At 36.4% G+C, this 144,179-nt stretch overlaps 1 long non-coding RNA gene across 1 annotated transcript; it reads right to left on the reverse strand.

The window, feature by feature from the left end:
- Positions 1 to 8,746: 8,746 nt before the first annotated feature.
- Positions 8,747 to 92,439, reverse strand: LOC107967325 (uncharacterized). Its single transcript, XR_001707670.3, has 10 exons — positions 92,370 to 92,439; positions 77,504 to 77,617; positions 75,725 to 75,842; positions 74,594 to 74,709; positions 68,818 to 68,958; positions 68,167 to 68,474; positions 46,020 to 46,140; positions 32,991 to 33,066; positions 12,909 to 13,103; positions 8,747 to 9,177 (listed from the first exon to the last, which is right to left on the reverse strand). It is a non-coding gene; the product is annotated as an uncharacterized LOC107967325 (long non-coding RNA).
- Between the last annotated feature and the right edge of the window lie 51,740 nt (positions 92,440 to 144,179).

The raw sequence follows: 144,179 nt of genomic DNA on the forward strand, positions 1-144,179 counted from the left end.
GTTCAAGCTTCTGTTTTTGTGGACTATTGTAGTTCAAGTTTATTTTAAGTTGGGATAACAGATAGTTGCTAATTAAAGTACATTCTTACTGACCTATGGTTTTTCTTCACATTTACTGCCTCTACAATCATGATCTTAGAGGGAATAAGGAAAAAAAGCACTCTCCTGCCGGGGCTGACTTCTGCTCAATGTTACATAAGCTATGTTAGCACTCACTGTTGGACATTGATTTTTTCTTTGGGAGAACAAAGGTGCATGCGTATATCTTGCCATAGGCCAACTTGCCTCAGTTTACCCACTTATTGAATGAACTACATAGTTGCTATTATGTATAAGGAATAAGTATGCTTGATTAATATTTAGGAGGCCAAAAGATCCAGAGACAAGCAATAAAGAGTCAAAGTGCATTGTTTTGTTGCTGTTTTTTTATTAATGTTGACTGAGAGGTATTGAGCCAACCAAGCACACGATGTTGTATTGATTTTCAAAGTGAGCACTTAACTGAGGCATCAACATTAAATCTAAACATAATCCTTTTGTGGGGGAATAAAGCATGATCTTTGTCTTCTAGCCAGGTTTCTTTGATGCAGGTTTATTTGAAGCATGAAGACCTTGGTCCAATGACTCTTTGAAGTTGCTCAATTCCAGTGTTCAAAGAGAGGATACTACAATGTCAACAACTGGCCTGTAAATCTTAAGAATTGATTTGAGGCACGTTATGATTCTGAAGTATGAGGAAGAAAGAAGAAGGATGGAATAATTTAAATAGTAGTGGTTTTAGAGTTATACAGATGTGGATTCCAAACCTTGACCTACCACTTACCTTAAGCAAGTTACCTGACAATTCTGAAACTGTTTCCTCACTTGTAAAATTGAGATCATGTGCATGTAAATTAAACACATGATTGTTTGTTGGAGTGCAATAAATGTTGGTTCTCTTTTTTCTCTGTTCTAAAAATGAGCTAGAAGCTATTAGCTATGGGAGGAAATACTTTCTATAGATCACAAGTGCAGAGGGAACATATAAGGACTGTTTAGGTTCAATGAAACATGAAATGGAAGAATATACTAGTACTTATGCAATCTGGAAAACTATAAACTCCATTCAAATACACTCTTCTTTTTTCAGCAACTAAAAAGTCATACCAGTGTAATGAGGTCAGGTTATTTTTTTAGAAATAGTTTTTCAGTACCAGTGACTGTGGGTCATTGCCATCTATGAGTATTTGTCCCCAAATGCAGCACATGTAGCAATCGCAAGTTAGAGGTAGAAGGCTCTGCATGGAGTAGGTAAGAGTAGACATTGAACATTCCAAAATATAAAATATCAGGAATTGATAAAGGAATTATCATGCTATTTCAGAAAGAAGACAGAGAAGACCTTTCTGGAATCAGCCCTTTGAAGAGACTAGAGGAAAGTGAAGAAGATAGCTGTGCGGGTATCTCAGAGATTACATTCCCTCCAAAGAGAAGAGTGAATGCAGCTAGAGCAGAACTGTGTAAAAACCAGGGAGGAACGGTGTGACTAGGGCATGGTAGACAGGGTAGAAGGATTAGAGATGACAGCTGAGACATGGTGGCAGTAAACAAGGTAAATATTATTCTAACTTCAGTAGCAGTCAATGGAGGTTTTGACCGGTGGAGAGATGTAATCTGACAACACTAGGAGTTAGTTGTGGTTGGTGTTTTGGAACAGAAGAGTGAACAGTGTTTTCTGTATTAGTCCATTCTTGCATTGCTCTAAAGAATTACCTAAGACTGGGTAATTTATTACTCTAAAGAACTATCTAAGACTGGGTAATTTATTTTTAAAAAGAGGTTTAGTTGTCTCATGGTTCCACAGGCTGTACAGGAAGCATGGCTGGGGAGGTCTCAGGAACCTTAAAATCATGGTGAAAGGTGAAGGAGAAGCAAAGTCCTACAGGGCTGGAGCAGGAGAGAGAGAGAAAAGGGGGGATGCTACACACTTCTATTTATTTTATTTGTTTATCATTATTATGATTTTTTAGACAGAGTCTTGCTCTGTCACCCAGGCTGCAGTGCAGTGGCATGATCTCTGCTCACTGCAACCTCTACCTTCCAGGTTCAAGCAATTCTCCTGCCTCAGCCTCCCAAGTGGCTGGGATTACAAGTGTGTGACATCATGCCCACTTAATTTTTGTATTTTTAGTAGATATGGGGTTTCACCACATTGGCGAGGCTGCTCTCAATCTCCCGACCTCAAGTGATCTGTCCGCCTCGGCCTCCCAAAGTGCTGGGATTACAGGAGTGAGCCACTGTGCCCAGCCCTACATACTTTTAAACAACCAGATCTCATGAGAACTCACAAGAATAGCAAGGAGAAACTCCATCCTCATGCACCAATCACCTCCCACCAGGTCTCTCCTCTAACATTGGGGATTACAATTCAACATGAGATTCCGGCGAGGACACAAATCCAAACTATATCAGTAGCAGAACTGGGACTGCCTTCATGCCCTCTGCCCACTCTACAGTAATAGTGGGAATTATGCCTTTACTGGAAACGTCTGTACCTAGAAGGGAAAATAGGCAGAAGGGGAATGATACCATAGGAAGTAGTAGTCACTGTTTTATTCTATAAAAAATATAAAAATGTTTAAGGAGTAATTAAAAATACTGTGACATCTAAGTGTTTATGACACCTTGGACTGAAGTTTCTAGGACTAGCTGTGAATATTTGAGTATTTTATTAATAATTATATGTTTGTGCTTAAGGATTGGCACTGAATCTTAAGTCATTTTTGTATTCCTAGCTCTTTTTACAGAACCTGACACTTGACACACATTCAATAAATGGTAACTAAATTAAAGCACGATAAAGACTAATATTGGCACATGCACTAATTCCCAGTTGACAATTCAATTGCTTTCATATTTATTATTGTCTTACTTGATGATGAAGATAATCCTCATAGGAGGGCTATGCATCTTGTTATCCCACTTTAAAGATAAGATGGCTGAGGCTCAGAGAGGATAGGCAGCAGTCCAAAGTATGTAATTAAAAGCAACAAAAGTGGGACATAAGCACTAAATCACATTATCTCTCGCCATGATTCGAAACTACATTTCCCACAAGTGTTTCCTATGGTTAGTTCCTGAGCTAACCCTGAACTCTGTCAGTCTGTATCTCAGAATTAATTCCAGCTAGAATCTATCTACCACCATCTCATGCACATGAAATGGCTGAAAGTCAATGCATATAAAAAACATCCTCTGGGTTTAGAAACAACTGCGTGGAGTAAAAGTCTCTGTCAATTTTCAGATGTTAGCAACACATATTTTTCACCTTTAATATGTTAAAACAAGGATCGTTCAGCATTAACTGAGCACAGTGGACACTGAATGAAGACTCTGATAGAACAGACTGCCAACTACCCAGGGTATTTATATACATATGCAATAACCTAGAACTGTGAAAAGGCTTTTGAATTTAGTGGCAGGTAAGAGAGTTAATTACTTGTCAGTTTCTTGACTGTTCATTCTACTATGGCAAAATTGTAATTTTTTTTCCTCTATGGTTTTTGTCACTCTATCAGACACCAATTGTTGACCAATTTTCATTCAAAGAGAACGTGTTAGTTTCTCTCAATGGAAACTTATACCCTGCCTCTTAATAGATTTTGCAAAGTGCCAAACTTGCTTTTGGCTCACAGTTGAGACCCTGGGAAGTCAGACTCATTATGGAATGAAAGTTTAAGCAGCTTTTTACCTACTGGAAGTCTCTGGAGGCAGAGCCATCACTCCATCTAATCTCCTCCCATCATCAGTGACTCATGGGGTCTCATTATCTTGTTTAGTACTTCAAATCTGAAGCAATTGTGCTCATACCAAGGACACTGCTCTTTGCCACCAAGTAAAAAAGATAGCAAAAAAAATGTGCTAGTGTTAGCAGGCAATGCAGTTGTACAAAGAAAACTGACACACGAATCATTTATCATCATCAATAGGACCTGTCAAAATGGAGTGAAAGGGAAAATCTTTAGAAATTTCTTCCAATGTGCTAATGATACTTCTGTCCAAGATTGAAGGGGAGCCTAATGCTCCTAATATTAATTCGATTTTGAAATTTGATGCAATTTGGTTAACCACTCAACTCAAAGGTTCAGAGAAGGTGAGGTTTTACATATTTACTAAGCACACACAGAGAATTTACTACTAAGCACACACAGAGAATTTACTATGTGCTCTACCCTACAGTATGGAATTTAGAAAAATTTAAAGTATTTAAATTTAGAAATTCTTCATCCCTTTCTTTTCTGTACAGTTTCTTCACCTTCTCTTTCTCCTTTCTCTTCTTTATATTTTTTTACATAATATTTATATAAATCTCCAATATTCAGTTTTTACTATAAACAGTACTTTACAACCCTACCCTTACTCTAGGGGATGTTTAGGGAAAAAATCCAAACCATATTTATTTTTTATCAGAACTTTAATGAAATCGATTCTAAACGTGTTGCCATAAAATATTATTTATTGAAATATATGAATTTCTGCTGAGAGGCAATTATTTCAACTTTCAATCAATTTTAGAGTTCTTCCTTTATATATGACAGATCCTTATTGATATGTTTTCTGTACTATCAATGAGAGGGAAAATAGTTGCTGAAACAACCATTATAAAAATAGTTTAAAAGAGTTTATGTATTTGAAAGAGTCCTGCTTATTAGAAGAAGAATAAGGCATTAAATACCCTTTTCCTCCAATAAGTGATTCTTCCAGGCACCTGTGAGGAGATAAAGAAAATGATTTGTGTTTTTCCTTTTCATCTATTGACATCATCCTTTTTTCTGACTGGTAAATATAAACAAGTTGGAAAGCAAGGACGAATTATAAGAAGGCTGGTCTAAGCCTGCTCCCCAAACTGCAGAAAAAGAGCTTGATACTGAAATGAAACTATAAATCAAGGAGGGATAGTGTTCTCTTTTTTGGAAGACTTAGCTTCTCAGCTAATATGTCCTGTTGTGATGAAATTTGAATATAACAAAGTGACTGTTATTCCTGCTAACAAAATCTTCTAAGGGAAGATGTCAGGGTGGAGGGGAAAGGGTGAAAGTTTGTAACGCTTTACCACTGTAGCGGATACTCCTGTCTTCCTGTACGTGAATGTATTGAATTGTAGTGACACAGCTGACAAAAAGAGTTATGTCTTTTCATGAGCTTGTATTTTTTATTGCTCACATTGCTCTTGAAGAAGAAAAAAATACAGGTGAATTCAATAAGCTATAAATTTTCCCTAACATACAGTATGATACTGTCTTCTGGTGGAAGAGAAGGCAAAGGGGGCACAAAGTGCCTCCCTACTATGAATGGAACATGTATCTGGGAGAGAAAGCGAGCGTTAAAATACCTAGACTTCTATCTGTCCTCCCCAAAATGAGACTCTCCCTTTGCAGTTCCAAAACATGCCAGCAATCTAGAGAAATAATGATGGTTACCAATATCACTGAACCAATAACTCTTTCTTCCTAAGATGTTAATTTTGTTTCCAAGTAAGCCAGCCACACTAGGAAAAGTATGCAATGCCATGTTTACATTATTTTTAAAGAAGACAAAAACAGCATCCAAAAGTATTGGAAAATAAATCTAGTTTAATACAGAAGCACACATATTTCTCAATACACCCTCCTATAAATTGCCTTTAATATACTCACAAAGATATAAAAAAGGGCAAAAGCTAACAACTAGACTATAAATGAAAAAATAAGACCATAATGCAAGGTGTAAGGGGAAATCTCGAATATCAACATAATCAATAAAGATGAATTTAGAAGAATATTTTAAAATTATACATGCAAAAACTATGCATGTATATATATATGTGTGTATATATATGAGTTTTGAGCCAGAATAGCCCAGATGGCCATAAGCAGCTCTAAAAGTAGTTTGATTCACTGTCCTCCCCCACAATTCTGCACTTCCCTAAAACAAATGTATATATCTATAACTATATCTATATCTATAATATATCTACCTACCTACCTATCTACACACACAGCGCATACACACACATTGCACACACACACGTCTATACACAGATACACATATATGCATATATACCCATATATATTTATTTTTCTGTTGTGTGGAGAGTAATTTCTGCACAGCCAGGTGTATTTCATTCTGTCACTTGCTCCAGACTACCTTTCCTATTTCCCATAGGTTCCTGTCTTACTATGTACATCTATTAAGAGACTATGTATTTATAAACTTTGCTTTAGTAACAAATGGCCACAAAATCCCACTGGCCTAGAACAACAAAGATTTATTTCTCACACATGTTACATGTCAGCTGCAAGTTGATGATGGCTCAGCTGCAGCTCTTTTCAACTCAGCTGTATTCCAGAGATTTTCTTTATAATGGGATCTTGCTGAAGAAGCAGCTTCAGTATGGAGGATAATATTCTTGTGGCACAGGAAAAGGGTGAGAGTTGAGAAGATTTAGCACTGACCTTCAATTGACATATTGCAATATGAAGATGGCATATTTTTTTCTCTACTAAGCCCCTGAGATTTTGAAATCACTTGTCAATATTTTAAAAATTGACTAAATAAAAGTTTGTTCTTAGATATGGGAACCAGTTAAAAAATAATTCCCAAAATATGTAACATTGGCTTCAGCGCTGGATGTTGAACAGGGAGGAAATTGTTAATGAAGATTAGCAAAATTATTTGTGTTGGACTCTATTCCTTTCTCTCCCCAACTTAGAGTGTTATGCAATGGAAAAATATTTTACATGATTTCCTAAGTTAATTGGGAAGGCAAATAGCATTTCATGGCTTTAGGCAAAGGAATAGCAAAACTGAATTTTTCCAGTTTTCCTTAATTTTTATTAGGTGCACTTGTTATTCAGCACTAGAAGACTAACAGTAACAGAAGGCATTATAATATTTATATGTAATTTGTAAAATGTACTGAGCTTGGGAAAAAAATTTGTGTAAGCAAAGGACAGACTCAGAGTACTCAAGGAATAATGTATGAAAACAGGTTCATGCCCTGAACATAATGTCAAAGAGACCAAGTATCATTTCTTTGAAACTCCTTTACACACAGAACGCTGTATTTTCCAGGCTCCCTTGCATTTAGATGTGGCCATGTGACTAACTTTAAGCCAATGGGATTTTGAAGGAAATGATTTACACCACTTTAATGCTTGGCCTCTAAAGCCTCCCCATGGATGACCTGTGTCATCCATGAATGACTGATCCTGAATGACTACAGAGAGCAGCATCCCTTGTCAATGCCTGCTGATCAAATTTCATATCAAGATAGATAGACTTCTATTAAATGAAATTATGGAGACTAAGAGTTGTAGCACATAGCAATACCTTATCTAATGTTCATATTGGAAACATTATAATTGCCTAAGTACTTCACAAGTGACTGGGCAGTTGACTATTTTTAACTAAAAACAAAATCAAAGTGTGGGAGGTTCTTAAAGGAGCAAGAAGTATTAAACTTAGATTTTTCCTTCAATGTTAACTAGAGTAAAAGGGAAAAAAGTGTACATTAATTTTATGCGATTCTCTACAAAAAAGATCCTGAAGCCAAGAAATTTGTAAAAGATGGCCTCTCTGTGAGCTATCTTAAAGATTAAACACTCTAAGAATCCAGGTGCTCAAAACAAAACCAGGTATCTGCAAACTACAGCACAAGAACCAAGTCTGGCCCACTGCCTGTTTTTGTAAACAAAGCTTTATTAGAACACAATCATACTTATTTATTTATGTACTTGCCTATGATTGCTTTCACACTACAACAACAGAGGTGAAGAAGTTGCAACAGTCTGCATACATTGGAAAGCCAAAAATATTTACTATCTGGACCTTTATGGAAAAGTTTGCTGATTCCCAAATACAACAAAACAAAACCAACAATCTGATTAATATCCTACCTTATTTGTCCGTGAAATATGTTATTTTATGTTAAATATGCTTGTTTTTACAAGAAGGGCATTATTTAAAAATCCCTATCTTTCGAGGGGGAAAACGCTTTGATTTAAGAAACGTAAACCCAAGTAAGTTTCTACTTCTTTGTGAAGGTAAGAAAAAGTTGTCATCTGATATTTTATGTGTCTGATAATTGCAAAAACTCCTGAGGAAAAAAAAAACTTGATGTATCACAGGAAAGAAATAATGTATTTTGGTTATATACATAGGATTTAGAGATAGTCTGACTTTGTAGTACAGATTACTCCATCAGCTCTACAGTTCCTCGATGTCTTCATGTCCAAAATAGGTTTAATAATAAAGAAACAATGTGTATTAAAGTAGGTAATTCATAAAAGATACTTAGAACAGTGCATATCAAAGAAGAAATGATCAATATATTTGTTATTTTTTTAAGAGAGCAAGAAAAAATAATGCACATCAAAATTCGAAAGCCACAAATCATAACATGAAAATTTTTAAGAGCAGTGAAACACAGTACTCAATATGCAGTTTATCATTAATAACCTAGGTAACATTGGGTAGAAGACTGAATGCAAAAACAGTTCTAAATCAGAAGTATTTGATATATAATATAAATAATAAAATCATTCCGTAAGCTTTAAAACAATTAAATTGTAATATAATGTGATAATAGAAAACAGAGAAAGGAAAAATGCCTGAAACTATTTTTAAAATTCTGTGTCTTTCTTTCTCTCCCTCTCTATCTATCAATCTATCTTAAGCAAACATCTTTTTCTAAAACAATATTCAGTGCTGATGGCATGTTGATAAAGACATATTAATTAATATATATTTATTAATTTATTAACAATTACATTTAAGTCTGTAATCCATCTTGAGTTAATTTTTGTATAACATGTAAGGAAGGGGTCCAGCTTCAGTTTTCTGTATATGGCTAGCCAATTTTCCCAGCACTATTTATTAGATAGGGAATCCTTTCCCCATTGCTTGCTTTTGTCAGGCTTGTCAAAGTTCAGATGGTTGTAGATGTGTGGTGTTATTTCTGAGGTCTCTGTTTTGTTCCATTGGTCTGTATGTCTGTTTTTGTACCAGTACCATGCTGTTTTGGTTACTGTAGCCTTGTAGTATAGTTTGAAGTCAGGTAGTGTGATGCCTCCAGCCTTGCTCTTTTTGCTTAGGATTGTCTTGGCTATACAGGGTCTTCTTTGATTCCATATGAAATTATAGTAGTTTTTTCTAATTCTGTGAAGAAAGTCAATGGTAGTTTGATGGGAATAGCATTGAATCTATAAATTACTTTGGGCAGTATGGCCATTCCCATGACAACAACGATATAAATATTTATATATTTTTAATTCTTACATATATAAGATATGTATACATTCAATTGAATACATATATTCAATTCTTACATATATGTATATATAGATACACTATATATATGTGGGTATATATATATATATGCATAAAATACATAAATATTTGTATTTTCTGGTGCTGCTCTGAAGAAATTATTTTCCAATTACCATGGCAATGACTGGCTAACTTTATAGCTGGGTATGAGATTATTTAGAGAATGGTTGCACTGATATTTATCTTGAGCTGAATAGCTGAATAATTGGAATATGCCGTTCTGAGTAGTTCAAGCCAGCTGACTACAACTTCTCTTCTTATTTTTCACTAAAAGTCTTCGGTATTTCATACTATCATTGTTATTTTATTTTTAAACCAAATGATTTTGCAAAATGTCTGGCACATCTCTTCTCCCATCTGGAATCAAGAGACACTCAAAGGTTAAAAATTAATCCTACTTGAGCAAAAGATGGGTTTGTTATTCTGGTTACTCAGTCTTCCTGATGAAGATGTTTTTTTCTGGACAGCTAGATCATAAGATAAAAATAGCCATGAGATGCTATTGACCAGACTTTTTTCTCTCCTTTGAGAAAAAGTTGATTTTACTTTTAGAAGAAGCCTATTCAGGGACTCTACAACTGCGTTGTTTTTCTAATTCAGTATCCTTTTTTGTTACTTTGATGTAAAATTTTTCCGCAAGAGGACTATCCATAATTTAATTATTATTTTTTTCTTCTTATATCTAATTATATTCAGCAGGAAGGAATCTGCCGGCAGAAATAAGCATAGTAACCTTCTCATCTGAGCTGAGAATTGGGAGTATTGGGAAACATACTCTAAACATACTTTCTTTCATAGATTCCTCAGCCTCCACGGTATGCGGCTACTACATTTATATTTTATGTGTATAGATGTATGTTGTTTAATAATGTATAGAGGTGGATACACTTGCAACAAGGCAATGCGATGTTCTCATTTGATCTACTTTGGTAGAATCACTCTCTGTCAGGAAATTTACTGCGATAATGTGCACAATAAATATTTAATAGCATTGGAGACATCAGAGTCTATTTTTCTTTGAAGAGTGCTTAATTATGTCAATTTCCTGTGATGAGATGCTAAAGTCAGTATTATTTGAATTTGGAGTAACTAGGTAGAGATGACGAAATCCTTGCTTGTGGCTCCCCTTCCACAAAAAGTCAATGTGCGTAAGTTTAAGCAGGCAATATAGCAGAACCACAATCTTGTTAATTTGGGTCACACTAATTAAATATTTGTGATACTTCAGCTGTGCTTGAGCTAAAGTTTACTAGTACTATCAACGAAGAGAGGGTTGGTTAAGCCAAACATGAGAATAAACAACACAGGATTTTAAAAGTTACATCTATTTTTACTGTGTCCTCTATATTCATGTAATTTGATAGCTTTTTATTTGCCTATATAAATTTAGATATATAGATTATTTGCCTCCATGTTAGGTTGAATCATAGGTTGACATTTGATAATTTTGGCCTAAATATGGGCAATTTTATATGGGTCAATTTATAAGCTTTAATCCTCTCAGTACAGAAGGTCTGATGACAGACAAAGCAATATTTCTGTCAATTCCTTGTAGATGATGACAGACCATGCTATATTCTTGCTACGTTTTTCTTACATTATCACTAGAACATTCTAAGCCAAGACCTTAGATGATGGAAAAGTTGATAGGATAAGCAACAGAGTTCCACTTGGCTTTCCAAATAGTTGCATGCATTTGGCCTCAATCTTGAGAGTTATAACTTGTAACTCTCAGTAAAGTCAGAACATATGGCATCACTATGAAGAAGAAACTACAACGTGGCTCTCTGTGCATGATGACAGTTTTGACTCAAATATCTCATTGCAATGTTATTTTTACATCCTCCAAAGAACAAACTTTTTAAAATATGTATTTTCTACTGGACAAAATAAACAATATTAGACTTTCAGGAGAACTTTTCTTTGGAAAAGTCTGTTTACAGAAATGTAGTAATGATTAGAATAGAAAGCAAAATATATAAACTATGTATAAAAAGAACCGCTTATATTACTGAATACCAAACATGTCTGATTTTAATAATAATAATTCGACACAAGATTTCCACAGAGTTATGAAGTTTCGCTTGAAGATTTCATGAGGTATACCAAGTAAAAGATTTTTTAAATCCCTAGAGTAAAGAAGTGGATACTATCAAATTTAACCCATGCATATCTGAGTGTTACAGATAATGTTTTTTACCTGGTGGTAGATTCTTTGAAGACAGAGAAGATATCATACACATCTGCAGATCCCCCAGAATATCTTATAGACCATCAGACACAAAATCTGTGCTTTAAAACACATTTATCAAATTGTATCCTTCTCTGTATCATGTCTCAGAGACATACCTGGCCCATCTGTGCGTTTCATCCCCTATTCACAATGTTGGTGCAATGATAGACAAGTGAGTCATACCAGGTCAGTGGTACCTAATAATGGGACTTTTGCTCAAATTATTGGCAAACATGGAAGAAGAAATATTCTTCCATATTTTTAATAATACAGCTCATCATCCCTCATCCTTTCAAATAATATCTGCAGACACCCATCGTGTATCAGACTCTACAAACCACAAGTGAAAAATCTCCCCAGAAGAAAACTGAAAGAAAATGAGAGCATGACAACATCATTTGAGTATCAGAATGTAGTTCTAACTGAAAGCTATTACTAAAGTTTATAGTTTATTTAATTTAAGGCAGTATTTTAGATTGCCAGTGGCAACAAAGAAGACACCTGAATAGCATAAAACGTTTTCCAAATTGAGGTTTCTTGGGTTCAGATATCATTTAGACAATGTTAGTATACCTTACACCCAACTCATATAGTTCTGGGGAGATAAAAATTAGTAGTCACATTACACATGCATCCTTACATTTAAGTAATACAAATCAAATTATTGGTACATAGACATACCCCTACAGACATAAAAACACATGTAAATTTTATACATATATACATACATGCATCAGTGTATATACATGCAGGTATGTATACAATTTAAATTGTTCGGATACTTCTGTCTGTACTTCTGCTATTTCCTCAGATGATTTTAGTATGTGTATTCTTCTCATACTGTAGTTTATGCTGACATTTATAAGTTTAAATGAGTATTTTTTATATAATAGACATAGTTTCCTAGGGAATTGTAATTTTAAAAATACCCCGAGTCACTGAAATATTGTTTATAACAGTAAAATAATGCAGATCTATAAATTCCCACTGCATTAGCATTAAATTACAGTAACTCTGTAATACAGAATATTATAAAGTAATTAAAAATGAGAAAGGGTTACAAAAATTAAAAATATTTCATGAATAAAACCTACATGTTAGTATGTTTTTTAAATCTCATATTTCTGAAAAATAGAAGATATATGTATATTTATAGTCATAATATTCACATATGAATTAACATCACATAAATTCACACACATACACACACACACACACACACAGGTCCAAGAGTCACTATATACATCTTTTCATAGTGATTAGGCATGGGAGCCTAACTGTTCAACATTTTAAAAAGTAAGCAATTGGAATTTGCTGTAGTACTCACTTAATTTACCCTTTAATAATAAGAAGGAGAAAATCCAAGAGACCTGACCTTACCATTCAAAATCCACTGACCATCAATTAATAATCATCAGTGCAAATTGGCTGCCTATTTTGTGTTGTGTCATTATCTTCTGCGTGTGACACTTTCAACTTTTATTATATCGACAGTAATTAAAGTCCACCTATAGCAGGCCATCTGCAAAATGTGGGCAGTAGAGGCAGTGAAATAAGACATTTGGTTATGTTCAAAGTGTGTCCCTTTTCTCATTGTTTAGACAAAACTCTTACATGTCTTGGCCCTAAATTTTTATTATGACCCCAGTTTAATTCAGGCTTAATTCATCCTGCCCTTGGCTCTATTCCGTCTTTTTGTGATTGTATGTGGCCCTATTTTAAAATATTATTTTAAATTGATTAATAATAATGTAATTTATATAGTACAATGTGATATTTTGTTATACATATACAATGTGGAGTGATTATATCAAGCTAATCAATCAAGCTAAACACATCAATCACTTCTCTTACATGGACATTTTTTGTAATGATATATTTGAAATGTACTCTCAGTTATTTTAAAATATACAATATGTTATTTTTGACTAAAGTCACCCTACTGTACAATGAGTCTCAAAACTTACTCTTCCAGTCTAGCTGAAATGCTGTACACTTTGACCAGTCACTCCCCATTCCATCACCCTCCCGCCTCCATCCTCAGTCTCTAGTAACCACTATTCTACTCCTACTTCTATGAATTCAACATTTTTAGATTCCACATATAAGTGGGATCATGCAGTATTGGTCTTTCCATGCCTGGATTCTTTTATTTAGCTTAATGTCCCTGTTTTGATCTCTGCAGCCATTGTAATGTTAGAACAGTCTCGTTCATTGTAAGTACTCCAAGATTCCCATCTTTGGGGGCTGCAAATAAAGTCCTATGTAACAAGTAATCTGTTTCAGGAAGAATTTTCTAGCACTAAGAAATGAGACTATGGAAGCAACTATTTATTCCGTCTATGCACAAGGTTTTAAGTGCTTCCAAGAAATCTAAATTTGGCCTCCTCATTTAAAAGATAAACAACTCCACTACCATCTATGTTTAAAAGCACCCATAAATCTGAATCACCATCTGGTCCTTCTTCAGTAAAAGAGCTAATTATTCAACTGCTACCTGAACATCTCTACTTTAGAAAGATGCCTCCCCCATCTACAACTCAAATGCCAAACTGAACTCATGCTTCCTCTTATTGCAAATTAGCCCAATCCTTTCTTGTGTTAGATATTCCAATTAATGATGTGCCATTAATTCTGTCACCAAACCTAGAATCTGAAAGGTGGCCTCTTCTAGGTGCCCTTTCCCCTCATAGACCACACTATGCTGAGTCCTGTTGATTCATCCTCCCTTGACATATCTCAACCCAGTCTTCTACTCTTCATTTTCACTTTACTTACTTTCTTTCAGAAATGCACCATCCTTCACTTTTATGTTTGCCAGTGTTCACTCCACTCCATTTACCCTTCATATTGTCACCAACTCATCTTCCTAAAACAGAAAATCTACATTATTACCATCTTAAAATCAATCGGTTGCTTGATGATTCCAAGATAAGTGGTCTATGATTTTTTTTTTTTTTTTTTGGAGTTTTGCTCTTGTTGCCCAGGCTGGAGAACAATAGCCCTGTCTCAGCTCATTGCAACCTCCGCCTCTTGGGTTCAAGCGATTCTCCTGCCTCAACCTCCCAAGTAGCTGGAATTACAGGCACCTGCCACCATGCCCGGCTAATTTTTGTGTTTTTAGTAGAGATGGGGTGTCACCATGTTGGCCAGGCTGGTCTCGAACTCCTGACTTCAGGTGATCTGCTCGCCTTGGCCTCCCAAAGTGCTGGGATTACAGGTGTGAGCCACCGCACCAGGAAATAGTCTATGATTTTTTTGTTGTGTACACCATAAGTTAAAAATAAAGAGTAATTGCTCCCAGGAGTCTATTAATTAATTATAAATTATATATCTCTGTATTATGTATACTGTGTGTGCTATAAATCATACACAAACAAAAATAAATAATACAAGATAACAATAAATGTGTATAGCTGTTCTCTATTTTCCTCTAGTATCCCAGTGAATTGTTCTGAACATCTCTGATGCTGGCTCACTTTGGTTTGAAGTTTATTGTTTCTGTGAATAAAATCCACTCGTTTTCTTCGGTCATTTCTTCCTTTGGGCCACTTTGAATCCTGTTCTTCCTTCTACCATAGACCTTATAATGAAGAGTTGTGATTTATAGTTTATGTGTGATAGAGATAAGATATAGGTAGGGTTAAGATTAGGTTTAAGGTTACAGGCTGAGCTTCTTGACAGCTGAATATAATACGGTCTTTGTTTTCACAAACTGAGTACTCAGCACATTACTTGGAGTATGTTGGCTAAATAAATTAATGAATTAATGTAAATAAGTGTTAACATATGAATTAGTTTAGATTGAGCTTTCTAAATGTAAAATGGATTTGATTGGATTGGCCCTGGTCTGAAGTTTACTTTTGCACTTTAATACAATATACACTGTAATAATTGATATTATCTTAAAAATTTCTGCTTGAAAGGATAAACAATTATCTAGCATTTAGGAGACATCTGCTACCTAAAAATGCCCTAATTATAGGTGACTGTTATCTATTTATTTGTCAGGTCCCTTGGAATCTCGAATCAGAAATATTTTGTATACAAGCAATACATACAACCTTGTGTATTTAGAAAAGTAATAAAATGGAATTTTATTATAATTCTATGTTTTGGATTCTGGTTGTCTTCAAAGTAATATGTTTTCATTTGTTTATGCTCTTAAGTTTCTGGGAAATAGATGCTGGCAGGAATTATCATATTTTGAGAAAGATTACTGTTGTGTTTTCAACTGCTTAAATTGCTTGAGTTAGAAATATTGAAGGACTTGAAAGCACGTTTTCATGATTTCCTTCTGACACATTTCTTTTATCTGGATGCCTACTGATTAACTGCCTTTGCAGAGATAAATAAGAGCCCTCAACCCCTGTTTCAGCACTGATTCCACTGGAAGACACAGGAGGCTATGCAGTTTGCATATTGACATTAGCTGCACAGTTTCAAAAAATGTCCTCCTGAGGCAAGCTACAAAAAGTTCTCAAGATAGAGGTAAGATTTTTATCATCATACATTTATGATTGTGAATGTTTTAATTGGCTTTAGAAAGAAAAAAGTGTTCATTAAGCATGAAAAGGTAAAAAACACTAACATAAATCTAAATTAATTGCTCTAATATTTTTGAAAGCAAGCCAAAATTAAACCGAGATACGAACTTTTTAATATAATTTGTTTCTCTTCCCCAAAGCAGGTGTCACTGCCACTTTGGCCAGAGTTCTACAATGAAAAATCATTATCCTTAAGGATAACCTCAGAACCAAAGGAGACTTTGCCATTTAAAAATTTCAATACCAGTTTCTACTTGCCAAGTTTCCGAGTGTGCCACACACAGGATCTCTGGTTGCCGTTAGTTCTCTAAGACATTTTACATGAAAGTAAATCATTAATAATAGCAATTAATATGTTCAGGGAGATTTTTCCTTTCCAAAGTGCTTTACAAACATTCTTTAATCCCACAAGCTAAAAGCACACTTTATTCACCTGAAGTTTACAGTAAGGTTTGGAATTTGTTTGAAGATGACATTGTTTACTGACCCCCAATGGGGGCTTGATCATCAGCATATAAAACAGACAAAAGAGGCAAAAAGGGGGATGAGGATCACAAAAAGAGAGAAGTGAAAATAAATCATATTCAACAAAATGTGATGGGTATTACTGAGAAGCTTTTATGCATCAGACGTTGATTCAGACATAGATGACCAATACAAGATGACTATTATTAGGACCAAGCTGGAAGGCATTGCCAAATTGAAATTTTCTATACCTGTGGTTAGATAATGGAAGTGCAGGATCTTATGAGACTTTATAGACTGGAGATATTTTATCCATATTTGGTGTGAAAAGGCACAATTGAGAAGGTAGTATTTGAAAAGAGTTCTGAAGGATGGACAACATTTCAGTAAGCACAGTTGGAAGCACAGAAGGCATTCTCCATAGAAAGGCAGATGTGAGCCCAGGTATGGATCAATATTCAGGAAAGTCTGTCCTGGAAAAGAATACAAGGAACTGTTTGGCTGAAAGTATTAAAGTGCTTGGGGTATGAAGTGGAGGCGATACTGAAAAACATGTGTCTGGCTGGATTGTAGTAGACTGTACTGTAGCAAAAGAAGGCAAGGCACAATTCAGTAGGTGGTGAGAGTCCTTGAATGTGTTTTAGCGCAGGAGGAAAGTGATCAGATTTTTGCATTGCTAACAGCATTCTGCTAAAAACAGAACTTTACAGCAGTGTTGAGAAATGTTGAGGTTTCATGTAAATGTAACATGTATCCTTCCTAAGGCCTGTAAAAAAAAAGTCCAACGGAGGTGTAATACAAATGTATCCAATTCTGCCCCGGAGCCATGGAGAAAGCCCAGTAAGGGGTTTCATTCAAGACCCTCTGTCTATAATGAGGGAGATGGTGGGGCTTGCTCTCTCTGGAAGCTTTTTGAATGACTGATGTTGCTGAGGCATCTAATTTAAACTTACTTGGATTTATCTGGCCTAAGGGAGTTGCTGAAATCTTTTAACTGGCAAGGTGGGAATCAACTATTAAAGAATGATAGAAAAATCAGTCAGGTGTCTTGCCTGAGAGGCACCAGGGCTTCAAGCTGGTGAAGGGAGAAGCATCAGTCGTGGCTCTTAGAGTACATTCCTTAGGGCCCCTACTCCTTCCGATGGCCTAATCAGAAAGCAGTAGACTTCCTACCTTAGAGGGACTATTAGAGTGACTGCAGCCATCAATGGACTGGTGCTCTGTGCTTTGACAGATCTGATCTCAAGTCACCTTCCCACTGCCCTTTCCTTAAGATGCAGGTACTGTGTAATTGGAATAAAACAGCCCAGTCTACAAGACCTGCTCCACTTTGAGATCAGACCATATCTCTGAAAGGGCTTTTGGGAAATTTTGGAACTGCCCCATCCATTAGCTGTCTATGACTTTACATGCTTGGCTGATTCAAATCTCCTCTTCAAGTACCACCCCCATGTCTGCTGTCGACTCTCATTGAATTGGCTTTTCTGTCCAAGCATTTCAGTAATGATTCTAACTCTGGTGCTTTCTAACTTAGCCTTTTTTCCTCAATAAAAGAACCCAACTTTCCCACTAAGTGCTGCTAGAGAGATTTCGATTCAGTAAGCAAATGTGGGTCCAGATTTCTACATTTTTGACAAATGCTTTACCTTATCATGATGCAGCTATTCACAAAACAACTGCCCTAGACTGCAAATCACATATAGATAAGTATCAGGCCTGTTTTTTTTAATTTTAATTTTTATTTTTTTGCCACCATGATCCAATTTCTAACACAGTGCTTCTTACAAAGAAGAGACTCAGTATATGTTTACTGAGACCCTGAATGAGTGGGGGAATGAACACACAGGCTGCAGAGCTCTCTGCCACTTCTCAGATCTTACATATTAGAGATCCTAGCCTGAAACTAATTGAAGTTTCAGACCTATCTGTGTATATCTAGTAAAATGAATGGATAGACATTTAGAATTTGGTTGGCTTAGGATGCTTTTGTCAATGTGAGAAGAGAGCGATGGTCAATTCTTGCCTAAAAGGAAGAAACAGTAAAGGGCAAGGGGCAGTGAACCAGGCCTGTGGTCAGCGGGGTCTGAAAGAGAAGGCGAAAGTGCTGTTTGTATAATGGGCATAAGCAAAAGGTGAGAAAGAGGAAAGAAACCCTTAGTTTTCTGCAGTAGTTAGCGTGACTCCATAAGAGGAAAACTGCAGCGAACGTAGGTTACTTCAGCATCACGCAATTAAAAGTTGGAAACATCAGAGGTTAGCAACTTGGGAATGAACATAAATGAGATAATAGATAACGACAGTAGTAGTGGCAGCAATGAGATACGAAATGGCCAAGCAAAGTTAGGCAATGATATCAGGCAAGAGTAACATAATAGAGGATTCCCCCAGGAGACACTTAAGGCAATTCATTGGGGATTTTTGGTGGACTTCGGTTAATCAAATAGGGGTCATGTCATTAACCTGAGTTAATCAAATAGGGGTCATGTCATTAACCTGAGTTAATCAAATAGGGGTCATGTCATGATTTATGTGTTTTATTGTACAGCATCATTAGCATTCGTAGCAGGTGTGGCCTGGTAATATGTGGGTTGCGTATGTAGTCATTGGAGAACAACTATCTCTCTCATTTTCCTTGACTTCTTCAACTATTGCCATTTCAATCTCCACTCAGTAGCTCATGAGCTTAGTTTAAGTAGTAAATGTGCAAAAATCCCTACGTATCTTATATATACATACTCATTTTCCCACATATACCCCTAAGTCTTCAAGATTTAGGGAGAGGTCTACAGTTCTATGTCAGGCTCCCCCCCAACAGTCTTCAGGACTGTAAAAATTCCTTCAGTCAATCTGCTCATTTGTTTCTATGCTATAAATAGTTTTCTGCAAACCACAGTGTTTTGTTAATCTCCTGGGTAGGAGGGAATAAAAATCATAGCATTGTGACGTTTTGAGGCATAAAAACAAAAGAAATTTTACTAATCAGTCTCAGTGCTGCAGTCTGTATGGGTACTTATTTTTCTCAATTCAGGTTTTAGAGTAGTCGCATAGCTAGGAATAGTATTATTACTTAGCATTACTACTACTTGCAGTTGTCTTCAGAAACAGCTTGTTTGATTGCCTCCTTTTCGCCCTGTTAGAGAGAGGGCTGTCAACCTGACTCCCAACACTGATGAGATCGTGAATAGTTTATTAGTCTTTTAAACTCATAGCCCAGGAGAGCTGGACACCATATGCCACACAAGGCCACACACAGGGAGTTACACGCAGGAACACAGAGAACAATCAGGGGCTGTGGGAGGCAAACTTTATAGTAACAAGGGGATGAGATGACCCCTGCTTCCCATGAGAGGATGTGAGTGACTTATTTGAATCATTCTGCAATGAGAAACCCACTACTCAGCGATAAGCAGCCACTGTACATGGTCTATACATGATCTATGTTGATAAAGAGACTACGCATCGTCTCTGTGATAAAGAAAGTTGATTGGTTAGGGAACCTTATCTGCAGGAATAGAGTTAAGGAGAAGAGCTTGCAGTTAGGCCATTTGAGAGACTCTTAGTTTCAGATGTCAAGGCAGCATGTAACATCGAAACTTTATTTCAGGGCTTGCGCCATACAGTTGACAATTAACGATTTGCTTACTCTGTGTTACATGCTGGTATAAGAGCTACGAAGAGATTTCTCATTTTGTCTCTACATTTTTCCCCACAGCAACACTATACCTATGAGAAAGTGCTATGAATTCTCTCCTTTTTCACACATGTGGCAATGGTATTTAAGCTCCCACAGTTAGGGATAGAGCCAAGATTGGAGGCCTTTCTGAATGCTATGTGCATTGCCTTCTATTAATATCAATAATTGTGCCAAGTTCATTAGGGCTTTTAAATACAAATTTAATTTTAGGATCCTTGAATTTTAGAAGTATAATGGGTCATAGAGATCTCAGTTTACCCTGGGAAAATTAAATACATACATCTTTTGAAATGGAAAATTAGGACAAGATGTAGAATAAAGCCATCATAGACCAAAATTGAGCTAATGTTAATTAAATGCATGTATTTTTTAAGGACCTAGGGAGTAGTGATATTGCCAACATGAAAATCACATGAACTGTCAGGAAGATGTCCTACAAGGCAATTAAGATGCACCTAGATGGTACACTTTAAGATTTACGTAGCTCAAGCTTTGCTGAGCTATCCATGGTATCAATGCAGTCACATTAATATGAATAACCCATGTTTACGTATCTCTTGTTCCCATTTACTTAGTCATCTGTAAAAACAATTTCCCCAAATACTCATGATATTACTCAGGGGATGTCTCAAGTGTTTTCATGAACAAATCTTCTTTGTCAGAGTAGTTTATTGAGCACTACTTCCCCTGCCATTTAGTCCCGGGTTTCCTGCATTCACCTACAAGGGACTAACCTTCTGTCAGAACCTAAGTCACTCCTTGCTGAACACTTCCTCATTTCTGCTGCTTCTCCAAGCAGAACACCAGTGATTCTCTAGTCCAAAGTGTTCCCTAGCTGCTATGCGAGGTGTGCGAATAGGGGAAGAAAATGACCCTATTTTTTTAGATTTTATTCATTTGGGATGATTCTAGATTGGTACCATTTCTTTAAGTTTGTCATGAAGTGAATCTAATGGCTGGTTTCTGTTGTTTCTGTTTCTTGTCTTTTCTTAAGAGGGTAGATGCTTCTTTTATGTTTTCTTTATAATCAAAAGTCAAAAGAAATGACTCCTTCTAAATTCATGTTTCCACCAGGGTCTCCTAGCCTCACTACTTAAAAAAAATGAGGTATAATTTTCATAAAGTAAAATCCACTTTTTGGTGCAAGGTTCTGGGAGCTCTGACAAGTACATACAGTCATGTAGCCGACATCATGATCAAGGTATAGAACAATTTCATCATCTTCAAAAATTCCCTTGTTCTCCCCTCATTCATCTTCAGCCTCTGGCAGTTACTAATCTGTGTTCTGTCGGTATATTCTTTCTTTCTTTGAATGTCATATAAATATGCATTCTGGTCAAAAATATATATATTTGTTTTTATTTGTGACAAAGTTGAATATGGTCCCCATTTGTCTGGGACTATTTCAGTTTATGCATAATTATCAATAAAAACCACTTTTATTCTCAGGAGTTTTTCAATCTGGATAATAAATTAGAGGATTCTGCTATTTATTGTAGTATGCAGACACACACACACACACACACACACACACACACACACATCTCCATGGAGGATGGGTTTGAGGCCACATGTCAGAAAAAAAATAAATCGCCACCCTTTTCTCAACTATTTCCCTAATCCCTTCATCTTCACACAAAAAAGAAGAATAAACACAGACAACTCAGCAAATTGGAATCTTTAACTTTTGAATACAGTTATTTTTCCCAACTTGATTTTCAAGTGCACGACCCAGTAACACTGGCTATCCAGATATTTAGCAAATAATCCAGATAAGATACATATACATAAATGCATCACATTTCATAACTTAAAAATTGCTGCTATAATATGCTAATTTTCCTAATATATGAATATATAAAGAGCTTGTCACTGGAAGTGTCCGTACATAGGCAGGTCAACCACTTGTCAGGCAGGACTATAAAAGAGATAATTCAGGACTCAAAATGGACACAAAGAGCATTGGACTTCCTCCTATCTGAGATACATTCCAGCCTAAGACAGTGGAGCACCATTGTTTAAAAGAATGCAAACTTTTGATTACGATAACCCTACATACCAATTCTAGATTTGCCACTTCTTTCCTCAGCTTATGTTTTCTGATGTGTCAAATGGGAGTAGCACTTAATATAGTTGTTAAAATTAAATAGAACAGTGTAATTTGTTAGCATAGTGTCCAGCATGTACTAAGAGTTCAAAAAAGATATTTATTATTAAATTAAACCAGAGGTTTTAATTAGTTGCTTTTTAGAGTTTATTAGCGCTTAGGGTAATATAAGCCAAAATGGTCAGTTGAATCAGGCTTGATGAAACATAGCAATTAAATTTGTATTTTGTCTAATAGAAGGTAGCTATTTTAAGTTTCCCCTTCCTCTTAGAAGCATGCAAGGTGAAGCATAAAATCACACTGGTTGTCCACTGTGGCAGACACTGCTAGAGCTCAACACAAGGAGCTTCCCCAATATTTTGGGGGCCCAGGCCAAGGGTACCCATGGATGGCCACCTACAACACATCTCAGTGTTTAAGAATAGTGAATCAAGCTGGCAACCTGCTAAATGAAATATATTTCAGCTTTCCACATTGTCCAATACATTCATAGCAACATGGAAAAGCACATTTAAATTTAGAATGCTTAGGCTCCTTGGAGTTCATACTAGAAAATGGCAGCAGGGGAAGACCTGAGTCCAGGCCCCTACTCCTCTAGTGTGGCCTTTCTCTTCTCACTCCACTTCCAGCTCCATCTTGCACTATGAGTTACATCATGCACATCCAGCCTGCTCAAGCAAGTTTTGTGCCAATTATTCACAAACATCCAGCCCTTGGACACCTTTGGGACTGAGCAATTCATATACAGGAGGTATCTTCGACCTTTTTGGAAGATGAACTTATGGACGGGCACCAAGCTGCACCTGGAAATAATCACAATAGCATTGTTTTTTTTTTTTTTTTTTCTCCAGTAAATTTCAGTATCCACGGCATCCCTGGACTTTAACCTTATATTCTCATTTCCTGTTGGGGATGGTATATCTGAAAGAAAGCCTGAAAGTATCTGTCTAAAAGAATAGGCCCACAGCAGGGGCTTCTCTTACTCAGGGTCTGAGGGCAGCACTCCTCTTTTTTACTTTCTGAGTGAGTGTCTGCGTAGATTTTATACCGTAACCTCCAGGCAAGCTTAGGTGCTTCTATGTTACAGAGTACTGAGCCATGGAATGTGGGAAGAAGTGAAGCATGCCATCTTAGACCCTGGCTTTAAAAGTTGTCAGGAGATCCTTTCATTCTCTTTCATCATTCATCAGATGGCCAGATGCAGAGGATCCCGCAAAACACTCTGGGGTGTAAGGAATGGCACTGGGGTCTAAGGAATGGCAGGAATCATTTGATAGAAAAAGCCCAAGTTATTCAGTATCTGTGTGAAACCAAACTCTTTCCTATGCCCAATCTAAATAGGATTCTAACAGATAAGAATAAAGAGATTTTTATTTTAAACCATTGTAGAGAGTGTCTCTCTCTCTCTCTCTCTCTCTGTGTGTGTGTGTGTGTGTGTGTGTGTGTGCGTGTGTATTTATGTGTTAGCAATTAGCATACTCTGCCCAACATCATTCACTAACCTTGACATTTACCCTGGATACATTTCTTGCTTCCATGCTCCTATCTGCTTCTAATTCTGTATCCCATAAATAAATAAATAAATAAATAAATAAATAAATAAATAAATACATACATACATACATAAGACTTTCAGAATGAATGAACAGATGAATGGGTGAATGAATGAATAAACAGAGGAAAGATGAAATTAATTAATTAACATTAAATAAGTCTCCATATATTCTTCCAGATAGACTAATGCCACATTCAAGCATATATTGCTTGACATAAGAAATTAACTATTGAGTCTTATGCCTAAAATATTCCTTCCTATGCGCTTCTTGTTTTTCAGACTATTAGTTCACAATCATGACACAATTTGTCATACGGGTACTTATTGCTTTGTCTCTAACTCCCTGCTTTCCAGCCCCTACTTTTCGGATAATTGTCCTGATTATTTTTCTTTATTTTTCTTCTTCGCCTTAGCCACATAATTGAAATGGGAATTGTCATCATTTTTCAGCTTAACTTTCACTCCTGGACACAATTTATAGACAATCGAAAGACAATAGACACTCCAGAATAGATTAATCACAAGTCTTTCCTGGAAATTTAAAATTGAGAAAACGTAAGAGTGTCAGTCTGGCTGAGCGCTAAAGTTATAAGCCTACTTATCTTTGTCTGGGCCACTATAACAAAATACTATAAACTGGGTGACTTTAAATAGCCAAAGTTTATTTCTCACAATTATGGAGTGTAGGAAGTCTAAGATTAATTTGTGTCTAATGACGGGCCGTTTCTCCTTCTCAGATGCCACTTTCTGTGTCCTAACATGGTGGTAGGGTCAAGGCAGTTCTCTGGGCACTTTTCTGTAGGAACACTAATCCAAGTCTTCAGAGCTATGCCCTCGAGACCTAATCACTTGTCAAAGGCCCCCGCCTCCTAATAGTATCACCTTGGGAGTTAGAATTTTTCTTTTTCTTTTTCTTTTTGAGATGGATTTTTGTTCTTGCCACCTAGGCTAGAGTACAACGGCACGATCTTGGCTCACTGCAGCCTTTGCCTCCCGGGTTCAAGTGATTCTCCTGCCTCAGCCTCCTGAGTAGCTGGGATTATAGGCACCTGCCACCACACCCAGCTAATTTTTGTATTTTTAGTAGAGATGGGGTTTCGTCATGTTGGCCAGGCTGGTCTCGAACTCCTGACCTCAGCTGATCCGCCCACCTCAGCCTCCCAAAGTGGTGGGATTATAGGCGTGAGCCACCGTGCCTGACCTAGAATTTCAAAATAAGAATTTTGGAGGACCATAAACATTCACACCATAACTCTATTTTGGCTGGTAGTCACGCCCCATCATGAAGAAAGGGAAAAAGTAACCTGGTAAGACAAAGAAAAATTAAAGCAACAACAGATGTGCAAAGACAAAGACAGATGAGAGATTAAGAAGAGGTCTTCCTTGGCTTCCTATCATTTCAGAGTCCTTGGCATCAGCCTATTCTGGATGTTCATTTTTATCCTTCTCCTATCTGAGGTTTGTGAAAACAACTTGTACTTTTATGGAAGAGCACTCTTTTGAATAACCTAAATGCATACATTTTATGTTACCAGCAACCAAAATAGGCCTATAGGCAAGAGTACATGACATCTGAAGGGGTGATACCCCACATTCCTTATCCTGGACCTTTTCTATGCCAATTTTGGTCCCAAACCTTCATGTCACCTTGAAACTATTCAAAGCACTCAGCCCCTTTTGTCAGAGACAAGAAAGGCAGAGCACTCTGTGTTTGAAGTTATACTGCTTTTACCATTAAAAAAAAATACATCTACTAAAGATTTTTTTTTCCAACAGAGCAACACAATAAAAGAGTAAGTGGCTTTGTAGTAAAAAATAATATAAAAAGATAATTAAATCTCAGGGGTATTTTTTGGTCTAATGCAGTTTTTCCTCAGAAAAAAAAAAAAAAAAAAAAAAAACCAAGCATCAAGGCTGCCCCTAAAGGCACTTTTTGACTCACCGTTGCCACTAACATGAAGTTGAGTGTGAAAAATCTCTGCTTGATTTGTTCTTTCTTTTCAAGAAAAAAGAGGCTTAATATTCATTGCAGAGGGTGAGTAGAAAAAAAAAATCTGTGCTGTTATTTTTGAGGGGTTGAAATGCTTGTTCTCACCACCGAAGGTGTTCATCTTTACAAAAAATGGTTGCTAGGGAGCTAGCCAATTTGAGGGAATATTTTTGAATGTTTATAAAACTAAAGAGCAGCATCATTGGCAATACATTTATTGGCAGAACTGAACCAATTAGTCAGTGCTGCTAAAGTGACTGTATACAGCTGATTTCACAGAGAGGGCAAATATATAATGTTGCATGCTACTGGAGTACTTTTTTTTTTAACTACAGATTTAAGTCTCAGATAAAGGCAATAACACTCCTACTTCAGGAAATTTTGAGTGTTCAAATATGTGGTTATAAAAACACATAAGAGAGCATTTTTAGGCCATTCTGTCACATTCCATACTCATTCTTAAATAAAATAAATCACATGATCAGCTCTCCTTGAGGCTGGAGATTGGTTTTTGTAATAAGGAAAGGCCTAGCAATGTCTCCTCATTTCATTCATTCCAACTATGCAATTCAACTACAATTCTCGTTTTAATTTCCCTTCATGTATTTCTATCTGTAATTTTTAAAGACAACTATGATTTATATTTATAAGGATAATGAGAATAAAAAAGGAGAGCAATACCCTTTTAGACAAAGACAATCCAACAAACAAGCAAAACAAAACCAACAAAAACTTTTCGTGATGTGCAAATATAAGGTTCACTGAGTCCTGCTGGTTGTCACTTTTGATTGTCTCTCCTCTCATTTCATGTATATCCTCTGCTCCCCTCATGAGTGGAGAAAAAAATGTGTGATTAGTGAATGTCAGCAGTTGGACTCTCTGAGATTCAGACTGAGGAGTTTAGAGTGTAGGAGGTTTTGTAGAGCACGGTCTTGGGATTCATATCTGCAGAAGAGAAAAGAAAGAAGCAGGGTTGGACAGAGGGAGAACTTGGGCTGCAAGGAAGTCTTAATGGAGGTCATAAGTAACTCTACAAAAGACTTGAAAGAATGCATGACACTTCTGAGTTCTGAGTGGAGCAAAGGTGCCGGACTTTAATGCTGCCCCATAAACTAGTCACGGATGCTGGCAACTCAGGAAGGGGAACCCAATCTTGAGCAAGGTGGCTCTCTTCAATAGAGGCATTTTCTGAAATGGGACAGTAGGGCATAGCACTTTGTCCACTGCATTCTCAGCAGCTGAGGGAAGAAGTTCATCATTCCTGAACAAGGATCCAGATACCACATCACAGCATCTTTCACACTAACAATGAATAATTGTTTTTTATTTAAAAACAATGACTTGCATGAGGCAGTATAGGTAGCTATTAGTGTATTATTTACCTATAACCTGTTGACTGCCTAATACTGGAACAGAGCTAATGGGAAAAAATGCCCAACTTGTACAGGACATTTTGTTCAAGAGAGAAATTGAATCCATGCAACACTACTAACTTAAAGGCAGGCAGAACATTTTAAACTGGTAACTGGGGAAAAGAAAATTAGTACCACAAACTCATAGAGAAGATGCTAATGAATATTAAGGGAATCAACAGGGATAAAGGGCCTGGATATGGGTTGTATCTTTGAGAGCAGTGTTAGGTAAAACAAGCAAGTGGGAATAAGATGGTTGTTGCCGAAGACAGAAGCTTGTGCATGCTATGGATAAAACAGGTAGGGGACAGAGGCAGAAGAGTGTTTCCCCTAAAGCAGAGGGAGGCAAATTTGAATAGATTAAGAGGCATAAAATGTCAGAATGAATTGGATGCCAGATTGAAGAGACTGAATGCCACTGAAAATGAAATACAAAGCTAAATATCTCAGTATGGAAGTCATACAATAAAAGGGGAGCTTTCAAATATTAACACGGTGGGGGGATAGAAGATATTTTTTAGAAGATAAGACTGTAAATCACCATCTTCTTGGTTAGGTTGCCAGAATGGGAAAGGTAAAATTTCTGAAGTTCCCATGACACACACACACAAAATGAGAACTGAAAGATACACTGTAACATAACCTGTCCAAAGTCACGATGCAAAGAAATGATTGAGCTGGCAATCAAACCCATAGCTGTCTTCAAAGTCCCTTTTCTGCCACCATTCCATGCTGCCAGAATGTTAGAAAACCTGTCTGCAAGCTGCTTTTCCTACCCAGGATTGTTCTGAAAGTAAGAAAATCAAAACACTGGCATTGATTTGGAGTACAATATAGGTTTCACATCTTGACACTATTTGGGAAATTAAATTGGATCTGTCACCATTTTATGATTAGCATAAGACAGAGCCCCATTTTGCATCTAAGAACACTTTCTGAGACAAATTGCTATGTCTTTAAATAATGGATTCAATAAACATTTAGCAACTGCCTATTCTGTGCCAGGGAGTAGTCCTGGTGTGGTGGACAAAGCAGAAAATAAGACAAAGTCCTTTTGTCATGAAATTTATATTTTACTAGACAGAAACAAGTAATAAATATAAGAAGAAATAAAAATCTAAATATATTAATATGATAATTTCAGAAAAGTAAATATTTTAGGAAGAAAAGCACAGGATAATTTTATGGATAGTTATTGATAAATGATAGGAAATGTGTTCATTGGTTTTGTTTTTGTTTTTAATGTTCCACCACTTAACTAGCTGCACACTCTTGGTTAATCGGTCTATGACTCAGTTTTCTCACCTATCTTAGAGATCTGATGCTGTGATTAAAAGATTAAATACACAAAACGTGCTTTCACCAGTGAATAGAATAAGAGTTCAATAAATGTCAATGCATTATTAAATGTTACTTATATTTCTGAGAATGAGAACTTCACGTTTCCCATCTCTTCTTTCCTGTGCAGAAGTAAGAAGTCCCAACTGCACAGAATGCTTCCTGAATGTAAAATTTCCTGTTTCAGATTATTTATGCCCCATAACCTTGATATGATTTGTCCTCCCCTCACTCAATAACCACTTATTAAATGGCCACAGCTTGCTAGACATTGGCTTTCTTAAGGTGAATTTAATTCAGAAATTACTAAATTCAATTCTGTGGGTTTGTTTTGTTTCTCCGTAATCCCTTACACTGGTTTATCAGCCTGCCAGAGAAGCAGAAAGATAGCCTCCAGGGCTATGTCAGCCAGGCCCAGCCCAGACATCAAAGAATATTATAAATGTGTAAAATTGCCTTTGGCAAAGACTATTTACAGACCCTCTGGCACAGTTATGCTGAAATGATAAGAAATGTCACTGCAGCCTACTGCATTGAATAATAAACATTTCCTGCCTTTAATATCAACTACCCACTTATCCAGAACCCAGAATGGCTTGCAATTACAATCAAGGAAAAAAGGAAAGGTTAGGTGTTTTTTTTTTGTTTTTGCTTTTGCTTTTTATTAATATGCCGCAATGCTTCCTATTAATTAAATCAGCAGTATAGCCAGGAGTGGAACTTAGTGAGATTATCTATATTATGCACTCGAAATATAGTTTATCCATTTTAATTAAATGAGTTCTAAATATAACCACTTTTAATTCTTCTACACCCTACAACTAATTAAAAATAAAATTAGTTAACATTTCTATGTGACATCATTAAAAAATTGTTCATATAAAGATGCAAATATCCCTATGGTATCCTGTGTATTTACTTGCATCCCTCTATGCTATTGATGACAAGAGTATTAAAGCTTTGCATGAATACAAACCTGCGGGCAAGGCTTTTTTTTTTTTTTTTTCTCAAATTTCTCCCCATGTCTAGTCATCTGCCTTCTGCTTGTCTCATCTTGGCATGTTCTGGATACTGGTTATAGCTTTGGGAAGCCTATTAAATTTCACCTCCTTGGATGTTCTGTTTCAGAGAAACTTCATGTTAGGCTGATATGAACACATCCACATCTACTCTTTATTTCTTTTTATTTCTTTATGTAACATATTAGGGCCTTCTTAGTGTGCTAAGAGGTCTCAGTCGTAAGAAAATACCATTGTACAAAGTGACTAAAGAAACCACCATGAGAACTAGAAATGAGGTAGAAAAACATGAACAAATTGCTGGAGGCTCAGTGTGGACAAGTCAGAGAGTTAAAGACTCCATAGGGGCTCAGTCTTAGCAGCCCTCCAGACTTTTGTAAATTTTACCCTCTGGAGCTTGACCAGGTTCTCATAGCAAATATCAAAAGAAAATCTCCACGTGCTTCTGGCAGCTGGAGAGGAAAGGAAACATTTTGAAATACGCCAGAGCACTCTTTTCTTCTTAACAAGGCTGGCTCTCAGGACAAACTATTTAACCAAAGCCTAACATGCCAGGATTTTATCAGAGCCTAACTGACCAGAGGAAAACGAATACCCAACTCTAGTCCACTCTCATCATGTTGTCCCACCTAAGAGGTTGGGAGGACTGAGAAATACTTGTGAATTTCACAGTCCAGAGGCATAGGTTCACTAAGACCTAGTCATAGGACTTCAGAACTCTTCCCTTCCCTCAACACCTTGCGACCACATGACTAAATGCCTATTTATAGCAGTTCTTTTTACCCAGTACATCCTGTCAAACTGTTAAGGAAAATTACAAGACATATTGAAAGGTATACCTTGGAACAAACAGAGAAAGCATTAGAAGCAGACATGACAGGAATGTTGGAATATCAGACTAGGAATTAAAGCAACAATGATTAATATGCTAAGGGCCTAATATGTAAAGGAGACAACGTGCAAGAACAGAGAGGTATTGTAAGCAGAGAGATGGAAATACTAAGAAAGGACCAAAAATAAATGCCAGATAAAAACACTAACAAAACGAAAAACGATTTTGATGAGCTTGTTAGTAAACTGGACATGGCTGAGAAAATAATATTTGAGCTTGAGATTACATCAATAGAAATTTCCCAAACTGATTTCATTCAATGGTGTTTGGTAGTTAGCAGTGTACAGATCTTACAAATATTTTACCAGATTTATAAATAACTTTTATATTTTTTGGTATTGTAAACGGCACTACTTTTTAAAAATTTAAGTTTCCAATTGTTTTATTGCTGATAACTAAAAAACAAATTGATCTTAAATTTTGTGACCTTGCTAAAATATCCTATGAGTTGTAGTAGTATTGGTTTTTAGATTTAGGGGGATTTTTTTTCTTCATCTTTTATTTTAAGTTCAGGGGTACCTGTTCAGGATGTGCAGGTTTGTTACATAGGTAAATGTGTGCCATGATGGTTTGCTGCACAGATCATCCCATCACCTAGGTATTAAGCCCAGCATCTGTTAGCTAATCTTCCTGATGCCTTCCCTTCCACCCTCCCACCTCTGACAAGTCTTAGTGTGTGTCGTTCTCCCTAGTGTGTCCATGTGTTCTCATCATTCAGCTCCCACTTACAAGTGACAACATGCGGTATTTGGATTTCTGCTCTTGCGTCAGTTTGCTGAGGATAATGGCTTCTAACTCCACCTGTGTCCCTGCAAAGGACATGATCTCATTCATTTTTATGGCTGCATACTATTCCATGGTGTATATGTACCACATTTTCTTTATCCAGTCTATCATTGAAGGACATTTAGGTTGATTCCATGTCTTTGCTATTGTGAATAGTGCAGCAATGAACATACACGTGCATGAATCTTTATAATAATGAGATAAGAGGGACAGCATTAGGAGATACACCTAATGTAAATGACGAGTGAATGGGTGCACCACACCAATATGGCACATATATACATATGTAACAAACCTGCACGTTGTGCACATGTAACCTAAAACTTAATGTATAATAAAAATAAATAAATAAATAACGAGACAAGACTGAAAACAAATGAATTAGAATATCCAGGAACTGCAGGACAACTACAGAAGGTGTAACACATTCACAACGAGATACAAGAAGGATAAGAAAAAGAAAGAGAAAAAGTATTTCAAACACTATAACTGAGAATTGCCTCAAATTAATGTCAGACACAAAATCATAGGTGGAGGAAACTCAGACAACATCAAGCAGGACAAATGCCAAAAAAACTGTAGCTAGGTGTAGTATTTTCAAACATAGAAAATTGGAGATAAAACAAATAATTCAATTAAAAAATGGGCAAAGGATTTGAATAGACAGTTCTCAAAGGTACACATCCAAATGGCCAATAGGTATATGAAACAATGCTCAATGTCACAAGTCATCAAGGAAATAGAAATTAAAATTACAATGAGATATTACTGTATACGTGTTAGAATGGCTATTAACAAAACAATGAAAGATAAGTGTCGGCAAGGCTGTGGAGAAAACGGAATTCTCTGCACTGTTCATTGGTGAGGATGTAAATTAGTAAAGCCAATGTAGAAAACTGTATGGAGGCTTCTCAAAATATTACAAATGGAACTACTATATGATACAGCAATCCGACTTCTGGGCATATATCCAAAGGAAATAAAATCAGTACGTTGAAGAGATTTCTACACTTTCATGTTCATTGCAGCATTATTCACAATAGGCAAGATATTGAATCAACCTAAGTGTTAAATGTCCATTGACAAATAAATAAAAAATAATTAGTACACATACACAGACAAACACACACACATACACAATGGTACACAATGGGTTGCTATTCAGACTTATAAAAGAAGAAAATTCTGTCATGTGACAACATGCATGAACCTAGAGAACATGTTGCTTATTGAAATAAGCCAGGCAACAAATACAAATACTGCATTTACTTATATATGAAATCTACAAATGTTGAATTTACAGAAACAGAGAGTAGAGTGATATTTGCCAAAGGCTGAGGGTTGGGGAGGTGGTTGGGGAGATGCCAGTTAAAGGGTACGAAGTTTCAGGAAAACAGGATGAATAATCTCTGGAGATCTAGTGTGCAACAGGGTGACTATAGTTGAGCATGTGTTTTATATTACTAAGTATAAACTTGCTAAAATATTAAAATTTAAATGTCCTCACCACACAAAAAAGATGTGTATTAGTCCATTCTCATGCTGCTATAAAGAACTGCCTGAGACTTTGTAATTTATAAAGGAAAGAGGTGTAATTGACTCACAGTTCTGCATGGATGTGGAGACCTCAGGAAACTTACAATCATGTCCTTCTTCACATGGCAGCAATAAAGAGAAGTGCTGAGAAAAAGGGAGAAAATACCCTTATAAAACCATCAGATCTCATGAGAACTCACTCACTATTATGAAAACAGCATGAGGGTAACTGCATCTATGAATAAATTACTTCCCATCAGGTCCCTCCCTTGACACATGGGGATTATGGGAATAACAATTCAAGGTGAGATTTGGGTGGGGACACGGAGCCAACTATAACATTCTGCCCCTGGCCCCTCCCAAATCTCACGTCCTTCTCACATTTCACAACACAATCATGCCCTTCCAACAGTCCCCCGAAGTCTTAACTCATTCTACCATTAACCCAAAAGTCCAAGTCCAAAGTCTCATCTGAGACAAGGTAAGTCCCTTCTGCCTATGAGCCTGTAAAATCAAAAGCAAGCTAGTTACCTTCTAGATACAATGGGGGTACAGGCATTGGGTAAATACACCCATTCCAAATGGGAGAAATTGGCCAAAATAAAGGGGCTACAGGCCCCAGGCAAGTCTGAAACACAATAGGATAGTCATTAAACCTTAAAGTTCCAAAATGATCCCTTTTGACTCCGTGTCTCACATCTGGGGCATGCTGATGCAAGAGGTGGGCTCCAGTGGCCTTGAGCAGCTCTGCCCCTGTGGATTTGCAGATATTGCTCCCCTCCCAGTTGCTTTTATGGGCTAGTGTTGAGTATCTGCAGCTTTTCCAGAAACATGCTGCAAGCTGTCAGTGGATCTACCATTCTGGGGTCTGGAGGACAGTGGCCCTCTTCTCACAGCTCCACTAGGCAGTGCCCCAATGAGGACTCTGTGTGGGAGCTCCAACCCCACATTTCCCTTCTGCATTGCCCTGGCAGAGGTTCTCCATGAGGGCTTCACTACTGCAGCCCACCTCTGCCTGGGAATCTAGGTATTTCTGTAACATCCTACGAAATCTAGGCAGAGGTTCCCAAACCTTAATTCTTGACTTCTCTGCACCCACAGGCCCAACACCATGTGTAAGCTGCCAAAGCTTGGAGCTTGCAACCTCTAAAGCAATGGCCTGAGCTGTACGTTGGCCTCTTAGCCACAACTGGGACACAGGGTACCAAGTCCCAAGACTGTGCAAAGCAGCAAGGCCCTGGGCATGGCCCGCAAAGCTATTTTATCTTCTTAGGCCTCTGGGCCTGTGATAGGAGGAGGTGCCATAAAGACCTCTGACATGCCCTGGGGATATTTTTTCCATTGTCTTGGCAATTAACATTTGGCTCCTCATTACTTATGCAAATTTCTACAGCTGGCTTTAACTTCTACTGGCTGCAAACTTTGCGATTTTTTATGCTGATTCTCTTTTAAACATAAGTTCCAATTCCAAATCATATCTTTGTGAATACATAAAACTGAATGTTTTTAACAGCACCTGAGTCATCTCTTGAATGCTTTACTGCTTAGAATTTTTTTCCACTAGATACTCTAAATCAACTCTCAATTTCAAAGTTTCACAAATCTCCAGGCCAGAGGCAAAATGCTGCCAGTCACTTTGATGTAACATAGCAAGAGTCACCTTTATTACAGTTCCCAACAAGTTCCTCATCTCTATTGGAGACCACCTCAGCCTGGACTTCATTGTCCATATCACTATTAGCTTTTTGGTCAAAGCCATTCAAGTCTCTAGAAAGTTCCAAACTTTCGCACATTTTCTTGTCTTCTTCTGAGCCCTCCAAACTGTTTCAACCTCTGCCTGTTACGCAGTCCCAAAGTCACTTCCACGTTTTCAAGTATCTTTACAGCAGCACCACACTACCTGCTACCAATTTATTGTGTTAGTCTGTTCTCACACTACTATAAATAACTGCCCAAGACTGGGTAATTTATAAAGGAAAGAGGTTTAATTGACTTACAGTTCGACATAGCTGAGGAGGCCTTAGAAAACTTACAATCATGGCAGAAGGGGAAGAAAATACATTCTTCTTCACATAGCAGCAGGAAGGAGAAGTGCTGAGCAAAAGGGGGGAAAGTCCGTTATAAAACCATCAGATCTTGTGATAACTCATCCACTATCACAGGAACAACATGAGGATAACCAGCCCCATTATTAAATTACCTCCCACTGCATCCCTCCCATGACACTTGGGGATTATAGGAACCCAGTTCAAGGTGAGATCTGCATGGGGACACAGAGCGAAACCATATCAGTAAGTGATGTTATGGATATGTTAACTAGATCGATTTAACAATTTCATCATGTATTCATGTATCAAAACATCAAGTTGTACATTATACATACATACACTTTTTATTTATTATATGTTAATAAAGCTGAGGTGATTGAGAAAAAGAGAGATAAAAGAAGGTTTAAAAATAGAAAATGATATTTAAAAAAAAAATTCTGAAAGAAGCTAGAGGAAAACATACCCATAGAGGACAAAGATAAAAATTACATTTGATGTCGCCTGAGAAACCGTGCAAACACAGAGTGGAGTGAAATATTTAAAATCTTGTAAGGAGAAAATAACTCCAAGTAGAATTCTGTACCCTGAGAAATTATCCTTCAACATGAAGAAGAAATACTTTCTAGAACAAATAACAATTGAGAGAATTTGTTGTCAGTTTATTTATAAAGAAGGAAAATAATATAGGTCAGAAACATGAGTCTTCCTAGAGAAAGGAAGAGCATCAAAGATAGAATAAGTGAAAGTAAAATAAACATTTTTATTTTCTTGTTCTAATAATATGTATGCACTGAAAATACAATTTTCAAATTATATGAGGCAAAAACTGGTAGAACTGCGAGAAGAAATAGATGAATTTGCTATTATTGTTTGAGACTTTAATAGCTCTCTAAAAGAAGTGGATGTATCCAGCCGGCAGAGAATCAGTAAGAACATATTAGAGCTCAACAGCATCATACTGAATATAATTAATATCTACAGAGTATTTTGTCAGATGAAATACATAGAATATACATTCTTCTTAAGCTTACATGGAACATTCATCAAGATACACCATATTCTGTGATATAAAACACAACTTAACAAATCTAAAGAAATAAAAATCATACCAGGTCTGCTTTCACATCACAGTGGAATTAAGTTAGAAATCATTAAATGAAAAATAGCTGGAAAATTTCAAAATATTTGAATATTAAAAAATTACCTCTAAATAAAATATGGGTCAAAGAACAAATATTAAGAACAATTAAAATATTTGGAACTAAATGGGAATGAAAATACAACTTACCAAAATATGTGGAATGCAGTAAATGGAGCACTTAAAGGAAAATATATGGCATTAAATACATATATTAGAAAAGAAGCGTGTTCTAAAGTCAGTAATGTAAGTTTTAATCTTAAGGAAGTAGAAAAAGACAAATTAAATTTAAAGTAAGCACAAGAAAAGATAAAAATTTAAGCATACATCAATGAAATTGAAAACAGGGAAGCAATAGAGAAAATTAATAAAACCAAAAGCTGGTTCTTAAAAAGATCAATAAAATCTATAAGGCTCTAGTCAGGCTAAGAAAAATAAAATATAGAGGACATAATTACTAATATCAGAAATGAAAGAGAGGACATGACATCACTACAGATCCAAGGGACATTGAGAGTGTAAATTAAGGATTATTAAGAACAACTCTTATGCCCACATATTTGATCATCTAAATGAAATGGACTGTTTTCTTGAAAGACACAATCTGGTAAAACTCACACAAGAAGAATTAGACGATTTGAATGGGCCTATATCTATGAAATAAGCTGAATCAATAATTAATAACTTCCCCAAATATAAATCATCAGGCTTAAATCAGTTCACTGTTGAGTTTTACCAAGCATTTAAAGAATAAATGGTATGAGTTCTTTACAATCTACAATCTCTTTCATAAGACAGAAGAAGCAGGCATACTGTCTAACTTCTTCCATGAGACCAGAATTATTCTAATACCAAACTAAACAAGTATATTACAAGAAAAGAAATCTATAGACCAATCTCTTATGAACATACATATAAAAATCCAAAAACAACAACAAAAATACTTTATCAAATCAAACCCAATTATGTATAAAAATAATTATACACCATGTACAAGTGAGATTTATCCTAGGTATGCAAGGCTGTTTCAACATACAAATAATTTTTTAATAATAATTTTATTATTTAATAATAATGTTAAAAAATCCTAGGTAAACTAGAAATAGAAGAGAATTTTCTTAACTTGATAAATATTTATCTACCAAAAATCTACAGCTAATATAATACTTAATGGTGAGAAACTAGAAGCTTTCCCACTAAGATCAGGAATAAGATAAGTATATTCTCTCTCACTGATCCTTTAGAACATATCACTAGAGTTTCTGGGTAATGGAATAAGACAAGACAAGAAAAGAACATGTATACATACATGGAAGGAGAAAGCAAAATGAGTTTTGCTTGCAGATGACATGATTGTTTATTTACAAAATCCTAAAAAAAATTAATGGAAACGTTCCCAGAAATAAGTGACTATAGGAAGGTTGCAGGAAACAAGGTTAATATAAAAAAAAAAAATCTTTCCTATATACCAGCAATAAACAAGAGGAACTTGAAATTAAAAACACAATAGGCCAAGCGTGGTGGCTCATGCCTGTAATCCCAGCACTTTGGGAGGTCAAGGCGGGTGGATCACAAGGTCAGAAGATCGAGACCATCCTGGCTAACACAGTGAAACCCTGTCTCTAGTAAAAATACAAAAAAAAAATTTAGCTGGGCCTGGCGATGTGCGCCTGTAGTCCCAGCTGCTGAGGAGGCTGAGGCAGGAGAATGGCATGAACCCGGGAGGTTACGCCTTCACAAATTAATTAGTCCTTCACAAATTAATCTATAGATTTGTCCTGATCTTAAAGCTCAGCAAGTTATTTTGTGGACATTGACAATCTAATTCTAAAGTTTGTATGAACAGGCAAAAGACCTATAAGATAATGCAATAGTAAAGGAGAAGAACAAAGTTTGAGGACTCACACTATCCAACTTCCAGATTAGTTACAAAACTACAGTAATCATGACAGTGTGATGTTGACTTAAGAACTAACAAATAGAGCAATGGAACAGAATAGAGAGCCCAAAGATAGACCCACATAAATGTAGCCAAGTAATCTTTCACGAAGAAACAATAGCAGTACAATGGAGCAAAGACAGGCTTTTCAACAAATAGGCTGTCAAAACTGAACCTACATTTCCAAAAAGTGAATCTAGACACAGACTTTACATGTTTCATAAAAATTAACTCAAAATGAATCATAGTCCTAGATATTAAAACACAAAATCATAAATTTCTAGAACATAACACAGAAGAAAACCTAGATAACCTTGAGTGTGGCAACAACTTTTTAGCTATAGTAACAATGCCAAAATTCATAAAGGAAAAAATGACTTTATTAAAATTAAATACAAACAAACTTCTGATTTGCAAAAGACACTGTCAAGAGAATGAAAGGACAAGCCAGACTGGAAGAAAATATTTGCAAAAGATGTATCTGATAAAGGAGTCTCATCCAAAATATATGAGAATCTCTTAAAATTCAACAGTAAGAAAATGAACAACCTGATTAAAAAATGGGCAAAAGACTTGATCAGACATTTCATCAAAGAAGATATACAGATGGCAAATGAACATATGAAAAGATGTCCAACATCACATGTCATTAATAAATTGCAAATGAAGACAATAAATTTCTTCTACATACTTATTAAAATGGCCAAAATATACAACACTGACAACAGCAAAAGCTGGTGAGGATGTGGAGGAACAGGAAAACTCATTCATTGCCAGTGGCAATGCAAAAATGTGCAGCCACTTTGGAAGTTTCTTACAGAACTGAACGTACTCTTAGCATAATATCTAGCAATCATGCTTTCTAATGTGTATCCAAAAAAGTAGAAAACCTATGACCACACAAAAACTTGCATGGAATTCTTTACAGAAGCTTTGTTCATAACTGTCACAACTTGGAAACAAACAAGATGCTTTGAAGTATTATGTGAATGGATAAACTGTTGTATATATAGACAATGAAAGTCATTGCTAAAATTAAATAAGCTACCAAGCCATTAAAAACATAAAGGAATGTTAAATGCATATTACAAAAGGAAAGAAGCAAATCCAAAAAGAATACATATAATAATGTATAATTCCATTTATATGTATTTTTAGAAAAGGCAAAACTATAAAGGAAATAAAAAGATCAGTGGTTTCCAGGGATTGGGGACAGAGGATGGACAAAGCATAGCCCAGAGAATTTTCACAGCATTTGAAACACTCTGTAGGATGCTATAGTGGTGTATACATGGCATTACACGTTTGTCCAAACCTGTAGAATGACTACACTGAGTGAACCCTAATATAAACTATAGACCTTGGGTGATGATGATATGTTAATGTAGGTTCATTCATTGTAAGAAATGAACTACTCTTAGGAGGATGTTGCTAATGAAGAAGGCTATGCATATGTGGGGGAAGGACGTATATGATAAATCTTTGCACATTTCTCTTAATTTTGCCATGGACATAAACAGCTCCAGAAAATGAAGTCTTTAAAAAGAATGGCTTCATAAAAACGTGGAGATAATGAACAGTCAAACATACTGTATCTGAATAACATTTCTCTAATTATACTGATACTTCAGTCTTACATCTGATGCCATGAAGTGTTTAGTTCAACACATTCCATAATGATCTTTCTTAATTTTATTGAAAATATTCATTCAAAATTATTCATAAATTTAATAAATATTTAGTGAACATCTATTACATACGAGTTATTGTCCAAGATACAGGGAATAAACCAGCGAACAAAACAAACATTCCTATTCTCATAGAGTTTATATTCCAGTGGATGAGGAAGACATACAATAAATAAAACAATTAAATCACATAATTCATTAAGAAGAATCAAGCCCAGGAGGCATTCAGAGAGAGTGAGGGGTGCATACGTACAATTCTTAATTAGATGGTCAGAAATGCCCTCATTGCCCTCATTGAGAGGTGACATTTGAACAAAGACTTTAAGATGATGCGGCAGAAAGTCAAGCAGATGTCTAAGGAATATAACACCAGGCAAAAGGAATCTCCAGTGCAAAGGCCCCTAAAACTGGAATGTTTCTAGTGCAGTAAAAGAACAACCAGGTGGTCAGTGAAGCTGAAAGTTGACTCAGTAGGAAATGGGGTCAGTAAAGTAATTGGCAGCTATCTCTAAGGGCATCTAGTGGTCCTTGGTGATGGTTACAAGAGAAAAAAATTAAAAGAATCATTTGTTTATTATTCTGTAGATAATAATAGAACTAGAAACTAGAGGAGACTAATATTGATTTGAAAAATGTATGACAGAGATTGTGTCCAGGCATCCTCTATGCATTTCTTAATTTAGCACTTAAAATTTCTTATGCATGTATTATTATTTCCATCTATAGATGTAGGAACTGAGATTCAGAGCATTTAATAAATTGCCTAATTTCATTGAGAATACACAGTTATCTCAGCATTTAAAATCAGTACTCTTGATTCCAAAGTTACATTCTTTTGACAATATGTTATGTCAGCCAAGTTTTAGCAACAAGTGATATGACTTATCTTCAACCTTGAGCATTGCAACCATCTCTTCTTTAATAAACAGCTAACTACTTAAAAAAAAACTTGACGCTTATAAGCACGTAAAAGGTGTGTGTGTGTGTGTGTGTGTGTTTGTTCTTTCTACTTTTACGATGGGATTAAAAGTTGCTTTCAGTTGAAAGCAAGCATAGCAGAGTGGTTAAAAGCATGGTCTATAGCATCAGATGAGGCCTTGTTTCTTGCCATTACTTGCTTATGGATGTCTTTGGACATGGTACTGAAATTCTCTAGGCTTCTGTTTTCATGTATGTCAAATGGGCATGCAAATAACATATGCATATGCATATAATATAGGCAAATAACTTATTACAGTGATAATTAAGTGACAGAATGAATGTAGATTACTTAATCTGGTCTGTATGTAATACGGGTTCAATAGGTTTTAGCCACCATGATTTATATTTCCTAACTCACTACAAGTGGCTGTCAGCTCCTACAGTTAAGGAATGTGATTTTTCTAGTATTGATAGGGCCCTACGCACCCACCCACCCCTGCCAAAGTGCAAAGGAAAAACTATTGCTCTAGTGGGATTTTAAAAATTATTTTAACCTGTAATGTACTGCAGTGAAAACTTCAACCCACTCCCAGAAGCACTGCTTAGAGTGTGGCATAATTAAAATAATGGAACAATCAACAGCAGGAATGTTAGCATAGAACCAAGGAAATTATTAAGAAACCAAACTGAACAACATCATTAAGAATCACCAGAGGCTTCTATAAATATGTAAGTAGTGTAGGAGTCAAAATAATACAGAAGGGAAACACACTATAAAAATATGTTTGTGTCTATAGCACTGCCTGCCTAAGCCTTCAGGTTGTGTAACTCAAAGTAACTTCTTCGGTGAGGGTGACTTATGATGGAGATACTATTATACATTAGATAGCATCAAGGCCTGGATTTTAACAGGTGTTAAAGCACAATTTATATTTGTTTCTATGCTTAAAAGTAGTAGCTAAGCCATAAAAACCGCACTCTGCCCCACTTTTGAAAAAATAAGAACCCTATAAAAGTAACCCATACTTTGTATCCAAAGTCTATACTTTTATTGAGCTACCAGATTTGATACAAGGTATAATACAAGTCTTAAATTATTACTAACACGTAAGGAGTCATATTTAAACTACTCTGTTAGGGTAATGAATCCAAGAACTTAGCAGAGCCATATCTCTGGTATCAAAGTGGTAGAAACTAGGTTAGTTAATGCAGGAATGCAAGAGAGGTTTCAAGTCTAAATTTTAGTTCCTGATTTTGGTATGCGGGACCTCCTCTCCAGTTAGATGCCAAGTTAGACCTCCAATCTCAACTTGGAGAAATATTCACTATTTCACTCAGGGCTATGGGAAGAAAAATTGATCTTGATTTAAAGAACAAGCAAATGTTTAACCAGGAAAAACTAATGGCATAAACTTGCCTAAAAGACAGCTTTAATGCCAGAGAAAACATTGCTGTGTTTGAGGAAATGAAAGCACAGGGTGACTGGAGTGTGGCATATAGAGGGGAAACTGGCCAGAAGGTAATTTAAAGAAGCAGCAAAAGTCAAATCACCATCAGTTATATGTTAAAGAATCTGGGTTTTAGTCTACATGAAATGAAAATACATTGATAGGCTGTTGCGAAGAAAGAGGGTGAATCTGTGCTATGATTTATGAGAAGCAATCTTGCTGCTGTAAGGGGATGATGGGAGTGGGAGAAAAAGTGTGACAGCTAGAGAGGCTGCAATGGTGACATGAACTAAGAGGCTGAAAGTGAAAATGGAGAGAATGGATAGCTCCTAGATCTATCCTTGAGGTAGAATCAAAAAGACTTGCAGATAACTAGGATGTTAGGTGCTTACAAAAGACTTGTCAAAAACTTCACAGTTTCCTGCTTAAGTGATAATGAGAATACCTGCTTTTATAGAGTGACTACAATGCTAGAAGTGTAGATCAAGAATTCAATGTTTAGCCTCCTGCTAATTTGAATTGTATGAGACATTCAAGTGGAGATTCCTAGCAGACCATTAGATATAAGAGTTTGCAGGTTACAAGAGACCTCGGGATTGTCCTAGTACATATACAGGTTTGTACCTTATAAGCATTTCTTTGTAAAGCTTTACATGCCTAATTATTTCCCTAGGTCCAAGGAATGATGAGAAAATTACTACTAAAAGCAATATTTCTCAAAATTCAAATGCCCAGGAGACTGTTGCAATGAAAAAATTTTGATAAACTGTGTAGGCTGCTCTAAAAATCCAACCAACCAACCAAAGAAACAAAAACAATGCAAATAAAGTTTTTGCAAAAGTAAAACATGGGGTATGAGCTGCCTGTGGATCTTGAACATTAGAAGTGTGCTATACTCAACTCTTACAGGGATTTTGTTACCTTGGTCCAATCCCTGCCCATTGAGTTTTCTTAGTCAAAAATGAACTCTCTTTCGTACTATGTGTACCAAAAGGCTAACAAAGCTAGAAAATTGCCTATAGTAAAGAAAAACACGCCTTCTTTTCCTATAGACCCAATAAGAAATGAGCTGAGCTCAGTTTTTTTAAGAGCCATGCTAATTAAACAGTATGGTCTTAAGAGACTGCTAAATCATGACCCCGCCTAAACTGTTTATCTTCAAGCACAGGATAATAGCATAATAATTGGTGAAATGAAGCCATTTCTGATCAAATTGCTCTTTTCTTTAGCCTCTGTGCCCAATATAAGTGACTTTTCCCCAGCTCCAACCCCAGCAGTTGAGACTCTGCTGACATTACAACATGAAAATCTTCAGTAATTGATTCCAACTGTTGCAGCTGCAAAGAATTGCTTTGCTAAGTAAAGGGATTTATGGATTTGGCCACATTTTGTTGTTTGCTGCCTTCGATTACTACAAATTCATTCTTCTCTCAGTTTTCCAAGATAAGAGTGGATAGAACTGATATGGAAATGGTTTTAGCAATGTGTTAGATTAAAAAAAGTTCTCTGTAGGTTCTTTTAAAAATAAAACATTTCTTTTTCTCTCAGCAGTAAAATATTTTCATTGATGAAAATTTTGGAAACATACAAATTTTTAAAAAGTAAGAACTATTTATAATCATTCAACCATGATAATCACTACTGTTTTTAGTTTTTATAAAAGTTATCTTTCAACATATGTATGGTTATGTTTATTTTTAATCAAATTATAATGAAATAATTTTTTCATCTTTCTTTTTTCCCATGTTTTTAAAATTTTTTTCAAAAACATGATTTTTAATCTCTGAAAAATACATTAATACATGTTTAATAGCTTATGAGATACATTCTGTTATCTAACTAATATTAAATTTGTTCCTGAAGAGCTTTCAAAAGTAAGTTTCTGTACCTGGCTTAGAATAGTGCTTATACACTCACATTTCAATAATTCATAATTTATTGTAGAATTTTCCAATGATACATTTTCTACTAAGAATAATAAGAAAAGAAAGAGAAGTCCTGACTGCTAGAATTATTTCAGTATAATATACATGTACAAACCAGAATCTTATATGTCAAAAAGATGAGCAGATTTAAAGATAGTGGGCTCATTTATATTCTTCTCCCTGTACTATCACTTTGCTGGATAAGCCAAACACACCATAGCACATTTGCTATAAAATATTAAAATGGCCATGTGAAATGCTTACTTGCTGGGAGGACCATAGGCTTCATAAACATTTGAAGATACTTGCTTTGTAGGTTTTGTATTGCAATGCAACTGATGACGGCAAAGAACACATATCTATTTTCTAAAAGTAAAGTTTTCTTTCTTCCCTCAACTGTCCATTGGCATCAACTCATAAAGTTCCCTTATTTATCTACCTTCATATGACTTGAGAATACAGGACCAAGGAGTTTCTTACTTCTAAAGATGATAATTTTTGATGCTAACCTCAGTGAGGCTGGTTGTGGAGCTGAATCAGTTAGGGATTGCTTTAGGAGTTGTTCTTACAGGTCACAGCTGTCAGCATCTCATCTATATATTTAGTGTAAAATCCTGCCTCCTCTCACTTGCTTTCTTTTTACATTTTAGTTTCTGCAAAATACACAAGAAAAACTCCTTTCTCCTATATACTGAAAAATTCTGGAATTAGTTTGTAATTTTAATGCTATGCTCAGGAGTTGGAATATGAAACTGGGGAGATTCCTTTTCTTCTTCTTTTTATTTATTTATTTATTTTTAGACAGGGTTTCTGTCAGCCAGGCTAGAGCCCAGTGGTGAAGCCATGGCTCACTGCAGCCTCAAACTCCCTCGTCTCAAGCAGTCCCCCTACCTCAGCCTCCCAAGTAGCTGAAATACAGGTATGTGCCACCACAACCAGCTAATTTTCAAATTTTTTGCAGAGATGAGGTCTCACCATGTTGCCCAATGGTCTCGAACTCCTGGCCTCAAACAGTCTTCCTATCTTGGTCTCTCGAAGCACTGAGATTACAGGTGTGAGCCACCACACCAAGAAGATTTTTGAAAAACACTTAAGAATAGGATTTCTCAAATTTAGTGCTTCTGAAATTTTGGACTGGAAAATTCTTTGTTGTAGTTCTGCCCTGTACACTCTATGTGTTTAGCAGCATCCCTGTCCCTGGTCTCTTCCCACTTCTGGAGTAGCCCTCCAGTAGTAATAACCAAAATCAAAACAAAAACAGAAACAGAAACAAAAACAAAAACAAAACAAAACAAAAACCTACATTCATTGCCAAGTGTTCCCACAGGATTCAAAACTTTTCTGGTTGAGAACCACTGCTCTTAATTCTGCCCATGACTCTCCTCCAGCCTATACTTTTTAGCATTTTCTCCAGAGACCAAGTAAACACTGTAATTATTTCTGCTATAGTATTTTACAGGATTGTTATTCCTTTAGATTGACTTTACACAGAGACTGGACTTTATTGGGTGCCAGTTATATTTAGTATACTGCCATGTAGACCTTGATTTTCAAATTAATGAGTTGATACGTAACATCTATCTCTCTTTTGGCTGTTAGCAACAGCTGGGCAAAGAGGAAGAAAAAAGAGGGTGAGAGAACTGAAGGTTAGTAGATACTGGTTTAAATCCTCCAATTTCTCAATTATTAGAAGAAGCTAGTTGTATTTATAGGTTTTGACAGCTCTAACATCGGGTAATAGTTCAGGTGATTATAGTATATTTGATTATACTATAGTTTTATTACAAACACTGTAACACAAAGAAATGATTTTCTCAGTGTTGCCTATGTGAGGTAAGAATAGTTCTAAATAAAGAAAAATAATGTCTATGGTAGGAAAGTCAAGAGTTGGGAGGAAATTTTGTGGACAGGAAATCACTTATTAGTAAGAGTGCTTAGAAACCTTTCAGTTATTGAAGATTTGATACGTTGACCTAAACTCTGTTCTTACCTCCATCTTATCGGAAGTTATCAACTCAGTCTTTTGTGTATTCCTTTTCCTACATCAATGTATCTCAAATTTGACCATTAAGCTCAAAGTAGAATAAGATTCATTCTGTGGGTTTCTATTTCTGTAGAATAAAAGATATGCCTGTCAATATTGGGGAATTGCATGGGTGTTAGCACAAAGAGAAAGGGAAGTTTTCTGTCTTTAATATGTATAGTCAGGACCCAAGCTTCAAGAATTATGAATGCCCTTATTCTCCTCTTCACTTGTCACCAATTGATGGCAGCAGATTTAACAAGTAGGCCAAACACCTCAGGAGCATTTTAAAAGCTATTTTGTTATTCCAGGATTTCGGGCAAGAATCCCTGTGGACTTGCAAGATCAGGAAGGAGAAAAGTGGTCTGAAGTCATAGAGGATGGGTGTTGTAAACTGTCACTGTTAAATCTAAGATCCGTACTTCATTTAGACATAGAGTTTGAAAGCTTTTTTACATCATGACAAAAACATGTTTCCTATACATTAAGTGTCTGTCGATGAAGAGTGTTGAATGCAGATGCGATTCTGACCCTTGTTTGGGCTTTCTAATGACTACAGCACAATTGGAAGAAGGAGGTGAAAACAACTCAGAACTTTCTATTTATAATTTTAGAGACATGAGGAACATAAAAACCCTTTAACATTGTCTTATAATTTAGTAAATGATTTAATTAAAGGAATTTGTTTTCTTTTAAAATAATTTTCATGTTATAGTTTCCCTGCATCTTTAAAATGCAGAGAGATATTCTGCAGGTTCTGAAAAGTACTCTTGGTCAAGGGAAGAATAATAATTATTTTTTATATTGGAGCATTAGTGATTCAGAGTTTTGCAATCATTCAGGGAACAACATAGGATTAGCAAGATATGAATTCAGCAGGGGATTAAGCAGAAAACCTAATCACTTGCCAGAGTTGAATGAATCTTGAATCTTTCTGGAGGTTGAAAAATATTTGATTAACTCATTAAAAATTATTTTCAGCCCTTGCAGATGTTTCCCAAGAGGAAGCATTATGATTCCATTATAAGCTAGAGTCTCTATGTTAGAAATTCTATTTTGTTATCCTGTTAGCCAGGTGCCTACTATCATAGGTATCAAATATTTCTTGTTGGGAAGGTTTGGATACAACAAGCAAACAATCTAAATTCCAATAACTACAGTATCTGGCAAGAAGAATTATCAAGTTAGACAGAAGGAGATCATGAATGATAGACAAAATATTTCATTCTTTTCTTTTTTCCAAAATGGAAATTGTTAATTTACTCTAAGAATTAGAAAAGTATTTTATTCTCATTGTAAACAATTAATTCATTACAGAAAAAATAGAATAAGGTGTATAAAAATGGGCTGTTTTACATAAAGTTAGACATGCTTAACAAGTTGGTTTCTAAAAATACAGACAAGTAAATATTAATTAAAAAACTGAGGGTCCCAATATACATTCTTAGTTGCTACCTTCTTTTTTTAACCAAATAATTTTTCTAAATACCTCTTCAGGCTTATAGATTTACACAATTGTTGTAAATCATGGGATATTTTGTCATTGATCGAATACATAACGATATACCATAGTGTTTAAATGCATGCATTTTGGAGTCAGATAAACCCAAATTTGAGTCTGGACTCTGCTAATTAAAAACTAGATATTCTTGCATTTAGCTTTATCGCTTTAAGTCACAGTCTGTCGTTTATGTATCTGTTTTGTTTGATTGTTTTTAACTGCAGAAGAAGACAAGAGAGATAATAGCAATAACACCTAATTTGTATGTTTTTTATTGTGAGGATGGAATGAGATAAATAAGTGCCATGAATAGTGTGCCCAATATTTGACTCATTGCATGGGCTCAACAAATGTTACGTATTATCATTGTCATAATTCATTTAGCTAATCCTCTATTGCTTAATGTTTGGATTGTTTTCTATTTTCTCTGTTCTAATACTTTGAAGAATCCCTGTGAAATCAAATTTATGAAGTCATTATTTCTCTAGAATCAATCATTGAAAGTGAATTCCAAGGTGTCAGGATTTTTTTTTTGTTTTTAGAATTTTTATTATTTAGCCAAATTTTCTGCATCCTATAAAGGTGAAAAAATTAAAAATCCTATTAGCATTATAGGAGAGAAGGATTTGTTTTACTCCATTTGAACAGTTAAGATGGTAATTTTTTGATGATGAGCTGTGTAGGTGAGAAAAATCTTCAGACCATGTAAAAGGACATTTCAAGCCACTGAAATACTCCTTTAATGGCCTTAAAAGATTTTGAAATCCCTTTGAAAACATTTAAAAACACAACAAAAGTCATGCTCCTTGCTAAACAATTTCCAGAGAAACGGACATTTTATATCCCTCCAACAAAATAATCATTTTTACAATTCAGTAGTGCTATTTTGAGTTCTGTTACTGAATTGAATATAATAATTCTAATGTTTGTAAAGAAAAGCTATATCCCTTACAAGGGTCTATGAATATCACAGTGGTGCAAGGCTTGCAGCAGAAAGAGAAGAAATTGGAACCAGATGAAATTGGGCTCATATTCTGGGCTAATATGTATTTATTAGTTGTGCAAACATTAAAAGCACTATCAAATATTTCTGATATCTCATATACTCATCCCTACGTAAAGATAATTACACCCTCATGAACATTTCTTTACATTTGCTGATTCAATAGCTCTCCTCTGTTTTTTAACAGAACTCCTCTTTCTTTGGGAAAGTGCTCCTTCCCACTTAACATGGTCTCCAAGGGTCTGTCTATTGCCATACTCTTCTAGTCCAGGGGTATAGAATTTTTCATGTCACTTAGATTTCATTAATCTTAGTGTCTATCTCCCTAGCCACAAAGTTTCTCACAGTGATGGTACATGGCTCAAGCCAGGCCAACCAGCATTCTCCTAGTTTTTCAGATGATTTAAGCCTATAACTCCAAGTTGTCCTTTCTATTCTGCAGTGTAAGAAATAAGGAATAATGCTACATCATGAAGAGAAAGAGAGGTTGAGGAAGACAGAAACAAAAGTTTCTGAGACTCACATTCTTTAAGGGGTATTAACATTCCTAGAATTCTCAACTATATGAGGCTCTCAATGCTCATTTATGTTTAAAACACTGTCTTCATCTGTTTTCTGTTGCTTATTTCAGAATACCTGAAACTAGGTAATTTATAGGTTAAAGGGATTTATTTCTTATGGAGGCAGAAATGTGGTCAAGGGGCTACATTTGATGAGGGCCTTATTGCTGGAAGACAAGAAAATTAGCCAAAAATTTGACTGTCTTCTCCATAGACAGTCCTGAGGTGACACAGGGCATCACATGGTGAGGGGACTGAGTGTGCTAACATGCTATGCTCAGTTCTCTCTTTTTCTTCTTATAAATCCACCATGATAAACCATTAATCCACTAATGCTTTAAATCATTAATCCATAAGTGGATTGATCCATTCATGAAGGCAGAGTCCTTATGATCTAATCATCTCTTAAAGATCTTATTTCTCAATACTGCCACATTGGGGATTAAGTTTCAACATGAGTTTAGAGGGAACATTGAAACCATAGCACATGGCTTGTGTTATGACTTTGTCACTTGCAACATAAAGGGTCTTAGTAAAAAAATCTATCCCATGGGGTGCTGTATGTGTTGATTGAGATATAGTATTTAAAGTAGCCAGCATAGGACCTTCCATATAAAAGTCCCTTTCTTTTCTTATTAAAATTCTTATTTATTTTTAACAGCTGTCAATGTCCAACGAGAATGTGGGTGTAGGATGGAGAACAAATAGTTCAGCACCCTTCCTTTAAGTTCTTTCTATAACTCTCAGATGGCTTAGAGAACAATTAAATGTTGACTTGACTTGGTAAGAAAATCTAATCTTTATTTTCCCCTCCTCAATTCTCAATTATTCAGCAATTAAAGCTTTACTACTTTCATATTATATCCTGGCAATGTTAAGTATACTTAGAATTTAAAGAAAAGGCTGGACTTGTGTAGAAATATTCATTTAAGAAACCAAAGGAACAATAACTACAAGTGACAGCAAAGGGAAGTTGAATGATATAACTAAATTCCCCTAGAATTCCAGTGCTGATGCTGCCCTTAGTGGGATGATCTCAACAAACCTCATTTAACCTCCCTGGACTCCAGTTGTAGAAGGAGAGAATTGATAAATGATCCTTTCTGGTGCCAACACTTAATGTTATGATTTTGTGTAGCAGCAAACCATGTGGACCTTCCAACTTGCTGTGTCATTAAAAGGTTGGTATATTTTCACTCTTCAGACATCCGACAAGATATAATTACAAAAGAACTACATTTCCATGTATTCCTATGGTGATTATAGGTGAATGAAGAAAGGCAACTAAGTCTAGCCAGGAGCTTAGGTTGTGAGTTGCTAAGTGACTTTGGACAAATCACTTCCTTCTTGGGCCTTTATTTGTTTTGATTGAAAACAGTGGTCTTTATTATATTTCTACCAAAGAACCCTCTGCAAATGAAATGACTAGATTCTGCTGGTTCTAACAGGAATGGAGGGTGAAAGCCTCACCCACTCAGACTCTCTCTGTTCCTGGCTAAGGTCTCTGAGTCATCCCACAGAGAGGAGGATCTCTCAGAAATATGTTTTCACAAATAAAGAGTCACTTCCATTATACAATTCCATAACATCATGAGCAAAAAACTGATTTGGCTCATTTTATTCTTGTGTTCTTTATTAGAATAAGGCAGCCTACAAAAAATTTAAATGTAGTACTTTCTCAAAATTGAGCTTAAATAGATTATTTTTAAATGGGGATGTCTAAGAGTATCTTATTATATATTATAATGTCCTAGGTCAAAGTTTTAAAGCTATAATAATCAAAGATTAGTTTTGCTTATTTGTATTTTCTTTTTATTGCTGTTTATACTAAACATTCTCACTTAAGAATCGTTTTTGGAATGAATAACGTATGATGCCATGTTTAGGGTAACCAACAATTCCAGTTTCCCTGGGACTGCCCTGGTTTTAGTGCTGAAAGTCCCTCATCCCAGGAAATTTTTTAGTTCTGGGATAACCGGAAGAGTAGGTCACAATTATCAATCATCTTGTTGGACTAGAAGGCAATTTTTGAAAATTGATTGACCACATTGTAATTGAAACATAATGAAGGTGATGACCCAAAGAAAAAAAAAGGGATATGTACCCTCTTCTGGCTGAACCTGGCACATGAGCCAAACCCACTCATTCTGTCTTACTGCTGGGCTGCACCTCTATCTTGCACTCTGCTCTGGGCTCACCCTCAGGGCATTGGGTACCATCACAAGTCCTAGGATTCTTCTGCCTAGGACTCATCCACTTCTACTTGCCTGTATTATGGTCGAGGCAAAACTGTAATTCTGGATTAATTTTCCATTGCTGCTGCCACAATTACACCAAATGTAGTTGCTTAAAACAGTGCAAAGGTATTATCTTACCATTCCAGGGATCAGAGGTTTATCATGGACACCACAGGGTTAAAATCAAGGTGTTAGCAGGGCTGCATTCCTTCTGGAGGCTCTAGGAAAGGCTCTGCCCTCTTACATTCACCAGCTTCTTGATATCACCTGTTATTTCTGACTTGTGGTGTCCTACTCCATCTTGAAAGCCAGCACTGTTGCATCTCTCTGTGTCTTTCTTCCATGGTCACCTTTCCCTTCTACTTCCCTCTTTCCCCTTTAAGAACTCTTGTAACTATTACATTGGACCTACCTGGATAATCCCAGGTAAACTTCCTATTTTAAGGTCAACTGATTAGGAACCTTAATTTCATCTACAACCTTAATGCCTCTATGCTATATAGTATAATATATTCACAGGCTCCACGGGATTAGAATGTGGATATGTTTGAGGGCGCCATTAATCTGCTTACCACACTATGTATCAAATTATTTAATGCTCACTTGTTAAGATTAGGAAGCAAGGTTTACAGTTATCACTGAGATCAACCCACAATACTTGGTATATATTTAGGAAAATTAAATAATTTATCTTTCAAACCAGAATACTTTTTTTTTTTTTCTTTTTTTGAGATGTAGTCTCACTCTGTCACCCGGGCTGGAGTGCAATGGCGTGATCTCGGCTCACTGCACCCTCTGCCTCCCAGGTTCAAGCAATTCTCCTGCCTCAGCTTCCCAAGTAGCTGGGACTATAACCATGCCTGGGTAGTTCTTTTGCCTTAGTAGAGACGAAGTGGCACCATGCTGGCCACGCTGGTCTCAAATTCCTGACCTCAGGTGATCCACCTGCCTCGGCCTCCCAAAGTGCTGGGATTACAGGCGTGAGCCACCTCGCCCAGCCCGAATACTTTTTGGAGTGAAAGAGGTACTCTTAGTAATTCCTACAAGAAGGTAGACATAAATTGTTCTAGTCCAGGAAAAGTAGGACACTGCATATAACATTCCACAAATATATGTTGAACTTAATATAGTTTATAGATCTTTCATCAAATAATCAGTTACATGCTAGGTGGCTTGAGAATCCAGGAGATACACTCTGTTGGGCAGAAATGATTCCTGAATGAAAAACTGTAAGTGAGATAAATTTTGTGATATACTTTATAAAGCATAGTTTAGAGAAGACAGAGTATCAATGAAGGCTGATGTTTACTAGAAAGTCACACGGAAGAGTTGGGAAACTGAAAATAACATAATAGTACAGCAAAATTTAAATAAAAATGCTGATAATTTCCCACAAATTAAATCACATTCCATTTTCTTCTAGCCATATTCAAATACATAAATATTACAAGGCTGATGATAGTATTTTGTGTCCTGCTTTCTTTACTGAAAATATAAGCGTCTTCATGTTCTGTCATGATTTTCATAATTATTTCAACAACGATTACATAGTCTCTAGTTGAACAATATTGATGTGGCTTCCAAAATTCACCAAGCATAAATGATACTGAAAAACATCTGAACCATGGCTCTTCATTTTTTAATGCTGGCCATATTATTAATCCAGTTTCAGAAGTGAGTAGATGGATGTCCTTTAGGTAAATTGAAGTATGGTTGCCTGGGGAAGTCAAAGGAACAAAATGAGACCATATGCAGGTCTGTAGTGGCTGAATGATGGCTCCCCAAAGATGTCAACGTCCTAATTCCCAAACTGTGGATGTGACCATATATGGCCAAAAAGACTTTGCAGACATAATTAAATTAAGGATCTTGAGATAGGGAGATTATCATAAATTATCTGGGTGGGCCCAATGTAGTCACAAGTCTCCTTAGAAACTGGAGGCAGGGGAGTCAGTCCAAGGAAATGATGTGATTTCAGGGGCAGAGTCTGTTAACAGAATGTGACAACACTGTGCAGCCGCCTTTGAAGATGGACAAAGGGGGCACTAGCCAAGAAATGCACATGACTCCTAGAAATTGGCAAAGGCAAGGAAATGAATTCTCCTCTAGAGCCTTCAGAAGGAAAAAGCCTGTTAGCATCTTTTTGGCCCAGTGAGACTGATTTTAGACTTCTCACACCTAGAACTATGAAACAATAAATTTTTGTTGCTTTAAGCCACTAAGTTTGTGGTAACGTACCATAGTGGCAACTGGAAACTAATAAAAGGCCATATGCCAGGCCATAGAGTTAGGAATGAGAATGGCATCATTTGGATATTGAAGAGCAGCCCTCTCTGAGCAGAGTATTCACATTGAAGAAGTGGTTACACAGAAGGTAAAGGTGAGGTGGAAGCAGTGGGTGAATATTTGGCAACAGACTGATGGTCTCAAGTCCAAACTCTGCTATAAACTCAAGTAACTTAATAAGTTGTTTTGCAAAAGAGGAAAAATGCAATTAACCTTCTGGACATTTTTGAAAATTAGAATATTACAATAGTTAAAAGCATGGATCTTGTAGCTTTAGCAAGCTTAGCTCAAGTCCTTTGGTTCAACTGTCAATTACTAATTATGTGGATTTGACTGTGTTACTTACCTCTCAAAGTTATTTCCACATTTCTAAAATAATGTTACTAATTGAGCCTCCTTCATGTGGTTGTTAGGAAGATTGTATGTAGATAGTGCAATATCATGTATGCAGTGCAATATATAAATGTGTATATTGAATCGATGGTCAATACATGCCAAGTCCCAACATCTGGGAGTGTGCACAAGTGTTCATTCATTTATTCAGGAGTTATTTATTAAATTTCCACCCTGTATTAGGCACTTTAAAAGGTCTCAGGCTGCAATGAGACATAATAGACAGGTCCCCTGCCCTTGTGGAACATATGTAATGGTTTCCTTTCTTTCTTTTTTGAAAATGAGTGAGATTTTCAGCATTTTCCAATGATCTCACCTTACTGAAGTCACTACTTCAATCTGAAGTGAGAAGCTCTTCTAAGATAAATTTTATTTATGGTTTTGGGGAGCTGTCACGGTAACAAGCCACCCTTTTAGGCTGCATGGTGTCGCTGCTCCTTGATAATATAACTACCACCTCCAGTTGGCACTAGGTTAATGACATATTAGAGAAAATGACTTTCAAGAATTTCTCATTTATGATGTAAGCCAGAAAAAAGTATTTCCTTTGCTGAAGTTCCTGGCACTTCCCTAAAACACTTAATAATTAACCTTTCTTACAAAAAATAACGTGGCAGTTAGAAAAGCACAGAGATATTTATTTTCACTCCCCATAGGACTGAGAAAGGTAGTGATCAGGCTGGCCTGAAGAGATCATACTGTTATAATGAAAGAAGGCTCAACTAGTAGGGGGTATAATAAATGTAAGCCCGAAGTAAATGAATCATTATAAAATATACACTCCATCTCCACAATGAGTCTATTTCATTAAAATAATCTCTGGAATAATGTCGTCCTCTCTTGGCTTTCTCCTACTGTGAATCTATCCATGATTTCACCATTACAAATCTTGTACCCTGAGGACATATTTGTAATAAGAATGAAGGGTTTGGTTATTTGCTTTTAATAACTATGCCTCTCAAATCCTCCTTAATGCAGCAGAGATTCTGTTTGGAAGAACATGCCAGAATTATTGAAGGATCAATCAATATTGGCAATTAATCATAATCACAGCTGGTAATCATAGCTGCAATTACCAATTGATTAATTAGGACAGCTCTTGAAATGCCAGCAGAAATTGAGTATCATATTAGATTCAGCCCAATAACCATAAACTTCTACAATTACTTTTCAGCTTACCATTATTTATGTCATATTTCTTTCTATTATTAGCTGCTATATTTATTTATTCATCATTTTATTTGAGCAGGCCAAACTCTTTTACTGTCTTTTTATGGTAGAAATCTATTAAAATATGTTTAAGTCATAGCATTAAATAAATCTAGTGTCAGTACCAAGCAAATATTTGCAAATTTAGGACATCTATTCGCATTGCTTTCCAGGCCAAGAATTATTTTTTTGCCAAAAAATAGAATTCAAATATATTCTCCATATTGTAAATTGGATAACATCAGTACATTAAATTTATGTGTGCGAAGAATTATGTGGTTTATTAACCCACTTTTGCAGGCTTCATAGAAGAAATTTTACACAGCTTTTTTTTTAAATGATAAGCCTATGACCCAGATGAACCAGAACCCCCTAATCTGATCTTCAATTATGACATGCATAAGAATATACATTAAGGAAATTAGGAAAAATCTAATGTAAATAGAGCAGGGGATCTGCTTAAGAAATTCAGCATATGTTCACTTATTTGTTTTAAAATTGTGAATTATATAAAGCCAGTGTAAATCACCACTACTTCACTTATACTTTGATTCAACAAACAGCTTTTAAATACTCACTACGTGCAAAATAACATGCTAGGCACTGAAGGAGATATAGAGAGAAATGAAGCTTGTTTTCTTATCTTGAGTCCATAGTCCAATAAAGGAGATGAGATATGGACCCCTGCATAAGAACAAGAGTCACTCATGCAGATGAACAGAAAGAATAGAATTTTAAAAAGTAAAATATGGAAAAAAGACATTTATCAAGATTTACCATTTTTATAGGCCTTCTGTTTCTTTAAATCTATTTGCAGAATCAAAGATACAGTTTTACTCATCTGCATTTCAAATTTATCTTTATTCAAAGATTTACTCTCTTTTCCAAGTCTCTGTGTTCAAATCCTTCTAATTTGTCAGCATTAATTTGTTATTAACTTGATCTTGTATTTCATTCACAATTTCTTAACTGCTAATTGCAAAAATTGGTGGAATAAAATAATCCTACTTTCATCAGACGCATAAAACCCAGGAACATCTAACCACATATGCTCAACAGATTAAGTTGATAATCATTAAACTGAAGTAAATAATAAACAAATTTTTAGTTGCATATGTTCTATTTTGTTGTTGAGCTTCCAATAGTTAATGAAGAGACATATTTTGTGTGGCTCACACTGTCTGGACTTGTACCATATGTTCATCCATGTGATGAAGGCATGCTATATGTAAGTAACTAATTCTCCCTCAACCCCACTCCATTTGCAGCTAGCTACAAACTGCTGTGCTGTGCAGAAAATGTTCACTCATCTTCAAAGAGGTTAATTCAAACTGTGAAACAGGAGCTGTTGCTAACTAATAGACATTTATGAAGGCTACATTACAGTGGAAATTTTGATAGCATTTTGTATTACATCCATATTAATAGCAAATTACCTTAGCATGGATAATAGCATTTCACAATGAACACCCAAGGCATTAGATACTATTAGTTTTGTCCTCAAAAGCACTGTCTGCTTCTAAAGAAGTGAATTCTGAAAAATGGACGCCATGGGACTCATACATCCTTAGATATTCCAGTGCTCCCAACCCACTCTGAGTTCTATCATTACAGCCTCCAGTCTTCTAAGCCATGCAAATCCCTATGCTCCTGGGAGAGGAGTAATAGGAGTCATACATTGTGTAAGTGCTGCTGATTCAACTCCCATTTCCCTAAATACAACTCAAGGAAATGTCCATTCAGTGAAACAATCTTTCAAAAAGAAAAGGAGAAGTGGCTGTTTTTAAACATCATCTTTTTAACAGATGAGATGTCACAGTCTCCTGGCAAGTGAATACTTCAGTGGCATAGTTCTTTGATTTGTAACAGTTATAAAACAGCTATTCCTAGAGCAGATTTAATTACCAGAGTAAGCAGTTTGGAGGGACTAATTCATATTGCAATGCTTTGGTTGGCACAAAAAATAAGGCTGTCATAACTAGCCCTACCTGCTCCCTCCAAATATGTTGTTGCATATTCCACAGCAAGAGTTCCATTAGGTTATTAACTTCAGATAAAGCCAGAAAAAAAATGATCTGGGTAGACCTTGGCTGACCTGAACAGGTCTGAATTGTGAGTATGATACACACATCAAAGACAGCTAAAGATGGGAGCTGAATATGTTAAGAAAGTTTGAGTGGCCCTGTCAATATGTCATATATTCCAAGTGTCATGGGAAAACACTGTGAGTATTATCTACACATTAAAGCTTTTGATTTTAAAAAATTTATGTTGCAATAAACCAGAACAATTCATAACATCCCTTTAATAGCACATTTATCAATGACATTAATGGTGATAATGATGGTAATAGCACAGCAAGGATGTTGGAGAAAAAATTTACCCCAAAGAGCTGGGAATACAAATTTTATCATTTGAGCCATCATAAAATACTTGTGTAGGCATCTTCCTTTCCTAGTAGAGAACACATAATTCTTAAAGAGCAAAGGCAGAAAAATTCTTGTTATCTCTTTATCCCAACATTTTTTTCCCTGTTTTGCTGAAGGATGGAGTGGATTATAATTCCTCTTTTACAGGTAGTCCCTTTGATGTACAAAGAAGTGCTCTACTCACCTCTTATGAGGCCTTTGACTTTAGAAGAAAAAAGGTGCCTTTATTAAAGTTCAAACTTCACTTTCTGACCATATTGATCTCTCTCTCCTTCTGTCCTCCTAGCTACTGTCTTTCCTTGGCCTAATCCAACTGTAAGCCAGAGGCCAAAGACTTCAACTAAAACAGTCTTCAGGGACCAGTCCCCTTGAGACCTCTACGGCACAGAACAGGATAGAGAAAGGTGAAGAATGGGCCGGGTGCGGTATCTCATGCCTGTAATCCCAGCACTTTGGGAGGGCGAGGCGGGTGGATCACGAGGTCAGGAGATCGACACCATCCTGGCTAACATGGTGAAACCCCGTTTCTACTAAAAATACAAAAAAATTAGCCGGGCATGGTGGCAGGTGCCTGTAGTCCCAGCTACTGAGGAGGCTGAGGCAGGAGAATGGTGTGAACCTGGGAGGTGGAGGTTGCAGTGAGCCAAGATTGTGCCACTGCACTTCAGCCTAGGCAACAGAGCGAGACTCCGTCTCAAAAAAAAGAAAAAGAAAGAAGAAAGAAAAAAAAAGGTGAAGAATGGATGGTGTTGGAGGTGAGAACATTCAGTGACTGTACCACCCAGGAGAAAATGTGTAAATAGGGAGACACCAACATTAGTTATTTTATTGTTCTTAAAAGTATTTTTGTCATCGTCATCATCATACAAAAAGGAAAAGGTCTTGATAACAAATCATATTTTGTATGCCAACTTTAAATTTTTTAAAAATGTCAGGTCATATAGGCTATCAGAGTAAGTAAGAGTTCTTTATGATTTAGTAAGTTTGGTGTTTTGCTTGACAGGGCTGATACAGACACCTGGAAAGGACATCCAGGATTAATTACATATTATTTATTTATTTAGAGGCAGAGTCTCACCTAGTTGACCAGGCTAGAGTTCAGTGGCACCATTATACCTCACTGTGGCCTCAAACTCCTGGGCTCAAGTGATTCTCCCACCTGCCAAGTAGCTGGGACTACAGTTGTGTACCACAGTAGCCGGCTCCCAGATTCATTATATTTCTATACCTTTGCAATAACTATTTGACCCACACCACTTCTCACTTCTCCACTTCTCCACTTCCTTCATTTGGCCTCATTCATTCACAAATATGCTGCTATTTAGTTGGCCTGGTACCATTCCTAGTTTCCAAACGGGTTCCCAGATAGTAAAGGAGCAAAGCTGTATAATTGGCAGGTGGATTCCATCAGATACTGAGCAGAGAGCCTACTTTTTAAATAAAAGTTGGATCAACAGTCTTAAATTTGACATTCTTTAGGAGCCACCAATGCATTGGTCTTCCTTAAAACAAGATCTCCCTCCTCCATTTCTCCCATTCTAGCTTTTCTTTCTGTGATCTTTTGTCTCTCTTCCATCCTTCCTTTCCTCTTACAATTTATCAAATCTTGAAATTTCATAACAGATTGGGGTTTGCTTTAAAATCAAGCCCCTTTTCGGTTTTCTCTTGCTCTCTTATCCCAAAAAGAAAAGTTATATCTGTAGAGAAATGCAGTGTATCAGTCCTGATGAAGCAAGCAATCTAGCCTAGCATATCTATATTATCCACTGAGATTATAGATTGAGTTTATGTCTCTGGCTGGGCCCACATGTCCATATATCATTAAAAGAAAAAACTCTTTAGTTATCCTTTAAATGTTTTGCATGCCTAAAATAGACTATTAGGATAAGCTAAACTACTGGAACAAATGATACAAAATGTAAGAAGTCAAGAGAAATGAGATTATTTGTCCTTCACATAAAAATCTAGCAAATTTCCAAGTCAGTGTGGTTCAAGGCAGGGGGCTAGGGATCTGGAAGAGATTGCTTCATGCTGTTAGGAACAGATTTTGGTGGTTCTGCCCTCATCAGCCTTGGGTGTGTAAAGTCTCTGTGACTGCAATCATTACCTCTGTAGCTCATGAGAAAGGGGGAAGGCCACGTAGAAAGATTTTCATGAAAAAGGTTGAAAGTGATATACATCCTTCAGCTCAAATCCTATTGGAAAGAATTCAGTCACATGGTCACCCTTCACACAAAGGATGCTTGGAAATGTTCTACAGGTGGCATATGGCTTCCCAGGTCTCTAGGGAAAAAGAGTCTTTGTGTTTTATACACAAAACTGTTGATTGATTTAATGTTTTAAATTTATTCATTATAGTAAAATCTTGAGACAAATAAGTGTGGAAAAGGCTGCGGAAGTTCTCCCTGTTTCCATTGTTTCTATTTTGCTTTCCATCTCCTTTTCTCTCTGTCTCCCCCACTTCCTTCCTCCTTCTTTGTGTGTAATACACACATAAACACACACATGCACACACACACACACACTTCTATTCACTCAAGGATAAATTTCTAAGATTATGAGATCAGATTATATTTTGCTTTAATCAGTGGTGTGACGCTTAATGTTTAACATCTAGATCTCACACACACACACATGAGAAAACCCCAGAGTTCACCTTGACTTGTAGCATTTGCCAATTTATGTGGTGTACTCTTCCCACAATGGCCTATTTTAGGTTACCAACATGATGCCACTACACGTGGAGTTGGAAAGGATGCATAGTAGCACACCATTATATATGTGGTCTATAATATGGATTCAGTAGATATAAATAGCTTTAAAAGCAGTAAAATAATTGGAACATGAGAAGCTTTGAGTATTTATTACCTTTGCTTTTAATAAAAGTTTATATAATTTAAATTTTAATAGTGGCTGTTTTTAACAACCAGCTCACACAATCTTGAAAATTTAATAATCAGCTCTCAGGCACAGTTAAGTCCAGCACAACACTGCCTTTACCATATCCTCCTAGTGTTCAACCATATTTTCTCATTCCCACATCTCTTCCTAACTTATATATTTCCCCTGTTTAGCATTCCCTAATCTCTCTGGCCAAGTTGAACAACTCTTATCCCTCAGGCTTTTTTCCTCTAAATTCTGAATTCTCACTATTATTATTTTTAATTAAATTACTCCATGAAAACTACACTAACAAGTTAATTCTCATATTTGTTGGTATACAGAGGATGGGTAGCAATAGTGATCTTTCCATCACTGTTAAGAAAGCCACAGTCCAGATTACACATCCTAGGGCTATGATGGAGGTAGGAGCTGGAAAATGTTTCCAGCTCAGAGTAGGCGCTTGCCAACAACAATAACAACAACAACAAAAATATAAATCTGCAAATAGAATCTTAATTGAAATATTTTATAGCATTGCTATACCAGCAGATTCTTTTCAGACCAACACACATGCACACACACATACATACACACCTACCCCTGGTGGAACATAATTACCAAACTGCTTGACCAAAGGAAACACACTCCCTAGAAATAAGCAAAATTTTTAATGTGGATTTTGCTACTTCAGAACAAAGACCTCCTCATTCTGATATTTGGAAATCCTGCATCATGATAGCAGTCCTTTCACCTACTTGCCTTAAAGCAAGGGCTAGCAGTTAACATTTTCTATTCCTAGGAAGGTGGTGTATCAGGAAATGGACCAACCTATATATGATATTATTATGGCAGATCATATCATTGTTCTTGACTATTCATATTTCTTAGGAGAAACATAAATCCCCTATTGTCATGAGATTTATTGGACTTCCACTGGGAGGAATATACATACACCCCATCCCATTGATATTGGACTTGATCTGTGTGACTAACTTAGACAAATGGGATGTGATTGGATGTGATTTAAGCATGACTAAGTGTAAGCTTTAGGAGCCAGTAAAGAGTTAAGAGCCAGTCATCTTGCTCTGCCAAAAAAAAAAAAAAAAAGTCATCTCCCAAATACAGGCTGCTTCTTCAGCCTGACTCTTGGAATAAAGACAACCCACGAAGCAGAGAAGAGCTGTAGCTGGTCTGCAGCCACCAACATGTGACAAGAGTGAGAAATAAATTGTGTTTTGGTATGCCTATAAGATTTTTAAATTGATACTGCTGCATAAGTTAGCAAAACTTAGAATAAATCACATTTAAAATGCGTAATAGTTTTTAGATAATTTTTCTAAAATTCATTTTGTACCCGTTTCATTTGAAGTATTACCAGATTCTTGAATCATTACTTTTCCTCCTGTTGCTCTATGAGTTTTACTCTACCTCTTGCTGTATTGGTCCTCTTCCTCCCCCATGGCTTTATCTTTAGAACCAAGAAAAATTTAGCCTCTGAGCATTTTATCAATCTTATCTATATCTATTAATCATATCAGTTGTCTTATATTTCTCCTATTACAGGGCTGTAGGGTTCTATTGGAGCAAGACACAAAACTTTAGGGTGGGAGGATGGGAGAGGGGTGAAGGATGAGAAAGTACATAATGAGTACACTGCACATTATTCAGGTGATGGTTACAAGAAAAGCCCAGACTTCACCACTGTGCAGTACATCCATGTCACAAACCCGTACTTGTAACCTTTACATTTATATAAACAAAAAACTTTAACAATTATATATATGTGTATATATATGTGTATGTGTGTGTGTGTATACATATACATATATATACATATATGCACACACATACATATATATTTTTTTCTTTTTAGATGGAGTCTGGCTCTGTTGCCCAGGCTGAAGTGCAGTGGTGAGATCTCGGCTCACTGCAACCTGCGCCTCCTGAGTTCAAGAGATTCTCCTGCCTCAGACTCCTGAGTAGCTGGGATTACAGGTGCATGTGACCATGCCCAGCTAATTTTTGTATTTTTTAGTAGAGACGGAGTTTCACCATGTTGGCCAGGCATGATGGCTCATGCCTGTAATCCTAGCACTTAGGGAAGCCAAAGTGGGCAGATCACCTGGGGTCAGGAGTTCAAGACCAGCCTGGCCAAAAATTATAAATTCTTTGTGTTTAGATAAACAATAGTGCTAGATGTTTTTTACATTATCTTACTATGTTTTTATTCTAAAAAACATAGTTCTTTCCAAAATTTACTCTCAACAAGTAACTCTGGGACAAACTTCAAATTATTTAATGGATGTTTTCCCACACATCTGCTTTTCCATGTAGATAACTCAGTTCACTACTTTTTTAGCTAAGCTTCAAATTTTCTATTCATCTCAGAAAAAATCAATTATTCTACAATTAAATTTCATCCCAGTATTTTATTTTATCTTACTAAATCCTTTATTTTGTCTTACATAAAATAAAATAAACCTTAGATTTGAGGTTTCAAGAGGTTCATTAATACATCAGTTTATAAAAACTATTGTTATTGTCCTTTGGGGGGTTCCCTTCCTTGTTGTGTTCTATTTCATCTTTTTTCTTTATATGCTATTCCTTACCCTCCCCACGGCGTTTATTATAATGTGTTTAATATGTGTCTTTTAAAAGTTAAAATCACTGCTCAACAAAATAAAAGAGGACACAAACAAATAGAAGAACATTCCATGCTCATGGAAAGGAAGAATCAATATCGTGAAAATGGCCATACTGCCCAAGGTAATTTATAGATTCAATGACATCCCCATCAAGCTACCAATGACTTTCTTCACAGAATTGGAAAAAAACTACTTTAAAGTTCATATGGAACCAAAAAAGAGCCTGCATTACCAAGTCAATCCTAAGCCAAAAGAACAAAACTTGGAGGCATCACGCTACCTGACTTCAAATTATGCTACAAGGTTACAGTAACCAAAACAGCATGGTGCTGGTACCAAAACAGAGATACAGACCAATGGAATAGAACAGAGCCCTCAGAAATAATACTACACATCTACAACCATCTGATCTTTGACAAACTTGACAAAAACAAGAAATGGGGAAAGGATTCCCTATTTAATAAATGGTGCTGGGAAAACTGGCTAGCCATATGGAGAAAGCTGAAACTGGATCCCTTCCATACACCTTATACAAAAATTAATTCAAGATGGATTAAAGACTTACATGATAGACCTAAAACCATAAAAACCCTAGAAGAAAACCTAGGCAATACCATTCAGGACATAGGCATGGGCAAGGACTTCATGTCTAAAACACCAAAAGCAATGGCAACAAAAGCCAAAATTGACAAATGGGATCTAATTAAACTAAAGAGCTTCTGCATAGCAAAAGAAACTACCATCAGAGTGAACAGGCAACCTACAGAATGGGAGAAAATTTTTGCAATCTACTCATCTGACAAAGGGCTAATATCCAGAATCTGCAAAGAACTCAAACAAATTTACAAGAAAAAAAAACAAACAACTCCATCAACAAGTGGGTGAAGGATATGAACAGACACTTCTCAAAAGAAGACATTTATGCAGCCAACAGACACATGAAAAGATGCTCATCATCACTGGCCATCAGAGAAATGCAAATCAAAACCACAATGAGATACCATCTCACACCAGTTAGAATGGCGATCATTAAAAAGTCAGGAAACAACAGGTGCTGGAGAGGATGTGGAGAAATAGGAACACTTTTACACTGTTTGTGGGATGGTAAACTAGTTCAACCATTGTGGAAGACAGTGTGGTGATTCCTCAAGGATCTAGAACTAGAAATACCATTTGACCCAGCAATCTTATTACTGGGTATATACTCAAAGGATTATAAATCATGCTGCTATAAAGACACATGCACACATATGTTTATTGCGGCACTATTCACAATAGCAAAGACTTGGAACCAACTCAAATGTCCATCAATGGTAGACTGGATTAAGAAAATGTGGCACATATACACCATGGAATCCTATGCAGCCATAAAAAAGGATGAGTTCATGTCCTTTGCAGGGACATGGATGAAGCTGGAAACCATCATTCTCAGCAAACTATCGCAAGGACAAAAAACCAAACACCACATGTTCTCACTCATAGATGGAAATTGAACAATGAGAACACTTGGGCACAGGGTGAGGAACATCACACACCATGGCCTGTTGTGAGGTGGGGAGGGATAGCATTAGGAGATATATCTAATGTAAATGACAAGTTAATGGGTGCAGCACACCAGCATGGCACATGTATACATATGTAACAAACCTGCACATTGTGCACATGTATCCTAGAACTTAAAGTATATAAAAAAAAATAAAAGTTAAAATCATTATTTTTTATTTACATATGTTTTTGATTTACATATAATGTGTTAGGTATCTTATGTTTTAAAGATATATTCATGTTGGCTGATACATCTGATTTACTGTTCATAACTATTACAATGTATTCCATGCCATGTATCCATCTCATTTTACTAGTCTATTTTCTTTATGAATATGCATAAGGTACCACAGTGTCCTACTATCAAAAATAAAAGCAAGAGCACTAGCTATTTCATTACCTTTTAAATCTGTGTGAAAGGAGGTGATATATATTCAGCAACGATAATTTCTGTCATTAGGTGTACTAAGTTCTGCTCAATTAATCTACAGAATTTTTGTATGAATGTATACTCTTCAATCTACCTATACGCTTGCTAGCACTTAAAATTATATGACTTTCTATTTTGGACTGTTATGTAAGTATAAAATGATGTAAAGTGTTGTTTTATTATATTTTTCTCTTAACTAATTAGGTCAGATATTGTTGATTCCTATTTTAAATTCCTTTTATGATTTCTTGCTTAATCTAAAAGTTATTTAGTCGTAGGTTTTTATCATTTCCAGATATACAGTTGTTGTTTTTAATTATTTCCCTCCCTCCAGTTTACATTTTGTTTCTCTACTTTGGGAGAAATAGAAGTTTAATACTTCTACTCTTCTCCATATCTTTTAATGTTTTGTACATTTTCTATCTCTTTATCTCTGTCTTATCCCTTTTATTATTATTTGCTTAAAAGTAGTGTTATGGGCTGAATGTTTTCCCCTCAGAATTCATATGTCGAAGTCTTAGCTTTCAGCGTGTGTGTATTTGGAGATAGGGCATCTAAGGAAGTAATTAAGATTAAATAAGGTGATAAGGGTGGGACCCTGATCCATAGGATTAGAAAAGATCAGAGGGCTTGAACTCTTTCTTTGTTCATGTATAAAGACGCCATGTGAGCATAGGGAGCATAAGGTAAGACGATAGTGTCTACAACCCAAGTCAAGAGGCCGCATCAGACACTGACTCTGTTGGCACCTTGAACTTGGACTTCTATCCTCCAAAACTGTGGAAAAAAATACATTTATCTTGTTTAATTAAGCCACCTAGTCTGTGATATTTTGTTATGTCAGCACAAACAGATTAATACAAGTAAATAATTGTTTATAATCAAGATCTTATTTCGACTGGAAATATTTATGTGAACAAATGGTATAAAATGAAGACTATTTTATAATCTAAGGTACATTCGTTAGGGTGCAAACTTGGCAGCAAGAGGCAGGTGTACATGGTAGATATAAATGATTAACACAATGAATGTGTATCCTTATTTGTTTCAGCAAAAATTGCTACAAACCAAAATGCTTCCTCCCTGACTCTGTCTATCCAAATGTCATCTATAGCAAAATATTTTATTTGTAATACTCTTTCTCAAAAAGATTTTTCTAAATACTCCACAACTTGGTATGTATAATACTTCTCTAATTGGTTTATGTATTATCTTGATTGCAATATTCATAAATCCTTAGATTCATGTCAAATATGTATTTACTTTTCTCAGTAACTGGATCAATTCTTGATATAAAATAGGTATTTGATGTACAATAATATATAATTGTCTGACTACCATTAATCCATACCATAGGCATATCAATATATAAATCGCAACTTACCACCATATGATAATTTAATTGGAAGTTATATACTTTTATTCTGAGGTGCATAAAGTCAATATTCAGTTTTTTATGTGATTATTTTTATAATAAATATTCTTGACTTAACTAGACTTAATGATCTGGGTCTGGGGCTTTTATTGCAATGATTTCAAAGCAAAATTTTTTGTTCCTGACTTAAAATGGAGATTAGATAGTGTGTTCATTATTATGGGTAAGTGTTATTACTTTTAAACAAAATCTTAGCAGAAACACCAATCTTCTTGAGATTACATAAACCAAGGCAAAGAAATGATCCCAGAAAATTCTTAGGGCCAAATTATTAGGAAGGATTACATATTTTTTTAAATAGATTGGCAAAAGAGCATCAAAGGATCCATTACACTGAACTTGCATGCAAAAGCATACATGTAAGTACCTACATGCGTTTTGCTGAAGAGGAGTTTCATGGCTCTGTAAGACTCTTCCAAATGGTTTCTCACTTGATTAAAAGTGAAGAATTCCTATTTCAGGTTTTTCACAGAATTGTTTAGTATCATAGTTTGAGAAGCTAATAAAGAACACAATCTTGAAACTAAGTGTGAAAGAACATTTGATCAAAATGAGGCCCAAATATTAAGTTTATAATTTAAGCTGCACTCAAACTTGGTGTTGTTAGACCACCTCTGATGAAGTGAAAGCTTAAACAAATAATCTTCCTTCAACTTCACTGTAATCCATTAATAAAACTCCTCTAAAAGCTCTATAAAAGCTAGCAACATTATATACATAGAGGAATCCAGCTGGCATCTAACGATGGGCAACAGCTGTCATAAAAGGTTATCACAAATAGATAAAGAAAGATATATCAGTAATCACAACCAAAGAAGAAGGAATCTATGCATATGGTAGAAATAAATCCTGTCTTTCTATTCTATAATTGCTGATAGCTAACTTAATTATTCTGGAGAATTCAGAAAGAAAATTTTAAGTATAGGTCTGCTCATTTATAGGAATTACATTTACTCCATTTACAGGAATTAGAAAACCTGTTTAAACATTTCAGAAGTGAGCAAACATTTTTATTTTTATTTGTTAAAATCCAAAACCACCAATAGTTGAATCTCTGTCACTGAGATAGCCATAACTTGTTAGCCAATATTTCCATGCACCGAAGACTCCATAAAATAAGGAGAGTGTCTATACAAACACAGTGTTTCTCTCTAAAAATAAATTTTTCTAGCTCCATTATTAATTCTGATTCATTCTTTGCATATGCTTTGAACAAATTTCTGCGTGAGCAGAGGTCTAAATGCAAAGATGAAGCAGCTCCATATATTAAAAAGTTCAGCCTATAATCAAATTTAGCTTTCAAACTCAAAACTCAAGCTCCCCCTATGTGTATTGCATCAAAGGAAACTGAGCACAGATAAGTGGTTACTCTTTCATTTTTCTGGCCTTCATTGATTAATCATGGTGATTCTCTGTGGTGATTCAGGGGTTGTGTGAAATGCAATTCCAAAGAAGAGACATAAAGATCTGTCAGCTGGAAACACAGTGCATACTCAAGGCAAAAGAAAAAAAAAGGAAGAAAGAAAAAGAAAAAAAAAAAGCAAAGGATTAAACGTACCTCAACTTCAAATATCACTTGAGATTTGCTCCTCAGGGAGAAGCAGAATTTCTTGACATAAAATTTCAAGTGTAAAATGGATACTCTCCTGAAGTTTTTAAACATCTCCAATCAAATACTAATTTTATAGTAGCCTCACTACAAAACCCCTTCCCAAGGGATGTAGGCAGCTTGTCAGAAATCTGAGGAATTGCACCAGTGACTCGATGAAAAACACGGCAATCTTGTATGTTTTCCCTACTTTTCCATTTAGCATATCACATATCCTGAGGTGTTTGTTTTAAACATACTCACCCACATGGATGCACCTAACACAGAAAGATACAACAGCAAGTTACTCATCCAAATTTCGACAGCTAATCAACAGGTTTATTCAAGACAAAGAGGAAAAGCGCAGTGTTATGAGTTGAACTGTGTTCCCCAAAATTCATATGTTGAAGTTGTAACCCCTCATGCTGCAGAATCTAACCATATTTAGGGGTGAGATCTTTAAAGATGTGATTATGTTAGAAATAAGGCTGTTAGGGTGAGCTCAAATCCAATCTGACTGGTGTCCTCATAAGAAAAGGAAATCTGAACACTCTGAGAGACACCAGGGATAGGCACACACACAGGAAAAACCAGGTGAAGACATACTGAGAAGTCAGTTACCTGCAAACCAGGGAGAGAGGCTTCAGGAGAAACCAGACCTGCCAACACCTTGAGCTTGTAGCCTCCAGAGATGTGAGAAAATTAATCTCTGTTGTTTAAGCCACACAGTCCATGGCATTTTGTTATGGCAGCCTGAGCAAACTAATACAGGCAGAAATAAAAGTTAATAAAAAAGCGAGCTTTTGTATCCAACATTCAAATTATTCTCTAAGGTACTATGCTGTGCCTAGGTGATATGTAATTACCCATGAATGTGACACTATTGTGTTGTTCAGTAAAACTTAGTATATTGTTATAAATTTAGGGTGCTAATTAGTTTATCTGCTTATTCAATCACAGTAATTGTACATAAACTCTGCACATTTTTTTCTAAGCCATGTTACCTGCTCTGAAGGAGCTTACAGGGTAATTCTGTGAATAAAACATAACTATTTAATTATTATATTTATTTAAGCTGACAGTATATGAGCAATATAACATGGTTAAGGTAAAAGGGCTATGTGACACCAAGGTAATACACACACACCTCATCGATTTAATAATCAATACTATGTTTAATTGGTTATACCATGACACATGATGAGCTAAACTATTTATATTCATGCTCAGTAATCACAAAAATTCTGGGAGCTAGGCATTAATGTCCCCTATTCTCCAATAATTTAAACTGAAGCTCAGAAATTAAGGAAATTGCTCAAGTCCATATAACTAGTAAGTGGCAAACAGGATGTGAATTTAGGTTAATCTGTCAACAAAGCCTGTGTGTTTAAATGACATGCTATGTAAAGATCTGGTCTCCTAATGTTTTAAATAGGAGATATATAGATAGATAGATAGATAGATAGATAGATATAAAATCCTATGGCTATTTAATTTTATATATATAATTCATATATATATATATATATATAATTTTTCCAGACACTTTTCAGTACTATAATGTGAAAAATGAAAGACATGTATTAACTTTCTTAGTTTGCCACTGTATGTCATATATGTTAATTCCTATATAACTTATTACCATTAAATGATGCTAAGAGCTGAAAAAGATGTTCAAGGAATCCTTGTTCAAGTCTCTTATTTTCAGTCGAAGAACTGTTGTTTAGGAAAGTTGTAGGACTCATTGAGTTTTATGAAGCCAGAGAGTATAGGACAGTACACTCCAAGTTTAACCAGTCCATGAAATGTTGCTGGTTTATGATGATATAAGTAGCTTGCCACAGTATATTTAAAAAATAATACTATTAATAGTTGACTGATTCCTTCATTGAGAAAGTTTTGCCGTGGAAATTGTCACCAGGACTACAATGATCCTCTCACAGGCTTTGTTCATTTACATTTAAAGCCAGATTCTCATTCCATTGTGGAAAATTAAGTCTCAAATCAGAAGCCCTTTACAGATCTCACTTGGAGTATCAATGGAAGACAGGACTGGTATCTTTAGTGCCTGGCCTAGATTTTCTTTTTTATGCCATACTAGAAAAAGAGACAGAAAGCCTTGAGTTCAGATTATAGCTCCTTGTCTTATTAGCTATGTAAGCTGTGTAAGTTAATTTAATGGTTTAAATAAAACATTTTCCATCTCTGCAGTGAAATAAATAATACCTCCTTTAATATACAAGCTATCAGGTAAATTAGAGATCACTGATATAAATGGGACACATAACAGGTACCCAGGTACCCAATAAATAGTAACTAATATTAATATGTAAAACCTACAGAGGAAAGTTTGTTTAAAGCACCCATATCTCTAAAATAATTTATAATGAAGAGAATTTACTAAGCAACACAAATTTTGTCTAGAAATTATAATGGAATTTCCTAAAATACTTAGTCTTCTAAGAGCAGCACCAGCAGCAGGGCAATGTCAGAAACAATACCAATATGGATAGCTGTTAAAGCTACTAGAACAAAATGCATCCCACTTTTGTAACTCATAAAAGAAGCAACAGTAATGATGGGAATTCTATTCTCAGCCACCGTGGAATAAGTTGGACTGGACTTATACTGTAAAAACTTTAAAACAAAGAAATTACTATATATTTTTAAAAAGTTGTTTTCAGACAGTAGATGGCATGTAGTACAAAACTGTGTTTCCTGAGAGTAGGAAAGAAGACAAGATGAGCCTTAAATTTGACACAGATTTTTGCCCGGAAGCAATATCTGGACAGTGATGCAGTGAGAGCCATCCTAACCAGAAAATGGCAGTTTCATTGAGTTGAGGAGACAGAATAAGAGTTCAGAGAAAATGAGGTAGCTGGAATTTGCAGAATAGATTTCTAGAAAAGAGAGCCATAGGGGAAAACAGCCCCTCTGAGAGGCCCCTTAAGCCTTGGCTGTGAAACTCCATGAGGCTGGGCAAAAAACAACCAAATACAATAAAACCTTAACAATTCCGGAAACTCACATAGAGCTTGAAAGCATTTGAATTTCACCCTGGTAAAATGGCCAGTCATTATTGAATACTAAGGGCATTCAGGAGAGACCCTAAAGAGGCATTCAAACCAGAGTGACTCCATCTTGAATGAGGACTAGGAAAATGAAGCTGGGACCTGCTGGGCTGCATTCCCAGAGTTAGATATTCCCAGCTTCTCGATGTTTATGTTTAAGGTAACAGATTGATAACGTTTACTAAACAGACCCGGACTTGGGAGTGTCTTGATATACTGATAACTTGAGAACAAAGACATTCCTAATTTTGCCTTAAAGATAATAATATCGAGTCTTACAAAATATAGCAATTAAGAAAATTAATCATTTATCACAAACCCTTATAGAGGAGTACATCTGTGCATGCTCTTTTTTTTTTTTTATCCTAGATATATTTATGAGCATTATACCTAGGGTGGACGCATTCCTCCTCTCATTTACAGGAACGCCCTACTCTACCTATGGAGTAGCTGTTCTTTCCCCACTTTACTTTCTTAATTAACTTGCTTTTGCTTTGCACTGCGGACTCGCCCTGAATTCTTTCTTGTGCGAGATCCAAGAACCCTCTTTTGGGATCTGGATCGGGACCCCTTTTCTGTAACAGAAATGTCATGCCTTTACTACAGGCTGTAGCTAAATTATATCCAAAGTAAAGACTTCACTAGAATTTCTTTTAACTTAAAAACAAGCTTGAAAATATTGAGCCAGTATGCAAATGTTTTAACTACCTGATGGAAAAATGCCCCACGTTCTTTAAAACAATACAATTAAATGGAACATCCAACAGTATAATATATATTGCCATGTTCAGCAGTGAAAATAACCATTTCAAGAAGCAAGCAAATGTGACTCATACCCAGAAGAAAAAGTAGGAAACAAATACAGATCTAGAAAACTTAGAGGTGATAGAATAGGCAGATTTGCATTTTAAAACAGCTAAACATTATGTTCAGTTGTTTAGAAAACAACATAAAGGTAAGAGAAATAAAGGGAAATTCTAGAATAAAAATATGGTATCTTATTAATTGTAATGAGTAAAATTTGATAAATGAATTTAATAAATTCAATAAATTTTATTAATAAATTTATTAAATTTATTTATTAATAAAAATAATAATTTTAATTTAATAAATAAAAATCTCACTGGATGAAATTGACCTCTAATTAGAGATTGTACAAGAACACATTAGTGAACTTGAAAACATAAAAATAGAAACTGTAAAACTGAAACACAAAGAGAAAAAATAAAGACTGAAACCAACTTTTCAAATTCAAAAAATGCTGGGAAAGGATGTTAGTCTGGCTTGACCTATAAGCCTATTCCTGGAACACTCACAGTGTCTATGGAGATGGGATACTTAATTAGCCTATGATGAGTTTCCTAGTCTATTAATCAGGCTAAGCTAGGCTATGTTGAGGTAACAAATAGCTCCAAACTTTTAGTGGTCTAAAATAATAATGATTAATTTCTTACTCATACCAGAGTAAGACATTGAGGCTGCAGCTCTTCTCTGTGTCGTCTTTAATCTAAGATCCACGCTTACTGAATAGACTCAATTTGGACTAATACCAGTATGATAGATAGAGAAAATAAGTATAGCACACCATACGTTGGCTCACTACGTGGGATACACATTACTTCTGCTCACATGGAATTGGCCAAATAAGCCCCATTGATACAGAGGAGGGGAAGGGAAGGGCTGCGAAAGGAAGGGCATGGTCCCTTTAAATGACACAGAAGTGGGGAAGGGCGTGGTCCCTGGCTAGGGCTCCCTTCTGTGCCTGTGACCATGGACCTAGGTGAGGACAGGCATTTTTATTTTCCTGCCCAAATGTTGCATTTCCCAGGACAATCCTGGCCTGCCACGCCCCTATCCCGTGCCTGTGAAAACCCGAGACCCTAACGGGCACACACACAAATGGCTGGACGTCGAGAGAAACACACTGGTGGAAGAAGACACAAGCAGCTGGACGTTGCGGGGAGCACGCCAGCAGAAGAGCACATGACAGACACCAGGACGCTGGCAGGCCGTTGACTGGTGGAACGACATGGAGTTTGGCTGAGGCAGTCAGAGATGAGTCGGGGCAGTCAGAGATGAGTCAGCAGCCAAGCAGCCAGACTCCAGGGGAAAACCATCTCCCTTCTGGCTCCCCCATCTGCTGAGAGCTTCTTCCTCTCAATGAAGCCTAGCAGTCATTCTCCAAGCCCACGCGTGATCTGATTCTTCCGGTACACCAAGGCAAGAACCGCGGCATACAGAAAGCCCTCTGTCCTTGCAATAAGGCAGGGGTTGAGCTAACACAAGCCACCTACGGATGGCTAAATTAAAAGAGCACCCTGTAACACACACCCACTGGGGCTTCAGCTGTAAACATCCACCCCTAGACACTGTCACGGGGTTGGAGCCTCACAGCCTCCCTGTCTGTATGCTCCCCTAGAGGTGTGAGCAGCAGGGCGCTGAAGAAGTGAGCCACACCTCATCGCACAGCCTGCGAGGAGGACAAGGGAACTTTTCCCGTTTCACCATGACCGTGCTTGATATTATTGAGAAAGAGAAATGTAATCCTTCTACAGGGAAAAGTAGAAAATAGTTTTAAACAGTAATACAGTCTACTAGTGTACCTTTTCAATCATTGATATTCGCCCTTATTTTTCTCCCCCATTCAGAACATGTCTATCACTATTTTGGCTGACAGAGTAGCTTCGATATAGAACATTTCTCATCTCGTAGAAGAAGAATGAGTACCACATACTGATTCTACAAAGCTCTTCCAGGAAATTTCACTCAGATTTTATTGGCCAGAGCAGGTTACAAGAGCATGCCTAACAACAGGTGAATAGAGAAAATTAATCTTCATCCTGGGAGAGATATGAATACTTTTTATCAAAGCTATAGTTTATCGCATTTGGCCTCTCATTTGAGAAGGGAGTAGACATGTTGTGTGGCAGCTCCAACAAGACTGCCGTTTGGATAAATATTTGTCTTAGTGATAATATGTTTAAATGAATTCTATGGTAAATTGAATTTGGGAACTGCTGAAGACAGGATCTTTTTGTTGGTAATTTACAATGTACATTAGCATATTAAACAGTGTGAGCAAAGCTGCAATAATAATTTTATTATTATTGGACTTACATAATCTTATTATTATTGGGCTTATATAATCAATTTAACCCCAAATACCCCAAATTGTTGACTTTGAGACCTATTTTCATGCTGAGAAATACTGTGATAGTGATATTAGTTCCAGGAAGTTTTGTGCCAAAATTGACTCATAACATTTACCAGAAATCTCTCTTGAAAAGTCTGCAAATCTTTAAATTTGGAAGTAAAATAGCTCTCACCAAGTTTCTTCCCTTATTCTATTCCCAAGATTTGTCATGCATTTCCTTTGCCACAGTCTAACGCCCCTTCAAATTTATCCAAAATTTCATTTTTCAGAAAACATTCTCTTCTTTTTCTGTTTTAAAAAAACCCATTTTATATTATTTTGTGAGAGTTACTACATTTGGCCCCAGAAGAGAATAAAAAGTCACATTGTTATTTTTTTCTATCTTTTCAAAATTATAATAAAATATCCAAAACATAAAATTTGCTATTTTGACACTTTTTAAATATACAATTTAGATGCACTAATTACATTCACAATGTCATGCAATCATCACCACTATCAATTTCCAAAAGCTTTTATCGCCCCAAACAAAAATTTAATAACTCATTAAGCAATAACTTCCGGTTTTTGTCTTCTCTTAGCCCCTTGTTTAATCTCCTTTCTGCCTCTATGAATTTGCTTATTCTACATATTTTATATAAATGGAATTATACAATATTTGTTCTTTTGTGTCTGACCTATTTCACTTAGCATAATTTTTAAAGATTCATCCAGGTTATAGCATGTATCAGAGCTTCATTCCTCTTTATAGATGAATAATATTCCATTGCATGTATATATCACATTTTCTTTATCCATTAATTTTTTTGATGGACTCTTAAGATTTTCAGCTTTTGGCTATTGTAAATAATACCTCAGTAAATATTAGCATACAAATATCTGTTTGAGTCCCTGTTTTTGATTTTTTTATATGTATGTAGGAGCATATGGCTGGGTCATATGGTAATTCTGTGTTTAGCTTTTTGAGGAACTGTCAAACTGTTTCCCATAGTGGTTCGATTATTTGCCACTCCCTCCAGCTACGTACAAGGGTTCCAATTTTTTCACATTCTTAGGTTGCTTATTTTTCCATAGCTATAAGTCTTACCATGAATACTGGATCAAATACCATTCATTACAAATACCACGAATTTGGATCTTGCATGGCAAGATCCAAATTCACATCTTAGAAATGTTAGAATGGTACACCATTACTCACTTATGCATCTTTGTATATTCTCATACTATTTTCATTAATGATGATGACACTGATAATAAACATCAAGGATCTACTCTAATCAGAAACATTGAAAAAGTAGCTTACCTTGTTGAGAGAGACTGACTCTGACAAAATAATTCCTTAATAAGTTTTTCTCAATCACATCTCATGATTGCATCAAGTAACTGATCATGTTTTGTTTTGTTTTTTTCAAATAGATTTCCTGCCAAGGAAAGAGATATTCACCCATTGTAAATCATTAAATGAATTCTCTACTACGAGTGAGTGCCTTGAGAGCTGGACAAGACAAGGTGACTGTTTTTTAGTTCTTGTTCCCCCAGCATATTCAAGGACTACAAATTCAAGAAGAAGGAAAAGAAGTGAGGTCATATCTATTGAGTTCCTAGTATAAGAAGTTTCTCACTTAATATTCACAATGGCACAATAAGCCAGGAAGACAATGTAAAGAAGTAGTTAAGCATCTAGATTATGGGTTCAGATTACTTGGGTTTAACTCCTAATTCCGATCCTGAATAGCTACATCACTTTTAGCAACTTTCTTGCATTCATTCATACACTCTTTCATTCAATAAATATTTACTGAGCATTACATGATGTGTGTCTGTATTGACCTAAACAGACACAATCTGTCTTTTGGAAATTATACATTACTTGGAAATATAAACATTAAAAAACCATAAACAAAAATAAAGCCTGGGAAGAGGTTAGATAATAATCTGTTTTATCATCTAAAATGGAAATAATAATAACTACCCCAAAAGTCTGTTGTGACAACTGGAATGATATAATCCATATAAAGTACTTAGCAGAGTGCTTGGCTTTTAGGCAATGTTATAAAGGGATGAAGAAACTAATGTCCACCTAGGTTAAGTATCCAACCAAGAGTCACTCAGCTAGGAAGTGGCAGAGCTAGAATTGAAATAAATTTGCCTGCCCATACTTAGTTTTTCATCCAAAGAGTCTACATGCTGAGAGATACAAAGAGAGAGGGAGAGAGAGAGAGACAGACAGAGAGAGAGAGACCAACACAGATGCATTTCCTGGAAAGTAGTTTTGGTCTATCATTACCAAAGGCACGTTTCCCATAAATCCTATAACTATCATGAAAAAGGAGTTGAGATGGGTGAGTCACTTCCATATTTGGGGTCATGATGGACATTGTTCCCAAAGAAAGTGTTCAAGATAGGGAATCTGTAAAGTCCCATTTCTTTCTTTCCTTCCCTGGAACAATAATGTCATATGATCTTGGGGCTAAGGTTTTAAGAAAAAGTTATCTATCCATAAAATTCAAACACCTTCTTAGGCCACTGTAAATTATGGCCAGAATGAGAATTTGGGGTGCTCACACACTCTTCTGTCACCAACAAGACCAACAGAGCTTTTTTTTTTCCCCCAAGTTCTAAGGAATTGGTTAAAGTTAGAATCCACACCCACTGCTAAAGTTGGCGATGGGTGTGGATATATGCTTGATCCCGTAACTTCCTTGGATTTCTATATAGATTGGGTGATAGCATGTCCCAGTTTGCCTGACAGTTCACATGTATGCTGATTGCATTACCATGTTATTAATATTCTCTCCTTTTCTTATAACAACCATCCCTCTTTGTAAAATAAATTACATGTCCACCCTATCTATGTGCATTTAGAGGCATAGAGTGGCTAACAGTTGCTAGTGGTAGAACTTCTGAATGAAGGAAACATTGGGTTGTTTAATCGCAGCCTGGAATACATTCAAAAATTCATTCTTATAGGGTACTTTTTCCTTTGACATGATGCTGTTCAATTTCAGATTTACATCTGTTGGCTAATAATGAAACTGCTAATAGTACTTGCTCATTATTTTCTGTGCTCAACTTTACATACCTGCATTTCAAGTGAATAAGTGGATGTCTAAACAAACAGGATAACCCAACTGTCTCTGTGGTGATGTTTCAGGTTATTAGTGAAAGTTTCATATATAAGGTTTTTATCCCTCTCCTTAAATAGAAACAAAAACAATTAAGCTTGTTCAATAGAAGCGATACTGATCTAAGAGAGAGGTGAGGATTACAGTGCTTTCAGACTTAATGTGCCTTTAGTTGCTTTGTTTTCTAACTGCAAATTGGTAAGCAGATTAAAAAGACATAAAAAATAAACACAATCATGTGGCAGGTGTTACTTGGCCATACGAAAATGTTTTAGAGGGGGTTCAACTCACATTATCCTCTTCTCTGGTATCCAGTGAAAAAGCAAACCGCCCCCGACTGCCTCCAAAAAAAAAAAAAAAAACCCAACACAAAATCTCTTAAAATATCCCTCTGGCTTTGCATCAAGGGATGGACCATTATCCTGAGTAAAAATATACATTAAGTACTTTCCAAAATCTGATTGTTTTCTTACCCAAAACAGTTTTAGAAATTGGAATGTTGTCACGCCTGTAATCCCAGCACTTTGGGAGGCCGAGGTGGGTGGATCACCATAGATCAGGAGTTCGAGACCAGCCTGGCCAACATGGTGAAACCCCATCTCTACTAAAAATACAAAAATTAGCTGGGCGAGATGGTGGATGACTGTAATCCCAGCTACTTGGGAGGCTGAGGCAGGCGAATCACTTGAACCCGGAGAAGTGGAGGTTTCAGTGAGCCGAGATCGTGCCACTGTACTTCAACCTGGGTGACAAGAGCAATACTTCATCTCAAATTAAAAAAAAGAAAAGAAAAGAAAAAAAAAGAAATTGGAACTTTGAGCTGTGAGCAAAAATTAAAGCCTAAACTTCTTAATTTGGCATTCAGAGTTCATCACCTGGCTCCCATCTACATTGTCTTCCCCCTAATTTTTCTTCGCTACAAACAAATCGAACTACCTGAATACCAGAAAACCTACTCCTTCCTGTCTTCACAGATTTGTTCACACTGTTCCTTCCATCTAAGGTGGTTTTTCCTTCCCTTGCAACAAGTCTGAAATCCATTTCAAAGTCTAGTTCAGCTGTCAAAAATTTCTAATAAATACAATTTCTTTCACCCTTGAATATCTATAGAATAGTACCTCTTATGTTATAGGCATTTACGCATTCATCTGATTTTCTGTAAAACACTGTAGGTTCCTAGGAGGCAGGTTTTATATGATCTTTTATACCTTATTAAATACCATCATGGGGTTCATCATAAATTTGTTACCCAATGCCAGTTTGTTAAATAATAAATCAATATATAAAGGAAGCAAAAGAAATGAGGGAAAGGAGAATGGGAGAAAAATAAATTGTAAGCACAATCTTTCCAGGATATTAGAGTGTCTCTCATTGTTGTATATTGTGAGGCCCAAAGTATATGACACACCTCACCCCAAATGATGATAAAAACATACACTCTTGGGTTTTATATTAACTATGTAAAGTACTTGGAATACTGGCACACAGTAAGCGCTTTTTATGATTGTTATTTTTACATAATTTGCCAACATCTCAACTCAAGCCTACAGAAGATATAGTGGTTTAGTGTAATGGAATGGGGACACAATTTGACTCAAAGCATTCAAACTTTATCTCACTCATGTACAAAGTGTCCACTGGTTAAGGGTGTTTAATCTCCCTGATCCAAAATTTTTCTTAAGTATAAAATAAGGATTATAATAGAACTAATGTCATAAGGTTGTGCTAAGCATTACATGAAATAGTGTCTGGAACTTAGTACTCATTTAATGAATGGCAGCCACAGTAGTAGTCAGAGACTCAATTTCTTAATCAATTTATTGTTTGTAATTTGTTTCATAAGCAGTACTCTAGAGTTATTAAGCTGTTAATCGTAATCTTTTTAATGGTTCGTAATTTTAGTATATACTGCTCATACATTAGCTAGATGCATTCACCTCCTTTTATACATTTCTGGGAAATTATCATGCACATCTTTTGTTTTTTTCTCTAACTGTCTACACCTGTGTCTCTCTTACAAGGACTTACAAAGACTTCTCTTAAATTACTGAGGCAGCTTTCTGATTTGCTTTTGCATGCAGTGAGTTGGCAGTGCCTGTACCCTTGTCTCAAGTAAGGATAAAGTTTAGAGTACAATTACAACATGGATGTTCATATGAGATTCAGCTATCTCTGAGATTTTGCCTTAAATTGCCCCTTTAAAATTGCAATTGGCTTTTTCCTTTCCTCTGCCCAGATTTTCCTCAGAGCATTTCCATAATGAATCTTTTGCACTTGAATCCTTGTCTTAGGGTTGGCTTCTGGGGAAACCAATCTAAGAAAATGACATATTACAAAGGAAAGCAGAATTGAAAACTTTGGCATGAAACATCAATCTTTATTGAGTTGAAGACTCTTTTTCTGCAGCAGTATAACCATCCCTCCCATCCCTCAAATTGATTTATTTTTACCTTGCCAGACTTCTATAGTACTTACTGTCTATGCCGTATTTGGCATTTAACTTGACCTACTAGTTTTCTAGTACTGTGTAACAAATTACCACAAATTTAGAGGCTTAAAATAATATACACTTATTATTTCACAGTTTGTATGGGTTAGGAGTCTAGGCATAGCTGTCCTGGATCCTCTACTCATGGTCTCACTGGGCTGAAGTCAAAGTGTCAGTCAAGACTCTAATCTCATTGGAAGCTCAGGGTCCACTTCCAAGCTGTGTGGTTGTTGTCAGAATTTAGTTTCTTGCTGTTATCAGAGTAAGTCACACCCTTTCTTGTTGACTATTGGTGAGAGACTGCCCTCAGCAACTAGAGGCCATCCTTGGTTCTTTGCCACGGGACCCCATCCATACTTAGTTCACAATAGAGCTGTTTTCTTCTTCAGTGCAAGCAGCAGTAATCTCCCACTTTGAATCCATCTGATTTCTTTTAAGGATTCATCTAATTAGATTAGGCCAACCCAAGATAATCTCTATTTTATTAACTCAAAGTCAACCGATTAGGGACATTAATTAAATCTGATATTTCCATTCTGCTAAATAACGTTACGTGATCACAGACATAATGACCGATTATATTTATAAATTTCGTTCACACTTCAGGGAAGAGGATTATATTGGGGATATTTAAGCAGAGGGGCAGAATTTTGGAGACCATCTTAGAATTTTGCTTACTAAATTTGTCTTCTATGCTTACTTGCTGTATATAGAGCCCTTTGCTGGGGGGTTGATGCTCCAAAATCTAAAATTAATGAGTATTTTAGGAAGTGATTTTGATAGTGATGGTGTCATTATAATTTTTTTTCTAAAAGGGAGATAATAGGACTGTATCATATGGTTTCCACAATCCAGATGTCAAATCAGAAAACATTCTCCCCACCAAAAAAATTAAAACAAATACAGTGGTAAATGTAGGTATAATTTATGTAGCAATAATTTGATTTCTATGATTCTTTTTTTTTCCTGATGTGGAAAATGGGTATAAGATTCCCCCTCTCATTGGGTTGCTAAAAGGATTAAAGAAAATTATTAGAGAAATACCTGACAGATAATAGGTGCCTAACAGTTGGAAGGTACTTTATCTTATTCCCTGCACAGAATGACTTAACTAAATTTTGTAGAAAGGAAAGCTATTTTTAAGAACGTGTGGAACATGTTCTTTTGAAAAGCAACAGATGATTTGGGAAGTAATTAACTAGTGCACATAGAAGAGGACATTTATCAGTCACAGAAAGCATTTTACATAAAAAGGCAGTTTAAAAGAGGTAAAGAGAATGAGAAAAAAATGGCCATTGCAAGCTGATTTCTTCCCCCAGGAGAGAGTTTAGGGAGGGAATTGTGGTATGGGAAGTTATCAATTAAGTTCCATATTTTGCAAGTGGTAAGATATTAAAAGTCCAGAGGTCTGGAAACTTGATGGAATTTATGGGACCTATCCCATAAATTACCCACAAATTACATGTTTCCTAGAATATATCTTATCTTGGTGTCTGGGGACTTCAGGGCTTCAGCACAGGTGCATAGTAAGACTTTGAAAAATATTACTCAATGAAGTATTTAGAATGCTTGTCAATATATTACTTCTATATGCAAACAGTCAAAAAAGTATATAATTGTGATAGAGTTGTTTTTGTCTTGATTTTTAAGTAACATTTATTGACAGCTTACTGTGGACCAGGTATTGTGCCAAGCATTTTGTATCTATGACCTAATTCAATCCATGGTGAATGTGTATCACAAATATTTCTCTTTTACAAATAAGGAAACTGAGACTCAAAGAAATTAACTTGCCCATAAAAGCTAGCACAAAAAATAGGCACAAATCAGGTCTGGAATCCTGTTTTGTATAAGTCCTAAGCTGTGCCCTTAAGCTCTCTGCCACCATGTAATTAAAATAATATGCCCTTAGCATTCTTTTGTATGAATCTTGGTTGTCAATTAGGAATCACCCTGCTAAGATCTCTTCAGGGGACCTTTTCCACAGGGTTTCCTGCTTTGAATTCACTGATGTATTTCTATTTTGTGTCCCTTGTGGGCTGGTTGGCAAATGAAAGTCAAGAGCAAACTGAATGAAATTCTAGCAGGAAGGAACCTCCAGTGAATGCTTCATCTACAAGGATGGAGGCATGCTTATTGGTTTCACCCATACTCTCTAAAGCATTCACACTTGCTAGTGTGTTAACAGCAAAGCCCATCACAAATGACTATTTCCACTTTCAAATCATCTCTTATTATCTCTGCTCAGTGACTGTGAGCAGGTTTGATCAATTCCTCTCCATTCAAACCATTTTATTCTAACTACCAAATAACATTTCCCATTTTCCATATTCAGGGAAAGGCTGACTCATTTAAATAGAGTTTTGCATGACTTACTTAAAGCTGACAGTTTGCATGTGTGGAATTTAAACTCTCTAGAAATCTGGCGAATTCCCTTAGATTTTATTAGTTTGTAATTTTTTGAAAAATGCAGTAACATCCTAGCTTGAAAAGATATTGGTGATACAAAAGAGCTCTCTTAATATCAAAACAAATCTCCTGAGTCGGGGTCAGTACTGTATCTAAATGGTAATTCTCCTGAATCCAGGTGTAGAATTGTGGATTCTATACTCCTTTCTTGTTCCAAATCACTTTTACATAACTTTGAACTAATTTTCCCTCAGGACTTTAGGAATCTTCTATAACATAGGGGCCATATTTATATGAAAGCTAACAGGTGTGATTGGGAAGAGTTTACATATGTGGGTATACATATGTGAGTATTGTCACAGAAAATAGTTTAATGTGCTACTAAAATTGTAAACTAAACTATATTTTTACGAAGAAGTTTCTTGACACACTTTACTCTGCCCTATTTGGGTAGATAAAACACAAACATTTTACACAGTCACTAAGAGAAAACAAATAGAAAGTTAATCAGAAATAGTTGCCCATGTAGAATGGCCACACTATCTTACACATGAAAGGCATACACTGGTTATCAAATGTAAATGGGGATCCAAGTCATAAAATCAGAGAAATTCTAAGTTTTACTTTTTCTATTTGGTGACTATTGGAAAGGTTACCTAATGAAGATAATGCTTTAAGTTTACTTACCTGTAATGTGGAGATAATGACAATATTTCACAGACTTATAAAGATTAAATAAGATAGAAACGTAGCCTCTCAAAATATAACTGTACTATGTTCTTCCGTTTCCTTCCTAAGTATGCTCCAATTTCATTAACAACTTGCTTACAACCAAAACTCGAATCTAAAACTGGAATAATTCCTTGAATGTACTTAGCTGTTTCAAAATATTAACTATGAATTGAACCATGAGCGAAATCAGTTTAAATTGTAACTTCTTTTTGTGTTCATAATTAATTGAACTAGGTCAGAACCAAAGCATCAAAATACTATCCTAATAGAACCTTAATCAAATTATATTTGATCAGTTTAGTTTCATTACCAGCTCACTGTTCCATCTTGTAGATGGAACACTCTTTAATATCTAAGATATCTCTTATTTCACTTCTTGTACACTCTTTAATATCTTAAATATATCTTATTTCACTCCTTGTCACCCAGCCTGAATAAATAGCTCATACAATTAATTTTTTTTTTTTTTTTTTTTTTTTTTGAGGCAGTCTCGCTCTGTCGCCCAGGCTGGAGTGCAGTGGCGCGATCTCGGCTCACTGCAAGCTCCGCCTCCCCTGTTCACGCCATTCTCCTGCCTCAGCCTCCTGAGATTAATTTGCTTTAAAAATAAATAAGGCCATTTAACCCCTGCCACAGTGTTTTTCATCTCTATATGGTAGTAACAAAGAATATTCTACCTTTCTAACCAGATATTTGAAATACTAAGTCAGATAATCGACATACAATTGCACTGATAAAATACTATATGTTCAAAAATTATTGTTTAACATAGAGATATCCAATATATTATGCTAAATTTTTAATGTTAGTAAAATTTAAACACTGCTGCCATTGAAATCCACCAATTTATGATTATTACCCCAAATATAATCATGCCTTTCCTAATTATGTTCTAAAAGAATGGTTGTAAAACATCGATAGGGATCGTGTGTACTCTGGATATAAAACAAAGTCACATAATCAAGACCTCAAAGTGTCTCTCACCAGTCTTCACAATGCAAATTATGAAGTAGAATAAAGCAAAAGAGTAGCTTAGATTGACAAAATGTCTTCAACTTTCTTCACTCTCAAAGTACCCTCCTATTCTGGGTTTTACTAAACTTAAGTCTGTCTACATACTTGAGACCAGATCATCATTTTGTTTTACAGTGAGAATGTCCTTGTACCAGCCTAAGAGATATTGCTGATTTGATAACCCTACCAAATGCGTGCTGTAGTAATATGTGAATATTTTAAGAAGGTAGTATACTGAGGTAGTTAAGAGTTTGGTCTCAAGAGCTAAACTGCCTGGATTCCCCAAAGCCCTGGCTTTGAATCTCTGAACAGATCATTTGACCTCTCCTTAACTGCTTTTCCTGATTTAAAAAATAGAAATAATTATAACAATCTAATTTGTAGGATTTTAGGAGGGCTAAATCGGATAATAAAGTATACTTAAAACTACTTCTTAAATAACTATCCAAATTTACTGAAGCTGAGAATTAGCATTGTTTGTTAGATTATCTCATAGAAAGATAAATGTAGGAGTGATTTTTCACAATGCGTGCAGCTCATTCACCTGAGAAACAACCAGGTGATTATTCTAGCTGAAGTGAAGGTGTTTTTGGTCATATTTATTGACTTTCTCATATAGACATTGGGAAGCAATAGTGACCAAAACATGACTTTCATTTAATGAGATACAAAGGTAATTGTTTTAAATTTTTACAGAAAATTAACAAGTACTATCTTCCTTCTACATATGAGATGACACTTCTCATTCCCCTTGTGATTTGGTGGGGTCATGTGACTATAGCTAGTCAATGGAGTCTGAGAGTTACTGTCACGTGTCACTTTCATGTTGAGGCAGTGAAAAAGTTTGTGCAACATTCCAACAGTCTCTTCCTCTTCTGAAGTTGAGTGTGAAGGCAAAAATGGAGAGCCATGATCTAGCAGCCTGGATGTATTGCATCTGTGCATCTGTGCTAGCAAGTTGTCAGCAGAATTTGTGTGAGTGAGAAATAAACTTTGTGTTATGTCCCAAGAATTTTAGGATTATTTGTTGCCTCAGCATAAACTTAGTCCATCTTACAAATACATGTTTTGTTAAAAAAGTCATTTTTGTATTTACAGATATTCTGTTTTCTTATAAATCTGCTCCTAGTAAATGACCCATACTCTTGACCTATTTGTTTTAAGACTAGTAGAAAATAGTCACAATTGATAAACACAACCATTTTCCCATTAAGAATGAAAAAACTAAACATGATGATCTCATGAAGAGTCAGCTTCCACATTTGACATTGAATATTATAAGTGTAATTTTTCATGCTCACTACAAATACAGTCACTATCACAAAAAAGTACAAGGTATAAATATAGTAGAAAAATAAAAATATTTACTACTATGATTATGCCCAACCTCTGTCAAAAACTCTGAAGGGTCTGAGATTTTATCTTATTTGCAAACTAAAAACTTAATAGACACAGTTTTATGGCAGATGGCAGAATACATAAGACTCCTGGGTCAGAGAGAAAGAGCTTTGTTACTTATTGCAATAGTAGTATGTAGAGTATCAGCATTTGTGTTGGTTCTCAGAGCCTCAAATTCCATGGAATGTTACAAACAAAAAGACTACCTGCTATGTAGAAATGTGATATGTGTTTATAGGAAAAGGACCCAAGCTTAGAGAACTCAAGTCCTTGATGATAGACAGTGAAACTGCCTGGTCATTGCCCAGCATGGAATGTCATCTTTACTATGTTGTACATTAAACAAACCTACACTTTTCTCTGGAGGGAGATATTATTGCTATCTTCCAAAGCTATTTGCTGTACAAACATCCTTGAAAAGATAAGACAAAACAAAATGAGGCAATGTCTTTGCTTGTAAGACATACAGAAATGTGAGGAACTTGTGAAAAATTGTCAAAACATATACTCCTCATTCCTACATTGTCTTTGCTTCTAACAAATTTTTCTATGAGTATGATACTTCCTTGACCACTCTAATGAATCTGAGCAATACAGGGTGAAAATAAATCATTTCACTTTGTCTCCTGTAGTATTGAAAGGCTTATATTGACAGTGATTCACATAGCAGAATGAAGTCAACCTACAGTGCTGACCTCAACAATGCTTCCTATGGTCCTGAAATCAACAAGTTGAATGAGTTGAAATTATTAGGGTATAACTTAGAAATCCATGTAGATTTCGGCTAAAGAGTCTACATCGACATTTTCATTTGGCCTATGGCATTAATCCAGGTACAGAAGGACATCTTAGTTATTGCACAAAGCTGGTTTGCAGGAAGAAAGTCTAGGGTAATTTAGTCATCCATAACAACCCTGGACAGTGAACCTGACCTGCATGTATTTCAGGGCCAAGGTGTTGTCATTGGTTGCTTCATCAAGAGTCAGAAACAAATTTTGATCAGATTTTCTAATTGAATGACCTCTATTAGGACACTAAATGATATCCATTGGAATAACTATTTGAAAAGCACACAAAAATAATACATTAGTTTTCCCTCCAAGAAGTAATCTAAGTAACCAATGGTAACCTTACTTTAGAGCAATCTCTGTAGTCACCTGAGGGCTACATGGCCTATTGGTGCTATTTTCTTAAATACTGGAAGGTCTCTATAGCTACTTCTAAAGTGAAGTCACCATGTTCTTAGGAGGAATGCATGCTCTTATCCAAATTCCACTCACAAATTGCAGTCTCAAGGGTACACATGGTACCTCTGGAAAAAAAGTGATTTATTTTTTACCCTACATGTGGAATCTGCACAAATCGGAGGATACAGATTGATGGTACCTTTGTCATAGACTCAGATGACTGGTGGCCATCGCGTACCTAGTTCAGTTTGAATAATTGAATCTAATCTTTCTTTCTGAAGAGATTGCTTGAGGAAAATCAGTTTAACTGGTTCTGTTTGTTTATACCAACAGAACAAACAGTTTGAGTGACATGCACCTGCCTCACAGAAAGACGGAGTGTCAAGTACGTGAATGAGGATGGGGAAGACATCTGGATCTTTTGATAGATATTTTGCATGAGGGAGGTCAAGAGTTGGGACTATCTCTTATTTTCAATGGACTTTTTCGTAAGGTTAAAGGAAACATGTTCAAATCATGATCAGCCTAAATAATTCTATGCATTATTCTTCTATGTCTTATAATTTTTTTATAAATAGTGTCCATTTCTGTCTTGTTTTATGTGATTATTAAAGACATTCTTCCCTTAATTTGTAGCCTTATAAGTTAAAAGTTCATATTGAATCATTTGAGAATAGATAACTATACTCAAAGTTGCTAAACCATAGACTATTTGATAAGACTACCTAACAGCCTTTAGGGTATTTTGCTGCTGTTAATACTGCTGATAATGATGAAAAATAATGATTAAAATTTATTTAACATTTTTCTATGCTGAAATTTTGTGAGATATTTTTGTAGTTTCAACAACTCTTATTGTATGCACTTTGCCCCATTCCATATTTACTTCCAGAGGATAGGCTAAAATTAAAAACAAAGAGATGTATTGAGACTAGTTTTGACATGATGAGAGTTTTGTTTTTTTGAGATGGAGTCTCTCTCTGTCGCCTAGGCTGGAGTGCGGTGGTGTGATCTTGGCTCACTGCAACCTCCGCCTGACAGATTCAAACAATTCTCCTGCCTCAGCCTCCCGAGTATGTGGGACTACAGGCATGCGCCACCATGCCCGGCTAATTTTTTGTATTTTTAGTAGAGATTGGGTTTCACCATGCTGGTCAGGCTGATCTCAAACTCCTGACCTCATGATCTCCCCTCCTCAGCCTCCCAAAGTGCTGGGATTACAGGCATGAGCCACTGAGCCCGGCCTACATGATGAGAGATTTTATCTCTTAGAATTTGTATTTTTCCTGGCCACCCTGGGAGCTCGGGCCTTACATGTTGCCAGAATCTCTATGTTAAATGAGATTTAAGCCTATCTCTCAATTAAAAGTTGGCTTTGTCTGGAAGGTCCAAGGAGAAAGGGCTAATCATAAATTTTTTAATTTAAGCCTTAGGTCAGATGCATTGTATTAATGTTTTGGGCTGCACATGATTTAGCTACATTTAGAGAATGAAGAGTTCTTTATAGATTGTGGAAACCATGCTAGGTTTTGTATTAGACTGTTCTTGTATTGCTATAAAGAAATACCTGAGACTGGGTAATTTCAAAAGAAAAGACATTTAATTGACTTATGATTCTGTGGGCTTAACAGGAAGACTAGTGCCTGTATTTGCTCAGCTTCTGCAGAAGCCTCAAGAACCTTACAATTATGGCAGAAGGTGAAGGTCAAACAGGCATATCACATGGACAGAGAAGGAGTAACAGGAGACAGAGGTGTGCCACACACTTGTAAACAGCTAGATCTTGCAAGCACTATCACAAGGACAGCACCAAGCATTCATGAGAAATCCACCCCCCCATGATCCAATCACCTCCCAGCAGTTTCCGCCTCCAATACTGGGAATGACAACTCAACATAGGATTTGGGCAAATATACAAATTACATCAATATTTCTCACTGTACAGCAATCCTTTTGCCTTGGTTTTCTATATCAAACCCATCAACCTTTAATGATTTATGACTAAAGCACTGATAGCTACTGGGAACATCTAGAATTCATGTGCTCTATCTCTATTCCATGGAATATCACCCTCTGCTATACTGGCTTAAATAAATATTTCACATTAGCAGACATAAATTCAGTTTGTCAGATCATGTTCAGCCCAGACATCATTTCCCTTTCTTTTATTTCCTAAATCGTTAAGGGCTAAAGTCAAAGCTGTTATAGGTTCCCAATGTAGTATAAAATATGTATAAGCATTTAAGACATTCCAAACATTTCTCTTTATGGTTTGGGACCAATGTATCCATTAATTTGCTCTTTGGTCTGAGCTTTTGCCATAAAAGTCTTAGGCCAGGTAAACATCAATGTTTTCCATTTTTCTTCAATTTATTTACTTTTATATTATTTTTTTTTTAGCAAACAGTGACTGCTGGAAGCCCCTAGAAATGAATGCCAACCTAGTTTACAAAAGACAGCGATGACGTCAGTCAATATGCAGAATTGTTCAACTTCTTTTATCTTTGCAGAGCCACCTAGTGTAACTGAAATGGTAAACCTGAATAGGCCTTTAATTGGATTGAGCTATTATGGATCCTAGAGCTAGCAATGCAGACTGAAAATAGTGTGTTCTTTGTCTTCACCAAGATAAAATGTGCTTCAAAGGCAAAAATGAAGTTGCTTGAAGTCAGTTATTAGCTCAGCCAGATTCATTTTCAATAGCATGTCTCAGTGTGTTGCTTGTCTTCTCAAAGGTGGTCCTTTCTGGCCATTAAGAAAAAGTAGTGAAGCAACCCTCCTGTCTTCCACACAGGTTGATTGTTAAATGTAACCAAGGAGACTGTAAAAGGCTTCTAAATGGGAGAAAAAAACTCAGCCTGAATGCCTCGGATTAATCCTTGATGTCCCAGTTTTCTCACCTATAAATTGGAGAACCTAATTTCTATTGGAACCACTGCATTGTGGTTGCTGTGAGAATTAAATGGTATAATGTCTGTGAGAGTGCTTTGCAAAGTGGAACTCCCTCTATAAATGTATGGATTATTACACTGTTTACCCTCCATAAATGTATGGATTATTATACTGTTCACTGTCACTTTTTAAAACAAATCTTCCAAATATCTTCACACCTCGAAGAAAGATTTGAAAGAGTTCCCATTCTTTTAAAATCCTGTTAGATCATTTTCCCCTTTAATTTCACTTTTGATATGAACTTACTCAATTCCGGTCCTGATAGCCATTCAAGCAGTAATCTTAGCATAGCCATCAGCAAAACTTCGTAGACAACCTTGTGTAAAATTCTGTAACCTTGAAATTTTATTCCCATCTTATCTTGATAGAGACATGAATATATAAAAATTTTATCTGAAACTTAAAAATTAGTATGAAATTCCTCATTATATCACTGTTACAGATTTTTTTGTCTGTGGAAAAAATAGGTAATTACTCTGTCCAGTTAAGATACACTTTGGCAGGTGATGAATGTTGACAGTATGCTGACTGGAGCTGAACCATAGATTATTACTGATATGTGTATGTATGTTCATATCTGTGCATATGTGCATGCTCACACATGTGTATGTATGTGTGTGTGAGAAAGAAAAAAGGAAGTAAGAAATAAACATCTTGGATAAGTTAATATAGCGCATAAATTGATTTTTCAGGTACTGAGTACCTGAAATGCACTAGGCATAGAAAATATAAGAGTAAGAAATTTTCCTGGCTCTTAAGCAGCTTTTAACCTAAGGGTCAAATCAGAGAATTCCTTTGACATTTCCAGTTTCATTAAATGAGATGTTTAGATCATGTGATAAAGTTACTCAAAAAGCTAAAATGGTGAGATTCTACTGAATTTTTACATTTAAATCTTATTTAAGAGAAGAAATCTGTTATCTTGAAGACTGGATTCAGCAGACTTGACCCTCAAAGAGGGGATATTTTCATGAAGAAAAAGGGGCACTGCCCTTTTTCTTGAAAGGATCAGATTAACCAAAGCAAAATTTCAGTTCTTTGGGGCTAGAATGTGTCTTTTCCATCATTAGAAATCAGTGAGTAAATACTTTAGTGGGAAAAGAATAATAGATATAATTTTCATCCGTTTTTCCTTTAGTTATTTGTCCACCATTTATTCACAGTCCTAAATCATAGCTAGATCCAGGTGGACAACCCAGGACCCTGCCCCAGTGTGGGCCAGCCATTTGGCAGAAGTCGGTGGACAAGTTTTGGAGAGTTAATCCTTGATATATATTTAATCTTAGTTAATCTAAGACGCTTGAAGAGTATCTTGCTGATGAGGTCACTTGTTTTTTTTCTTTGCAGAATAATTAGTGTCACTTTATTCCACACCTAGGATAGTTCATCCTTTCACCTCTTAAATAAAATGTATGAGAGGCCTTCATTTTGGACTGAGGTCCTGCACTAGGCTATAAAAGACCAGATCAAAAAAGAATAGAGTAACTCCAGAATGGAGTCACCGATGCCATGTGCCAGATAATCAAAGGGAACTTAGAAAAGGGCCAGTTTAAAAACAAAAAACAGAAAACAAAAAACAAAAACAAAATAAAACAAAACAAAAAAAACAAACAGAAGATTCACTGCAATCAATTTAAAGGGGCACAGTTAACCTGAGCCAGCATGATAAAGAAGTCGTCGCTTTCACCCTATAAGAAAAGTGACTTTCAACAATCAATCTGTTTTCTTTTCTTTATTTCTGCTTTCTTCAGCCTTTTCTGCCTGTAAAACTCACTTCTTCTGCTCAGTTTAGTTGAGTGCCTTTCTGTAATATTTTGTAGAATGAATGCTACTGGACTTATGAATTGCTAATAAAAGCCATTTAGATCTTTAAAATTCAACTCGTTAAAATTTTGTCCCTTGACACACTCAAGGAACCACACTGCCCTTCTTCTTATGTTTTTTTTATCTTGGATAACTTAATCTTTATTCCAGCACTATCATTTCATGAACAACTTTTGATTTTCCTTCTTTTCACCCTGAAATGTTTACCAAACTCTGAAATGTAATTGTTTAATTACTGCCAAATTTGACTTAATTTTCACAACATGTTACATCCGAGGTTTGTCATCTTCTACCCTCCTCACCAAGACTACTTATTTTTAAAATATATAACCCATGTATAATGAGACTGACTGGTGAAAGTGAAGATATTGATCTCAAAGCCCTGCCACTCATTCCTTTGTATCCTGTAGGTTATAGTTGGAAAACTAGCAAACCAGACGTTTTAATATCCTCCTGCTTCCATCTGATTGGCCTTTCCTCTGGATCAAGCATTCTGGATGGTTTCTCAGAATTCAGAGTAATGTATTTTATCATATCATTCTACACTTTTAAATACATTTAACATTAAACCTCAAATCTCCCCAAATCTGATGCTTCAGTCACAAGATGACTCACTCTTCTTAAAACATGTCCTATATGCTCTAACTACCAAATCATGCTGGAGGGCAAAGGCAGTGTCTCCTTCAGAATTTTTATCCTTCATAGCACCTAAAGTTCTGCATCTACTCACTTCTTACTAAATAAATGTTGCACTATTGTTTGTCATCATAATGGTCTGTATCACTAATCCATACATTTTATTATTAAATGCATACTTACTGAATGGCCACTGTATGACAGGATTATTTCTATGTACCATAAAGAGCTTGTTCTCTAGAAATGTAAATTATCTGTTACAAGTTAGATTTTGTAAGAGAATGTGGTATGTGAAATAATGCTGTCTTTATTGGTGCAATTCTATAACCTCCATAGAAACAATATCCCATATTGTCCTAATGATATCTCTGGTGATGTGTTAAGTTTTATTTTTGCCTTCTTAAAAAGGGCAGAACTTTTTTTCCCAAAAATAGTTAAATTAGTAGCTACAATTTTGGGGCACCTCTTGTGTATTAGAAACAATATACTACATACCTTATAGAGTTGTATCTTTATACTCATTTTATGAAGGTGCAATGTAAAGGTTCAATAGCTCAACATTTTGAATCCAAGGTTTGAACCTTATTCTTATTGCTCCATTCTTCTGGTGTTTCCCCACTCTACAAGCTTCCTTTTAATAGTTGTACTCTGAAGCAGCCCCTGGCGAGTTCTAATTCCAGGAGAACACTTTGTTCCCCTTCCATCTCCCTTCATGTTCCCCTTCACGGGACACCACAAGAGACCTTGAAGGTTGGGACTTTGTGGGGGTTCCTCTCTTAAAATGAGAAGCTTGCTGCGAAATCTAGCATAGCAGCTGAAAGATACCAGTAAATGTTTTCCAAACAAAAATCCCTCAGTGAATCAAAGAAAAAAAGGTGTAATTTTCTGTTGGTAAATGCAACATGCGCAAGTTATTTGAAACAGCTGGTTCGAGTGGAAATGAATGACTTCCCCAGGGTCAAAATCTGACAGTAAGTGCTTGCTGCTTACATGTGTGGAAGAGGGAACGGGGACAGATTTTGTAACAGAGCAGAACAATTTCTCCGCCTCATCAGTTCATGAATATTTGAATGGAGAGGGTATGATTGGCAGAGCTTCTCATGGCTTTGCTTTTTATTTTTCCTCCAGCATTCTTCTTATCTAGTGAGTATCCATCATATACCTACTACAATGTAGGGATGATGCTAGGCACTGTGGCCACAGAGCTCAATGTGACACATTTCCTTGCTTCTTTGTATTATTCTTAAAATTATGGTACAACTGTATTAGGCAAAGGAGGGCAGGTGTCATTGTTTATACAGTGAGAGAGTGAAGAAATAAGGACATCTCAGCTTTCCCACTCTCTATGATTGTACTCTGTGCTACTTGAATAGAGGGATGACAGCTTTTGGAGAGAGCCCCTGAGCTGGATCTCCATATAGTTTTCCAAGGGCTTTAACTCATTTGCTGTCTTATGCAATCCAATAAATAGTTTTAAGCACCTATATGAGATGTAACCCTCTCTATTCATGTGCATTTTCAGGTAAGGCATTTTATTCTTCTGCATCTCAGGCTATCTTTTGCTAAATGAGAACACTTAAGTACTGCAGCTAAGAAATATTTACCACAAATATTCAAAAGCTCTACATTGGTCATGATTCTGGTGAACGAGAACTCTACAGATATCAAGTATGGTAGTTGTAGCTGTTCTTATGCCTACTTTCTACAACCTTTCTCAGAGACAGTCAATTGCATGGGGCAACAGAAATCTGATCTGTTTATGCTTACATACAAAGCTGCCAGAAAGTCAGGGTCACCGATTTCAGTTTCTGTGAATGGGACACAGTGATAACTTGGCTCTATCTAGCTGAAGAATACAAAGATGTATACAGTCAGGCTTCATGTAATTATGGGAATGCATTCTGAGAAATGTGTCATTAGGCAATTTCAATTTTGTGTAAACATCGCAGAATGTGCTTATTCACACCTAGGTGGTATAGCCTACAATATACCTAAGTTATATGGTATAGCCTATTGCTACTAGGCTACAAAACTGTGAGGCATGGTCCTGTACTAAATATTGTAGAAAATTATCTAAATATATCTAAATATAGAAAGGGTACAGTAAAATATGATATTGTAATTTTATAGGACTCCCATCATTTATGTGGTCTGTTGTTGATAGAAACAACACCATTATGCAACATATGACTGTATAAAAAGAAACCAAAAAGGAGGAAAAGAAATCATCAATTTTGAAATCACCAAAAAGAAAGGGGGCTGAAGACTAATGTAGGAGGTAAAGAGAAAATTGAAGTAGGAGAATCCTACTAAGGACTTTATAATCCCAACATGATTCATTCACAGATGGGAATGCAGAAAATAACACAAAATAAGCTAGAGGAGATTATAAGAAGAGACAATCACTTCTAGCACGGTGTGTAAATGAGAGGGAGGGAAGACATTCTTAGTTCAGAGCTTAGGGTGATAGTAAAGTCTCAATGAGATGGATTTGTTATTGATGATAGCCTCTAATACGTAGCAGCAGCTCCTTCAGTTTCATTAGAGTGCTGAGAAATATGTGATTTCTGAGAATGCATTGTGACACCAAGAGGCAAACTAGAATCTTGGAGGAAAATATCCAAATGCACTTTTCCTTGATCCTCTATATGCCATATATAATGCTGTCTAAAGAGTGTGTTGTTTGTTTGTTTTTTGTTTTTAAAGGAAGTTGGAAACCTTCAGTTGTTTGGAAGAAATAAGCCCTGTATAGACCAGGAAATCAACTGATGACTAGGAAAGGATGGGAGAGACGATAAGGTCTCAGTTCTCATGTGGAGGAGTGGGAGACTGGAGAACTCCACATCCATTTGAAGTAAAAGAGCTGCAGATTACCTTGAGAACTGGTGGTTATTCCATTGTCTTGCCTAATTTCTGGAAAAGGGACTTATTTACAGCCAAGCACCAGTAAAGGGAAATTTATGGTAAAGACAAGCAGAGTGTATAAGATTCAAATGGTTAGAATTGGAGCCCACATTTGGCCCTCTGAAAATGGGAACAGGAAGCACAGCAATTGTAATGATGCTCCATACATGTACTATTGCTTTCTATTTTCCAACTTCCTTAACTAACTCACTGTTTTATTCTTCCTCAAAACATAAGACAGCCACCCCTCCTAAACCAGCAGTGAGTAGAGATAACTTGTGATTAATTCATTTCCAAGAAACTACTAGAATGTCAATTAACCCAGAAGTATTGCAATAAATAGTAGAGTTTAATAAACAGTAGAGTTGAATTCAAATATCTCTGAAGCTGGACAATGTGAGTAACAAATTATGATAAAAGAGGGATCAGTAGGCTGGTGAACCAGTTGTAGTGTCAGTAAGAGACATAGCATTATATGTGCTCTTAGATTTCCATTGACATGTGGTGTTTGGCAATGAGTCTGTGGTTGGTGGGCAACTTGAATATGAATATAAACTTCAAGTCCCTTGAAAACTGTCCTCTAAATCTCAGAAACAAATCAGATTTTAGGAAATCCTAGGAGAGAGACAATGTGGGTCAACAGTTTATGACCTACTCATATATACACAGAAACTGGTACAAAGGAAGAAAGGCAAAATTATGATGAAGGTAATCCCACCGGGTTAGACATTTTAAATGATATTTGTTATAGATACATGAGGGGCTGAGTCACCACAGTCAGGGAATGTCATAATCCCTTGGGTTACCTGAGTCTATTTTTGGCCCAAATAAACCATAACAGATTGTGACTTTATACAGACTTATTCTTTACACGGGGACACAAGACATTACAAACTGTCACCAGTAGGCCAGTTCTGGTCCTTGATTTAGCTGCACAAAAGAATTTGAGAGTGAGTCCAAAGTTAGAATGAGCAAAGACGTTTATTGCAAGGCAAAAGTATGCTCTAAGAGGAAAAGAAGGCTGCTCAAAGAGAGAGACAGCAACTAGTGCCTTAAGAGGAATTTTTTTTAATGGGAGTTTTACATACATATAAAATACTGGTGAGGTCAAGTATGCAGAGGTGAATCTGCAGTTGGCGCATGCGCTCAGAATCTTCGTGCACTAATGCACATTGCAAGTATCATTGGCATGTAAAATCTCCACCTAGGAGTGTGTTTTTACTATTAAAATGATGAAAAGTTTGCTATACATTAACTTTGAGCCTAGCTGTGCATGTGGGATCCTGGAGAAGTCCCTTGCCCTCTCCTCCAGGAAGTAATTTGTAGCTAATAGCTTCTTGGGCTTTTAGTGCTGATTAATTGGCTGGAGATTGAGCCAATCTACATCAGGAATAAGGGGCTTTTGTTCTCTTTCCCAGACTGTACTAGGTATCGGGAACCTGTAGCCATCTGATATTCTGCTGGTGTTCTATACAACCACTTATCTTATAAGAGAGTTAGGTGTTGATGCATGAAGGTGCAAGCTAAAAGAGCTAATTGTGAAAGGGGCCCGCTGGGCTTCACTCAAAGAGACATGTCAGTACGGCCTCCTAACTTTACTTATACTGCTTCATAACCACTATGCCCAACATTTTAAATGGGCTATGGAGGCCACAACGATTTAACTGCAGACCTAGAACATTATCATGTATTTTTTAGCTAGACCATACAGTGATCCAACGTCATGTAGACCAATGGTTTCCAAAATATGTTGCCCAAACCAGCAGACTAACATTCACTTCTAAGCTTGTTAGAAACATAAATCATGAGCCCATCCCAATTGAATGAATCAAAACCTCTAGCTGGAGGAGATGGAGGCAAGGATGTTTTTATATATGCTAAAGACTGAGATGCAGTGATATAAAAATAGCTTTCTTAGCATTTAACTCTTCATTCAACAAGGATGTATTTTGTATAAAGCACTTTTCTGAAAACTAGACAGTCAGTGGTGAACAAGGTAGACATGGCTCTGCCTTTATGAAGCTGAGCAAACTTTAGTGGTGGAGAAAACTGTTAAGCAATGACTTTTTCAATTAATGATTTCATTGCAATTCTGGTTAATGTGGTAAAAAATAACGATTTTTGAGGTATTTGAGAACATACGATGGGAAAACAATATCTTTGGTACATCTTGGCATTGTGATGGTGTATATAAAATAAACACACAATTTCAGATAAAAACCATGAAGATATAATAAAATGACTTCATGTGATGCCAATGTAACCCAGGGGATGACCTTTCATAGACAGCAAACTAAAGATGAGAAGACCCATGTGGAATTGTAATAGTGGCTCCAAGACATTTCTCACACTTAAGCTCCTCTCTCTTTAAATAATATTAAGTGATTCAGTGTAGCAGATATCTGAATCTATTCTAACATCAAGGGATAAATTAACTCCTGCCTGGTGCTCAATGCAATGATTCTTAAATTGACTTGGCATTCACACATCACAACAGAAATATAAGGATGCCGGGGCTTGGTGGTTAGCACAGGACATGTGCAAAGGCACAATGGGATAGAGATTAGATTCCATCATTGAGCGAGGTACGATCCCCGCTCCTGCCGCCCCCAGTGAGCACTCCACAATTCTATCCTGTTAAGCTAAAGGAACTCTTTAGATGAGATAGATAAAGAATAATGAACTGAAATAAATTGAAATGTACTTGCCAAATATATTTTTATAGACTCATTTTTTCTATGAACCCTTCAGTTCTTCAAATGTACTATTGAAAATAGTGAAAAGAAGAGTCTTTTTTTGCATCCTGATATTTTTCTCTTTTTGGAGGGAGGGGGAATTCCTTCAAAGCTGAAATTTCCTATTCTTCCATATTCCGGGGGACTTCCTCTCTTTTGTCATCCTCTTCTATTTAGATCAACATTTCATTTTCTGTTATGTTCTATTTGATTACATACTTTATGGTGCCAGTATAATATTTTAATCATTTTTATTTTGTAACACAGTACCTGATACATGCTAGATTCTTAATAATGTTTTATTTGGCATATGAATGAATTAACACAAGAATGTGTCTTGCTTAACCTACCATTCGGCAAGTTTTTAGAAAGAGTTGGAGTGGTGGAAATGAACTATGTATAAGGGTGGATTCAGACCTGGGTTATGAAATGGGATTGTGATGAATCCAAGGGATTTAATATTTTTTTAATTACCATTGCATTGCCCTGGTGTCACCTCCTTTCTCCTCATAGCTCATGACACAATGTAAGTTAAATAATTACTGACACAATGAATCTCCTTTTCCTCCACTAAAGTATTAGCTCCACGAGAATAGAGACAGCTTACTTTACATTGTTTTATTCCAGAAATACAGTACTCCTACAACAACGTTCTGAATCTAGAAAATTCTGAGTAAATATTAGTCGGATGATATCTTATCTTGGTTTCTTTGAGAAGTTGACACTGAGGCAAGGATTCAAGTATAAATATTTCATTTGGGAGCTGAAGGAGACATCTGTAGAAAATTTAGATAATCAAAAAAGGGGAAAAAACGCAGTTAATAGAAGATATGCTATTAAGAGTGTACACTAGCCCCAGCACACACCGGTTCATTTTGCTCCATTAAGGAAAGACAAGGGTGGATGCTCAGCTCCCCACTGGAACCCTTTGACACAGCAATGACGGTTCTATGTTGAAGTAGAGGGCTAAGAAGCCCTGCCTCGAATTGCTTTGGTCATTCTCCTTGGTGCCAGGTGGTTTTGGGGAGTTCCGCTCCCCACCAGCTCTCACTGACTACAAATATGAAAGAAAGTAGGATGCTGTCTTCCCCTGACTTGCACCCTTTGCCGCTGGGTGAGGGTGGACACTCAGCTAGCCACTGGACTCTGCTGACACCATACCCACTGACTGCTTCTGCTGAGTATGAGAAGAGAGACCAGCTCCCAGCTCAGACGCAGGTACACTACCTTCACTTGCTGGGGAAACAGAGTGCCACCCACTTGCACTGAGCCAGGGATGGAAGATTAGCTCATTGCTAGGCACCATTATCACAAGGCAGAAAAATTACAGCACTGTTGTCTGTTTTCCCCAGCTGCCGGTTGGTGGGGTGGGATATTGACAATTAAATCAGCCCTCCAGAAACCATGAGGGGTACAGGGTAATTTTCCATAGGTATTTGGACTGACTAGGCCAATATTTTGCCGAAAAGGTTTTTTGCTCTCTTAGGCCATCCCTTCTCCTGTCATTTAGCTAGGCTTAACAGGCTTTCTCAGAGCTGCTTTTGCTCTGTTGGCTGTTCTGGATTGGAGGCACCCAATATGAATATATGAGAGATAATAAGTAAACCCAGAGAATTCACCACTGTGCCACTGTGTCATTTCTCAACATCGCTAGACACCTCTCCTTCTTTGCCATTTTCCACTCTTCCAACTTCCTATGTTTATTTTTCTGTGTTATGTCACAGGTTTTTTAGTTGTAAGAAGGAGGACCTGGGACAAACGGACTATTTCGTTTGGGCCAGAACCAACAATCCCCTCAAATTATCTTTGAAGCCCAAATGTTTATGGAAAACTTCAAGCATATATTCCATTGAGTTTAACACTTGTCTTCTATTTACATTATTTATTTTCCTATATGGTTAGAGAGTTAGGTGAGTGGAAAAAAATTCTTTCATTTTAAATGATGCCACTGGTGGAAGTTCTTATACATGTTTCTCTTGCAATCTTCCTAGCTGGGATATTATTTTTTTTTATGAGGGAAGATAAAGAAAAGATATTACAGTATATTTCACATGGTAAGTTTTTTAAACTGTTCTTAATATTTTTTCTCGGTCTCTGGATTCAGGGTACACACAGGTGCCATGTACTCTATTTTTCAGCCTCATTTATTTAGAAATTAATCTCACACTCAAAATCCAAAATCACTTTCTCTTCCCAACTGCAGTGACCTAAAAAGTTTGCCTTAAATATGACTCTACAGACGTATTTATATTTAATCAAGCCTCTTTACTGACACTCCTGGCTACAGCTGCTGATTCTGTTGCTGACAAGGGCAGGAAGGACTTTGAGGAGAACGTTATGGGACCTAGCTAATTCAATGCATAAGCTTTTTTTTTTTTTTTTAAGAAAAACTACATTACACAGAAGTCAAATGATGATGATTTATCTATAGTATTATAGTTTCTAGCAATGTAGTATACAAAACAGAAATCCAAGAAAGAGAAAGAAATAAAAACAACCACAGCCACAAGAACACTGAAGAAAATGCATCCAGATTGTTTTAGTCTTGATTTTCTAAAGACACTCTTGTGAATTAAACATTTATTTAGTTCTCTATAGGTTACAGGTAACATACAGAGTCAATGAGTACCCAGTGTATTTGGGTTCAAATCCTCATTGTCCCACTTACTGCATATGTAAATTTTGTCAAATCATTTAATGTGGCAGACTGTTTTCTAATCTGTAAGATGGTCATAATAACAGTGACTACTTCATAGATTGATATGAAGACAAATAATTAATAAATGTGAAGTGCAAAGAATGGTGCTTAGCAAGATATTTATGCTCCAGAAATGCTGGTTGTTTTCAGTAATCTTCAGGGCAATGATTTGCTATAATTTTGTCAACTCTGCAATTTTTTTGGAAATCTACCCCTACTTACGGAGTTATCAGAGATGTCAAAGACAAATAAATCATAGCCTGTGACACCAAAGAAGTTATTATCTATGAGAAATAAAATAAAGAGAAATGATGAAGTAGACTAATATTGTGGAGTGAATACTATGTGCCAGTTGACAATAGTCAATACCATCCCCATTTTGCAATAAAATAAAGTAGAGGAACAAACTCAAAGTCACACAGTTAAATTCAGATATTCAAGTGCAGGTGTATCTGAAGTCACAGATTATAGAAAACTCTTTCTTTCAACATTAATTAATAACAAAATGATATGGTTTGGCAGTGTCCCCACCCAAATCTCACTGTGAATTGTAACTCCCACAATTCCCATGTGTCGTGGGAGGAACCTAGTGAGAGGTGACTGAATTACGGGGGCGAGTCTTTCGTGTGCTGTTCTCATGATAGTGAATGAGTCTTATGAGATCTGATGGTTTGATAAGGGGAAACCTGTTTCACTTGGCTCTCATCATTCTCTCTCTTGCCTGCTGTGATGTAAGACATGCCTTTCATCTTGTACCATGATTGTGAGGCCTCCCCAGCCATGTGGAACTGTAAGTCCAATCAAGCCTCTTTCTTTTATAAATTGCCCAGTCTTGGGTATGTCTTTATCAGAGGAGTGAAAATGGGCTAATGCAGTAAATTGATACTAGTAGAGTGGGACATTGCTGAAAAAATATGCGAAAATGTGGCAGTGACTTTGGATCTGGGTAACAAGCAGAGGTTGGAACACTTTGGAGGGCTCAGGAGAAGGCAGGATAATGTGGAAAAGTTTGAAACTTCCTAGAGACTTGTTGAGTAGCTTTGACAAAAATGCTGATAGTGTTATGAACATTAAGCTCCAGGCTGAGGTGTTCTCAGATGGAGATGAGAAACTTGTTGGAAACTGGAGCAAATGAGACTCTTGTTATGTTTTAGCAGAGACTGGTGGCATTTTCCCTTGCCCTAGAGATTTGGGGAACTTGGAACTTGAGAGAGATGATTTAGGGTATCTGGCAGAAGATATTTCTAAGCAGCAAAGCATTGAAGAAGTGACTTGGGTGCTGTTAAAGGCATTCAGTTTTATAAGGGAAGAAGAACATAAAAGTTCAGAAAATTTGCAGCCTGGCAATGCAATAGAAAAGAAAATCCTATTTTCTGAGAAGAAATTTAAGCCAGTTGCAGAAATCTGCATAAGTCACAAGGAGCTGAATGTTAATCACCAAGACAATGGGGAAAATGTCTCCAGGGCACGTCTGAGATTTTTGCTGCAGCCCCTCCCATCACATGCCCAGAAGTTCGGGAGGAAAAAATGGTTTCATGGGTCAGGACCAGGGTCCCTCTGCTCTGTGCAGTCTAGGGACTTGGTTTCCTGCATCCCAGCCATTCCAGCTGTGACTAAAAGAGGCCAAGGTACTGCTTGGGCTGCTGCTTCAGAGGGTAGCCAAGCCTTGGCAGCTTCCACATGGTGTTGAGCCTACAAGTGCACAGAAGTCAAGAATTTGGATTTTGGAACATCCACCTAGATTTCAGAAGATGTATGGAAACACCTGGATTCCCAGGCAGAAGTTTGCTGCAGAGGTGGGCCCCTCAGGAAGAACCTCTGCTAGGGCAGTGCAGAAGGGAAGTGTGGGGTGGGAGCACCTACACAGTGTCCCTACTGGGGCACTGCCTGGTGGAACTGTGAGAAGAGGCCCCCCGTCCTCCAGACCCTAGAATGGTAGATCCTTCGACAGCTTGCACCATGCACCTGGAAAAGCCACAGACACTCAACACCAGCCCATGAAAGTAGTTGGCAGGGAGGCTGTACCCTGCAAACCCACAGGGGTGGAGCTTCCCAAGACCATGGGAACCCACCTCTTGCACCAACATGACCTGGATGTGAGACACAGAGTTAAAGGAGATCATTTTGGAGCTTTAAGATTTGACTGCCCCACTGAATTTTGGATTGGCATGGGGCCTGTAGCCTCTTTGTTTTGGCCAATTTCTCCCATTTAGAATGGCTGTATTTACCCAATGACTATGCCCTCATTGTATCTAGGAAGTAACTAACTTGCTTTTGAATTTACAGGTTCATAGGCAGAAGGGACTTGCCTTGTCTCAGATGAGACATTGGACTGTGGACTTTTGAGTTAATGCTGAAGTAAGTTAAGACTTTGGGGGATTGTTGGGATGGTGTGATTGGTTCGGAAATGTGAGGACATGAGATTTGGAAGGGGCCAGGGGTGGAATGATATGGTTTGGCTGTATCATCACCAAAATCTCATCTTGAATTGTAACTCCCGCAATTCCCATGTGTCATGGGAGGAACCCAGTAAGAGGTGATTGAATTGTGTGGGCAGGTCTTTCCTGCACTGTTCTCATGATAGTGAAAGAGTCTCACGAGATCTGATGATGTGATCAGGGCAAACTCATTTTGCCTGGGTCTTATCATTCTACTCTCTTACCTGCTGTGATGTAAGACATGCCTTTCTCCTTCCACCATGATTGTGAGGCCTCCCCAGCCATGTGGAACTATAAATCCAATAAAACCTCTTTCTTTTGTAAATTGCCCAGTCTTGGATATGTCTTTTTCAGCAGTGTGAAAATGGACTAATACACACAAAAAAGGATACATTATGGTCTGAAGGTGATTCCAAACTCACGACGAACTGATGTCAGTCTTACCTTGTACATGGCCAGTGTCTTGCCTGAATGACAACTCCCAGAAGAAGAAGAATTTGATCATCACAGTCTCCTCCTCTGTAAAATGAGGTGGGCAGAGGAAATATCTCTAAGGCCCATTCCCATTCTAGCAATCTGCAAACCTATAAATGTTTATGTTCTGGAACCTTATTTTTATATTATTAATGACAATTTTGGGTACTATTTGATAAACAGAAATAAAATTTAGCAGATAGGTTTGTAACCTGCTGTGAAGCAGGTTGGTGCTATTGAAGAAATTGTTTTAAAAACTTTTATAACATAAGGTAAGAAGAAACCAAATAATTATAGAGATTAGGGGTTGACTAGGAAAACCAAAAGGATGTACAGGTGTGATGTGCTTGGAGGCCCCATGAGATTCTATACTCATTTAATGACTCACTAAAACACCAAGGCATACTTAATGCATATTATCTTATTGAATCCTTACAAAATCCCTGTAAAATTGGGTTATTAAATCCCCAATTTTAAGTGACTGATGGAACCTCAAAGAGGTTAAGTAATTGCCCCCACAAGGTCATACTGCTTTACTGAGGGAATGCTGGAATTAAAATTCAAGTCTCCATGTGGCAATGTCCATTGTCTTTCTACTGTTTTAGAAAGCCTCCTGAAGTTTTCTGTGCATAACAAACGCTTTTCTTCTCATGTATTAATATAAATAACAGTACAGGTCATTACTGTTATTTATTTACATAAATAGAAGTATGGGTCATTGCTATATTTATGGTAGTTATTTACAATAAGTACTGACTTTTTAACTATTCTGAACATTGAAATAAAATGCTATTTTCATTCACTGATGGAGCTGGACCTATTAAACACCAAAGCCTTTCACTGTAATTTTCTTAGAAAGTATTTTCAGGAATGGAAGAGCAAAGGGACTGATATTTTGTAATAAATTACTCTGATCCAATCACTTAACATGTCTTATTTAAACATTGCAATGTTTGGGGAAAATATTATCTTCCTTGTCTAACAGATGAAGAAGCTAAGGCTTAGAGAGTTTAAATAAGAAGCTACAGGGCCTTGTGATTCAAAAGCCCCTCTTTTACAATATTGCCTCCCAGAGCTAATTTCCAAATCAGGCTTTATTTTTCTTATGTTCCTTTAAACTTTTGGCTGGTATTTTCTTTAAGTTTTTATTTTAGTGCATCTCTAAAAGTTCAGAAATATATATTGACATTGGTAGTATAAACATAAACAGAAAGTCTATGTTGTTCAGACAGTGATCAAATCAAAGTCTCAGTACTCACATTATTGGTGAGTGACTTATGCTTTTAATGAACATAAAGGTATATAAGTTAAGAAATTATTGATCATTGTAGGCCCTCAGTTTGCATTTGCTCAATCAGGGAATCAGTAATTTTTATGGCTGAATAACAACCAGCATTTCTGGAGTACTTGTGCCTCACCACCATGTCGAATCAGGTTAATAAGTTGTGCTGATTCTTTTATTTTTTCCCAAATAAATCTTTTTTCCCCCTTAGAGATCTTATCTTCAGCCATCTAAAATTTCTTCAAGTCAAAGTATACTCAACCCTTGACACATATGTCTAAATTTTTGTAATTTTTAAGCAAGAGCTTGATTTGCTGTATGCCATAAGCTAAATGGACAATTTGAGGCACACATTTGTCTGGAGAAAAAGTCTTGCCCTCAGCAACAGTTTAAAATGTTTCAGTGAGTAGCTATTGAAAGTGATATATTATGCAAGCAATTTCTTTGTAGTTATCTGTAGAAACAGCTAAGCTACTTAGACACAAATAAGTGGTGAAGCCAAGGTGAAGTGTTCCCCAAATTCCCATGCTGCGTTGTTTGTTCTGTCCTTTGTGCTCCCACAGCACTTCCTTCTTACTTCTGAAATAGCACTCACCAGCTTCTACTTATTTGTTTACATACAATTCTCTTGCCACATTTGACTATTAACTCTTCAAGGTCAAGGACCAAGTCTTAGTCCTCATTATACCTCGACTACCTACCACAGTGGCATATACATAATAAGAGCTCAATTATAGTCCTGAAGCGAGTGAATGAAGGAAAGAACAAAGGTCTCTATATTCTTCTCAATATTAAGATTTGTGGGGACCAAGATTGTGTGCCACCTGGATTCTCCTTCAACTTCTTGTTCTAGCTTCTGGGAATGTTGTCAGCAGCCAGACTTCAGTTCTCAACACCTGCAGAGATTGTCTCATCTGCAAAGAGCTGCCTTGCTGAAGGTCAAACTCATTTACCTGGTAGACCATATCCACTGACTGTTCCACATAACACAATAAAGCACTGGCTAACTCATCCAAGAGGGAAGAAATTTGAAAAGCTAATCAAACTCCGGAGTTCTCTTAGGATTGTAAAGGTTGCCATTGATCCTACATATCAATATAGCATTTTCTTCTTCCCAATCCTGTTTCCCTACTTTCCCTTCCATGAATGTTGATCACAAAGACACTCCTTAGTGAACATACTGCAAATTAATCTCTGTCTTAGAATCTACTTTCCAAAGAACTCAGCCTACAATGTTTTAAGAAGTATAATTATGAACAAATATAGTAAGAATCTGCTTTAGTGTGTCACTTCCACCCTTACTTCTCCAGTGGAAATCTATGCTGATTTACAGATTACATGCCAGGAAGTGTTATGTGGTTTCACCTACATGATGTAATATAATTATTACTTCAGCCCTGCATATTAGGCATTCTGTTCTAATTCCAAACTTTATATGTGGCTCAAAGAGTTCAAGAAATATACCAAGTTCTTACAGGTCATCTGAAGCTGGAAGTTAAATTTTCTTCAAAACCTGATAATATAATAAAAGCAAAAACCAAATTGGAAGTCTGGGAGATTTTATTTTACCTTTTACACTTACTAAAAGACCACAGGCTGGCATGATATGTCACTTTTAATAGCTGTTCATTGAAATGTTCTATAGATGGTTGTTTCTCCTTTTCACTGCCTTCTCTATTTTTCTTCAAAATAGGGATTGAAAGCCAGATGCCTAATTTGTTTGTATAAATCCTCATTGTGTTTTCAGGGATCTTAGATTGGGTTCTTTAGAAATAGAGCTTAAACTGCTGAGGTCTCTGATTCAAGTGATTTATTAGAAAAGGAGAGCAAGGAGAAGGAGAGTAGAGAAACCAGGATGGAGAAAGGAACAATGCTAAGTTAGCTTATGTTTTCAGCTGAAGATTACCTTCAGACTGATTCCAGTGTCTGGACAATAAATGTACCACAAAGTTAGTCTTTTCTGGAGGCAAGGAGGCAAACTTTTGTACCATTATGTAAGTTATTCATTGGTTATGGGTATAGCTATATGGCTATACATTGGCTCCCCCAGGTAGGTATAATCAACCAGGTACCACCTGGGAGGTGAAGGTCAATAATTCAGAGAAGGAACTATATGTGTGCCATTAACAGTGGACTCACAGCAGCAGTCATATAAGTGCACTGGTTCAGAGATGGGGACCTGTGAGAAGCATCAGAATATTCGCTACATCACTTTTATGGTCTGTATGTATTCAATGGATATTTATTCAACCAAGTTCTGGGCTTATACTACATACTAGAAAAACAGAAATGAATAAAACAAAAAGTCATGTCCTATTAGAACTTGCTTTCTAGTAGAGGGAGACAGGTAATAAATAAATAAATAAACTATTCAATATGACAATGACCATTAAGGAGTGTGAAGAAAAATACAGAAGGGAAATGGTTGACATTTTTAATAAAACAGCTAGGGAATGCTTTACTGAGAAGATGACCCTGGAGCAAAATCCTTAGAGGAGATAAGTAGACAAGTCATATGAACATTGTGAGAAGGAATCTTCCAGCAGAAAGAACTGCAGGTGCAAAGTCCTCAAGGTGGGAGTTCTTTTCATTTGCAAGAAGAAACAAGGATGCCAACGTAGCTGAAATAGAGAGATCTATGGAAAGAGTAATAGAGAAAAGATATGAAAGGGGTAAAGGCCGACCAGGTAGAATCTTATAAGTTACTAAAAGTACTTGACTTTTACTTTGCATGAGATAGAAAGTCACTGGGAGGATTCTCAGTAAAAGAATGGCATCATCTGAATCATATCATGAAAATATCTGTCTGCAGGTTTGAGAAGAGGTGAATGAACAAGAAGAATAGGAACACTAGCGGGAAAGCTATTACAGTATCTAGCAGAGAGTTGTCTGTGGCTAGAATCAGAATGAGATAGTGAAGATGGGTGAGATTTTATCTGATTCTGAATATATTTTGAAGATACAGCCAACAAGACTTTTTGACTGATTAGATACGTGGGATGAGAGAAGGAAGAGTGAAACATGATTCTAAACTATAATAACACTTGACCAGCAGGGTTGGTCTTAGTTTCTGATTGATGGCCAAATTCATTAGATACAAGAATTTTTATAAGTATCATGTTTACTTAGCTTTAAGAAAGTATGCAGGACAAGATTTTTTTAACTTCTATTTTAAGTTCGGGGGTACAAGTGTAGGTTTGTTGCATAGCTAAACTTGTGTTATGTCAGTTTGCTGTATAGATTATTTCATCCCCCAGGTATTAAGCCTAGTACCCTGTAGTTGTTTTTCTTGATCATCTTCTTCCTCCTACCCTCCAGTCTCCAAAAGGCCTCAGTATGTTCTGTTCTGGTCTACATGTCCATGTGTTCTCATCATTTAGCTCCCACTTCTAAGTGAGAACATGTGGTATTTGGTTTACTGTTCCCGTGTTATGGCAATGGCATAGCAGAAATCTTGACTTACATGAGCAATTTCTGAAATCCCCAAATCACTATATATTCCACATGCACAAGTTAATAAGGAAAGAAGCTGAGCGGGAAAGATTGATGTCAGCCCAGGAAAGCCAGTAGCTTTGAGGTCCCTTCAGTTCTTTAACTCAGTGCCCATTTTCTGGTGCTGCTGTGTCTTATAAACTCTGGTCAGTCAATCTCAATACACAATCTCAACAACTAATAACAGGTGTTTACTCCTGTACATAATAACCTTGGCTATAATCTCTGAATGTATCATACTGCTATACATTTCATGAGTTATTATAGTGGGGGAAGATTTGATCAAGATCTGGATAATCAAGTGATGGAGAAAGGCCACAGGTTGGCCACTGGCACTTATTTTTTTATAAATGTTTGGCTCCAGCAACTGGAATAATGCAACTGTCATCTTATAGGATTAGTGGCTTTGTAGGGCATATAATAATGGATATCAGGAACTCAGTTTTTGGACATATGAAGTTTAAGACCCATTTTACATATCCAAGTAGAGAAGTAGAGTAGAAAATCTGATGGACAAATCAGAATTTCAGGAGGGAAGTTGGGTATAGAGACATATATTTGAGGAGCAGCAACAGATAAGTGGTATTTAGATTCATGAGTCAACATGAGAACAACGAGATCCAGGAAGAGTAAATGTAGACACAGAGGTCTAACAATTGAGAATTTTAGTTGTTTGGGTGATAAAAGATGACTAGAAAAAGACACTGAAATCAAGAGGCCAGTAAAATAAGAGAGAACCAAGAGCCTCTAATGCCCTATAAGCCGATGGAAGATAGCATTACAATTGTATCAATCAACTGCATCAAATTCTGGTAATATGATAACTAGAATGAGGATTTTTGGGTTTAGTCACAAGTTAAATGCCGACATTTACAGAAACAATTCTGTGAAGTGGTATGAAAATATTGTAACAAGGACTGGAGAGATTAAAGCCAACAGGGAGGTTTTCATTTTTGTTCCTTAAGATGGGAAATCTTATTCCAGTTTGGTAAGCTTGGGAAAATGAAGAAAATTAATAATGGAGGAGAGACAGGAGAGACAGGAGAGTTACTGAAATGAGGTTCTTAAACAAATAAGACAGGACGGGCCTACTGCACAAGTGGAGGTATGGACCTCAGAGAAGAGTGCAAACAGTTCTTCCTTTTCAACAGGAGAAAAGGAATGGCAAAGATGCAGGTAGCTGGATGGAAATTTGTGGAAGTTATTTCCTTAGCTTATATCTTCTCAGTCAAATAGAATGTAAAGCAAACAGCTGGGAATGAGGAGGGAAGAGGAACTGTTGGATTTTTAAGGAAAGAAGGAAAGAAGTTAACTAATCATGTAGGAGAGTGAACAGACACTGCAATGTAGTTGGGACTGCTGGACAAAACTAAGAGTCTACCAGAGATTAGTGGTCATAGTCGTTCACCTGAGAATAATGGTCTCTTGTCTTAAAGTAAGACAGGGCAGGATAGCTGTATGTTGCTTCTCCAGCTATGTTCAGGTGTGAGGCTTAACTAAGGTGTGGTAAGATAGATATAATCCAGGTTAGAATTTTGTCAGATGAGTATATCCAATGATAAAATAGGCAGATAATTGTAGATGAATACAGGGAGTTTTTGCAATCATGGATCACAAAATCCAAACCGTCAAGGAGGAATCAACGTGAGAAGACAGATAGAAAACAAAGGACATCGGAAAGGAGGTAGGGTCCAAAGACTGAAGGCACTGGCAGCATAGAAAATGTGTTAGAATCAGTTGCTCTGAGGAGCAACTTGAAAAGATGACAGGTGATGGTGTAAGTGTGGGGTGCATGAAATTTTGAGGAATTACATTTATAGGTAGCAACTAGTCCCGAGATGTGACTATGGCAGTGAGTGGTAAATGTAGGGTGGAGGACATGGTTATTGGGTCAGAGAAGGCCAACAATTGAAATTCTGAGCTAGTGGAAATAATATCTAGATGGGTGTTAACATCACCAATAGTTATGATGGAGGTAATGTTGAAGAGTAAAACAGTCAACCAAGGACTAAAATCTTCAAGGAATGAGGAGATGATTTTTGAGTATGAAGGTGAGGAGAGCAAAGCTGGTTAGTGGAAATTTTTATGAAGGTAGGAGGAAGACTGGTTTGAAAGCAGCAATTGTGAGCAGGGAGAGTACATATCCTCCCTCCACGACCAATATTTTGGCTGCAGGGAATACAATGTCCCAGGGGAGTGTGCATATTACAGATTTAATGACACCGAGACTACTTAATTCACAAGCAATTCCAAGTTCTTACAGAAAGCATTTGATTTGTTCAACTTGGGTGTGTTAGTCACTGCTGATCCACACAGCTGTAACCAGGAAGGGAGAGCCACAGAAGACCAACATGGCAGCCAGAGCCTTCTGTTATATTGTAGATCTTTACATGTACTTCCTAACTAACTCCTTACCATCAAAGAAGAGTCACTTCCTAAAATAACATTAACTTTTCTTTTATAGTCTACCTGCCTTCCCATCTGCCCACCCACCATCGCTTTCTTTCTTTCCTTTTTTTCTTTTTTCCTTCTTTTCTTTCTTCCCTCCCTCCCTCCCTTCTTTACTTCCTTTCTTCCTTCCTTGTTTCTTTCTTTCCCTCTCCCTTTTTCTTCCCTTTTTTCCTCTTTATTTGTCTTGTCAAAACTTAAAATCTGGCAATTTTCCACTTATTCAGAATGAGCTAAGTCAATGGTCAGGCAATGGTCCACATGTATGAATTCCAATAGGACATCCTAAAACCACCAACCATAATAACATTGCTATGGTACAAGCAGAAACTTCTCAGCTTGGAATGAGCTCAGTAAGAAGCCGTAACAACTTACATGGTGTTGGCAAAGTTTATTGTTGTGCAAGCAATCCCACTTGGCACAGGACATCTTGATTTGTGTTAACACTCAAATGCACTAATCTTCCTAATACCCCCTATATTTATATATGACATAAATCAAATCCTGCTCAGAACTAAGTTGTTGCTGCTTTTTCTTTTCCTGCTACTCTCCTTCTAGGTGTATTTATGTTATGCTGTGTTGCGTTGCTACCCTTGCTGCAAATTTATCTGAGCTTCGACTTTTACTGCTGATTTAGCAAACATTTTATATTCTGCAATGAACTGTAAACATTTTTTCTTCTGACAGATCCATTATGACAAGTGTTATAAACTCTTCACTGCAGACTGTATCTCTTCTATTGAGCTGCTCTTTATATCAATTTTACTATGCACAGAAAATGACGCTGGTAATATTGCACCTGTCTGAGTTCGCCCGGGATGATCAGTAAGTTCTGCAACATGGAGCATCTATATACTTAGTTTTATTACATATGTTTCTGACTTATACAACATGTTAGTGGAAATTACATTTTAAGAGTAGTCAGATGAGCTGAAAGTAGCCTATGAACCCCAATTTCTTTCCACTTAAAAGTTTGACTGTGTATAAACATACCAAACATTTTAAAGTAGCTGATAAAGTTAGCCATTTCCTATCAGGTCTAAAACATCATAATGGGTCTACATTAAACATAGATTACATCTGAGAATAAATGCTGATCCCAAAGAAGAATAATCATGCTGTCAAGTCATGCCGTTATTCTTCCTTAGCTTTGGCGTGAGGGACTCTTTTACTTCTCTGTGGCTTTCAATGACTTGGACCATCAAAATTCTACAAAGAATTGTGATGGGAAAATAAGAAAGGAAACTATGTTTTTGCGGGCTGAATTGTGACTCCTTTAAACTCATATTTTGATGTCTTAAAGCCCAGTTTTTCAAAATGTGACTCTATTTAAACATATTATCTTTAATGAAGTAATTAAGTTAAACTGAAGCCATTAACATAGCCCTAATACAATATTACTTTATAAAAGAAGAGATTAGAATACAAACCCACACAAAAGGAAGTCCATGTGAAAAAACAGGGAAAAGATGGGCATCTACAGGCCAAGGACGGAGGCCTCTGAAGAAACTAATGGTACTGACACTTTGGTCTCTGACTTCTAGCATCCAGAATTGTGAAAAAATATTGTTTTTCTCTAAGCCAATCAATATGTGGGACTTTGTTATGGGTGCCCTAGGAACCTAATACATCATATTTATTATGTCTAACTTTTGTGGATATTTTCATATATTATTTAATTTTCAAAATAACCCTCTAATGTTTCTACTACCATCAATTCCAGAAGATAGAGAGCTATGGTTAAATTATTTGCTGTTCCAACTCAAAATCTATGCTCCTCCTTCTCTACATGTTATCTGTTTGATATGTTCATTCCTCCACACCATTGGTGCTATAATGAAAAAATCACCTGCTATAAGCAGGTCTTCAAAGAAGTTTTCCAACTGCCAGTACTCTCCCATCTATGCTGAATGCAGCATGTGTTTAGTGAGATTTTACTTTTCAAATATAAGAACTGCCCATTTAAAAAACTGGGCACAGTGGCTCACACCTGTAATCTCAGCACTGTGGGAGGCCGAGGCAGACAGATCACCTGAGGTTGACCAGCCTGGCCAACATGGTGAAACTCCTCCTCTACTAAAAATACAAAAATTAGTGGAGTGTGGTGGTGCACACCTGTAATCCAAGCTACTTGGAAGGCTGAGGCAGAAGAATCACTTGAACCCTGGAGGCGGAGGTTGCAGTGAGCCAAGATTGTGCCATTGCACTCCAGCCTGGGTGACAGAGCAAGACTCCATCTCCAATTAAAAAAAAAAAAATTAACATTCACAGAATTACCTCTAATAACTTAAAACTAGTAATCCATATTTCATTTGAATAAGGCATTTTGTTTCACAATACTGTGTAATTTGATAGTACTTCTAGAGCTTCACTTATCTTTAATTAACTTAAAATGGAAGAAATAGCTGTTGCTTGCCTTCTGCATTTGGGGCACTACATTTGGAACAAGGGATGCAGAAGTGGATAAAGCAGACATGATTTCTGCCTTCATAGATATTTTATTATAATAAGTACACTGAATTTTGGTGGTTTTTTAATGCTTGCTTATGTTTTGCTTTATTATTATTATTATTATTATTATTATTATTATTATTTAAAGCATGCCAGCTGGGCGCAGTGGCTAATGCCTGTAATCCCAGCACTTTGGGAGGCTGAGGTGGGCGGATCACCTGAGGTCGGGAGTTCGAGACCAGCCTGACCAACATGGAGAAAACCTATCTCTATTAAAAATACAAAATTAGCCAGGTGGGGTGGCACACACCTGTAATCCCAGCTACTCAGGAGGGTGAGGCAGGAGAATTGCTTGAATCCAGGAGGTGGAGGTTGCAGTGAGCCGAGATTGCACCATCACACTCCAGCCTGGGTACCAAGAGTGAAAATCCATCTCCAAAAAAAAAACAAAAAACAAAAAACAAACAAACAAAAAAACATTCCTCTCCTCTGTTTAAATGGAAAGCCATGAGGTCACAGACTATGTCTTGCTTGTCTTTGTGTCTCCAATGCCTGGCAAAGTTCCTGGCACATATTAAGGTCTCAATAAATACTTTTAAATTGAATTGCAATTCCAAATTTATAGCTGATGAAGATGAATGAATATCCTGTTACTTGACAGGAGTTCAAGCAACATTTTGAAAACTGCTGATGGCAGCTCAGTCTTTGTGTACAACACCAACTGTTTGGATTGTTCATAAAGCTGCACTAATGGGAAAGGCAGTCTTAGGACCCAGATCACCAACTGTTGTCTTCATTTTCTTACTTCTCCCATTTCTATTTTTATGCCATAATGTGATTTTTATGACATGTTTATCATTGATTTTAAAATACAAATTATAGAAAACATGAATATGTGCAAAGTATAAAATGACTCATTTTTGTCTCATAACCTAGAAATAACCACTGTTACAATTTGTTTATTTATTCTTCTACTTTTCTATGCCTATAGTTATCTTTAATATATTCTTTAATGTACTGGAATTATACTCTGCAGAAAGTTACATAACATGTCTCTTTCATAAGACATTTATTGAAAATATTGACACATATTGTTACATTTTCAAGTATGGCTGTGCGCTGTGGCTCATGCCTGTAATCCCAGCATTTTGGGAGGCCGTGCTGGTTGGATCACTTGAGACCAGCAGTTCAAGACCAGCCTGGCCAACATGGTGAAACCCCCAACTCTACTAAAATTACAAAAATTAGCCAGGCATGGTGGTGCATGTTTGCAATCCCAGCTTCTCAGGAGGCTGTGGCATGAGAAGCACTTGAATCCAGGAGGCAGAGGTTGCAGTAAAGCGAGATTGCGCCACTGTACTCCAGCCCAAGCAACAGAGTGGGGTTCTACCTCAAAAAAAACAAAGAAAATAAACAAATAAATATTCAAGTGTGACTTAACGGCATTAATGGGTATATGAGTAGTATTTATTTTACACTTATTCATTCACTATATATTTACTTCTTTCCAGATACTATGGAAATTCATTCACTGTATATTTACTGCTTTCCAGATACGGTGGCAAACTTTAGAGCTACAAAGATAATAAGGCACAGACTTACTGTTTACTTAAAATTGTAAATTAACAAGTTATAATTGTTTTAAGTTCAGGGGTACATGTGAAAGTTTGTTATATAGGTAAACTTGTGTCATGAAGGTTTGTTGTACAGATTATTTTGTCACCCAGGTATTCAGCCTAGTGCCCATTAGTTATTTTTCCTGATTGTCTCTCTTCACCAACCCTCCACCCATATGCACACGTATGTTCACTGTGGCACTATTCACAATAACAAAGACATGGAATCAACCTAAATGCCTATCAATGGTAGACTGGGTAAAGAAAATGTGGTACACATATGTCATGGAATACTATGCAGCCATATAAAAGAATGAGGTCATGTCCTTTGCAGGAACACCGATGGAGCTGGAAGCCATTATCCTTAACAAACTAACACAGAAACAGAAAACCAGAAACAGAAAACCAGAAACAGAAATACTGCATGTTCTCACTTATAGGTAGGAGTAAATGATGAGAACACATGGACACATAGAGAGAAACAACAACAGACAGTGAGAGAATTTATAATTGTATAAGTTTATGAGATGAAGAATCATTTATATAAAGTGGAATAATTAAATCAACTAGTTAACATGTCCATCACCTCAAATACTTGCTATTTTATTTTTCTTTTCTTCCACAGGTGTTGATCAAATACTTGCTCTTAAAGGTTATATTATGATCTTTGCATATTTTCTCTCCACTGCATAGCATTATCCATTATGAATGTATTGCTTTTCTTAATATTATTTTGTTAACATTATTTATAGAACATAATTTATGTGCTAATTTCTACTCTTTCAGTGCATTTTTTCATTCAAAAATATTTATTGAGTATCCAATGTATGGCACTCTCTATTTTAGGCAATGGGAAGATATCAGCAATTAATTAATTAAGTAATTAATTAATTATTCTCTTGGAAGATAACAATGAATAAGACTGTTAATGTTTTTGTCCTCATAAAGTTTATTTCCTAGTGGTGGGCAGAGACATTAAACAGGATAGAGAATATAGGTAGTGTGTTTAGGTGTAAGTGGTATGGGAAAAAATGAAGCGGGGTTGGGAGAACATAAAGTTGTGGAGAGAAATGGTGATATTATACAAGGCAACCAGGGCTGACTTTAGACATAAGGTAGCTGCTCAGCTGTGATCTGAATGATGTGAAAGTTCAAGTGCTTCAAATAAATGGGGAAGGAATTTCAGGTATAGGGAACAGTAAGTACCATAGCCATGAGGCAGGATTATATGCCTTGTTCATTGGAGAAACACTGAGGAGGCCCATGTGCCTACAGGGGAGTGAACATGGTAGGGAGAGTAATAGGGGAGGAGATTAGATGGGTATCAAAGGATCACAGGGTCTTAGAGCAGAAGGTAGATAGAATGGTGTCAGAAACTTCTAGAAGTTCTTTGCTAGGTGTCTTTTATTTTCTTGGTGAAACAGAAATTAAAGTCATCATTTGAAAGTGGAGAGCACAAGAAAAGGTTTTGGAGACTTGGGAAAAGATGCAGGAAGAAACTAGGCTTTGAAGACAGAAGGATCTTGAATGGATGACCAGGGATGTGTTTAGGGCTGCAGAAAAGCACTAAGATCTCATCTTGGAGGTTCAGCTCCATGTCACAGATCACTTCTTCAGTGGAGCTTTTGTCCCTGCCCTTGTCACTATTCATTGGTTCTTCCTATGTCACCCCACAGTTCTTTGTGCATCACCCATTCACAGCACTTCACACACATTATTGTCCTTAGTCACTTACATGATTTTTCCTTTAGATATAATGTAAGCTCTTCAGAGGTGCAGGCAATACTCTATTCACCAGAGTAACCATGGAAGTTTTGAGCCCACAGTAATAATAAATCTCTGTGGAATGACTGTGTTTGATGAACGAATGTTTTGAATGACTTATGTTTATTTCACGTGTCAAGGCTCTCCAAATCCAACACAAACCATGGATACTAAGTTTTATTATCCAGCTTCATTAGGAAAATTTTGATATTTTTTAGAATGATTTTTTAAATTCTAGAATTATACATTTTATAAGCGGCAGCTTTTTTCATGCTTCCAAAAAAAAAAAAAGTATTTATGGTGTCAACACATAGAAAAAGCCATGAATGTAAGTGAAACTTAAGGACATTAAGTTATTCATTTGGATTTTGTCTGTATAGTTCAAGATATAGAAGAAAAATAACTTTTATCTCACATGCCAACTCCAGATGGTTGATAGTGACTACATGTTTAGAAGGATTGTAAAGCCCCATTGGCTTCAACATAGAAAAGTGGCATCATCAGTTAAGGATACCTACTCTGTGTGTAGCATTGATGGATGGTGGCATGCCTGCTGTGAAATGCCAAATATGGCTTAAAGTCTTGTTTAGTTTTTGTGAAATCCAAGACAATGTTTTATTTTTCAATTACTTAGTTATTCAGTACTATTTATTGAAAACTTTTCTGCTTATCACACTATATTTTGAGAAGACATTGATAAATGGGTCAGAATGCTTCATGTTATCTTATAGTTTGTGGATGAGAAGCTAATAAATATAATTATAATACAATATGAGTGGACTTTTAGGAGATATTTAGGGTGCACTGGGGACACTTATAATAAAGCACCTAAATCTGAATTGGGAGAGACAAAGTATTTACGTGAACAAGTAACTTCTGACATTTCAGTTTGAGGAAATGAAAGAAAGCCAGTGAGGCTGGAGTTAGAAGCAAGGAGAGTAGTGAGAAATAATACTTCAGAAATAAGTAAGGTCCAGGTTATAACACTCTTAAAAACAGGTTAATAAAATTAGACTTTATTCTAAGAGCACTGGAGAGCCTTTGAAGAGTTTTAATAAGGAGAATGACAAAATTAATTATACATGTTGAAATTACCATTCTACTTACATTATGCAAGGTGAATTGTCAGGAGCCAGATCTGGTGATAGGCGGACAAGTAAGCAAGTGTTGCAATGATCAGATAAGAGGTGATGGTGACCTAGAATGGAGTAATGTCAAGGAAGATAAAAATAAGTGAATGCAATTGCAGGGTATTTAGCAAATGAAATCAACAAGACTTAGTGCATGATTAGAAGTTAACAATAAAAAAGAAAGATACACAAACACATCATTTAATGTTTAGCTATCTAAATGAATTAAAAGAACATCAATTGAGAGAAAGGAAATGAAAAGCAGGTTTGAAGGAGACAGACTATGATTTCAATTTTGCAGGATAAATTTTTGGTGTTTGTAGAACATTTAAGATGAGATGGTCTCTAGGCCATTAGATATATGGGTTTGAAGCTCAAAAGCAAGGTATAGATGGGAAGTATATGTTTCAGAGTCATAATCATAAACAGTAATTAAAATCATGTATAATGATGAGATGATCCAGGGTAAGGACATAGAATGAAATAAAAATTGATTTTTTTGGTAAACATCTGCCTGGTTTCACTAGCCCCACTGAAGTTCCTGATTCTAAAATAGTTCTCTTATGAATTGCTTTTAAATTTCAAGCCTATGGTTTCTCCTTGGCCTTTGGCCTCTGGCTTCCTTCTTACATCTGGTCCTATTCTTATGTCCATTCATTATCAGCAAGCTTCTGCATTTCCTGCTTCACTTACAGTTCTTAGGCTACCAAGACAAACGATATTGGTGCTGTCATCTAGTATTTTTGATGAACTATTAGAGTGACCAGCAATGGAAGATTAGTGCACTCTAATAGTGAACTATTAGAGTGACCAGCAACGGAAGATTAGTCTCTTTCAGAGACTTGATTTGGCCCTCAAATTTTCTGGCAACTCTTAGGCTACAGTCCCAGCAAAACTGCTCACGCCAAGGGCAAGAGGTCCTTCATTATCAAATATTTTAGGCATTCTTAATCAATGAATGTATTGACCTATTCTCATTCAATATTTATTAGTGTTGACCATTCTCACCAACTTGAAACAACTCCTTTCCTTAATTTTGTGCTGCCACATACACCACAATTTACTACTATGTCCCCAGATACTCATCAATTCCTTTATGGTTTCCTCTTCCTTTGCCTGGAACTTAAGTTGATGTTACTCAGGGTGTTTTACAAAATTCATTTTTCTGTAATTCTGTATTATTTCTTTGAGTCATCTTATCAATTTGCATATTCGCTTCTCTTTCATTGCTAATCTTTGGTCATGTCCCAAGTTCTGTTGATTTTCCCTAATAAAATACTACTTAGTTCTATTCGTTTTTCTTGACATTATCTCATTCTAGCCACCACCACATCTTGCCTTATCATTGTAACATCAGCTAGATTATCTGCCATCTGCAGTGTATTTGTGATGCTATTCTATCAGCTGGTGACAGGGCTGCTGTGGCACCAAGCATCATATCTACAAATAATGAAGGAAAGTGATGGGGGAAAAGTATCTCCTCTCTATGGCTCTCTTTTTTCATTGGGAGATTTTTTTTTTTTTTCTCCAGAAGCCTCTAGATGGTTAGCTCTTCTATACTGGTTAGAATTAGGTTTCACTCCCTCTCATCACAGAAAGAAAGGAATAGAATTCCCACAATTGTCCAATCAATATAATTTATCCTATGAAGGTGGGCATAGATTACTTTTTAAAATATCAGGAGTTGGTTACTAATGAAGATGACAAAATTAACTGTAGGACAAGCCACCAACAGCTTCTGTCATGTTGAATAACAGAGAAGCTCAGTTCACGTCAGAGGCTTTGGTGTTATGTATAATGTATTAGCATATCAAATATTTATACTTCAGCCACTGAGTTTTGCTGTGACTCCTGTTGAAACACTATACAATTCTAATCCATCAGTTGGGAACAGGTCACTAAAACTAACTGAATGATATAATGAGAGTATGAGAAAATAAATTTCTATATTAGGTCTGTAAGGCATTGAGAACAGAAGCTCCTAACTTCATATATAATTCATTAAAATGGTTACATTCTTTTTGCTCCAATTTAATAATATATTAATTAATGAGTAAATAAATTTCAAAAAATAATTTGGGGGCTTTCCAATTGCTAGTTATATTCTATTTTATATTTTCTCAGAGAGATGATTTTATTAATAAGATGCATCACAAAAACAGCTCAGAAGTGTATTATGAGTAATTATATCTTGAGACAACTTGCACTCTGGCATACACAGTCTCTTGCTGCATTAAAGCCCCTTAGCAAAGGATTTCAATGTAATATTAATTTCATTTTATTAAGCGCTGGTAGATGTCAAAGAGATTATAGCCAACACTCTTCTTGTTAAATAATAAGTCATATTAAGTTGTGGATAAAGCGTGTTTTAACAAGACTATACAATATTATTATTATCATTTATCGTGTCCCAGGAAGCTCTCAGCCTGTAGGAAATTAGCTTTAATATCACATTACAACTCCTATACATCCTGCTTTAATGGGTTTCCACACAAGAGCAGCCTGTTTTCACTCCTTCAGGATGGCTTAAGGAGTCTGACTGCTCCTGCTGGGCTGGTGTCTATGGAGTGTGAAGTTTTTAATCTGATCTCTGTTCAGCCTCAAGCATTTAATTTGCAGTTTAGGAATTAGTAGGGGTCTGCTATGCAGATCAACAAGGGTAAAAGCTGTGAAGATTTGCCAATACATATTGAAGAAACCTGAGTGAGAAAGAGCAAGCAAATGCACTGGAAGAGACTGCACTGAGGTCTGAAGAACTGAGTCAGCTTCACATTTTCAGAATTTGAACTCTTCCTGCACTGCCCAGAGACACCACCATACTCTCTTCATGGATGATTGTCAGGTGGGGAATAAATGCAAAGACACGTTAATTTTCTACAACTCAGGAAAATAAATTCAAGCAAACAAAAAAGCAACTAGACAAAACATAAGCGATTGAAATAAAACCCAAACAATAACAACAGCAAACTGGAGGAAAAACCACCTAAGTATTTGCCCAAGGATTACAGTTGTGAACTTTGTCATTAAAGAATGAATACACCTTAGTCATTGTTGCCAGCCCTTACTTTCCATTGCAGCAAGAAAAGTCAAGTCATCCACCCCAATATCTCCACCAACACATCGTACTAATTTTATCCATAACCCTCTACCTAATCTCTCCCTCCACCTCTGACAGATCTAATTTCTACTCACCACCGTAATTCAGACTGAGTACTTACATAATTACCTCTCCTTAGGAGTTTTTCTGACTATTCCAAAACCATACCACCTCATGCTGTGCACATTTATCATTTATTATAATGATAAAGATATATGCATATATCTTACATATGTATTATATGTATATATTACAATGTAGGTATATATATAAAATCTATGTACATAATGCTATATGTACATTATATGTATGTATTATGATGTATGTATATATAAGCAATGTATATATCTCATATCTATATATTATATATTATATAATGCATATATTACAAATATATACATATCATATATAATATATGCATATCTTATATATGTATGCTATATATGACATATAATATGTATATATTTATAATATATACATATATAAGATATGCATATATCTTACATATTTGTTATATGTATATATTACAATGCATATATAATCTATGCATATTTATGTTCTGCATTATATATGCATGCATTATGCCATAGATAATATCTATATAGGCATATATTATATAATATGTATAAGTTATATATCAATATTCCATAGACATGTGTAATACTATATAATATATAACATTTTAATATATAATTATGTATAATTTATACATTTAGTTGCAATATAAATATATCACATGTTTCACATATATAATATATATTAATTTATATTTACATAAGTCTATTTTCCTTTACAGTTCAGATTTTTATTTGATTTATGATTCTGTTTCTCATGGTTTTAATAAAAGTTATGTAATTTTGAATGCATTATAATCCTTCAAGAAATAAGTGAATTTAATTATAATACCTAGATGGTTGGATGGATAGATGAATAGATAAAAGGATATTTGAATGAGCTGTCTATTTGAAAGAATTTCATTTTTTCTGGCATCCAGTAAAATGTACAGATTGACTTACAACTGGATGTTCGCTTTACCCAACACAGAATGCTATGAGTGGAATCCCTGGAGACTCTTCCCTGCTGAAGACACCATAGGACATTAACTGTTTATCTCAGAAATGAATTTCTCTGGCCTGTTTTTTTGGAGTGCCAGTAATCCTCAGGCATTTCAAAAATACTGACCAATAATGAAAGACCGACCATTGGATTCTTACTCAGAAGATAGAAAAGAAACCCCATTCCAATTCATTGTTTTTTAAAAAAAGAAAAGGCACCCACTATTCCCCAGTCAGTTTGTACATAATGAAAATGTCTCCCAGACACATCAGAGTCAATTACAACTCATAACCCCTAAGTTCATTTTTCACCCCGTTGCTGTCTGGTTCATTTTTCACTTTGCCTTAGTCTTTTGACAAGTCTTATAAAAGAAAGGGTGAGAGAATAGCTCTGGTGTCAAAGCCTGCCTCTCTCTCTCTGGAGCACACCATGTCATGTAGGCAATGAGAAATGACCCTATTATTGCTTCCAAGAACTAAGAATGGCCAAGTCTTTCCAACAGGGCTATTTTCCCTGAACAGGTCACTATCACATATGGATAGCATCTACTCAGCCTGTCCATGTGCAAAGTTACAGTCACATCATCCAGTAGAGAATAAATAAGAATAGCTAGCTTTGTGTGGTTGATAATGCTTCCACAATTTAGTCATTTATAATTTGTCATTATAATTTGTTAACTAATTGAGGAACCACAGCTTCATTTGTGAGGAATCTGTCTATATTGGTGCTTTCCAGATATGCTTCCTGTATTCTTATATTAACTTTTAATACCAAATAGAGTAGGATAAGGTAACCAACCATCACAGGGATTATCTGGGTTGTTTCTAGACTGCTCCAGGTCTGTTTGCTGAAGAGCATCCTTATTTTCCCTTGATAGGATAGATAACCCAACAATGTAATAACTTTTTGTGTTGTCTGTTTACTCACTGACAAGAGAAGCAAAACATGGCCAAAACCTAGTTGCCAATGCATTTGAACCTGTGTCCGGAATAGTATTGTGTCCTCTGATGGAAGCATTTTTACTGTGAACATTAAAGTTTCTGAGTCTATAGAGTCCAGAGTCATAGTCTGAAAGCTAAAATGTCACCAGCAGGTAATTAGGAGTAATTATAAATGGAGCAACCTCTATTTCTGTTCCTTGGTTTCTAAATCTATGTATCTATCCAGGAATGCATGCTATACATCCTATACCATAGCACCTCAACATGATAAAAACATTCCCTCTAAGCTGAAGCCTACATGAGCTTTTCTTGCCATTTTACCATTCTGCAAGTCTATCTTCTTCAGTGATGAAATACACAATAAGACCAATGATCCCTATAAATATCATTGCTTCATCATTCTTTCCTTGAAAAGTGAGTATATGTTGAATAAGTTAACAAAATGATATGTAGGTCATTCAAAAAGTTTTCAGGTAACATTTTAGGCAAATAAGTATGGGCTAGAAGAAGCAAATACCACCTGGGATATTTTTCAAGTTAGGATAAATTACTGTTTTCCACCTGATGAATGGTGGTTCACTGCAATCAACCTGTTGCAATGTGGATTCTTTCTTCAACTGTCATATTATCATTTGGAGGCTAAAAATTGGTTGCTGCTGCTTCTAAGATTGCCAGTGGCAAGAGATAAGTCAACCTTGTGAAAGGAAGTTCTTATTACTAAACCTATGTATAGTTTTCATGACTATTTAATTCACAAGCCTATTGAGAAATCCCTGGAGAAGTGGTGAAGGAATCTGACTGTTACCTTGTCTACCTTTTCTTAACCTTTTCTCACAGGAAAGGTAGTGAGTAAACATTCATCTGGGAAACCACTATCAAATTCTGGGACCATCTTAAGAGATCAGTTTATATAAGTCTTCCGCAGGTGTCCTTGCCTGAGTGAATTCTAGCTCCATCCAAGTCCTTGACCATGCAGTCAAATTATTATTTCACCATTTGTAAATCATTGGCAGTTTTCCTTGCCCACATTTTCTCAGTGTCCACTTCTGATTCAGCTTGGAATGTGTTAGCAATCAACTTCCATTGGATGTCAATTTATCATGCCGATCTCTATCTAAAATGCTCTTGTTATGGTTTTGCTTTTGCTTTTTTTTTTCTGCTTAGACAACTACTGGTCATAGGTAACTCCTTATGAGGCTACAGTTACAGATTAAAGGAGAGGTGACATTGAATGAGAAGTAGCCCATTAAACATATGTACAATCCTGTGCCTTTAGTACCCTTTTGATTTAGATCTATCACTTTCATCTGATCTCACATGATTATGAAAGGTTGCTAGGCACGCCCATCCTCATACAACAATGGAATAAATAAATATTTTACTATGGGCAGTTTGGGATGCAGAGTCATTGGTGCTTTATAATTATGCATTTATTCTCTCTTAGCCATAGGTAGGATAGAAAAAGTCTTCCTTAAATGATGGGAAGTTAATTACAGAAGATGGTATCGTTTTGCTTTAAAACCTCCATTGGGGCTCCGCAGAGGTTTTAAGATATTATATGATGGAGCATGTTATATGATGGATGCCTGATCATGTCACAAGTATAATATAACATCTTCATCTTTCCAAGATATTCAAAGTACTCCTGGGGCTATTCATCCGTAAGGACCAAGGTGACACTGCTGCTTATGCTTTTACCTACTGGAATAGATTCCCTTTTTATCCCCTACTCTTTCCCCCTTCAAACTGGAAGACTTTTCAGGTCATCTGGGAAATGGGCCAGAGAGGCCCACCAAAATGTGGTTTATTTTGCTCTTGATACTTAAGGATACACACCAAGCATTGACTGTATTTTTGTGTTTGTTCGTTTGGGGGTTAAGCAATGTTCTAGAATTTGCAGGTGATATCCCGACATGTACCAGATTATTAGGCCCACTAAAACTTCATCGAGGTGGCATATATCTAAAGGAGGTTTATCTCTAAACTTATTTATTAAGTGCACATGTCATACTGAGCCATCTGTGATACCACTACTTTCTGCTTTCTAGGTCCTATGAACAGGATATCATCATTACAGTCAATTCACATAATGTCCTGTGGGTTAATTAGATACTCAAGGTTATTTGCAGACTAAGTTGTGATACAGAGCTAAAAAGACTACATAATCCTAATACATAACAGCAAAGGTGTACTTTTATTAGCGAAATAACTTTGGAATAATTTTTGTATTTTCAGTTTATTAGAATAAAATAAAAAAATAATATCCATCAGATCAATAGCAATGTCAAAATGTAAATGGCTATTTTGAATTTCTCAAATGAGGGGAGCATATTGGAACAGTCATGCTCTGGTAAGTATGAGAACTGTTAAGATGTTCTACTTAGGTGCTCCTTCAAATAGACTTGCTGCCCAGGTGTAAGCTGCCTGCCTCTGGCTAGTAGCACCTCCAGCTTCCATTTTCTCTCTGAAGCTGAGAGGTTACACTCTTCTTCTCAAGCTGGTCCCAGTAAATGTTTTACCAAAGTGGTGAGTTGCAACGTAGCCCAGACATTTTTGCCCAATGTAGGACTTCCCTAATGGGCCATCTTTGCCCTGGAGCTGCCTGTCAAGAGATGTGTCAGCTCTGCATCATGGTTGTAGGAATTACCTTGCCCAACCCTGTTTCATCTTCCTTTCCTTTCACAGCTATTACAGCCCAAAAAATCTTTTGTACTTCTAACTCTTCTGCTTCCAAAATAATCTAACCTATAACACTAAGCTTGCAATAATTTCCTGTTTTTTCCTCAAACTGTCTCTCCTCTGCTGTGTTTCCTGAGCTGGAGACTTAAAAGTTGTGTGTGTGTATGTTTTCTTATTTCTTTAATAGAAATTATTTTCTCTTTAAGTTTTTTGGTGGTGACACAAACTGACTTTTTTCAGGGATGAGATATTTGCTTCAGAGGTCTATTTTGGCAGAAAGGGTTGGCACCAGGAATCCTTCCTTGGCCTACCCTGCCATAATAATTTTCATTCTATGAGTTACAGCACTCTTTGGAGTTGCTACAAGGTTCTGAGTCTACACCAATAACATTTTCAGGAGCTGTAAAGAAACAACAAGATTGTAATGGTTGTTTTAAGTGTTTCTTTGCTTTACTCTCTGCATTGCCTATTTCTTCTTTTTTTAACTTCTATTTTAGGTTCAGGGGTACCTGTGCAGGTTTGTTATATAGGTAAACTGCATGTCACGGGGATATAATGTGCAGATAATTTCTTCTGTGTCCTTTTTTGGTTTTTATTTGTTTTGAGCCTCTAGTGTTATAGGATCCTCTCAAATGTTTTGTGATACATAGCACTCTCCTCCTATTTAAGACGAAACCACAAAAAGTTGACTAGTAATGTTTCATTTGAAGCCTGGGCTTGTCAAACTGTTCTCTTCAGGATAATCTTGTTGAGTTGTTTCTTAGGAGGAGCATCTGTTTATTTCTACAGGTATTTTCTTTCAAGTTAGTCAGTTTACCTAAAGAAGAAACATCTATCCTCCTGCCTTAAAACTTTAAGCCTGGTTGCCAGCATTCTGGAAGCCTTAAGGGAAAAATAACTCAGTATTCTCATTTCTCATTTCTCATTTAGTTATGACAGCCCAGTCCTCAACTGTTCCTGATGCCACCAAGATCAGAGTCTCTCTGGCTCATCATCTATAAGGAATAACTCTCTAGTTTTCTTCTTAGGTGGGGAAGAAAAGATGAATGTCTAGTGAGTCTTCTATAATTTTTCAACTAATCATATGCTTTTCAGCGACTTTTCCAGCTTTGGTTTTCAGAGGTATTTTCCTTCCTCAATTCTTTATGCATTTTGCAGCTCTGTGGTGGTAATGCCCTCACTTTAGGAATTACCTATGCCAGTTTAGGTTTCATTGTTTTCTGGCCTTCTAAGTCAGTTACTATGCATTGGACATCTCTGTAGCTTCCAGGAAATTATTAGTGTCATCTTCTCTCCTTTTCTTTTTGTGCTTGCAGGTTATATTTTGATTCTTTCCAGCAGGGTTCAGATTATAAACATTAATGTCTAATTCACCATGTAAGTAGAAATGTTGCCTGCTTACTTCTATTACTCATATCAGAAATAAAGTTCCTTTTCCAAATCTCAAATTGTCCAAACCTAAGTATAGTCTTGAACCCTAATGGCTGGAGTTCCCGGAGAGCAAATCAGGATGGGTTAGAGGAAAGCATTTTTCACCAACTGATACAACAACAGAAGCTTTAAATATCTGAAATTTCTGAAATTTCAAATGCTTTAGCAAAAGTGTGTATGTTTTGGGGGGTGGGTGTAGAGGGACATCTATTACACTGTGCCTGTGTTCCAATACTCCTCACACAGTGCAATGCCACGCACTCATGGAAGCCTGTGGTTAGTGAGTAGTTTCTTCCTCAGCTCAGTTCTCCATCAAAATGCACCCATTCAAAGCTTCAGTCTCTCAAAAACCTTGCCTTAGTAGGTATTATTAATTAAATACGATACTAATTTAAAAATGCTAACAATTAGATTTTTATTCATCGGGGATGGGATAATTTCTTTTTGTGAGGTTAACAAACATAGCATCAAAAAAGTGTCTCATTCTCAAATAAATTTGTCAGATTCTTTTAACATGTTATCATTAAGGTGGAAAATAAAAGGATATAACAAGAAATTATAGAAGAATAACTAAAAGAGGTTAATAGGGCTTGGCTGTGTCCCTACCCAAATCTCATCCTGCATTGTAGCTCACAGTATCCCCATCGTGTTATGGGAGGGACTCAGTGGGAGGTAATTAAATCATGGGGGCAGGTTTTTCCTGTGCTATTCTCATGATTCTGAATATGTCTCACAAGATCTCATGGTTTTATAAAAGGCAGTTCCCCTACACATGCTGTCTTCCCTGCTGCCATGTAAGATGTGCCTTTGTTCCTCCTTCACCTTCCACCATGATTGTGAGGCCTCCGCAGCCACGTGGAACTGTGAGTCCATTAAACCTCTTTTTCTTTATAAATTACCCAGTCTTGGGTATTTCTTCATAGCAGTATGAAAGTGGACTGATACAGAGATGTAAATGGTTTTAGCCTAAAACCCCAAGTTTATAATAATGTAACTCAGATCTACTATGGAAAATTGACTTGTATTGGGAAATGCAGCCAACTTTTGAAAATGTTAGACGAGACATACAGGACTTCTGAATTCAGAGAGGTGTTTCTGCCTTCTATTTAAAGGCTCTTTTGAATTTATGCTTCCTACCTTCAAGGAACTCATATATAAGATATATGTAAACTGCTGAAGGGTGATACCATTTTTGAAATGATGTGTGTATCTTTTCTAATATTTAGCAAATGAAAGTAAAAACATCAGTTTAGAAAATGGGTTTGGTTGGCTGACTCTCTTTTCGGACTCAGCCTGCCTGCACCCAGGTGAAATAAACAGCCATGTTGCTCACACAAAGCCTGTTTGGTGGTCTCTTCACACAGACGTGCATGAAATTTGGTGCCGTGACTCGGATCGGGGGACCTCCCTTGGGAGATCAATCCCCTGTCCTCCTGCTCTTTGCTCCATGAGAAAGATCCACCTACGATCTCAGGTCCTCAGTCCAACCAGCCCAGGAAACACCCCACCAATTTCGAATCCGGTAAGTGGCCTCTTTTTACTCTCTTCTCCAACCTCCCTCACTATCCCTCAACCTCTTTCTCCTTTCAATCTTGGCGCCACACTTCAGTCTCTCCCTTCTCTTAATTTCAATTCCTTTCATTTTCTGGTAGAGACAAAAGAGACATGTTTTATCCGTGAACCCAAAACTCCGGCGCCGGTCACGGACTGGGAAGGCAGCCTTCCCTTGGTGTTTAATCATTGCAGGGACGCCTCTCTGATTATACACTCACGTTTCAAGGGTGTCAGACCACGCAGGGATGCCCGCCTTGGTCCTTCACCCTTAGCGGCAAGTCCTGCTTTCCTGGGGCAGGGGAAAGTACCCCTCAACCCCTTCTCCTTCACCCTCAGTGGCAAGTCCCACTTTCCTAGGGGGCAAGAAACCCCCAATCGCTGATTTCCGCACCCCAACCTCTTATCTCTGCGCCCCAATCCCTTATTTCTGCACCCTGACCTCTTATCTCTGTGCCCCAATCCCTTATTTCTGTGCCCCAACCCCTTCTCTGCTTTTCTGGAGGGCAAGAACCCCCCACCCCTTCTCCGTGTCTCTACTCTTTTTTCTGGGCTTGCCTCCTTCACTATGGGTAAGCTTCCACCTTCCATTCCTCCTTCTTCTCCTTTAGCCTGTGTTCTCAAAAACTTAAAACCTCTTCAACTCACACCTGACCTAAAACCAAAATGCCTTATTTTCTTCTGCAATGCCGCTTGACTCCAATACAAGCTCGACAGTAGTTCCAAATAGCCGGAAAATGGCACTTTCAATTTTTCCATCCTACAAGATCTAAATAATTCTTGTCGTAAAATGGGCAAATGGTCTGAGGTGCCTGAAGTCCAGGCATTCTTTTACACATCAGTCCCTTCCTAGTCTCTGTGCCCAGTGCAACTCGTCCCAAATCTTCCTTCTTTCCCTCCCGCCTGTCCCCTCAGTCCCAACCCCAAGCGTCGCTGAGTCTTTCTAATCTTCCTTTCTACAGACCCATCTGACCTCTCCCCTCGTCGCCAGCCCAAGCTAGGTCCCAATTCTTCCTCAGCCTCCACTCCTGCACCCTGTAATCTTGTTATCACCTCCCCTCCTCACACCTGGTCTGGCTTACAGTTTCGTTCTGTGACTAGCCCTCCCCCACCTGCCCAGCAATTTACTCTTAAAAAGGTGGCTGGAGCCAAAGGCATAGTCGAGGTTAATGCTCCTTTTTCTTTATCCCAAATCAGATAGCGTTTAGGCTGTTTTTCATCAAATATAAAAATCAAGCCCAGTTCATGACTTGTTTGGCAGCAACCCTGAGACACTTTACAGCCCTAGACCCTAAAAAGTCAAAAGGCCGTCTTATTCTCAAAATAAATTTTATTACCCAATCTGCTCCCGACATTAAATAAAACTCCAAAAATTAAATTCCGGCCCTCAAACCCCACAACAGGATTTAATTAACCTCGCCTTCAAGGTGTACAATAATAGAAAAAAGTTGCAATTCCTTGCCTCCACTGTGAGACAAACCCCAGCCACATCTCCAGCACACAAGAACTTCCAAATGCCTGAACCGCAGCGGCCAGGCGTTCCTCCAGAACCTCCTCCCACAGGAGCTTGCTACACGTGCTGAAAATCTGGCCACTGGGCCAAGGAATGCTCGCTGCCCGGGATTCCTCCTAAGCCGCGTCCCATCTGTGTGGGACCCCACTGAAAATCGGACTGTTCAACTCACCTGGCAGCCACTCCCAGAGCCCCTGGAACTCTGGCCCAAGGCTCTCTGGCTGACTCCTTCCCAGATCTTCTCGGCTTAGTGGCTGAAGACTGACACTGCCCGATCGCCTCGGAAGCCCCGTAGACCATCATGGACGCCGAGCTTTGGGTAACTCTCACAGTGGAAGGTAAGTCCGTCCCCTTCTCAATCAATATGGAGGCTACCCACTCCACATTACCTTCTTTTCAAGGGCCTGTTTCCCTTGCCTCCATAACTGTTGTGGGTATTGACGGCCAAGCTTCAAAACCCCCGAAAACTCCCCCACTCTGGTGCCAACTTGAACAACACTCTTTTATGCACTCTTTTTTAGTTATCCCCACCTGCCCAGTTCCCTTATTAGGCCGAGATATTTTAACCAAATTATCTGCTTCCCTGACTATTCCTGGACTACAGCCGCATCTCATTGCCGCCCTTCTCCCTAACCCAAAGCTTCCTACGCATCTTCCTCTCGTATCCCCCCACCTTAACCCACAAGTATGGGACATCTCTACTCCTTCCCTGGCAACTGATCACATGCCCATTACCATCCCGTTAAAACCTAATCACCCTTACCCCGCTCAACGCCAATATCCCATCCCACAGCATGCTTTAAAAGGATTAAAGCCTGGTATCACTCACGTGCTATAGCATGGGCTTCTAAAACCTATAAACTCTCCTTACAATTCCCCCATTTTACCTGTCCAAAAACCAGATAAGTCTTACAGATTAGTTCAGGATTTGCGTCTTATCAACCAAATTGTTTTGCCTATCCACCCTGTGGTGCCCAACCCGTACACTCTTTTGTCCTCAATACGTTCCTCCACAACTCACTATTCTGTTCTCCATCTTAAAGATGCTTTTTTCACTATTCCCCTGCACCACTCGTCCCAGCCTCTCTTTGCTTTCACTTAGACTGACCCTGATACCCATTAGGCTCAGCAAATTACCAAGGCTGTACTGCCGCAAAGCTTCACAGACAGCCCCCATTACTTCAATCAAGCCCAAATTTCTTCCTCATCTGTTACCTATCTTGGCATAATTCTCATAAAAACACACGTGCTTTCCCTGCCAATCGTGTCCAACTGATCTCTCAAACCCCAGCACCTTCTACAAAACAATAACTCGTTTCCTTCCTAGGCATGGTTAGCGTGGTCAGAATTCTTACACAAGAGCCAGGACCACACCCTGTAGCCTTTCTGTCCAAACAACTTGACCTTACTGTTTTAGCCTAGCCCTCATGTCTGCGTGCAGCAGCTGCTGCTGCTTTAATACTTTTAGAGGCCCTCAAAATCACAAACTTTATCAGTCCTCCAGGCCCAAGTTGACTCTTTAGCTGCAGTTGTCCTCCAAAACCGCCAAGTCCTTGACTTACTTACTGCTGAAAAAGGAGGACTCTGCATATTCTTAAATGAGGAGTGTTGTTTTTACCTAAATCAATCTGGCCTGGTGTATGACAACATAAAAAAACTCAAGGATAGAGCCCAAAAACTTGCCAACCAAGAAAGTAATTACGCTGAACCCCCTTGGGCACTCTCTAATTGGATGTCCTGGGTCCTCCCAATTCTTAGTCCTTTAATACCCACTTTTCTTCTCCTTTTATTCGGACCTTGTATCTTCCGTTTAGCTTCTCAATTCATCTAAAACCGTATCCAGGCCATCACCAATCATTCTATACGACAGATGTTTCTTCTAACATCCCCACAATATCACCCCTTACCACAAGACCTCCCTTCAGCTTAATCTCTCCCACTCTAGGTTCCCACGCCGCCCCTAATCCCACTTGAAGCAGCCCTGAGAAACATCGCCCATTCTCTCTCCATACCACCCCCCAGAAATTTTCGCCGCTCCAACACTTCAACACTATTTTGTTTTATTTGTCTTATTAATATAAGAAGGCAGGAATGTCAGGCCTCTGAGCCCAGGCCAGGCCATCGCATCCCCTGTGACTTGCACGTATACATCCAGATGGCCTGAAGTAACTGCAGATCCACAAAAGAAGTAAAAACAGCCTTAACTGATGACATTCCACCATTGTGATTTGTTCCTGCCCCACCCTAACTGATCAATGTACTTTGTAATCTCCCCCACCCTTAAGAAGGTACTTTGTAGTCTCCCCCACCCTTAAGAAGTTTCTTTGTAATTCTCCCCACTCTTGAGAATGTACTTTGTGAGATCCTCCCCTGCCCACCAGAGAACAACCCCCTTTGACTGTAATTTTCCATTACCTTCCCAAATCCTAGAAAACGGCCCCACCCCTATCTCCTTTTGCTGACTCTTTTCGGACTCAGCCCGCCTGCACCCAGGTGAAATAAACAGCCATGTTGCTCACACACACACACACACACAAAAAAAAAAAAAAAAAAAAAGAAAAGAAAATGGGTTTGGTTTCAGAAGGAAATAATGCTGGTCACATTTAGATTCCACCAACAAATACCTAATAACAATGGACAAGTCATTTAATCTCCTTAAACACAAATGTTCTTGTCTGTAAAATAAAAATAAAACCAATTTTGTGAGTTTCTTATTAAGACCACATGAAATAATGTATAATATCTATGTAGAAATAACTACACATAATGATTATTTATTAAATTTTATATTTCTCAACAGTACTATTTTTATTACTAGTGTTATTTATGAAATAATGAAATAATGCAAGTCATACTATAATAAAATATTTTATTGGTAGGCCTAGAGAATAAATCAGTCTCTATTACCCACACCCATAATAACGCCTTAATAATTCTAAGATTTATTTCACAGCTAAGCTTCTTGATAAAGAATGGATATATAATCTACATTTCTGTACTTTGCATTACTTTCAACCAGCTCCAGTGAGCTCTTACCTCTATCGTTCCCCCAAAAGCATGTTTGCTAAGGTCTTCAATGACCTCCCTGTTGGCAAACCCAGTAGAAATATTTTTCTTGCCATCTTACTTGATTTTTAGCAGCATTGAACACAGCTAGATCCTTCTTGTCTTTCTCTGTGTTTTTGATTTCTTTTTTCTTACTCCAACCCCAGCTGAAAGCAGTATTGCAATGATGTGCAGTTCAGGAGCAGAATGGAGGCCTGGCATAGTGGTTTGTAATCCTAGCATGTGGCACACTTGTAATCTCAGCCCTTTGGGAGCCTGAGGCATGAGGATAGTGTGAGGCCAGGAGTTTGACACCAACCTCAGCAACATACAGAAACTCTATCTCCACAAAAAAATTAAAAATAGCCAGGCACAGTGGCTTATGCTTGTAGTCTCAACTACTCAAGAGGCTGAGGTGGGAGGATTGCTTGAACCAAGTAGTTTGAGGCTGCAGTTAGTTATCAGCTTGCCACTGCACTCCAGTCTGGGTGACAGGACAAGACTTTGTCTCTAAAATATAAAATAAATTTAAATTTAAAAAGAGAGCAGGATGAGGTTACTAAAAAAAGAAAGCTAGCATTCAAGATAAAATAGATTTAGATTCATATTTATCTACATCATCATTTGACAAAAAATTATTCATGATCTACCATGTACCAGACACTGTTCTAGCCACCCAGAGGTTTGTCCTTAGCCTCTTCTTTTCCCATACTACATCCCAGGAGATACCATTCATTTTAAAGGCTACAATTCTGAAATCCATATGTCCAGCCTTACCTGCTTTCTGAGCCCCTAACTCACGTGTCTATCTGGTTCCTGGACATCCTCATTTGGAAATTTTATAATTAAACTCAAAGTCAGCCTGTTGAAAAGCAAATCATCATTTGTAAAACCATCGTTAGTCTGAATCTGCTTTTCTTCTGATTCCCTATCTTAGGGAATTTATGGCATCAGCAACCTCCCAGGAACTCAGGGCAAACATCTGGGAATTTTCTTTGACTTGTCTTCCTGGGAATCAGTTCAATGCAGCAAAAAGTTTAGTCTATTCTATTACCTTAGAGCATCTAAAATTTGGCAACTGCATTCACCTATTTATTCATACTGCATTTGTTCAATCCCTTTTTGGACCAGAACCTGTCCTAGATTCTAATATGTGAGGTGGTAGATATGTTAATTGGGTTGATTGTTGAAATCATTATGCAAGGTATACATATATCAAACATCAAGCTGTACACCATGTATTTTATACACACACATACACAAGCACACACATGTATATATACACACACATATATACACACACACATATATACACACACATAATATATATGCACACAATGTTTTCTTTATCAATCATACCTCAATAAAGCCACAGATTAAAAAATAAATCGATAACTTCTCAAACTATTTGTGGTAAAGGATCTTGTTTCTTTTTCAAAATTTTTAATCAGTCATGGGTAGATTCTTTTGAAAACTACAATGAAAATCAATTACCAAACTAATAAAATGAAAAGGGACATACAAAATACAAGTTTAAATCTTTCATTATTAGACTCAGTAAATATAAAATTCCTCATCAAATTGTTATAAAAGGTTTAAAATGCTTCTCTCAATCTGTATGTATTATGTTGCAGACTGATAAAGTTTGTAAATTGGTGTCATCCATGGACTACACTTTGAATGGTACTCAGGAGAAAGAGCCTGATTTCTTTTCATTTTTTAAAACTATAGGTTAAACAACAATAAAATACCATTGTACACCTATTAAAATGGCCAAAATATGAAACACTCAGAACAACAAATGAATGAGTCACAGGAACTCTCATTCATTGCTGGTGGGAAAGAAAAATGGTACAGCCACTTTGAAAGACAGCTTGCCAGTTTTTTAATAAGCTAAACATATTCTTACCATGTGATCCAGCAACCGTGCTCCTTGATATTTACCCAAAGGGGATGAAACCTCATGTCCACACAAAAACTTGTACATAGATGTTTATAGCAGCTTTATTCATAATTGCCAAATCTTGGAAGCAACCAAGATATCCTTCTGTAGGTGAATAGATAAATAAATTCTGGTACATCAGGAATACAGACAATGAAATATTACTCAGCACCAAAAAGAAATGAACCATGAAGCCATGAAAAAGTAACATAAAAAAGAAAACCTTAAAGGTATATTAATAAGTAAAAGAAGCTAATCTAAAAACGGTACCTATGGTATGATTTCAACCATATGACATTCTGGGTAAGATAAAACTACTATAGTAAAAAAATCAGTGGTTGCCACTGTGTATGATACTACTATGATAGATTCATGTCATTACTCATTTGTCTAAACCCATAGAATGTGCAATAACAAGAATGAACTCTAACGTGAACTATGGACGTTGAGTGATTATCATATGTCAATGTAAGCATACCCACTGTAACAAGTATGATATTCTGTTAGAAGATATTGATAACTGGGGAAGCAATTCATATGTAGGGGAAGAGAGTATATGGGAAATCTCTGTAACTTCCCTCCATTTTGCTGTGATCCTAAACCTGTTCTAAGGAAATAAAGTGTGTGTGTGTGTGTGTGTGTGTGTGTGTGTGTGTGTTGCTATGAATTAATGCTTAAACTGAGAAATCAAATAGTAGATGAGCATATAAATAGAAAAATCAGGATTCCTGTTTTCCCTATTCTCAAGTGTCTTTCAAGAGTTTGTGTATTATTTGTGTTACTTCAGAATTTTCCATATATTTTCAAGCATATTTATTTCTATATAAAAAGATGAGATCATAGAATGCATATTCTTCTATAATTTGCTTTTTTATTTAATTAAACATTTTGATAACAGCTTTATAAAGACATAAAGATCTTCTTTCTTTTAAAATGCTGGACAATATTAGACTGACCCGCAGAAAATGGCCAATATTCAATTGCTTTTCACCTACAAAATGGCTATTTCAAATGGTTCAATGTTATATTTTATTATGCGACCACACTATGATTGGCTTGGACAATCCTATACTGATGGATATTTTGGTTGATTTCAGTATTTTATGTGTAACATCTTTACAAACTTTGAATTAATACCACTTCTGTCACATTCCTGGGCATGATAAAGAGAACAGTTTTTTTCTAAATGTTTACATTTTTATCAGAAACTAGAAACACAGATAGAATGGATTTAAATATATATATATATATATATATATGTGCTTAGGTTGATTATTAGCCTTGAGGAGCCTGGATCTTATCACTATTGAAAGAATAATATTAATATTATGCAGTTCTAAAGCACATTGTAGTCACAAACTAATTGTTTCACATGTATAAATGCAAATTACTTCAAGTATCAGAGGAAGTAGTCATAAAGTTCATCATCATCAGCTCATATAGAAGAAAGACTAAAAATATCTCTATGCAGGCAGCAAAACCTGGTAAATAACTAGCAATAAAGATTATCTGTAATATAAGCTTTAATATTTGTTTGCTACCAATGAAATGGTCCAAAATAAATATCTGAGAAAATGGCAAAACATGATATTTCCTATTTAAAAACAGCAGCTGGAAGAATGTGTTTATTATATGAGCAAAATTGAACTGAAGGAATTTATAAAGTTCATATCTTTCAAACTACAAGACCTAGATCTCAAGGCACTTGAGAAACACATGTCTAATCAGAAATTGATTTTTATTATCCCAACTTTTTCTCTCCACTTCATGGTGACATAGCTAACACTTGCTTTTTATTCTCTATGCAACAAGACAAAAATTAAAGTTTTAGTAAAAAGGCTGGAAGTTAGCCAGTTTCCAATTTTTTGAGGTTCCTTTTATTTTTTTGAAATCAAATAAGTACTGGAAAAAATCATCTTTTTTGTTATGTGATTGTCTTAAGAATAAAGCATCATTGAATCTACTTGGCACCTGATAGACTTTCTTTTGTAGGTAGATTTTAAGTAAAAATGAAAGACATTTGCAGGACCCAAAGTTCAGTATTTTCCATTTCCCATCGTTAAAAATGAAAAAAATCTATTTCGAAATTGTTAAAACATGTGCTGATTGTCTTGGGTCATAAATGTTTACGCTCTTAACCCAGCAGCTGCTAACTCAAGGCTTTGTTCACCCTATTTGCAATGTTTGCATTCAAATTATTCAGGAGATTTTGAAGCTATATTGTGAAAATATTGTCACTGTGATGTTCAGTCATGATTCTAACAATCAGAAGACATTGAATTTTTGAATAATAGCTTGTTAAATAAAGAAAATTGAAAACTACATTGTTATTCAGAGTTACCAAAATTATTTTAACAGTCACAGGAAATGCAGTTGGCTCTGGCAGATGAAGCTTTTTTTGCCTTTTTATTTTTTATTTTTATTTTATTTTATTTTTACAGATTTAGGAGTTACAAGTTCAGTTTTGTCATAGGGATATATTGCGTAGTAATGAAGTCTGGGCTTTTAGTGTATGCATAACCCAAAGAGTGAACATTGTTCCAATAGGTAATTTTTCAACCTTCACCCCCTTCTTACCATCCCAACTTTTGGAGTCTCCCATGTTCATTATACCACTCCGTATGTCCATATGTACCCATTGTTTAGCTCCCACTGATAAGTGAGAACATACAGTTCTGGTTTATTTCACTGAAGATAATGGCTTCTGGTTCCATCCATGTTGCTGCAAAGAATATGATTTCATTCTTTTTTCTGGCTATGTAACATTTCATGGTATATATATATATGTGTGTGTGTGTATATATATATATGGCAATATACATAATGCGACATATATATGCAATGCTATATATATATGTGTGTGTGTGTGTGTGTGTGTGTATATATATATATATATATAGCATTTTATTTATCCAGTCATCCATTAATGGAGACACTTAGACTGATTTCATGACTTTGCTATTGTGAATAGTGCTGCAAGGACATGAGTATAGGTGTGATTTTAAATATAATGATTTATTTTCCTTTGGCTAGATACCCAGTAGTAAGATTGTAAGATTGCTGGATTGAACGGCAGTTATATTTTTAGTTCTTTGACAAATCTCCATGCTATTTTCTACAGATATTGGACTAATTTACATACCCACCAACAGTGTATCAGTGTTCCTTTTTCTCCACATTCTTGCCAATATGTGTTTTTTTTTGTTTTTTTTTTTTTGACGTTTTAATGATAGCTTCTGACTGCGGTAAAGAAGCTTTGAAATTGCTCTACATCTAGGACATTATTGGTGAAATTTAGGACTTGTGGATAGTGAGAGTCATGGTCTGAGTGGTTCTTTCTCCTCCTCCTAGATCAGAGTGCAGATGCAGCAGCAGACACACTTTCTTTCACCCTTGTCTGTGGGGAAGAAAGCTTCCATGTTGTGAGAACGTCTATGGAGAGGGGGCCATGAGGTGAGGAACCACGGTGTCCTCTGGACCAGATGCAGGTGGCCTCTAGGAACTGAGAGCAATCTTTCGTCACCATTCAAAAAACAAGCCAGGGCTCTTAGTTTAACAGTCACAAGGAAATAAACTCTGCTTACAACCTGAATAAGTTTAAAAGTGTTTCATTGTCAGATGAGTCTACATGTTAGAACCAAGTCCTGGACAGCACCTGAATTACAGCTTTGCAAAGGACTCAATTAAGGATCAGGCAGAAACTGTGAGATAATAAATGTATATGACTTTTTTTTTGAGATGGAGTCTCACTTTTGTCCCCAGGCTGGAGTGCAATGGCGCATTCTTGGCTCACTGCAAGCTCTGCCTCCCGGGTTCAAGCAATTCTCCTGCCTCAGTCTCCCGAGTAGCTGGGATTAAATGCATGCACCACCACGCCCGGCTAATTTTGTATTTTTTAGTAAAGACGGAGTTTCTCCATGTTGGTCAGGCTGGTCTCAAACTCCCGACCTCAGGTGATCTGCCCGCCTTGGCCTCCCAAAGTGCTGAGAATAGAGGCATGAGCCACCATGCCCGGTCGTATATGATTTTTAAGCTGTGAGTTTGTACTAGCTTATTAGATGGCAGTAGAAAGCTTTTGATTTCCTTAAAGATAAATATTACAAGGAAATAATGTAGGGCATGCGATTATGGAAAAAAATAAGAAAAATAAAAAGAGGCACTAAAGATTGGGAAATGCTGACTCAATGCAAGTCCTAACTTTATTTATTTATAAAATATCTGAGGCCTATAAAAGTTAAGTTACTTGTCATAATATATAACTAGATAGCAACAAAATTAGAAAAAGAACAAGATCTGTGGCATCTGTCTTTGATTGTAAGCTTTATGTGGTCATGGTTGTTAACTATCTTTTGCAGGATCCAAAAGCACTACATTCATGATTAGCACTTATTGTTTTTACTTTCATTCAATAACTGCACTTTCCATATTTAAAGTTCAGATTATTCAAGGATTTCATGATGCAAAGCTTTATCTTTTAATTTTCTACATGTTTCAGACCATAGAGGAGAAGGTTGAAGGTAGCCAAGAGCAGTGTTAATTGGTCCCTTTATTTTAGTTAGAGGCAGAAAGGAAAATCAGTCCTAGACAGGCTATAACAGGATAATCGCATGGCATATAATTCTATGTATATTTTTCCCAGACCTGGGATAACGCAAAGAAAATGAGAGGAATAGAAGGTGGTATAGCTGCAATAAATCACAAAGGAATAAAAGTCAACATATTTCACTTTTAATACTGGCTCTAACAAGTTGGACAAATGTTCTCTAGGTCTCCATTTTATTTTCTTTTAAATATAAAAAAAGGGAAGGAGAAATGTAAGGTTCCATCATTTCTTTCAATCTTAGAAGGTTTTGTCTATCATAAAAAGAGAAATATGAGAATTTTACTTATTTCTTTCTTATTTTTAGATCCTAGAGTATTGAAACAACATTAGATGTATAAACTAGTGGTCTCAAAGGATTGTGAAATTGAAGAGAGAGCAATAAAATTAGCAGATCAAAAAAGAGAAGATTTTAAATATTAAATAGAACCTCAGTAAGACAATATCAAAAGATGTAACATATTTATAAGTGATGTTCCAGAGGGAGAGAGGAAAAATAATTGGGTTGAATATTTTTTAAAACATGTGGCTGGATTTACCAAATGGGTAAAAAATATCTAATTACAAATCCAAGAACATCAAAAAATCATAGCAGAAAAATATTTTTTTAGAATAACTACATCTAAGTACATTATAATCAAAACTCAAAATATCAAAATTTTTAAAAATCCTAAAAAGAATCAGAGAAAAAGGACATATCACATGCAGGAGAATAATAAAATAATTGTTACCATCTTCTTGTCACATGTTTTCCAGTTAGAAAAACATGAAACACCCCCTTTAATGTGTTGTGGGAAAGAAATATACAGACCCAGAATACTATGACCAGTGAAAAACATTCTTCAAAAATTAGGTAGAACGAGAGACATTTTCAGATAAATTTAAGTTAAAAAATTTGTTGCCAATAACTTAGCACTACAAAAAAATATGAAGTGAAAATTTCAGATAGAAAAGTATGGTACATTGAAAAAAAATCCTCAGATCTGTATAGATTAAAGAGCACTGAAAATGATAAGTAGGTAAGCAAATAAAAAGATCACCTTTCTATGATTTCTTAAATTTCTCAAAAGATAACTGAATGTTTAAAACAAAAATAACATTTTATATGGACATGTATATGATAATATATAAAATATTGGCAACATATGATGACATATTACAAAACAGAGGGTTAAATTAAGAAGAATAATACAAAATGTAACATGACTGTAATGATCTAAAAATGATATTGTAAACCTTAAAGACATCTAAGCATCATTACTAAAAACCAGTAGAGGAAATAAATGGATTATTTAAAAGTGCTTGATTACTTCAAAAGAATCCAATAAAAAAAGAACAGAGAATGGCACAATTAGAAAGAAAATAGCAAAATTTGAAACTCAAAACCAGTCATTTCAAAAATTACATTGGATATTAAGTGATTAAATACATGAATAAAATATATAAAGAGCATAAATAATTTCATAGAAAAAATCTAATAATCTGATCAAAAATGGACAAAAGATTTGGATGACATTTCTCAAAGGAATACATACAAATGGCAAACAGGCATATCTATGAAAGATGCTCAACATCATTGATCACTAGAGAAATGCAAATCAAAACTACAATAAGGGATCACCTTATCCAAGTTAAAATGATTTATATCCAAAAGACAGGCAATACAAATGTTGGCAAGGATGTGGAGAAAATGAAACATTTGTACACTCTTGGTGGGAATGTAAATTAGTACAACCATTATGGAGAACAGTTTGGAGGTTCCTCAAAATACTAAAAATTGAGCTACAATATGATCTAGCAATCCCACTGCTGGGTATATACCCAAAAGAAAGGAAATCAGTATATCAGGGATATCTGCACTCCTATGTTTGTTGCAACACTGTTTATATTAGCTAAGATTTGGAAGCAACTTAAGTATCCTTCACCCAGTAAATGGATAAAGAAAATGTGTTACAAAAGTACTATTCAGCCATAAAAAATAATGAGATCCAGTCATTTGCAACAACAAGGTTGGAATTGAAGATTATTATGTTAAGTGAAATAAGCAATACATAGACAGGTAAACATAGCATGTTCTGTGTATGGGATCTAAAAATCAAAACAACTGAACTCATGGACATATAGAATAGAAGGGTGTTTATCAGAAGCTGGGAAGGGTAGTGGGGGCCGAGGGGAAGGTGGGGATGGTTAGTGGGTACAAAAAATAGAATGAATAAAACCTACTATTTAATAGTACAACAGTTGACTATAGTCAATAATAACTTAATCATACATTTAAAAATAACTTGAAATAACTTAAAGGGTATGATTGGATTGTTTGTAACTCAAAGGACAAATGTTTGAGAGAATAGACATCCTATTCTCCATGATGCGCTTATTTCACATTGCATGCCTGTATCAAAACATCTCATGTATCCCATAAGTATATATACCTACTATGTACTCAGAAAATTAAAATTTTTTTTAAAGAAATTATTTTTTAAAAAAACAATACTCCAAGAGAATGTAAATATATTCTTTGTAATGTTTGTTTCCTCCCGAGTAGCTGAGACTACAGGCGCCTGCCACCATGCCTGGCTAATTTTTTTGTATTTTTAGTAGAGAGGGGGTTTCACCGTGTTAGCCAGGATGGTCGTGATCTCCTGATCTTGTGATATGCCCGCCTCGGCCTCCCAAGGTGCTAGGATTACAGGCGTGAGCCACCACGCCCGGCTCCAAACTGTATTTTAACAAAAGTGATACAACTCTGTGTTGTCTACAAGAGACATAATATGCCTGTAGAAAGCATAAAGAAACTAGTGTAATTAACTTCAATCCAAGTAGACTTTAAATTAAAAAAATCATAGAGAAGGAATGTATTTCATAATGAGAAAATTCCACAAGAAATATATAACAACACTGAAGATATATGCAAATGATAATATCACTTTAAAACACATAAAGAAAAACTGACTGAAAAATAAAGGTAGAAAGAGACATATTCAGTTGTAATTGGGAATTTTAACATCCCTCACTAAGTAGTTAGTAAAACAGCTAGACAAAAAAATTTAGTAATAGAATATTTGAAAAATACTATAAATCGACTTGTAATTACAATTTGTAGAACATGATATCCAATTATTGAAGAATACATAATTTAAATTTACATTGAATGATAACAAGGATACACCTTATGACCGGAAATAAAATGTGTCACCCAACCTTATATGACTAAAATTGTAGTATTTCTGATCACAACAGAATTAAAGTAGAAACCATTAGAAATATCCAGAAAATCTACAAATATTTAAAAGGTAACACAATTGAGTATAACTTATATGTCCAAAAAAATCTAAATAGAAACCATAGTTTCAACTAAAAGACAATAAAGTTATACCATATCAAAATTTATAGAATACAGCTAAAACAGTGCTTACAGAGAAATGTGCAGCTTTATATCCTCATATTAGTAAAGAAGAAAGTCTCAAAAATAAATACCTACATCTGGCAAAATAAATGTAAGCTAAATTCATATTAAATTTAAGGAAGCAAATAACCATGGTCAGAGTAGAGAACAATAAATTAGAAAACAAACAGAAGAAAAAATTAGTGCTAAAAGTTGCTTACTTTATCAGATATGTAAAATTGAAAAAATAAAGAGAAGGTACTGCTAGACATTTTACACATATTAGAAGTACAACATGTAATACACAAACAAATGTATGCCAATAAATTTAACAATTTAGAAGACATGGATTAAATAACTGAAAAACAAAACTTTTCAAAACTCAGGAAAAATGAATAAATCTGAATATATTTATACATCATAAAGAAATGAAATTCTTAATCCAACATCCTTTCACAAAGAAAATTTCAAGCCCAGATCGTTTTTCAGGCTAGTTCTGTTACACATTTTTTAAAGTGTAATCGTAAACTTTAATCTTTTATCAAATACTGGAGGATAAATCCCTCATTGATTTATTTTATGAAGGCAACATTACCCTAAAGCCAAAATACGATTAAAACATTACAAAAAATAGAGCAATACCCTTATGAATGTAGACACGTATATAATAAAGGGAATGATAAATAAATCAAATTCAGTAATACATAAATAGAATAATATAATATCACTAAGTAAAATTTAAAAACTTAAAAATCAGTGTAATTAATTAATAATATAAAAGAGAATACCCATAGGATCATTTCCATAGTTGCAAAAGATGTGTTTTTTTTTTGAATTTTTATTTTTATTTTAAGTTCTTTGGTACATGTGCAGGATGTGAAGCTTTGTTACATAGGTAAACGTGTGCTATTGTGGTTTGCTGCACCTATCAACCCATCACCTAGGTATTGAGGCCAGAAAACATTAGCTATTTTTCCTAATGCTCTCCCTCCCCTGACCCCGCACCCCACAACAGGCCCCAGCGTGTGTTGTTCCCCTCCCTGTGTCCATGTGTTCTCACTGTTCAGCTCCCACTTATAAGTGAAAACATTTGGTGTTTGATTTTCTGTTCCTGCATTAGTTTGCTGAGGATAATGGTTTCCAACTCCATCTATGTGTGGGATCTAATTAAACTGAAGAGCTTTTGCACAGCAAAAGAAACTATCATCAGAGCTGACAGGCAACCTACAAAGTGGGAGAAAATTTTTGCAATCTGTCCATCTGACAAAGGTCTAATATCAAGTATCTACAAGGAACTTAAACAAATTTACAAGAAACAAAA

The sequence above is a fragment of the Pan troglodytes genome, chromosome 9 (genome assembly GCF_028858775.2).
Source record: "Pan troglodytes isolate AG18354 chromosome 9, NHGRI_mPanTro3-v2.0_pri, whole genome shotgun sequence".
NCBI classification, from domain to species: domain Eukaryota; kingdom Metazoa; phylum Chordata; class Mammalia; order Primates; family Hominidae; genus Pan; species Pan troglodytes.